The sequence below is a fragment of the Asterias rubens genome, chromosome 2 (assembly GCF_902459465.1).
Source record: "Asterias rubens chromosome 2, eAstRub1.3, whole genome shotgun sequence".
Lineage (NCBI taxonomy): Eukaryota > Metazoa > Echinodermata > Asteroidea > Forcipulatida > Asteriidae > Asterias > Asterias rubens.
In genome coordinates, this window is record NC_047063.1 from 23,165,129 (window position 1) to 23,295,670 (window position 130,542).

The window sequence follows — 130,542 nt, forward strand, 5'->3', positions numbered from 1 at the left end:
TGATTACGAGTAAAGAGGAGAGGTTAATTGGGGGATCAGTTTGTGAGAAACAGCTCCCTCTAAGTGACGTAGTTTTCGAGAAAGAAGTAATTTTCCATGAATTTGATTTCGAGACCTCAGATTTAGAACTTGAGGTATCGAAATCCCACATCTGAAAGCATATACAACTTCGTGTGCCGATGGTGCGAGAAGGGTGTTTTTTCGCAAGTTCGACGACCGAATGAGCTCAAATTTTCACAGGTTTTTTAATGAGATACACACCAAGTGAGAAGACTGGTCTTTGTTAATCAACAAATTCAACAAATTTTGAAACATTGTTACCAAAAATAGCGATCTATTCTTGATTTGCACTTATGGCTTTCTATAGTTTTCCAATCTGGGTTGGCAAAAACTCGGGCTGTGACGTTGCAAAAGAAAGGTCTATAGTCTTGGGCCAAGACACCTTTTGTCAAGTGACGTCATGGCTTGATTGTCAGCAGAGCGCGCCCTCTTCCATTCATATTACTGCGATTGCACAAACAGGGGGATTTCCCACATTTCAGTCTTCTTTGAATTTGATGGTTGCGGCTCTTCGACTCTTGTAGATTTTGAGGAGCTACACTGAAATGTTGGTTGTCAAAACACCATCATGATGTAGGACGACAAACTGAAGTGTTCTTCTTTCATTACCGTCTTCAGTAGTGTTGTTATTAGCAAGTTAACTTAACAAGATGGCATATAATCCGCATCGGAAGCGGAGGGACCCTGAGTCTTCATTGCTTACTGTGGTCTTCAGGGATACTTTGATAAACTATCTCAATTTAGATGTGGATCTACTGGCACAGTTGGTGAAATTGGAGCTAATTACTGTGGGTAAGAAGACAATGTTGGGTCAGTGTTTTACGAAAATGACAGATAATCTTTTTAAAATTTTTTATTGTAAGTCAATATCATTGAACAGTCATGTCTTCTGCTGGTAGATGGTTCCAGTCCCTACTTGTCCTAGGAAGAAATGAACTGTTGTATGCATCCTCAGTAATACAATAGAAGTATGATGATTGCAAGTTAGCGTTGATGTATCCGGCAGGATATTTTGCTGACTAAACCGATGGAGATGGAGAGGAAAAGTATGTCCAGGCTAGGCCTAGGGCTAGGGCTTGGATGTTTGCCAAAGTTTATATCGAAGAAAACGTCTTGGTGCAGGAGGAATTTATAAACCTGGTACAGCTGAATCCTCAACTGAATCTGTTTCATAAGAATGTCTGTGATCCAGGGTGTCCAAGTCTAAGAAACGGTGCTTACGAAAGTAGGGATTTCTGCGCTTACGGGTTAACAGTATTTCATGGGTTAGCAGGGAAGTTTTGCTTGCGTGCGTGAGTACTCCTCATCACTAGATATTCTTCACTTGCATCTTTGATGGACATTTTGTACATGTTTTGATTCGTTTTTCTGATGTCTTTTATTTCAGATCAGGCTGAGACAATAACTAAAAATCTCAGTGGGATTAAGCTTTCAGTTCATCTGCTACTGAAGATGATAGAAGAAGTCCAGAATCCAGACAAAGTTTCTTTGTTCATGAAAGCTCTCAGAAAATCTGGTATGATACATTTTTATGAAAGTAGTGTTCTCAACCCCGAAAACACATTATAATAAATTTTGTGACAAGGAAATATTATCGTCTGGCTACCATTTTAAAAATCACCCATCAACACCGCAGAAGTACAGTACGTTTGCCCATGGTATATTGCTATTGTTGCTATTTTGTGTGAGTGGAACGCACCCCAGGCTTTCCAAACTCACACGCCGCCCTTCTTCAACTCTCTTCTTGTCTCCTGTCTATCATCAGAGCAAGACTTGTCTTGAGTAGACACTTAAAGGAACACATTCTGACATTGCCTTGGATCGGACGAGTTGGTCTATAAAAAGCGTTTTTAACCGTTTGTTATAAAATGCATATAAGATGTTTTAAAGGCAGTGGACACTATTGGTAATTACTCAAAATAATTATTGGCATAAAACCTTTCTTTGTGACGAGTAATTGGGAGAGGTTGATGATATAAAACATTGTGAGAAACGGCTCCATCTGAAGTGCCATAGTTTTCGAGAAAGAAGTAATTTTCCACGAATTTGATTTCGAGACCTCAAGTTTAGAACTTGAGGTCTCGAAATCAACCATCTAAACGCACACATCTTTGTGTGACAAGGGTGTTTTTTTCTTTCATTATTATCTCGCAACTTCGATGACCGATTGAGCTCAAATTTTCACATGTTTGTTATTTTATGCATATGTTGAGATACACCTACTGTGAAGGCTAGTCTTTGTCAACTACCAGTAGTGTCCACTGCCTTTAAAAGTAGAATACAATGATCCACACAAGTATCACTTGAAATGGCACGGTTTTCCTTTTACGTCGCGAACTAACACGGTCGGCCATTTATGGGAGTCAAAAATCTGATTCCCATAAATGGCTGACTGTGTTACTCGACGAGGAAAAAGGAAAACCAGGCAATTTCGAGTGATACTTGTGTGGATCATTGTATTCTACTTTTATAACATCTTTCTAACCATGCATTTTATAACAAACGGTTACAAAAGCTTTTCAGAGACCAACTCGACCGATCCAAGGCAACGTGTTCCTTTAAATTCCAACTTTGCCTTCATATCGATAAGTTGAAGTTAAAGGGAGTTTTGAATTTGAATACTGTGTCAGGGTGAATGTAACCCAGTTGTTATTAACATTCCAGGTGAGGACACAACCAATGCTCTACTTGCAGACTTCATTGCTGGAGTTAACAGCCCTCAGGATTTTGACATCGAGCATAAACTCATCACTGAGTTTTACCCACAACTTCAAGACATAGATCCTGCAGAAATGGCCATCTACCTTACGTACATAAGTCCTGATGAGAAGCATAGCTTGATTTGTAAACGAGAGGTGGGAGAGATCTCCCAGGCCAGGACTACTTTGTTGCTACTGACCCTCAGGACCCTTGAACCGGGTTGGTTTGAGGTGTTTCTTTGTGCTCTGGAAAATACCAATCACGGGAGTATCGCAGAGAAGTTAAGATCAGGCAGACAGAGAGGTGAAAATAAAGAAATATTTGGGCTCCTTGATTTTTAAATAAAAATAAGTTAAATACAAAAAACACAAAAGTTCACATTGGTCTTATCATTTGAAGATAATGATGGTAGAAAACTTCCCTTAAAATGTTATTTGCCGAGATGCGGTAGTTTTTGAAAAATAAGTAAAACAATTTCATAAAAATAGTTTTTGTCTCAGTGAGACATGACGAGAACTGTTAAACAAATTTTTTGCTGGATGCTGCCTATGCAGATCCGATAAATGCTTTCATATTATAAGTTGGAGAGGTCCGCAAATGGTCCATGTCGTAGTTTCTTCGTACCCAGTAAAACAGGAGGTTATATAATTATTGTGTTGGTCATGCGTAGAATACGCTTGTGAGGTTGTTTTGAGTGTGCAGAATTTTGAGTGTGCAGAATCAACGACGTGTGTCGATATTATTACCAAGTCAGTGAGTGGCGGTATGGGAAGAAAGTTCATAAAAACGACTCATTCATCCAGAAACCCTAAAAAATATTTATTTTTATTTTTGTCATGGAAAAAAAAAACTTGCACAGGGCATCGTGCAGCAATATCACCACAAAAACAGCATGCTGTGGGTGCAGTGGGTTATGTTGAGCCCTGTGACAGTTATTCAAATACACCTTTCTCTTCAGAATCTATACTCTTAACCTAGACTTTTTACAATTATTTTACAGCCCTGATGTCAAGAAGCAAACAGAAAGAAAACAACCCTTACTCAGTTATTTCCAGAAGTCTGGAGTCACTCGCCCTACTAGATGGTGATCCTATGGAAGATGATACAACACAGGGTCAACCAACAGGTGGTATGTAAAAAAGCACTTCGCTGGATCATTATTGAGGGCTCTCCAGTGAGCTCTAAACAAAAGCCCTGTAATTGGGAGAGTTGTGGGAACAGGGGTTGATTTCAAACCTACTCTTAAAGGCAGTGGACACTTTTGGTAATTACTCAAAATAATTATTAGCATAAAACCTTACTTGATAACGAGTAATGGGGAGAGGTTGAAAGTAAAAAACATTGTGAGAAACGGCTCCCTCTGAAGTGAAGTAGTTTTCGAGAACAACGGCGCACCCAGGATTATGTTTTGTTTGGGTGGGCTCGAACCAATTTATTGGGTGGAGTCCAGGGACCGGCCTTACGGCCCCTGGTGGGGTCTAGGAGCGAAGCCCCGGTGGGGGTCCAGGGGGCGAACCGGAGCTCTGAGCTTTCTGGCGTTTTGGGGGTGAAAAAACAAGCCTCTTTATGCATAAATTAAGAAGAAAAACATACCTTTTAAGCACTTCTGATTCATGTAAATGTATCGTTTATAATAATCTTGCGACTGCAAAAATCAGTCAATAACTCAGCAAAGGTTTTTGTTTTAAATAGTAATGCTGCGGACGTGGTTGAAAAGAGAACATTATAGGCGGTGCTACCTACTCTTCATCACTGGGCGGCAAATTCCATGAATAAGGAGGCGACAAACCCAGAACCTACAGATAAACCTTTGTTTTGCGAAAGTGGTGTCGCACAATAATAATTTTTATCAGATTACTGTTCAAAAATGAAATAATAACTTTAATCAGGGCATAAATGTCATATGAAATTTGTTAAGGTAAGGATTGCAAACCTTTTAATCCCTGAACATAGCCGACTAAAATGAAAAGTGTGGAAAAGAAGCAACGCGTGGTGATCAACATTCGATCGGGTTGGTCGATAATCTGGTTTCATGCATATTCAGTAAAAACATTGCGGGTAAAAAAAACATTACTATCCGGCGTTTCTCAAATTTAAGTGTAGTGACTAGAAAACCATTAAATGCTGGAGCGACCAAGAACGATATGATGAGATATATTTTATCCTGGACAACGGGTTTCAAATGCTTAATATGTTATTGTTGCAAGTTTACACAATTACAAGGGAGTTGTCATAAGATCATTGCATCAGCAAAATCTTTCACCTCGCACCTTGCCCCTCGCGTTATCGAATATCCCAGATAAAAGAGTTATTTTGGACGGGGGAAAAAATTCAAATGGCAAAGGAAGAAAAGAAAATACATCCACTGGAAATAAAAACCTAAAACTACACACGCATTTGCGTCTGTTCTCCCTCGGCTCTTTTTTCCTTTCCCCAGTCCTCCCCTTCCCCATTATTATTTTTTCCTTTCTTCTTTCCTTCCCTCTCTCTCTCCCCCGTTTTTGTTCCCTTTTTTTTCTTTTTGGGGGACCCTCTTTGCGGGGGGGGGGGGGGGGGGGGGAGCTCAAGCCCCCCGAGCCCCCCCCCCCCCGCCCCCCCCCGGTGCGCCGTTGAAAGAAGTTTTTTCATCCAATTTGATTTCGAGACCTCAGATTTAGAGTTTGAGGTCTCGAATTCAAGCAACCAAAAGAGCACAACTTTGTGTGACAAGGATGTACCGTTATCTTTCTTTCATTATTATCTCGCAACTTCGTGTGACAAGGGTGTTCTTTCTTTCATTATTATCTCGCAACTTCAATGACCGATTGAGTTCACATTTTCACGTTTGTTATTTTATGTATTTGTTGAGATACACCAAGTGAGAAGACTGGTCGATAGTGTCCAGTGTCTTTAAGAGCTCTTACAATGGGCCCATCCAGCTGCGCGAATCTCTTCTTGGAGTGGTAATAATACACATTTGTTATTTCATTTTCCAAAGATTCCTTTTCAATGGAAGAGATCGACGGCAGTGCGTGGGGTGGATATAAAGAGCCCTCCTCTACAAGATTACACAGGACAACTTCATTTGAGTAAGTGACATCAAACATCAGAGCTTTTTGTTTGTTTGTTTGTTTTGTTTGTTTGTTTGTTTGTTTGTTTGTTTGTTTGTTAGATGATCTTTCCATCAATCAAGGCAACTCTGCAACGTTCCATTGGGATATCAACACCACGCTGGCAACAGCTACTCTCTCTCGAATACAACAATGGTTTGATAACTATAACAACCGTATTTATAACGGATACAAAGCGCCAGGTATTATTTACTGCAAGGAGTGGGGCGAATTTTGAGATATAAGACCTATATCCTTAAGCACCATGTAATGGTTTACAAGGTGCTGTGGTGCAATATTCTGCCAATCCAGCCAGGGAACACCGGGGCGAACCCCTTCTCTTTTCGATAAGTGCACTGGGTTCTTTTACATGCATTTACACAACACATGGGACCAACGGCTTTACGTCCCATCCGAAGGAAGGAGCAATGGTTATGTGTCTCGCTTTAAAAGGACACAAGTGTCACGGCTGGGGATTCGAACCCATACTCTGCTGATCCGAAACACCAGAGTTTGAATTCGGTGCTCTTAACCGATCGGCCACGACACTCCCATAGTCTATGATTATGAATTGCACAACCCAGGGGTTCTTACTAGACGACAACACTTATTTTATTGTGAAACCAGTAGTTAGATTGGTATAGGTTTCAAACCTCACAACCTTGTCATGATTGCAAGTACTGCAGTATAACCACTGGCCTGCACTGACAAGTTCATTGGCATCAAAACAAACAGAGCTTTAAAGACAAACTACTGGGTTGATAATTCTTAAGGAAGCTCACTTTAAATAAAAAGTTAGTGTACAAGCCCTCGCAGAGGGGATGTCTGAAAGAAGTCTGTTAAAATTGAGAACACTTTTACAGTAATACAAATAAGAGTATTTTAGTACCAAATTCTTGAGCAAACGAAATATTGAAATTTATTTTATAACAAACTGAAACATCTTATGTGGTATTTACAGTAGTTTTGATTAAAAACCAGAACATTTATATCAGCTTTCAAAACCTAGAAAAGTATTTTTTTTACAATTTTTATTTTGTTTTTGAATTTAAGTTTTCTTCGTGATTTCTTCCCTGCCTTCACCTCTTTGCCATGGAATGCCAGACTGTAGTCTTACTGTCTGTGTTTTCTTGTTAAAAAATTGCAAAGTGAAATTGCTAAGATATGTGTTCTACTCCATTCACGGGCCTCATCAGCACATTACAATGACCAATTATGCTTTTATTCTCAGTTCACCAGACGCGTCACGTCGAGGATTTCAACAACGATCCCGTTCGTCCAGCATGAAACGCCCTCACCCAATGCACAGTCGGAAATTGTCTTGCAGTCCGAAAAGAATAGGAATTGTTGAACAAGGGTCACTCAAAAGAAAAAGGAGTCCATCGGAAGAACGCCCTCTACAAGGTTCGTAACATTCCTCAGATGCCTCATAAACGACAAATACAAATTTCCATTCTACCCAAGATTAGTTAAGATCTAAAACCTGAACTACCATCTAGTAACGGGCTTCTCTTCCTTCTTAAGTCTGAACTCCAAATCGCTTTGTTCTTGAAAAATCAGAAAAGTGTGATTAATTAGCCTGAAAAGTCTATAAGCCAACACCATGTGTACATGCAGGTCAGCCGGTCATACTCATTAAAATGTTCCCCTTTTTTCCAAAGAACCAAATATCATGCCTGTAGTATATATGCGCCACCCATCTCAGCATTCCAGCAGGTTGCCCTGCCAGCAATTAGAATCCTCTATAACCTACAGCTGGCTCTAGGATTCTGTAAACCCATTTCGGCTCTTGTAGGCCTACAGTGTAAATAGCGCACCACTTTTGATCTGATTTTTCTCCACTTTGCACCAAGTCCCCAACGTGTACCACCCCAAGTCTAGCTTCCTACATGAGTTCTTGGGATTATCCCACTCATAGTCTCAAGGGATTTTTCACAAAGTTTGCAAGATGTTAAACTTGTGTAAATCTTTTGAATTGGTTGTTGCATTTCATCAATTGCAGTATTCAATATCAACAACACAATATATTGACCAACATCTCTCACACTCTAGTCTTCTGACGATGACTATATAGAGCAAACTAGTTGAAACATTGAAACCAATTAAAAACTCACTCCCAGCAGTTGAGTTGATAATGAGAAGTCCCCTCGATCCACTAAGTGAAAGCAGATAGTCCTGGCCAATTTTCTACCTTCTGCCCAGGATATAAGCAGGACAGTTCTTTTCAGAACTGAGAAGTCTCCTGAATTCCAAAAGTCTACTCCGCTGTAGTAGACAAATCCCCTGAGAATACCCCAAAATTTACTTTGGGGTAGTAGAAGCGCTATATAAAAAATCTAGATATCCACTCTCACTTCACTAGGCAGTCTACTGATTTTCATCAACCATATGCTCGTACCACACTAACTCCAAAAAGTGTCAAACATGAAGGGCCTAAGCTTTGGAATTCCTTGGATACCTCTTTGAAAAAAATACAGAGTTTATTCTTATTCAAGCGGAAACTTTCTTTACTCCAACCTCAAGTTTACTTTATATACTAGCTATGCCAATATTTAAGTTGGAATTTAGTTGTAATAGTGTTTTCATATTGTTGTATTGTTCTTTGTTTTGTTATTGTATGAGTGGGGTCTCTACTCAACAAGCTGATGCTTCTTGGAGGCCTCCATCCTCACACAAATTCCTATTGTACTACTTATGTCTTCCTTAATCAATATAATATAATGTAATGTAAATTATTTCACTTTTCCTTGTGTGTGGTAAAAATAGAAGAAATGAATGAATGAATGACTATAGAGTATCACCAGGGGCCAATTTCATAAGCACGAAAATAGCTTGCTTGTTTTACACATGTTACTGGCAAAAATTTCATGCCATATACATTGCTTGTGACTGGTATTTAGCTGTTGTTTATTTAGCATAACAATTGAGTGGACTCTTGGCCGGTAATCTGATTTTACTAAGCAAGGATTTTTTGGCTTAAGCAAAATTTTGTGCTTAAGCAGCTCTATGAAATTGGGCCCTGAACCATATCTACACAGCAAGTAAACACCATGGTGCTTAAGAAACCAAATATATATCAAAACAATCTTGTTGTTTGCTTCATCATCAGTTGTCCACCACCATTATCACAACACTGTGAATGCACCCAACAGTACCAATTCGACGATAGTGTTTGGTGGAGATAACAATGCCATCAACATCTTGAAGGAGGACAAAGGTCATGTGTCAAGTAAGACATCTTTTCATTCAGTTATTAAATTGTTTATGAAGATATAACCCACATCTCTGACACCATATTCCCAGGTCGCTGAGCTTCAAAATGAACATGACGAATTAAGTAGTTTTATTGTTACCAGGGGCCAAGTCGCTAAAGCTGTTAAGCAGAAAATACTGCCTGACAAAACTCAACGTATTTTTGGCTGATACAATAATTTTGTTAAGCAATACTTTTCTGTGCTTTGAAAGTTTTTGTGCTTACATGCTTTATGAATTTTATCCCAGGTGAAACAAACCTGGATAATCTTTGATCGTTGAAGATTTGTTCGACACTTAAAGGTGAAATTGTTAGAACTAATGATGTATCGTACCCTTTGGTGTTTAGAAAAAGCATTTACATGTAGGACACAACCCGAGCCAAGACTCGACGGGGAAGACCAACCTGACCATGCTGCGATGCCTCCCGAAGATGATATACAAGCTGGCACCATGGCCACAGGAGACTCATTCACACCACAAGAGGGTAAGCTACTAAACCATTACTCAGTGCTTTATAGGAATAGCCGTCGATTTCACAAAACTCTTCCTAACTTAAGACTAATCTTAGGACTTAGGACGAGTCCCAACCCTGCACTGTAGCATGCAGACCTTAAGATTAATCCTAAGTTAAGACGAGTTAAGACTCTTTGTGAAATCGAAGGCTGGTCTCATACTTCAAATTGAAGCTCAACATACCGTGCAGGAAAAATACTGTGTACTCTGATATGCCCCTTATAGGGGTGTTTTTATTAAGTTATCAAACAAGCACGAGTGGAAAATATAGTTCTTCTGCGTCCCCCAACGTCCCCCAACGAGGCCGAAGATAAAAAATGCTACATAAGAACCAAGTATAGGTATTATTATTATTATTATTACTGTAGGCAAGATCATCGATGGATGGTTGGGGGTTAGAGGTGAACCCATCTTAATTTCATTTACAAATCATTTCTGAATGAACACCCCCATCCCAGATATCTATCTCAAAAGCTCCCAGTTAAAAAATTTTAGCGAAAAAAACCTAGTTACCCCTCCAAGGATATGTTAACTATGCTAATTTGTCACAAAAATTTATCTTATCATATATTGAAAGGTTTGCGGTAACACCATGTAATGACTATCTCTAAATGAGTGGTTCTGAAAATAACTGTTGGTTTCGACTTGACGTTTCGATCAGTATGCTCTGATCGTCTTCTGGAGAGAATTGAAACCAATGGTTCTTTTCAGTTCTTCAGAAGACGATCAGAGTCAGAGCATACTGATCGAAACGTCGAGTTGAAACCATCGGTTCTTTTCAGAACCACCCCAACTCATTTAGAAATAGTCATTACATGGTGTTACCGCAAACCTTTCCATGTCGTTTTTCCACCTCGCAAAGTTTCAAATCCTACTTGTATTATTTTAAAACTATCCTTGAAATATTTCTCTCTAGATAAAACAACCTCTGCAGCGCAGAGGCCGGTGTTATTTGACGACCAACTGGAGCTTGCTGAGGATGCAGTCAGGGGTAAAAATACCGTCTTGGTAGCACCGACTGGATCCGGTAAGACTCACGTGGCGGCTTACATCATCCATGATCACTTCATCAGTCAACGACCCAAACCGATCCGAGACAGATGTGCCCTGTTTCTTGTGACCACGGTAAGAAAGGCTTGGTTGACTTTGGCTGAACGGCCGTGCATTTACCACTAATTTGTGACCTATCCACCACAGCTGATCATTTGGGGCCCTCACTTAATATAAAAATACGTCAAAGATACAAAGAGTGACAAGACTTGGGAGAAGTCACGTGAAAAGGGGAATTGTTTTTTTTTTTAATCAGGAAATATTGGAAAGTCCAATGGCATGCTTTTCACTCTGGTTATTAAGATTGGGCTATAAAGTTCATGGACTGATTAAAAGGTAATTTTTTGTTGCCAGAAACTTTTACAGAATATTAATTTCTTGTAGTGGGCATAGGTATTTCTTGGGGGCAAGAGTTCTGCTGAGCACAGGAGCTCAATCCCCCTCCCCTCTCCCCGCCTTTGTTGTGCCATTGTTGGTATCTTTAATCTTTGGGGTATAGGATTGAGTACTCTTTGCACAACTATCTTATAAGAAGCTATTGCTCATCCGCAAACCTCAAATTTAACTTTTTATTGCACTTACACAGCATATGGGATTTGAGGCATTGCATAGTGCAGCATCAATGTATATTGGGTTTGCGCCAAAACCGTGTGTATATCAACTTGGTAGATTGTTCTTTTGAAAACTTGTTTTGCTATATATTCTACTACTGCAGAGTAGATTTTTCAGAGTTCGGGAGACTTCTCAGTTCTGAAAAGAACTGTCTTGCTTTGTAAGTACTACCTGGGCAGACTTGACCATTCTTGTATTTTCCCTTGTGATCTATTAATACTTGTTACTGTATAATAGATGTTATGGGTAAAACCAAAAATTAATATACTTGTTACTGTAGTTATAAAAATTTGCAAACAATGAAAGTTATCTTTAATTTTCTCTACAGGTGAATCTGGTCGATCAGCAGAAAAATAAGTTGAGGGAATTACTCCTCCCCATGGATTTCTTCTCGGTCATCGGTTTATTCGGTGCCTCGGAGTCGACCCTTCAGAAAGAGATGACAAGCAAGAATGTGATCGTCCTGACTGCCCAACTCCTGGAGAATGCCCTGGACTACATCCCTCTGGATCAATTCTCACTGTTGGTGTTTGACGAGTGCCATCTCTGTCAGGTCAGCCATCTTTGTTCCCAGTATAAACCTTTTATTCCTGTTGATAACCAAACCGCTCCGGTTGCCATGGGATGGCAGAGTGTGCACAAAACATTCAAACGTGTTATCAGATGCTGAGCCCAAACTTAATTTGTTCGCAACTTTCATTTATAAAAAATAGATCCCATAATTGGTTGCTTGATTTCCAATACTGTTTTTGATTATGTGTGTCATCAACTCCTTGTGTTGCTTTAAGGCAGTCACACTATTGGTAATTACTCAAAATAATTATTAGCATAGAACCTAGTTACTTGGTACCAAGTAATGGGGAGCTGTTGATAGTATAAAACATTGTGAGAAAAGGCTCCCTCTGAAGTAACGTAGTTTTCGAGAAAGAAGTAATTTTCCACGAAGTTGATTTGAGACCTCAGGTCTCAAAATCAAGCATCTGAAACCACCACCTTTGTGTGACAAGCGTGGTTTTTTCTTTCATTATTATCTCGCAAGTTCGACGACCAATTGAGCTAAAAGTTACACAAATTTGTTATTTTATGCGTATGTTGAGATACACCAAGTGAGAAGACCTGGTCTTTGACAATTACCAAAGGTATCCAGTGTCTTTAATTTGATTGGAGGGAAATAGAGCGTAAAATTTTGAAGCACACCTAGTTAACAATTTAATTTTTTTATTTTATCCGCTTTAGAAAGACCATGCTTACAACACTATCATGGCACGCTACCTCAATGAGAAACAGAGTGGAAATACCAACTTACCACAGGTAAGCTGTATGGACTGTAATTGTGGTTGCATTAAATTGTCTCTATATTTTTTTTAACTGGTAACTAAACAAGCTTTTATCGAGCTTGAGAGAGAGAGAGAGAGAGCAGAGCAAACAATTACGAGCAGTTCACAAAGGTTCCAAGGATTGTTCCTCATCTTGACTCAAAGACTTGAAAGTATAGTCTAAACCATGCCATGAATTGTCGGGGTTGGGGTTGATTTTGAAATTGTCTCTGCTCAAATTTATTATGATTCAAAACATTTAATCTCTGCTTTTGTTCACTGAACTTAACATAATGCTTGAGGTTAGATCTTCCAGTCTTGCAATAAAAAATAAAAAAACCTCTGTACATCTTCTAGATTTGCAATTCCCTTTATCCGACAGATCATTGGAATGACGGCCAGTCTAGGGACCGGAAAGGCAGGCCATCAGCACCAAGCAGATCAGCATACCATTCAGATATGTGCCAACATGGACGCCCAAAGCATCTCCATGGTAACAAGGCACACAGAACAGCTGAAGAACCGTGTGAACATTCCCAAAGAGGGTAAAGGCATAGTTTCTTTTCAGAACAGGAAACCTATTCGAGTTGGTTGGATAAAAATATAGTACAAGATTTGTATTTACTGGCAAGTAAATTTTGTTAGGTTTCTTTTCTGAGAGCTCACTGATTGTACAATTTATACCAGTGCCAATCCTCCTGACAAATATTTCCATCTAGACTACTGTCAAAGTTGAGAATTCATCCAAAAACTTGGACAATTGTTGCTTATTTTGATTGCCGCAATCAAAAACAAAGTTCATATACTTGAGTGGCTCGAGTTAGGTCACTCACCATGCTGTCTTTTCGATTGTTTTCGTTGAAATATGACTTTTTCATTGTATTAAGTCTTCAAAGGTTTTTTCAGATGTGTTTTATTGAGAACTACAAGATGGAAGAAATGGACCTTAATGTTCTCATCCAAAATCAAAAACAAAAACAGTGAATAAAACACAAGGCCTATAGCGATAAGTAGTGTGTGACTTACACAAAGCAATGTTAATCTTAGTGATGAAGCATCAAGTGTCTTGCTTAAGAACACAAGTGCCACAACCAGGACTCGAACCCACAGCCTGCTGGTTAGAAACACCAGAGCTTGAGTTCATTGAGCTTGACCGCTCGGCCACGACACGCCATGTGTAAGGCCTGGCCTATTGTTCTGAACTGCAGATCAGATTTTAGAGCCTAGCGTCCGTTGTGCTGTGTGCTCTCTTTCACTCAAAATAATAATGATATTTCATTTATTTATTTGAAGTGGAACCGATGCAGGTGAACTGCAGGCAAGTTAACCCTTTTGCTGATAAAATCAAGGAGATTATGAAAGAAGTGGAAGATCTGCTACTGGAATCTCCAAGTAAGTACAGAGTTTGACCTAAGTGGGTCACTCACGCACCATTTGCTCGTGTAATAGTGGCAAGGGACATTGTTAAATGGGAAACGTTCGTTAAGGGAGGCAAAGTGCTTGATTTCTCCAAAATTGTACACGGAGAAAAATTTCTACTACTGGGTAAAAAGTTTCTTTTGTCTTCTTGCTGTATCAACATTTTCTGCACTGTTTTGCCAGAATTGGGGAGGGCAGGTGCCAACCCCCTTCCCTGCAACCCTGGGTCTCACACCTATGGCCGGGGGGTTGGACATTTCCATTTCTAGTCTACCATACACGCCAGTCGATGTTTTGTTACTGGGAAAAACAAGCTAAAAAGTGTGAAGGATTTTTTATTTTTGACCTAATGTTAAATTAAAATTTGTACAAGCTAGTTCAGAATTACAAATTTAGTTATAAACATGGAGGATAACTTCTAACTAAATTTGCAAAAACAGATGATTTCTTGCGGGTACCTTCAAATTTGTGGACTATGGTTTTTACCATGTATTTTCATACTCTGATTAGCTAACTGCACCAGCTAGGTAGTATTTAATTAGTGTATTTGTTAAAAGAGCAAACTAAAAGCCTGGTTAGTTAAAAAAAGAGCGTTCTCCTGTATTTTGTTTGACAGGTTCTGCAATTCGTCGGCACATGAGGAATGAAAAAATCCCAGGTGAGAAGGGAAGCCAGGCCTACCGTCAATGGTGCGACAGAATGAAGAGAAATGCGCAAAAAATTATCACGCAAGATACTGATTATCGCATTCTCCAAACATGCATCAGGCATTTGATGGTAATAATAAATTTCAATTGTTGATTCTAGTTATAAGAAGGAGCATTTTCTTATAGGGCAGCTGGTGGCTAGTGTGTATAAAGCCTGGGGTGCGTTCCACTCGCCAACAATCTCCAGTGGAACGAGTTGTGCACCGCCACCGATGGGCAATTGTTGGCAACCATACACGAACATACTTCTGAGGTGTTGGCGAGTGGTTTTTAAAATGGCGGACTAGCATACGGTATTATTTTGTTGTCACAAGCATAATTGCAGTGTATTTGAGTGGTTAAATGCAGATTTGAAACAACAAAGGTAATTAGTTGATGTCATGATCTAAAGAAGAGGACTACATAAAGCGAAAACAAAGTAAAAAAAGACTACGTATTGTGCCACCATCTTCATCTCAGGGCGCCGCCATATTGATATCGGGTAGTGCACGCCAATTATTCCAAAGATATTATATTGCAATATGTTTTCGCGAGTGGAACGCAGCTCTGGTTCATACTTCCTGCGAATGTGAATTTTGATGTTACAAAGTTGTTTTTGCAAGGAATGTTTTGCGGAGTTGAGTGCGTCAAAATTCGTGTTGCATTCGCATTCGCAGGAAGTATATGAACTAGGATTTAAGCGCTTGGCCTTTCACCACTGTTGGCCTGGGTTCGATTCCCAGCTACGGCCATATGAGAGTAGAGTTGTGGGTTGACACTTTCTCAGTTTTTTTCTCAGGGCCCTTCGCTTTTCCTCCCAGTGGAAAATTAAACACATTTCATCTCTGGCTGTACTCCCGTGTCATAATATGGGTCAATGTGGCTGACTGCGAGAAAGAGCCTTTAACATGCATTATGTGACTTTGACCATGTTTTAGCTGCGTCCTTTATTTGCAAGTCAACTTTGCAGCTGCTATCGTGCGAGTTAATTTGATGATTAGCCTCCGAAATCATTAGCAACAATTTGCTATCATGTTTGTTTTAATGCTCTTTGTCTGGAAATGCCTTCACTCCTCAGCAAATGTCTGCCTCAAAAATATTCTCTCTGTTTATCATTGTGACAGCCAATTCCGTAAACTGTACCCCCAAGACCCCCACCTATGGGACAAACTTCCTAAATCTGCCAGTCTGACTCAATGATGAAATTTAAAAAACTAACATCCAAAAAACTTGTTTTATTTTTGATTCTTTATTTGTTCAGCACCTTGATCTAGTGTGCAAGAAATGTGCGCTTTAAAAGGACTATGTTTTATTATTATGCTAGCTGCAATGCTAATTTTTTTGACCCTGGATATATTTTTCTTCTTTACTCTGCAGGGTTATAACTCAGCACTGCTAATAAATAAGCAGGTACGGAGTAAAGACGCCTATAAGTACATCGATCAAATGATTGACACAATGAAAGACCGGATAGGCAGTTTCGTTGAAAATGACTTTAAACTCTTGAAGATCTTCAGTGGTAAGTTACCTGAACCTCAAAAGACTATGGGTCATCATAATAATAATAATAATAATAATAAACAACATTAATATAATAGTAATTATCTTCAAGTACGCGCTAATCCTCCAATCAGATTGGCAGAATGGAGTGGTGATAAAAACCTATATTGCACGGCTAATATCACTACCTTCGTCTTGTGTGTTCTATGGTCACGCGCCAAGTTTGGTTGAAGATAAATACATTATCACAAGCTCGCTCGTGGAAATACGGAAAACATAGCGCGTCTGCGTCCCATATCCAACTCGGCCTTCGGCCTCGTTGGATATGGGATGCAGACGCGCTATATTTTTCCGTATTCCAATTGCGCTTGTGTGATAACTTGTATAATAATATCAAGTGCTGTATCACACCCCTAAGGGGTGTATCAAACCGCTCAGTATTTTTTCCTGCAAGGTACATGTATGTGGAGCAATGTTACATGAGGCAGTTTACAGGTAACCAGTTCTTGGCAAGCTCACAGAAGAAAAGGCATTTATGTTTGAATTTTCACATTTGAATATTATTTCTCCTAGGGATCGAAAAACACTGTTTGAAACATTACTCATAAGGTGGTCCTGTTGCATGCACAGCAGTTGGTTGCCGGCAAAAGTTGTCTCTTACATGTATGTGTGACAAGGCCCCAACAATGTTTTATAGAAACAAAATGAACCTTAGGAATCACAAATAAACTTTGTAAGATTACTCACATGGGCTTCTTATGTAGCGCTCAAATACGTCACTCAGTAAGGTTCTTGGCGCTCCAACATTATTACCCCTGGCCATATATTTCACTCCTTATTAAAACTCAGCTCCCTGGGGAGTAGCCTGTGCATACAGTGTGTACGCACCAAGCTAAATCAGTCACCTGACCCATCTCTGCTCTCACAGGTACCTCAAGTTGAAGAGAATCAATTATAATTGAGTGTCTTGCTCAAGAACAAAAACCCACACCCTCATGACTTAGAGTCGGATGCACTAAACTGCTCAGCCACAGCACACAGAGTAGACTAGAATATATTGGGCCATCGCAGGAGGTGAATCTTGTTGTTCTTTGCACTGGAAATTAATTCATTCACCGTTTTTTAAACATGCTACATGTAAATGATTTCAGATGAGCAGAGGGCTTTGGAGAGGATCAAAGACGACCGCAACAATGAGAATCCACTTCTTGAGAAACTCTGCGAGATCATCTTGGAAGAGTATCAAAACCGTCCTAAGTCAAGGGCCATCTTGTTCGTCAAGACCATCGATACCACTCACGCTCTTCAAGACTGGATCCTGGATACTCCGGAATTAGAATTCCTTAATCCCGGAAGGATTGCTGGGTCAAGAGGTCAGTGTGACGCTCACATGATCAGTTTTTTTATCTGAAATAAGCAAACTGTATGGATGGATAATAACAAGTTTTGGCACGGTCCACTGAACCCTAACTATGCTGAAACTTTTCGCAAAAGATCTTCCAATGATCGTGGAGTCTTGGCCAAGTGTCTTGGGTTTCAAGTCAAGAGTAATGTGAGAAACCATTTTCAATTTTCAGCATGTAAACACATTGTTGTCCAAAAGCAGCTGTTGCATTTTTTGTTACAGTTTTCTGGAATATGACTTCATTTCAGAATGAAACATTTCACAGAAAATATATACAAGTACTCAGTTTTCAGACTAAAACCAACAAATTATGTTTTTTTCCCTGCCTATCCTGTATAAATCCTTCAAATCACATTTAAAGCAACTTGTAAAATATTTTTCTTTTTTCAACCTTTTCAGATATGAACTCCAACCAACAGAACAAAGTGATTGAGGATTTCCGCAGAGGTGACCATCACATGCTGGTAGCAACCAACCTGCTTGAGCAGGGTACCGACGTTCCGGCTTGTAATCTGGTCATACGGCTGGATTATGTGCCAAGTGACTTTGGGCATGTCCAGATAAAGGGTGAGTTTTGACACGTCAACTTTATCCATCAAGGAATTTGTTCATAGTGTGTAAAAGAACTTAAATTGTTTCAAACACCTGAAATGGCACTGCTTCATTCATCATAGCATACATAGGTATTGCACTGCTATTAAATAGCACTGCTCTATAAAGCGCAATATAAGAATCGTATAATTATTATTACTACATACATGTAGTATATATATGTATATATATACTACATGAGTTAGAGCTTTTTTAAAATCAAGCTTAGGATTTGCAGCACACGTACCTGTGGTCATTTTGAAATGAACCAAAATCCCATTTTATTTTTAAAGAATGGCATCTGTGAAATTATCACGATGATTGAGATACATGTAATAGGTTTAAATTTTGCCTCAAATCTCTCGCAGGTCGCACTCGAGCCAAGGATGGCAGAAGTTACCTCATCTCTCTGATCGACTCCAACGCGGCCGATCGCGACGGTGCCAACCGTCAGCGCGAGGCAATGATGACACAAGCAGCTCTTAACCTCAAAGCTTCATCAGATGTAGCGTTTCGAGAGCAGATGGAATCCCAACAGGAAAGAGACAGGATCAACCGAGAAGTCCGGCAACAACAGAAGAGAGATATCGTCGAGAGTAACGCAGGAAAGCGGTTCAGTTTTCGCTGCGGGATATGCCTGAAGCACGCCTTCTTCTCTGACGAGATTGGAGTGTACAGGGGATCACTTTACGTTGTCTTGGATACTCAATTCCCTCCGCAGATGAGAATGAAACCTCACCCGAAACCCAAGAAACTCGGCCAAGACTCTACGATCATTGGGAAGATCTACTGCGAGAAGTGCGAGCACGATTGGGGTTCGTTGACACGTGTCAAAACATCATACTATCCATCTATACGAATCGCTCAATTCAGCCTGGTCAATGTTGTCACTAATGAGGACGGTACTTACAAACGGTGGAAAAATTCACCTTTTGATGCTGAAAAACTTGAAGATCTTTCGCAAGCAACTGCTGTGCAATTTCTAGTGACCTTCTGAAAAAACTGATAAAGTTGTAAGGGAAATTCCTTCCTAGTTATGAGACTATAAACAGACCAGAAATTGACTTGTAGCACAGTCCCAAACAAGACCAAGTACGATTCCTATTTATGAGACTATAAACAGACCAGAAATTGACTTGTAGCACAGTCCCAAACAAGACCAAGTACGATTCCTATTTATGAGACTATAAACAGACCAGAAATTGACTTGTAGCACAGTCCCAAACAAGACCAAGTTCGATTCCTATTTATGAGACTATAAACAGACCAGAAATTGACTTGTAGCACAGTCCCAAACAAGACCGAGATACGTATTCAAGTGTCAAGAGAACTACCAGTAGGAAGTAATAAACCACAAGGGAAACTGACTGGGTATACAGTAGTACAAACCAATTTCTGAACTTTAGATTTATGTGGCAGTGCTCTACCAACTGAGCTATCTAGCCAGTCAGAAGTCATACACCCTTTTTAATCATGGATAACTATCAGATTGCAAAGAGGTTCAGCAACACTTAATTATTTCAATTATCATTCAATCAAACCAAGCCACAACGATGGCTTTAAAATTTAGGTTAAAAAAAGCAGTATCATATACTCAATGTTTTTAAATTTCAATATTGTGTTTAAATGTGAATGTTTTTAGTATGGCGGGTTGCCCGTTAAAATTTTCCTTGTTTTATTTTGCGTTAAAACTAGAAGCCAGTCTCTTTTTTCGTACAAATCAGTTGTGGTCATACATTTTGATGACAAGAGTTGGAGGCAGAATTCTGAACGTCTATTTTGGGGCAATATTTAGAGCTCACAAAGGTTACCAGCCCTAAAGCAATGCCAATTGTATCATCTGTGGCTGGTATCTTGCTCATTTTTACCGGATAATAATAACAGACCGTTTTTATAAAGCGCTTTTCACGCTGGAGGGGTGTCTCAAAGTGTGTTAACATTAATACCCCTGGTCACTGGGCCTTAAATCACTCCTTAAACCATCTCAGCTTTTTTCCCATAACCACATTACTTCAAAGTGAAATGATTCAGTCTCATGCTATATATTGAAAGCTGCTGTACCTAATAATAATAATAATAATAATATTGAAGTCTTATATAGCGCACGTATCTACCAAACAAGGTACTCAAGGCGCTGAGTATATACAAACATCCAGAAAGATAGGTTATTACAGTGATGGATTCTGAGACCCAACTATGTAGCACTTATAGGGGTTTACAGGGTGCTACGGCGCATTAAGCAGGAACACCAGGGCGAACCCCTTCTCTTTTCGAAAAGTGCACTGGGTTCTTTTACATGCGTTACACAACACATGGGACCAACAGCTTTACGTCCCATCCGAAGGACGAAGCAATGGTAAAGTGTCTTGCTTAAGGACACAAGTGTCACGGCTGGGGATTCGAACCCACACTCTGCTGATCAGAAACACCAGAGTTTGAATTCGGTACTCTTAACCGCTCGGCCACGACACTTCCAGCAAGTACATTTTTATTGTTGTTAATTTTACTACCAAACAAATGCCTCCCCTTTAAGAATGATTTAGTTGGATGGTTATAGTTTGTTCGTTGCAGCACTTAATTGTTTTAGCCTCATTGAACAAGTTTTTCTTCAAGGAAATCAGTAGAGCAGTATAAGCAATAAACATTGACTAAGAAGCTGCAAGGTTTAAAGATTCTTCTACTTTTGAGAATTGTGGGTTCACTAGAGCGGGATTTGATTCTGCAACCCCCAGTTTAACGCGAGGGCGCTCTGCCAACTAAGCTATGTAGCCCTGAGGTTGGGGTCTACCTTTTAAAAAATTTAAGTAAAGATTTTAGAATTTCAGTAACTGCAGTACTTAATGCAAACGTGGTAAAGGAACAAATTTTGTTTTCTGTATGTTTAGGTAATAGTATTGTTATTACATGATTTGTTGAATTTTATCTTAATAAATATTTTGTTTTATGTTTGGTTTAGCCCTATTTAATAACTTTTGGATTTTGTAAGCAAAATAGTTCATGGCTGACAACCATTATGTAGGTAAAATCTTTAGGTCTAGTGAAAAGGGGTGGCAAATGCTCTTTTCTCATGCGGATTTATTTCCTAGAATGATTGTTGAGTGAGGGTTTTCTTATTAATTATAACAAATCATGGTTATGTTCTTTTTTTTCTTTTTTCTTAAACTTGATATGCTAAGATCATAAAATAAATAGTAGGATACTTATTGCAATATTGTAAACTTGCCAAGACCAGATATTTTTGTTGGTTGTACCTGCTTAGCAGAGTAATTGTTTGCTTAGTAAATGTGCCTATGAGTCATGAATAAACACTGAAATTACAAAATTTGTACTTGTGCATGGTGTGTTTAATAAGTTTTTATTCTATTAAAATAAATTGAAATTATTATAGTTTGTACAAGAAAATCATTATTAATATATTCATATAATTTATACTAAAGTGACAAATCCATATTCTCTATGTTAACACATGAAAAGACAAGAAGAAAAGTGACACATGAAAAATGCACACATGCCTTGATTTCATCTTTGAGGGCAAAGCTGTGTTCATTTTGCGAAGGAGGAATTTCCATTATAAAGTCTTAATGTCTATGGCATATTGGAAACTTATGAATGGGGCATCAAGGCCTAGGCCAAGGGGCAACATATACATATGTTAATTTTATGTTAATTTTAATTTATGTTTATTTTAACTATGAGTGCTTAAAAGCACTCATAAACAAAATCTATTCACTAGACAGAGTACTGACATAACTTACAGCTAAGAGCAAGTTCGAGTGCGCACATTTAGTCCACCAGTGGTCGACCACAGACCACATGAAAGAAAAAACACCCGAACACACGAAGTTGTGTGCTTTCAAGACCTCAAATTCTAAATCTGAGGTCTCGAAATAAAATTTGTGGAAAATTACTTATTTCTCGAAAAGTTTTCCACTTCAGAGGGAGCCTTTCTCACAATGTTTTATACTACCAACCTCTCCCCATTACTCGTTAAAGTAAGGTTTTATGCTAATAAATTATTTTGAGTATTTACCAATAGTGTCCACTGCCTCTAATCAAATTCACAATTTTTACAAACTTCCAGTTAAATAATATGCCTCCCATCAACAAAATCAACACACTGTTTTAATATTTGTGTACACTGTTGCAAACAGTGGTGATCTGTTTTCTCTTTGCATCTATTGCTTTCCATGATTTATAACGTTGGTTGGCAAAAACTCTTGCTGCGATGTTGCAATAGAAAGGTCTATAGGAAATTGTTTGGGTGGAATAAAAAAACTACAGACTATTTAAAACAGTGCAAGGTTTGCCCTGGTGTTTCTGGCAGTGGCTGTCCTATGAGGTTTTATATATAAAACTATATTATTAATAGACATTAACTTTACATTGGGATAAAGAATATTAGGTGTTCTATTACCCCTTGCATCGATGTGTGGTAGCACTGTTTATTCAGTACTTTCCCGAGTTCTGTGAAAAATAAACTCACCAAATTTGGGATTCGAACCCATGACCTTTGCAAATCTAGATCAAAGGGCAGGATTCAAACTGCTTCAATTCGAATAGGATTCAAACTGCCTCTAGCTATCGGGCAATCTCATTGGTCCAATTGGTAAGACACTGCTCTAAAACTGCAATGGTCGTGGATTCAAATCCCAACCTAGTAATACAGCCTGTGATTTTTTTCACAGAACTCAGGAAAGTACTGAGTAGACAGTGCTTAAACACAACAACGGTGTAAGGGTAAAACCAAAATTAAGATATATTAATATTAATACTATATTATTATTATTATCATTAAGACATGGGACACCTTTGGTAATTGTCAAAGACCAGTCTTCTCACTTGGTGTATCCCAACATTATATATGCACAAAAAACAAACCTGTGAAAATTTGAACTCAATTGGTTGTAAAGGTCGCGAGACAATAATGGAAGAAAAATTTCAGATGTTTGGAATTGATTTAGTGACCTCAGCTGAGGTCTCTCATTAAATTCAAATATTTTAGTGAGAAATTACTTCTTTCCCTTAAACTACGTTATTTCAGAGGGAGCCGTTTCTCACAATGTTTTATACTATCAACAGCTCTGCATTGCTCGTTACCAAGTAAGGTTTTATGCCTACAATTGTTTTGAGTAATTACCAAGTGTCCAGTGCCTTTAAGCGATATCATTAGGGCTCATTATAGCCCTCATCCACTCCGTTCTCTCTTCGACGCTATTTGTCTGAAACAAGTAGACTTTTCCTTTCTGTGTTGTCACGCAGAACAGATTCTGGCGTTGTTTGTTCTTCAACGTTAAGTCTTCGCAGGGCATTAAAACAGTTCCACGGGGGGAAGGGGGAATACAAATGTTAAAGTCTATGGTCAGGATTGGTACAATTATAAACAATAATAAAAGAGTTTCAATTTGAAAGTTTCCATCTCAAATGGAGTCTAAACCTCAAAGAGCCCAAGATTCTGAAAACCATGAAAACCTAAAAAAAACACAACAGCTGAATATGGTTGTTACAACCCAAATAAAGAACAATGTGTTCACATGCTAAATATTGGTCACTAGGCATTGCACTGTTTTTCTTCTGACTTGCACATCGGATTGAGGCCAAATTTTCACAGGTTTGTAAATTCATACTTGATCACACAAAACATGAAGACTGTCTGCGACTATTTTGTCAGCTAAACCATTCTGTATAATTCCCTTCCGATGTGACCCCCCTCTCCTCCTATTTCCCACTGGTTGTATGTTTACTTGGGAGTGGTCCCCGGCTGGCTATATTACTGCATAGATTAAATAGCCTCTGGCAGGCACCCCCAAACAAGGGGGACCACCAACATTCATTCTCAGATCAGGGCCCAATTTCTTTGCTCTGCTTATACCGGAAGCAAAGAATTGGCGCTTACAGAAGCAGGGAATTCAGCGCTTACAAAAGTGTATTATCTGCTTGTGCATATGCATAGTACACATTACCAGGCATGCTTCGCTTCTAGCAGAGAATTTTGGCGCATGTACACTGTAAGCGGAGATTGGTGTTAGCAAGTACAGACTTCCGCACATTATAAGCAGAGCAGTGAAATTGTGCCCAGTTTCTAGAGTTAAAGGCAGTGGACACTATTGGTAATTATACTCAAAATAGTTATTTTCATAAAACCTTTCTTGGTGACAAGTAATGGGGAGAGGTTGATGGTATAAAACATTGTGAGAAACGGCTCCCTCTGAAGTGCCATAGTTTTCGAGAAAGAAGTAATTTTCCACGAATTTGATTTCGAGACCTCAGATTTAGTCAACTTGAGGTCGTGAAATCAAACATCTAAACGCATACAACTTCGTGTGACAAGGTTATTTTTCTTTCATTATTAGCTCACAACTTTGATGACCGATTGAGCTCAAATTTTCACAGTTTTGTTAATTTATGTATATATGTCGAGATACACCAACAGTGAAGGCTAGTCCTTGACAATTACCAATAGTGTCCACTGCCTTTAATCAAGAGGTCCCATGCAGGTTCAAGCCTTGCTCTAGTAAATTTTCTTTGTTCAACCCTAAATAGTTTTCTTTCTTCTGAAGATGCACCTCAATAATATGTAACAAATATTCATTGTGTTGATATTCACCTGATTTATCTTGACTAGCATCCACGATGTCAACCTTACACCAACGTAGTTGGATCTCACCCAGTGGTTTCTCATCATCGGCCTGTAATGGAAAAACAAACAAAACACTAAATTATCAAACTGACTTATGCCTATAAGCCGCTCTCGGGTCGACCTGCAGTTTGCTTGTTTTGCTGCAACGGAACCATTTGGATCAATCAGAAACTAATGATCAGGGCATAATTTCACAAAACATGTCAGCAGCCTTTTTGTGCTGGCGGAGTGGCCCTCAGCAGAATTTCTTTTACATAAAACTGTTTACCTAAAGCAATATTACACTATAAAGCCCGGTTCATACTTCCTGCGAATGAGAATGCGAAGCGAATTTGACCTGAATTTGACTATACTTTCGCAGCGATATTCGCAAGTGAGTTGAACGGAGGGCAACTGCTGCGAATATTCGTTGCGATTCTTGTGACGTCAACATTCGCTTCGCATTCGCATTCGCAGGAAGTATGAACCGGGCTTAAGGGTAAATCCTGGCAATCCGCGGTAAGAACACGAGTGACGTAACAATCCAAATCCATGGTGAATGTGCATGCGTGCCTGGATTGATTGTCTGCTCACTCATGAGAAATCATGGTGAAATACGTTTATGCTTACGCACATTTTCCCGCTAAAACACAAAAGTTTGCTTCATGAAATTGGGCCCTGGTCACTATAACCATTAAGAAAGAATGTTGCGGAACAAGCATCAACCCCCCCCAAAAAAAAACCAAACAAACAAAACAAAACAAAAAAACATGCTCATCATGTCACGATGATGATTCTGTGGCTATAATAAACACAATTGCGATCACATTACTGATGTTGGAATGTGATACGTGGCACGTACATCATCGTGAATGAAGCAAGTTGAAATTGTCAGCTGAGGTTTGCAAAATCTGTTTTGAGTAGTGGTGGCATTAAAAAGTAGTGGTGCTTCCGCAAACATCAGCTGATTATAGTAAAATACCACCATGAAAAGGTTTCCAAACCTACATATTATTTGAAAAAAAGCGGATTCAACTTTTCTTTAAAGACAGTGGACACTATTGGTAATTGCCAAGGACTAGTTTTCACAGTTGGTGTATCTCAAATATGCATAAAATATCAAACCTGTGAAAATTTGAGCTCAATCGATCATCGAAGTTGCGAGATAGTAATGATAGAACAGACACCCTTTTCACACAAAGTTGTGTGCTTTCTGATGCTTGATTTCGAGACCTCAAATTCTAAACTTGAGGTCTCGAAATCGAATTCGCGGAAAATTACTTCTTTCTCGAAAACTACGTCACTTCAGAGGGAGCCGTTTCTGACAATGTTTTATATATATCAACCTCTCCCCACTACTCATAATCAAGAAAGGTTTATGATGATAATTATTTTGAGTAATTACCAATAGTGTCCACTGCCTTTAAGCCATTCAACATGTTCAAGTGCTCATTTTTTATATACACTTGTTTTCCCCTTAAGTAATAAGTTTACTATTTTGTACAGAATCGACCACACAGAAATTAACAATAAAAAAAAATGAAAAAAATAATCACAGATTACTTTTTAAAATACAGGATTAGTACTGACCTTTGAACCTTTAAAATACACCAAATATGGTGGTTCATTAAACAGCACAAAGAGTCTGGCTTTCCAAGTGTGTCTCATATGGCCCTGAAAATAGAATAAGAAATTCAAGAGTTTGAAAAGAATGAACAAATCTTGGGTTTGAATAAAGAAATATTGAACAGAGCTTTACAGATAAATTACTTGGCTGGTAATTCTTAAAGACACTGAATTGTGAAAGACCAGTCTTCTCGCTTGGTGCATCTCAACCTTATGCATAAACTAACAAACCTGTGAAAATTTGAGCTCAATTGGTCGTCGAAGTATAATGGAAGAAAACACGCCTTTTTGCACAAGTAGTGCCCCCAGATGCTTGATTTTGAAATCAAATTCTGAGGTTTCAAAATCAAATCCAAATCTTATAGTTAGAAATTACTTCTTTATCAAAAACTACATTACTTCAGAGGGAGCTGTTTCCCACAAATTTTTATACTATAAACATCTCCCCGTTACTCGTTACCAAGTAAGGTTTTATGCTAACAATTATTTTGAGCGATTACTGATATAGTGTCCAGTGCCTTTAAAGACATCAGCCCTTACCCTCTTCATCATGAATCCTTGCTTGACAATCTTCCCGCCGTTTCCTTTGAAAGACTTGACAGTGATCTGAGAAGACGATGAGGTTCTTGGGATTGACTCTGATGAGTCCGAGTCGTTACTCGAGTCTGACTCATCACTACTCGGTATCAGAGCCTTGATGGCAGACATGTGGAAGGCAGACTGAAAAAAGAAAACCCAAAACAATTAATCAAGCACAATGTTTAGAGACATTAATAATAACAATTGTTTTGTATTGTATTTTATTTTATTTTTTTTTATTCCTAAACTGGAACAAACCCAATAAGTTATAATAACCATGGGGTAGGTTTGTTTTGTTATGTATTGGTTGAATAAATAATACTAATGACGGTAACATCAGTATAAAAATAAAAAAAACAATCAGTGAAGAAATTACATGTATGTGGAGTGTTTTTAGACCCCCTTGAAAAACAATTGGTTAAATCTCATCACACAGTTTGATTTCCTTTTCAAACAGTAAATATAAAGATATAGTAGGCCTAATAGCTTAAAAATAAAGATGAAAAATAAATAACAGCAAAATCTGAAATACAAGGTAAACAAATGAACAGCCAAAATATCCACTCTGCTATAATGTGGTAGATAGGGTGTCCATAGGTGTGGTCGGCAGAGTGGTTTCTATAGCATTATATGTAGCTTGTAAATTGCAACAACAACAACAACAACAACAACAACAACAACAACAACAACAACAACAACAACAACAACAACAAGGAAATGATCAACCACACCTATAAACTTTGCAGTGTTTTACAGTTTTCTATTAGAGAAAAAAGACAGGGCTCAACTTCTTAGGGGAAAATCGACAGGACTGCTTGGGGCTTGTAGCTCAATCTTTTTGTTGGCAAGAATTTATTTTACAAGACCAGGCACCCAGGGTCGATTTCTCAAAGCACCAGGATTCATCTGGACTTGGATTCACCAGGATTCATAGTGGAAACTATTGGTAGTTGTCAAAGACTAGTCTTCTCACTTGGTGTATCTAAACATATGCATAAAATAACAAACCTGTGAAAATTTGAGCTCAATTGGTCGTCAGAGTTGCGAGATAACTATGAAAGAAAAAAATACCCTTGTCACACGAAGTTGTGTGCTTTCAGATGCTTGATTTCGAGACCTCGAATTCTAAACTTGAGGTCTCGAAATCAAATTCATGGAAAAGTATTTCTTTCTCGAAAACTACTTCACTTCAGATTGAGCCGTTTCTCACAATGTTTTATACTACCAACTTCTCCCCATTACTCATTACCAAGTGAGGTTTTGTGCTGATAATTTCCGTTGAGTAATTACCAATAGTGCCCACTGCCTTTAAGATGAGCTGTTTGCCACAGTGATGTGTATTGTGACAGCACACTTTCCTTAGCAATTGAGATTGATACATGGCTAAGATCAATCTTAATAACTCTTTGAGAAATTGACCCCAAGATCTAAAGGAGCAAAGACGTTACGCTGTTAAAACAATCATTGAAGAAAAGTATTCTCCCATTGTCTTATTGGTACGTACTTTGATACTGGAAATAACTAAAAGAATCAAATTATGAACATAAAAGAAAGGACAGATTTTACACAGTACAGTATTGTTATTCCATTGAAAAAAACATGAGACTGCTTTATATATACATATTTTTATATATTTTTTTTTAACGAACTATTTTTACTTGTAAATGTACTTTTTCGGTCTGCTTGGCCGCCAGTGCAGTTAATAAATAAACCATAATATATACTTGCAGTGTCCAATCGTGAATTAACCGACCCGATGCTAAAATCACTGCCCTTGCGGGCTGGCAAGGTCAGTGTTAATTGTGAGCCCTAATTAAGAGGAAATCATCTGAAGAGGTTATTCATGTGCCTGGATGTGAATCATACAGGCATACAGACTGACGGCATAAACTCAAAGCACTCGACACAATCAAAGAAAATGCACTGGTTAAAGGAACTGGACACTATTGGTTATTACTCAAACTAATTGTTAGCATGAACCTTACTTGGTAACAAGCAATGGCGAGCTGTTGATAGTATAAAACATTGTGAGAAACGACTCTCCTCTTTTCGAGAAAGAAGTAATTTTCCACGAGTTTGATTTCGAGCCCCACAGAATTAGATTTTGAGGTGCATCTGAAAGCACACAACTTTGTGTCACAAGGGTGTTTTTTCTTCCAGTCTTATCTTGCAACTTCAAAGACCAATTGAGTTCAGAGAAGACTGGTCTTTGACAATTACCAATAGTGTCCAGTGTCTTTAAAAGCTTCAAGAAAAGTAAATTAAGATAATTAAAAAAAAAATTGAAAATGAAGAAGGTAGAAACCTGTCATTATACAAGGAAAAGAACAACAATTACTATTATTTGGAAGTATAAAACACAGCATAATGATAAATCAATCACCATGCAAAAAGTACTTGGAATATGTTTTGAACCATTATACTGTGAGAGTTGCCTGAAATAATGATATCAAATTGCAAGCTTCATTCAAAATCACAGTGAAGTATTGAGATATCAAATAATAAACCACCAGGGAATATAATGCTACAGAATGATCACAGGCAGTAGGAGGGTTGACTGTGTACTGTGTAAATGCATTCCCTAAATGGTATCTTATTGCAGGCTGGCAAATAGTGCACCAACACGTATAATTCAAGACCATGTGAATGGTCAGACAGTGGGAGGGTTAAAAAGTAATACTTCCTGTGTGCTACTTACAAACTTGTAGAAGGCTTTAGGTTCGTCCAGTAAAATCTGTCGGCAGTTGGCGAGACTCCTGCATTTGACTAAAGGTTGTAAATGAGCGGCAGTGACTAAATCCGACGCCTTTGAAATGGCATCTTCTCTTGATTGGGCAAATGACCATTTGAGAAGCCAATCAACTAACTCTGCACCTGTGGGTAGAAATAACAAACAATAACAATAACAATAACAATACGTACTTATATTGTTCCCTTTGGCGTATCAAAGCGATCAGTATTGAAGTATGACACTTTTTCCGTTATAGCAGATCAGACCAGGAATACTGGGGTGAACCCCTACTCTTTATGATAAGTGCACTGTATGGGTTCTTTTAGGTGCACTACACAACACTTGAGACACGCTATGGCTTTACACAGCAATAATGGTTAAGAGTATTGCTTCAGGACACAAGTGTCATTGCCAGGAATCCAACCCATACTCTGCTTAACAGAAAAAACAGGGCCTGAGTTTGGTGTTCTTCTCAGCTGAAGTGTCGAACTCAAGCATCTGAAAGCACACAACTCGGCAACAAGGGTGGGTTTTTTCAGACAGTTTTTACAGGTTTGTTATTTTATGCATACACCGAGTCTTTGTAATAAGAATAATAACAGTTACCAAAGATGTCCAGTCATGCCAGTGGCTTTAAATAATACCTATATTGGACACCATTATCAAATTTGGGAGTGTCACAGCAGTAAACATAACTGGGGATTTAAAACACAGAAAGAACCGCACCATGAAAAAGAAAGTCTTTCTCTACAGCAGTTGTTATTATAGGAGGGTCTGTTTCCATTGTAGACAGTTGATCGAACCATCGGATCGAACTATATCCAGGAAACGATGAGTTTGTTGGAAGCTGAAACATCTGGTATTTCCATTTCCTGTAACTGTGTTTCTTGTTTTTCATATGGCAAATAAGGGCAAGTGGGTGTAGAGAGAGAGAGAGGCATTTAAAAAAATGGCAGAGCGAGATTGATTGATCAGATTGGCCCTGGTTCGGCTACCCGCAGAGCCCACCTTCTCTTCCTTATAGACACTGGCCACTAATTGTCAAAGACCAGTCTTCTCACTTGGTGTATCTCAACAATGCATAAAATAACAAACCTGTGAAAATTTGAGCACGATTGTTCGTCAGAGTTGCAAGATAACTATGAAAGAAAAAACACCCTCGTCAATGTCACACGAAGTTGTGTGCTTTCAGATGCTTGATTTCGAGACCTCGAAATCTTAATCGTATGAGGTCTCAAAATCAAATTCATGGAAAATTACTTCTTTCTCGAAACTTACGTCACTTTAGAGGGAGCCGTTTTCAAAATGTTTTATACTATTTACCTCTCCCCATTACTCGTTACCAAGTAAGGTTTCATGCTAATAATTATTTTGAGTATAATTACCAATAGTGTCCACTGCCTTTAAACAAGGAAATGTCCATACCTGAGAAGCAATCCTTATGAGCACTCCCATCCAATGTTTTGGTCATTAGCCTGATGCCAGCATCTGGATCCTGCATTGCTTGTATAATATCTTTGCTGACAAAATGAAACAATGATCGAAAAAAATTAATGAATATTTGCTTATTTAGGATGCATGAAGCTTGGGTAAGAATGATGCAAGTAATTTTGTAAGGCACTGGACACTACGTAAGCATAAAAACTTACTTGGCATCGAGCAGTGGGAGACTTTTGGGACGCTTGGTGGCAGCAGACACTTGAGGTAAATCCATTCTCCTCGGTATTCTGCGCACGCTCAGAACTATGTAAACAATGGAAATTTACCTGGTAAGTCTGCTGCCACCTAACGTTCCAACATCTCTCATTGGCAAGAAACGGCTCCCTCCATTCCTGGGACTCCGTTTCGAATCCCACTGGGGACATTTTGTGGTTTGGGTTTCCAGTCTGCTTGACTGTGTCGGTTTTTCCCTAGAATAATTCTCTGAGGTATTCCTCCCACATCTAAAACTTCTCTTCTCACTTGACTCTAATTAGGGCGTTGAGAATACTTATGAGAGTGTTTATCCAGATCCAGAAATATTTAAAACAAACTGGTCATTATATAGTGTACAGTTCTAACACACATCGGTGTATGGGTAAAAACCAATATTAATATTCTTTACCCCCGATGCAAATTTAACATCTATTATATATCGTTGCAGTACCCGCTGCCAAAACATAGGATTTGAACTGCCTCTAGCTACCGGGCAACCTTGGTAGTCTAGTTGGTAAGACACTGCTCTAGAATTGCAAGGGTCGCGGGTTCGCACCCCATCTGAGTAACATGCCTGTAATATTTTTTCAAAGGACTCAGGAAAGCACTGAGTAAACAGTGCTAACACACATCGGTGTATGGGTTAAAACCAAAATTAATAAACTGGTCATTACTTGCGTTTGACTTGGGCCTCAGTCAGCTTTGGCATGGCAGTGTTGTCCGAGGACGAGATGCTACAAGTTCTTATTGTTTCACCAATGGCTTTAACCCATTCATCTCTTTCATCATCGTTTGACGCTTGCATCAGTAGCTCTGTACCATCTCGGGCGGATAACTTGAACACACTCTGTAAAACAAGGTCAAGGTATGAGTTGGGACAGGAATTAATATTATTTCATCAAGTAATAAAAACACAAGAGTAAATTTTTAAATTAATTTTGGAATAACTTACACCCAAATATCACTTCTTCAACAAGCTTCCATCAACGTTGAGAAACTAAAACTTTATTATTGTCCTATTTTGAACATTTATTAATATGGCCAAATGTTATGAAGACACTCATGTATAAAGTATCAGAGTTTGCAAGGAAAATTTCAAAGTCGGATACAAAGACTTACTTTGGCACCAGCTTAAATTTGAATACCTCAGAATATAGAGACAACACTTTGTCAGATGGTTAAGATAAAGCTTTTGTATACAACCTCCAGATGAGCAAACCATGGTATCATTGTGCCATATACACACTCATTCAAAACTGTTTAAGGGTGTTACGTCGTCTCAAGCGAAAAAGCAACTGTCTCTATAGTCTGAAGAATTCAAATTTTAACGGCAACTTGTGATCAAGTGAGTCTTGTACCGCAGACATGAACTCACTGCACTGTTGCTAAGGGTGTGTTGCTAAGGGTGCTACTGTAAACGTCCTTCTCCAATACATGGTTGACTTGGCAACCCAGCTGTTTATAAGCCATAGCTGTAGCCTATCCACAAACACGGCCTTAGGGTCATATTTACTTGCTCTATAATAAACTATATTTTTTTATTTCCTCTTCCTCCTTCTAAACAATGAAACCATTGTATAATTCCTTGTTGTGTTAACCTTTTTCTTTGTATACTGTAGGCATGGTGATAAGACTGAACACCCTTGAAGTAAGACAGCACCCGCTGCAAAATCATCATCTTTCTTCTTGTAATACGCAACTGCTTCGTTGAACAACACAAACCATCGTGTGCGCCAATTCGTACGAACATGACCCTGTTGTGAGAAAATTAAATTTTCAGAAAAATATAGCAATCAAAAGAGAAAATAGAATTAGCTGTCGCAAACTGCTTATCAATTATTCCAACCAAACAGACATTTGGTAAAATGCCAAAAAAAGATGGCCTGACGTTTGGACCCAAACAGAGTCTTCCTCGAAGGATACTTGGTGTTACAAGAACGACTCTCCCATAGTCAAAATATCAGGCCTGCAACTATGTTTTGTGAGTTATCAAAAGGATTGGATAAGTTTTCGTATGGCGCCACCACTTTTTCACTCATTGTTATAAAAAGGGATATATCATTGAGGTAAATTAGATACTATATTAATTCATATAGAATGAAAATATTGTTGGCAGTTTGGATCTAGCCACAACCTGCCCCCCCCCGAGAAAATTATTATTGGGAGGATATTAAAAGATACAAGAACATTTCAATCATTATGGTAAAGTTTCAATTCATTCATGAAGAAAATATTCTACGTCATTTCACAGCGCGCCCCGCCCCCTTCAACAAGTTTCCACTTTTCCCAACATAAATGTTATTATTATTTTTTTTTTTTAAACGTGTCCTCACAAAAATCATCATCATCAAGACATTGAACACTTACCTTTTTCACCAAGAATCCTTCTTTTAATCTATTCTTTTGATCCCCATCCATAACTTTACTGTGATGCACTTGTCCGTGCCCGTTTACAAGTAGCTGTGTACGCCAGAGAAGGGACAACCCGTTTGTTGACCTTCGGCACCCGCGCTACACACAGTGACACAGATCAAAGGTACAAAACTCCTGCGCCAGAATGTATGGTCCAGTCAAAAACTTGCCGTCCAAAACACACCAACTCAAAACCAAAACGTCATCCAGTGAGTTCAGATTACCACTATAAAATCAGCCTGAGATTTAGACTTCATTGAAGAGTTTTCTCTGATCTATTCGAAACTCTCGACTTGAAACAATTACATGTAATTGGTTTTGTATTATCCTCGTCGGAAGCATCGAAACCCCAACAACACAACACAATGCTTCGCGTGCGACTGACTTTACTATTGAAGGATCACTACATATACACTGCAGCTCGCTTTCCCAAACCAGGAAGTTATCAGGGTATTTTCGTTGGGGAGATTATTTCATTCACCACCATCCGGATAAAAAAGGAGAACTGAATGTGGAGAATAAATCCTGGTGCGTTTCCGGGTGACGTTGGGGTGACACACGGGACCCCGGTGCACAATCATTGTATTTTTCACACCCAAGGCCAGATGACAATCTCATTGTGATTTTTTTTTTTGCAGTGTTGTTATTTTAAACAATACAATGACGTTTCTAATTTTAGAAGGAAGATCAGCACAATCGACGTGACTCGTGAACAGTATCTTCTTATTAACGTAGAACTACACTTCGAGCGTTCGCAATTTAGTTTTAAAATATTTAGGTTTTAAGCGCCTCAAGAACCTGGTGGCGGGCGTTTCGGTTTTTTTAATGCATAAATTAAACTGTAAAAAAGAGTAGGGAAGACCGTCATTTGCTTTCGATCCAAACCAGACCTTCGTCAGAGGCACGAACGAGCAACAAACAAAAACATATCCATTTATAGCAAAAAGAGGAGCAAAGGATAAAGGGAAGTTGCAGATAAAGCGGGAAAATTATAACCGTTGAAGTTATAATTTACAAACAATGGGGTGGCTAAGATTCGAGAAACGTAACGGTAGTGAGCGCTAAGCATGGTGTGAAAGTATTACCGGGACCATGAAGGCGGTAACTTCATTCTAGGTCTCCCGAACCTCCGATTATCTACTCCACGGCAGTAGAATAAAGCAAGACAGTTCCCTAAGAACAACTCTACCTTGCAGGTAGATACACACATGGTGTTAACGCAAACCAAATATACATTGATACCTCACCATGCAATGCCTCAAATCCTATATTCATTCTAGGTATTACAATACGGGGAAACATGCAAGGGTAGGATTCGAGAGCAAAGCTGCATCAGGATTATAATACCATTGTACAACTAACAAAAGACATGAAACAAATAACTAGTTATAGGAGAGTTTAGTAACAAATAGATGATTCTGTGAAAAGGGAATACATTGTAGTATAATTATATAGGAGCAGAATCAATCAAAGGATATGTAAGAAATTAAAAATGGGCAAGAGAAACCTAAGGAGAGATTGAGGTTATAAATCACATCCAGGGGAAAGAACATGTTAATTTACAGTAACTGAATTTGAATAAGCGAGCAGATGTGAAAGGGGGGGGGGGGCGATGGGAAGTTATTTTACAAAAAAAAATAAGCATTCTCTTCTCACACCTTTACGACACATTTTTTACCAATACACCAGTGTGTGTTAGCACTATTTATATAACACCCAAGCAGATCCTTGCCATTTGATTGGAGGATTGTCCGTCACGTGATAGCAAATAAAAGTACCATTGCACGCTGAGTCACTCACCGTGCTTTTTCGTTCCATCCGAAAAGTACCATTGCACGCTGGCAGCGTGCAATGGTACTTTTCGGATGGAACGAAAAAGCTGAGTAAAAACATCACTGCGTGCGCGTGTCTTTGGTAACGCAGCAGGTGTTACTGCAAGAAGGCATAGTAAAATTACTAGCATTCGGCTTCTACAGTTGAAATTGTTTGTTTTGAAAGTTGTATCTTTCAATCAAAATGACAAAGATCTACTTGGATGTTATATAAAACAAATAATGAATGTTTTTCATTCGTGCAATGGTGCGAATATGTTCATTCGTTGAAAGCTGGAATGTTCCATTCAACTCGGCTCCGCCTCGTTGAATAGAACATTCCATCTTTCAACTCATGAACATATTCGCACCATTGCACTAATAAACATTCATTATGTGTATAATAATCAGTACTTTCCCCCCCCCCCCCAGTCCCGTGAAAAAATATCACCGGCATATTACACAGGTAGAATTTGAACCCACGGCCCTTGCAATTCTAGAGCAGTGTCTTACCAACTAGACTACCGAGATTGCCCGGTAGCTCATGTAGCTAGAGGCAGTTCAAATCCTATGTTTTGGCAGCGGGCACCACATCGATATAATAGATGTTAAATTTGCATCGGGGATAAAGAATAATAAATTTTGGTTTTTACCCATACACTGATGTGTGTTAGCACTGTATACTCAGTACTTTCACGAGTCCTGTGAAAAAATATCACAGGCATATTACTCGGGTGGGGTTCGAACCCACAACCCTTCATGACTCGCAAATTTAACATCTATTCATGACAACAGGTGTATTTGGAACATAATTGGCAGCAGACCTACCAGGTAAATTTAAACTGTTCACGTAAGTATGCGCATATAAAACCAAGAACAATGGAGTTACCTGGTAAGTCTGCTGCCACCTAACTTTCCCAAAGTCACCTGTTAAATAACTTAATGAACAAACAAATAGGTTAGTAAATGAACAGACTGCTACAAAGTAAGTTAGATATTGTTGTTTTCTTATTAAACATATGTTACAGTTGCATTGTAGTGTTAATATTACAGAAATACTACAGAAACAAGAAGAATTGAAAAGAATAACATTTCGTCTGCTCGGGACTGTAACAGTGTAAGGTATTAGTGCAATTTGTATGGATTTCATCAAAATGACTTTGCGCATTTTGGAGTTCCTGGTAAATGGAGTGCATTGATCAAGAGTGATCTTCAAAGCAGTTGTTTGGTAAAATAAAAAACATATTTGTTGATTTTGATTACATTTCTTCAAACTGTTACACGTTTTTCATTTATTGACCTTTTGATAACTTTAAATGCAGAATATAAAGCAAAATTATACGATATTACCAACACAATGAATTCCTGTAGTGGGTTGGGGTGGGTTTTTTTAAAACAAAAGCTGCCTATAGTTTTGCAACACGTTACATCCACATATCAATCCTCAGCTATGTTATACACATTGGAAAAACCTGGCACATTTGAAACTGAAAGGCAAAAACTAGTCCATGCTAACCACAGTTGTATAAAGCAACACACACAAATTGTGGTTGACATATCCACTTCCTATAGTTTTTGTTAGGCGAGTTAGAAATCTGAAAACTGCGGAAGCGTCAAGAGCATATTATGAAAGAAAGAAAAAAAAGTCATTATGACTTACATATAAATATGACTTAGTACAAGTCAAACTTAGTCATAATGAGATACACATGTATCTCATATAGTATGACTTAATTGGCATACGCCATAATGGGGGACTTTTAGGACACTAGGTAGTCTTGGTTCCAAGACCATTGGTGTTGCGTGGTCACACACAACCAACATTCCGATTATGCACGGCAAAAACTGTACACGCTTGTAATGAACGAACGCTAGCGGGCGCTCTGTTTCTCTGATTTAGATGAGCACAGGACATAAACCTTATCGCAAATACCAATGCGCAAGCGCAGACTGTTGAATGAGGTGCATTGTGGGATATATATGGATCAAATTTGGATACCAGCTAGACCACAATGCACCTAATTCCAAGCTTTACGCGCGCGCCCCAGTATTTGCGAAAAGGTCTATGGTGAGATCCGGAAATCAGAGAAACAGAGCGCCCGCTAGCGTTCGTTCATTACAAGCGTGTACAGTTTTTGCCATGCATAATCGGAACGTTGGTTGTGTGTGACCGCGCAACACCAATGGTCTTGGAACCAAGACTAGACACTAGGTGGCAGTAGACGTACAGTACCAGGTAAATCCATTGTTATTGGTAATTATGTCCATGCTCAGAACTACATAAACAACAGACATTTACCCAGTAAGTCTGCTGCCACCTAGTGTTCCAAAGTCTCTTATTATGACTTGTACCAAGTCATACTTATGAGACATAAGTCATAAGTACAACTTTTTCTTCTTCCTAAAGTCCCTCTAACAAGAGTTCTCCAACTCGTTAAAACAAATTACACCTCCTAACTTTCATCTGATTTTCTGGTACTGAATCCTGCTTTGAAGACGGGGAAAATAAAGAATCTTGCCCATCCTCATCCCTGTCAGCTGCATTTCCTTTTACGTGTGTTCAATCATTAATAATGATTTGTGTTATACTAGACTATGTAACCTTGGCAACTAGTGTGACCACCTGTAGTGTCAAATGTCACGGCTTCCAAAAATAAACAGTTGCAACTACCTGTTTGGATCACATAGTATCATATTTTTTGGAGGACCTTTCTTTGTTCTGCTATATAAGCAATGTCCGAACAAAATTTAAGCTTGGGTCGTCCTCGGCCAGTCAAACCACCAAACAAGATTCCTTAAAGGTTTCAGTGTAAATGGGTAGAGATGCTCAGTACAGCTTTTGAGGGTCTTTAGGGTAATCCGTGTCATGACAAACTAGTCTAGTGCGACAAAATCAACTTATGGTGGCAAAGTCACCAGGGTGTGGGTTCCACTCCAGGACATGAAACTTCTGTCCTAAACGATATAGCGGCAGTAAATGGGAATCGTTCAGTGTAGAGATGGTTCTTGTGATTGATTTAGCTTGGTGTAATACATACTTAACAGCACAGGCTGTATACTCCCCAGGGACCTGTGATGGTTTAAGGAACAAAATAAAAGGCCCAGTGACTGGGGGTAATAACCATCAAGGATGGCGGTCCTTATTCCAAGCTCACATAAAAATGTTCTGTACACAAATGAAGTAATATACTCCTCTGCACATCATCTGGACTTTCATCATCCATTGTCGGCCAAGTCTGATTGATCAAAATACCTTGCAACTAGACAGATCAGTACGTTGAGAGGCGCCAACCTTTGGTCTTCCGCAGACTCCTGAAGAAGGCAGCAAAGGAGAAAACAAAATTACTTTATCAGTGTCTTCCTTCAAGAGCCACTTATGTACACACTAAACATAACATCTAGACCCTTCTCACTAATGTTACCTTCCTATAACAAATAATCAACCTGAAGGGAAACTGACTAGGTAAGTTTTCAATGATTTTAGGTTGAACAAAGACAAATTGACCAGAGTGGGATTTGAACCCACAACCTCCCGATTAAATATCGGCACTCTACCAACTGAGCTACTGTTCCTAACCCTATGTTGGTGTGCGATCCCTGGCTACATGGCAGTTAAATGCTGCATGGCTTTCTGACTGGCACCCCTAAACAAAGATATTGACAAAATACGGAGACCGCCAACATTGGGCTAGAAAGCTCAGTTGGTTGAACTTAATCACTGTACTAGCCAAGAACTCATAAGAGAGAAGACAAGGAAGGACGTTTCATTTTCAGAAGTAGGAGGAAAACCCCAGAGAATTATTCCAGGGGAAAACCCTTGCAACCAGGTAGGGACTGAAAACCCAATCTACACAGTGTCCGCGGTGGGATTTGAACCGTGATCCCAGAGGTAAAAAGCAAGGAAAGATACCACTATGCCAACCTGAACAACTACTTCAGCCAAACTTGCTAAATTGGGTCTAAAAATAATCCTGTAGAGAACCAGAACCCAATAAAACAGCACAGCTGTAACTTTCTGAACTGATCTTAAAGGCAAAGTATACCTTTTTTTTTTAACCGTTACATTTTTTTAATCCCATATTTATGTAGAAATACACAATAAAACTGACGCCTGAAAGTTTAATTTCAAAAAGTTGTCGCGTTTTTGAGATATCGCTGCAAATAGGGAGCGAATATTATGTCCACGCAAGAAGAATAATCCTAAAAGGAATATACAATCTGGGAAGCATTATGAGGCAATGCTTCTCAGATTCAAATTTTGGGGCATAAAAACTGTTATCTTTTACAGAACCACATTACTTTGAAGTGAAATGTTTCTAACGAAATGATTTATACTGTCAAACACCGTTGTTGGCTTCTTACCAAAGATTTTTATTGCTATTAATTTTAAGAGTGATTACCAAACAAATATCCTCCTTTTAAACCTTAATTTGTATCTGATTGCTTCTGATTATACGGGAAAAAACATAAACACTGAACTTACCAGTGATGCACGCAGGGCTGAGCAGTGTCTGGCCAGGGTCCGCAGCATGGATGCGGCGTCCGGGAGGAGAGGTTTCTCCAAGCATGCAAGGAGAGCAAAGAGCCAACATCCCTGGGAGATGCTGAAACCAAGACAGTTCAACCACTCGATGTGGTACTCAAGGAGTTGATAAACAGTCGGCTAAATGGGGTTAAAAAGGTTAATTATAACATTTTTAAAAGTCAAGTTATAAACCGCAAGGGGAACGTGGATGGGTAAGTTTTATAAATAATTCAGGGTTGAACAAAGACAAATTTCTAGAGCAGGATTTGAAACAACGACCTCCAGTACTGCGATTTGGAGACTCCAACCAGAAACATTGGTTATCGGTTGAGCGTTTTCGCGTGTTCAGTTGAGCGCAGTGACAATGCTGTTCAGACCAACCGGTAACCAACTTGTTGAGTTGGTTGGGCTTTGGTTGGGGTCGCCAAAACGCGCCCCAGTTTAACTTGCCTGAGCTCCATCAACTGAGCTACCTACGTGTGCATGTAGGCCTGGAATGACAATGTACACGGAGGCCATTGCCATCGTTACCCTGGTCCTGGCCTTGGTGCCCCTTTGACTGTTTCCCACAAACTGTTTATAAGACTTTCCATTGGAAGTGCCCTTCGCATGAATGAAAATGGCCTTGCCCCTCTACACAAGATCAAAGATTAAAATTCCAGGTCTGTACATGTAGCCATATGTTGCAGTCTCCCTGTTTTGTCAATAGCTTTTTCCCATTTGTACACCTATTTTAAAATCTCTTCACTGGCTTCCTTTTCGAGAGCAAATATGTTACAAAATCTGTCCGTTAACTAATCATGCCCTCAATGGATTAGCCCCTGGCTATTCTTCTTGCCTCATTCATTCTCTCTCTTTCACTAGTCCTGGTTTACGATCATCTAGAGCCACTGAACATTTTGAGCCATGATCCATGAAAAGTTTGGGTGAAATTTTGCTCCTCGTTTGTGGAATTTGTTACCACTGCATATTCAAACATCTACCTTTTTGTTCTTTTTAAATCTCAGCTTAAAACGCATGATGTCTCCGGCCTTTTCTCACTAATTGTTATTGCATCATCAATGACATTTTCCATATACAGATTTGTAAGTTTTTGTAAGTTACTGTTTTGTATTCTTGTAGGTGCCTTGGGAACTTTATCGGTTGATATTTATATATTAAAAGTTTTGCTATAATTACCATTATCGTTAAAGGCAGTGGACACTATTGGTAATTACTCAAAATAATTATTGGCATAAAACCTTTCTTGGTGACGAGTAATGGGGAGAGGTTGATGGTATAAAACATTGTGAGAAACGGCTCCCTCTGAAGTGCCATAGTTTTTGAGAAAGAAGTAATTTTCCACGAACTTGATTTCGAGACCTCAGACTTAGAACTTGAGGTCTTCGAAATCAACCATGTAAACGCACACAATTTCGTGTGACAAGGGTGTTTTTTCTTTCATTATTATCTCGCAACTTCAATGAGGTTTGTTATTTGATGCATATGTTGAGATACACCAACGGTGAAGGCTAGTCTTTGACAATTACCAATAGTGTCCACTGCCTTTAAAATAATTTTAAAATAAACCTCTGTTACCTGTTCCATAGCGGATACAATGCTTAAGAGAGGTGGTAATCCACTGGGTTGGACAGTACCTTCCCCTGACAACCTTCCATCCCCATTGCTGTCTAAAGAGTCTGAGCTTGATTTCACTCCCCTCTGAGTCACTAACCGCCTCCAGAACTCCTCTCCAAAACAAAGAATGCACCATGTTTTCTCTTCACTCAGTTTGGGCTGTAAGAACATTGAAGGTCACAGGTTTTTAAATAAGAATAAAGATTTGTGTATTCCGTCCACTCCCGTTATTTAAAGTTAACTTGGAGTGGCCAAATTAACTCTTTGTGTTAACATGTCCAGTTGATAAGAAACTGCTCTAGAATTGTAAAGGTCGTGGGTTCGATTCCCATTTGAGTAATGTGCCTACGAGTATTTTTCACAGAACTTGGGAAAGTACTGAGTATACAGTGCTTACACACATCAGTGTATGGTGTAAGGTTTAACAAAATTAAAATAACATTTATGCTGTTATAAGAGGACAGAAAAAAACAAGAAATAAAAAGCAGAAAAGAGGACTTTTTAAGCAGAGCATCTTCTTAAAGGAACACGTTGCCTTGGATCGATCGAGTTGGTCTTTGAAAAGTGTTCTGTAACCGTTTGTAATAAAATGCAATGGATAGAAAGATGATGTAAAAGTAGAATACACAAATATGCCTCGAAATTGCGTGGTTTTCTTTTTACCTCGTCAGCTAACACGGTCGGCCATTTATGGACTCCCATTAATGGCCGACCGTGTTAGCTCGTAAAAAGAAAACCGTGCAACTTAGAGTGATACTTGTGTTGATCATTATATTTTACTTTTAAAACATCTTTTAACCATATGCATTTCATAACAAACGGTTTCAAACACTTTTTATAGACCAACTCGTCCTATCCAAGGCAACGTGTTCCTTTAAAAGTTCTCTTTGTAACGAGCGCTGACTGTAACACCATGTTCTGTCGTCATTCACTTGTAACATCTATGAACAAATTGGTATGAATTGGTCATTACAATCCTAAATAAAACAAACTTTCCTACCAGTGTGGGTCTACTGCTCCGGGGTTGTGTAGCTACTTTTGCTCGATGACGTCCAAGTTTCTGTCTGAGCTCCGAGAATGAAGCTGCCTGGTTCCGTTGCCACTGTAAGCTTGGTGCGTAGCCAGAGGGGGCAGGACTGAATCCTGTGGACTAATAGTAACAGACATTTTAATATGGAAAGATTTATGGTAACACCATGTAATGACCATCTCTAAATGAGTTGGGTGGTTCTGAAAAGAACCGTTGGTTTCAACTCGACTTTTTGATCAGTATGCTCTGATCGTCTTCTGGAGAAGCGTCAAGTTGAAACCAAATGTTCTTTTCAGAACTACCCAAACTCATTTAGAGATAGTCATTACATAGACTTATGGACAAGTCGTTAAATGTCTGTCGCAGTGATACCATTCCGAATCTCTCCGCGATTCCTGCGGTATTTCCCTTACTTGATACTGTTGACATTTGTTGTATATAAATTGGTAGTAAGCCTGGTTCATACTTCCTGCGAATGCGAAGCAAATTTTGACATCACAGGGCTGTTTTCGCAGCGAATGTTTCGCAGTAGTTGAGCACAAGTCAACTGGTGCGAATTATTCATTGCGAATGTGTGACGTCAAAGTAAGTATCGCATTCGAATTTGCAGGAAGTATGAACCAGGCTTTATACTGACAAAAACCAATCTATGACCAACCTTTAAGCAGCTCCATAAAAATGGGCCCTGCTTTCAATGTAACTTTGGAACTGTCCATCATCGAAACAAGAAGGCGAGACTGATACACTACAAAGCCAACTGAGGTAATTGCCCCCCTGTCCTTGTCATAGCCTTGGTGCCCCTTGCAATGTGCTCAAAGTAGAAATGTGCCCTTTTTTTTTTTGCTGAGGAAAAACTGCCTTGCCCCGACAAGAACGAAGAGTCAGCCCTCTAAGGGCGTACGAACCTTCTCTTGTAAAATTTACTTACATTGGAAAACATGATGGTTTGTTTTCCCTTAAATACATCGCGATCAACATCAGCAACAACTGTACTTGGGCAGCTCTGGGCTTCCATTCTATAAAAAAAAACACAAGATGTTCATAATCAGAGAACAAATTCATTAAGTAGTTTGGGTTTGAACAAAGACAAATTGACCAACGCCCTCTGGATTAAAATACCTGCCCTCTACCAACTAAGCTATCCAGCCTGATGTCTCCTTACGGGTCAAAAGCTTTGCTTGAGGGTGCCAGTCCGAAGCCATAACAGTTTGCTGCCGGAATGGCCAGGGAAACAACCTGAGAACCGACATTACTGTACAAATTGACTAATGTATTGCAAAAAGCCACCAATGTATAGCGACCCAGCACAACCACATTATTGATGTCTTCCATCGGATAATTGTGATTATCTTTGATTGAGAGATTTGATTATCGCAGCTATCCATGAATGAGCCAACTTACACACATGACATTGTTCTGTGACGAGTCAAAACAAAATACTCAGTTCAAATTTTGTTTGTTACATTTCAGAGTTGGAATCCAGAGAAGGCCAAATACATGTTCAGGATCCTATTTACTGAAGGGGGCGTGGATTACCTCTGATCCAGTGACAAATAAACAAACAATAAATGCGTTGACAAAATTTGGCCTCAACTTTTTTTAGTGACTGGCCAGCAGGACAAGTTAGCTTGTCATTTCAGTCCTCCAGCTTTTTTAATAGACCATATTTCAAATGGAATGAGGATACTTTTCAACACTGAACTAGCCAGCCTGACCAATTGGAGAGAATTCTGACTGGTCCTCAGGTGTCTTTATCTGGAATTTGGCAAGCGGATCACTGTTAAAGACACTGGACACTATTATAAGTTATCACACAAGCGCGAGTGGGATACGGAAAAATAACGCACTTCTGCGTCCCATATCCAACGAGGCCGAAGGCCGAGTTGGATATGGGACGTAGACACGCTTTATTTTCCGTATTTCCACGAGCGCGCGAGTGATAACGTATTTATCTTCAAGCAAACTTGGCGCGTAACCATAGAACACACAAGACGCATGGTAGTGATATACATGTAAGCCGTGCAATATAGGTTTTTATCACCACTCCATTCTGCGAATCGGATTGGAGGATTAGCGCGCAAGATATTGGTTATTGTCAAAGACTAGTCTTCTCACTTCTCACAACATAATGCATAAAATAACAAACCTGTGAAAATTTGAGCTCAATTGGCCCTCAAAGTTGCCAGATAATAATAATGAAAGAAAAAAACACCCTTGTCACACGAAGTTGTGTGCTTTTAGATGGTTGATTTCGAGACCTCAAATTCTAAATCTAAGGTCTCGAAATCAAATTCGTGGAAAATTACGTCTTCTTGAAAACTACATGTATGTCACTTCAGAGGGAGGCGTTTCCCGCACAATGTTTTATACTATCAACCTCTCCCCATTAGTCGTCACCAAGTAAGGTTTTGTGCTAATTATTATTTTGAGTAATTACCAATAGTGTCCACTGCCTTTAAGGGATAATGCTAGTTGAACACATTTTTTTCAGGGGGGGGGGGATTGGAGAACTTCCCACTGCTTTTAAACATAAGCAAACAAAAGAATAAATACATCTTGGTGTTCAATGTACAGCTTATTTTCTTTTAATGGAAAGTTTCCTACCTGACTCTACGCAGATATTCGTGAGCTGATGTTGGTGGTCGGGAGGTGTCTACATGATTTTCCTCTGACTCATGCAGCGAACTGACAAACAGTGCTGGTCGACAGATATCGTCCATATTTTCCACTGGTTTATCTGGTCAAATGTTGAAAGAATCTACATGTATCGTTGAGTTTATCATGTAAACTTGTAGGAACTTCAACGATGTAGCAGCACAAACTTACAAATAAAAACAGATTCAACATTTTGAATGGTTTCAGATCTCGAGTTTGGGGTAAATTTCCTAAAGACAGACCCAAAATTTATTTTACAAGACTAAACTGAGACAGAACTTTCCCAAAAGTTTAATTTCATCTGTTTTCATTTTTGAGCAAACCCCAAGAGAAGATTGATCTATGGAAAAATATACACCGATGCTCAACACAGAATTGGAATGTTTTACCAGACTCAAACTCAAAGTCAACATTTGAACATCATTTATCACAGGGTGTACAAGTTTCAATTGAAAAACACAAGTTAGACCGCTAGACTTTATCATCGGTCCTGAGTTTACTGGCCCAATGCTGAATTCAGTGGTCTCAGCCGGCCTGTAGTCCAGTGTAAAACCCAAGCCCTGTATAGAAAGTGTGTCAAATTTAATAAATTAAGAAGAGTAAAATGTACTCAAGTACTAAACTACATGCAGTTAAGCACTAGTATAGGATAATTTTGCAACCATCTCTACTTTAGTAAAGGTGGAGATGATTGATATTGACTCAATAGAGTAAGATGACTGACTATAGTGTCACTGTGTGTAGTTCTTGTAATGAATAGACTCATAGAGTCAATGTACTTAAAAGGCATAAATTTATATATGAGATATGACCTTATTATACAAATAATTGATTACATGTCTTTTTGTACGGTTAATTTAGTTGCGGCTGTCGGGAGGATGGAGGGTTAGTCCGGTTACGATAATCACAACTATGGTGGTTAAATCTCCAAATGGGTTTAGAAACGAAGACACACTGACCCTACCCTGAACCCTCCCATTCATCATAGTATTCACCAATGCATTGGTCAATACTCAATTGACTGCCATTTTAAGTTAAGTCATCATTTATTCATGCGTTTGTTGAATGTGATTACGTTCATTCCTCCTTCCGGCTTCACCATGCCAGAGTCCCACTCCCAGTGACCATGAGATGACACTCGACATGACCAGGCATGGACACACATTCCACGATGGAGGAATGAAATCTTATAACAATAAAAGGAAAAATACTCCTTTTTTCGAAATTTGTCATTACCAACACACTACTACTCCCTAGTACAACCAATAAAAAATAATGACAAATTCCGAAAAAGGAGTACATGTAGGCCTACAGCGCCTCAGTAACACTGCAGTAACAGGAAGTTGTGTGCTTTCAGATAAGATGCTTGATTTCGAGACCGGGAAAATTACTTCTTTCTCGAAAGATACGTAACTTCAGAGGCAGCCAGTTCTCACAATGTTTTATTTATAGTATACTACAACACTAGTTTACTACCAACCTCTCCCCGATACTCGTTGCAAGTAAATAAAGAAGTAAGGTTTTATGCTAAAAATTATTTTGAGTAATTACCAATAGTCATGATATTGATAGTGTCCACTGCTTCTTTTTTTATCCTAATGTCATATAATGGAATTGTAAAATATTAAATTGAACTTCAAAATGACAGTCACATCATGGTACTTCTAGAAACTATAAAAAATGTAAGGCTCCCTACCTCCATGGGCATGGTCACATTGACAACAAATCATAAATGCATGCGCTTTTTACCGAACGGCGATCTCAGATGTTGAGGTTGAGTTCCAACATCATGAACATGCTCAAGCAAGCAAGGCGTCAAGCCTCAACCAACAAAACGACAAAAGTCCTTGTATTTTGATGTAAGTATCGTCATCGACAGAATACTATATTAAACTGAACACGGAGAAGGGGAACGAGGTCGATCGAACATGGAGGACATCGGAACCATAACAAAGAACCTAGCCCCATAAATCGGTCCAATCCACTCCCGATTTATGGGGCTACAAAGAACCATAACTTACCCCTCTTTCAATATTCTTCAACAATCGATCTTCCCGTCTGTCACCTTCCACCTTTCCATGGGCGCAGCCATTTTGATTATTACGTCATCAATATTGACTGAATATTTATGAGGCGTAAACGTCATCATGCGGCCCAGAGTACGTGCAGCACACAAACACACGCAAATACGCATGGTCTTGTTTATTATTTACTTGTCCTCGACAATCCTTTGTTCGGCGGGAGCATCCGCCGTCCGTCTGTTGGTCCATGCGGCAGACGGCCCACCGCAATCAGCTGGTCGTTTATGATCCACACTTCGAACTATTATATTATACAGCAGGTCATTGTTCTCCCCACACTCGACAATGCTACAATTTTTGGTAAACAGTACATTTATTTCGCGTGTGTGGATTATTTAAAAAAAGGATGCTACAAACTCTTCAAGTCTTTGTCTCGCAGCCCGCCGGGACCATCAATTTATAGGACTGTTTATTTCCGCATGGTGTGTTCATCGCCCGGAGGAATCTGATGTCAATAAATATCTAATGGTCCTTCACTCCACAAAGAGAGCTCTCCACTTACAATAGAAAATACGCAACAGGACATTGGTAGAAATAATAATGTTCACCGATGTCTGAATAGTGCACGTACCAGTATATGCATAATAGGATTTCCTAAAATAAATAGTGGTGAGACAACATCTCCCCTGCCTGCTGCTGGGTAAATTCTCAGTGAATATTCTACTAGAAATATTGGGGTTCGCCATCCGTCTGTGAAATGGCTTCCGAAGAAGATGCTGGGTGTTACAAGGTAAGAAGATATCATTTCCTCATTGTTTTGTCTGATTTATGTCGATCTGTGTGTGTGTGTGAGCTTTGGAGCATTGCTCTGTAATTACAGTGTAAGTTGTGGTGTTCAGCGGTATTAGTACAGCCAGATAGCCTCATGGTTTGCCCTACTTCCATGCAATCGAAGATGCACAGCGAGAGAGTCGGTTGTCTGCTGCGATAATTAATTGAGCTTGGCATTGCAATTCACCTTCTTCATATTATACCCAGTCCTCAATACGAGAGTGGCTCGTGCGTTATTAAAGTGGCTGGCATAATTTTAGGTCTACTTTTTTTTCTGGGCACATTTTTGTTCCAAGATTTGAGATGCAAACGAGAGAGGGCAAAGTGAGAGGGGATTGTTATAAAAAGGAAGATAAAGGGATGTCTTACTCGAATTGATCCATGCTCGAAACTAGAATTCGCTCGAAACTCACCGGGGTCTTCTTTTGGGTACGAAGTGACTTATGGTACGAAGTGACCGACATCGCTTACGATATTACCGGGAAGAATTGAACTAATCTCAGGTTAAGTTTCACTTCTTCACTCTCCTTGGCGATTATTTGCTAAATGAAACAACACACACATATAACAATCTCCATACAATTTGTTCCACATGCTAGGTAGCCCGCAGATTCTGACGAGGCCAAATGCTGAAGTATTTGTTGTGTTAGTTTTTTGTTTAATTTTTATTTTATGGAAGACTTGTTTTTGTTTTTTATTATTGTTGCTGATGAATTTTTTTATGTATTGATATTACTTTAAGTTATTTGATGTTTATTTCTTTTATTCATTTAGTTAAGTTCTTTTTACTTTTGATTGTAAATAATTATTATTGTTATTATTTGTTTTAATTTTTTTTTATTATAAATATTTTGCCCTTTGGGGATGTTTTAGTGTTAAATTGCTCATTTTGTATTTGACGAACATTTTTTGTTTAAAATACAATACCATGCTTATAATAGGGCACCCCACCCCGCCCCTTCAATGCACCCACACACATGTTTTTTTTTGTCAGACACAAACAAACACGTTCCGTACGTGGTTCATGCTTGAAAAAAAAATCCGGCTTTTTATGGATATGAGTATACCATCGATTGTACGTTCATCCACGACTGACATAAAATTACCAATAGCGTCCACTGCCTTTAATTTATAAAGGCCTAAAAAATTAATGTGCTACGTCGGTACATAATTTTGGTAGATCTAAAACATAAGAGTCCAGCATACACAGTATACATACATTATACACTCAGATTGTGGTAGACAGTAAATATTAGTTTTAGCTGCTTTCTCGAAACAAGTGTTATTCAGTGTCACATGTTGAAATTTATTATTGACTGTGATTTTACAAAAAAATAACCCATCATCTGCATGCCACTATATATATTATGCCAGTGTACAAAATCTTCCTCCATGGTGTCACGATGTCTTGCAGATAAACCATGAACGAACCGCGTCCTTTCTATGACGGTGTGATATCTAGAACAAAATAAACAACCCGCCTTACCAAATTAGCATATTTATTATATTTCTTTCGGGTGGGCTATTTTACAATTTCAACTAGAGAGTAAAGGACCGAAGGCCCTGTTTTATGAAACCATTTCCCTTTCTGCAAAAAACGGTCTCCTTTCTAAACCCGGGCATTAACTTAACTTAACTATAAGGAACACGTTGCCTTGGATCGGTCGAGTGGGTCTTTGAAAAGCGTTTGTAACCGTTTATTATAAAATGCATATGGTTAGAAAGATGTTTAAAAAGTATAATAAATTAATGATCAACACACACTTGCCTCGAAATTGCGTGGTTTTCCTTTTACTTTGCGAACTAACACGGTCGGCCATGGAGTCAAAAATTTGATTCCCATTAATGGCCGACCGTGTTTGTCGACGAGGTAAAAGGAAAACCACGCAATTTCGAGTGATACTTGTGTGGATAATTGAATTCTAATTTTTGAACATCTTTCCAATCATAATTTTTATGCTTTTTAAACGGTTTCAAACGCTTTTTATAGACCAACTCGACCGATCCAAGGCAACGTGTTCCTTTAACCTAAATGCATTGTATTCAATGTGTATGTACCAAAAAATTGTATACTAAAAAAAAAAAAAAAAATATTGGTGGTTCAAAACAAAACAGATTCTATTTATTTTATGGATGCGGGATCTCATTAAAACGTGCCTTTTCGTACATAAACTATACTCGAGGTCTAACCCATAGGGGCCTACTGTAGCGGGCCTACCAGTAATTTAGTAAATTGTTTGACTTTATCATGCGAGCTGTCCCTTAGTTAGGATGAACATTTCCCATCATAAAGAAATATCAAAGCCCGCATTTGGATTATTAATACAAAGTAAATGTTTTTTTGTTTTTTTATAGAGAGACGCAACACTGTAAATTTGTCGTTCTTTCAGCACCTTCTTCCTATGAGACACATTGTCATTTCAATGGAATTTCTGCACTGACTGTAATACCATGCACGCCCTAATTGCATTACCATTTTCCTGATTTTACTCTTACATTACCGATAACATTTCTGTTAGAAACTGGTGTTAGTATTTTGTTTTTAAGATAACAAAGTACATAAAGGTCCTTCTTTACGACATGCGTTGTAAACACATTCTCTTCCCCATTTTAAAAATGGACCCGCCCCTTTTGTCTTGGTTTTTCCTCCATTGTTTCATTAACTATTTCAAAGAGGTTTATTGAAGTTTAGTGGTCAGTGCACGTATACTGTGACCTCCACCTTGAGCTAATGTGGAACATTAGCACTGATTTTCAGCAGGCAGCGATAACTATTTATAATCATCAACTTGTAAATTTTGTCTGAAACATAAAAATGTCACCTTTTTTTTACACATACAAGTAGAGTATCATCGTACATTCTGGGACCTTTCTGGCGGTCAAGATACTGCACTGGTAAAAATGGGAAAAATTTGCATTTCGGGTCATAGATATTTTTTAAATAACAACAAAACAAGTTTGTTTTGAGATGTACCTCCTTCTTCATATCAAAAGTTAATACAAATGAGACGATGCAATCGTCGTATAAGATATTGGCCTAGTTATTTATTAAATCATTTTCTCCAATGATACGTATAAACCCTACCTGCAGGAAGAAGTCTGGGCTCGAAAAGACTAGGTACTAGAAAAGACCCATCTTGGGTCGTCAGTATTAGTGATTCGTTTTGTGACATCACACTTTGCTTTGCAAGGCACTTATTAGGCAGTGGACACGGTTGGTAATTACTCAAAATAATTATTGTAGCATAAAACCTTACTTGGTAACGAGTAATGGGGAGAGGTTGATAGTATAAAACACTGTGAGAAACGGCTCCCTCTGAATTGACGTATAGTTTTCGAGAAAGGTGTAATTTTCGACGAATTTGATTTCGAGATCGACCTCAGAATCAAGCATCTGAAAGCACACAACTTCGTGTGACATGGGTGTTTATTCTTGCATTATTATCTCGCATTTCGACGACCGATTGAGCTCAAATTTTCACAGGATTGTTAGTTTATGTATATGTTGAGATACACCAAGTTGGAAGACTAGTCTTTGACAATTACCAATAGTGTCGATTGTCTTTAAAGATCAACTTAACTCTTTGTGAAATCGGCCCGGCCTCAATTCAAACTCACGTTGATTTCCATACTTCATGAAACCGAGTGGCTCTGTAACTGTAAACGAGTGATGTCACAAGTCCCATGACCTATCGTTAAATCTCCCACCGAAGTTTTCATCGACAATCTAAACTATCCATGAGATAAGATTTCTCCTCTCAGTTTCTGTTTCGAAACAAAATCAAACAAAACCAAACAAAACCCTAGTTATAATTAAATTTATCTTTGTTTTGTCAGTGTGTTTCGCCTGTCGGCACCGAGTCATTATTTTTGACTCTTCGGCAAAGCAATTATTTTTTTATCACTGTATAAATATTGACCATCACTCATGTGGGTTTCCTGATGTGTTACTTTCGTTGGTGGTCATCTGTGTGTGTTGTTTGCGCGACCTCAAGTCAATGCCTCAGAACATAGAGGAAGGACAAGTTGTGCCCATTAAAGTTGCCCATTTCACACGAGAGCTTTATTAAGCAAGGGTCCCTTGCTAAAGTATAGCAAGGTTGTGAGCTGTAAGCAAGTCAGGAGCAGCCACTTTGTCATTATTTATTGGTGTGCCTTATCATTGGTTCAAATAGAGGGTTCTTAATAGGCTCACCATAAATATCTTATCTTAGGTTCAAAAATCGGAAAGGCACACCAGAAGAGGAATTTGTCAACGTTTAACGCTCTAAAAGATATCTTGTTTTGAATCAAGAAGAATCAGGCATGAGTCTTTGTAACAATGCCAATGGGAAGAATGTTTGAATGATTACATAATATTGCTCCGGGTATAAATGAAGACATTATCTGCCCTTTTCAGCCCTGTCAACACCAGAAAGACCTTTTCAAATTCGATTCAAGTAGATTTGGTGATACCTAAGAACAATTCAGAATGTTATTCTCAGGCAGTGCCATTTTATTTTTAGTAAAAGGATTGGAAGTTTACACTTAAAGACACTGGACACTATTGGTAATTGTCAAAGACCAGTCTTCTCACTCGGTGTTTCTCAACATGTACATAAAATAACAAACCTGTGAAAATTTGAGCTCAATTGGTCGTCCAAGTTGCGAGATAATAATGAAAGAAAAAACACCCTTGTCACACGAAATTGTGTGCGTTTAGATAGTTGATTTCGTGACCTCAAGTTCTAAATCTGAGGTCTCGAAATCAAATTCGTGGAAAATTACTTCTTTCTCAAAAACGATGTAACTTCAGAGGGGGGCCGTTTCTCACAATGTTTTATACCATCAACCTCTCCCCATTACTCATCACCAAGTAAGGTTGTATGCTAATAATTATTATTTTGAGTAATTACCAATAGTGTCCACTGCCTTTAAATTAACCAGCAACACAATAGCTTGTATGTACGCCTGCAACCGTGGAGCTCCTATTGTCCCTCTTTAGTTTCTACTCTAACCATTTAAAATTATTGTAGGCCAACCATTTCACTTTAATGAAGTAAAAGTATGGAAAATTGACACTTATGTAACCAGACCACGGCCTCCACCCGAACTCTGAGCATGTTAAAACTTTATACATACGGGGTTTGCGGTTACGCAAAATGTGTATGAATCCTTAACGGCTGATTAGCGATATTTCTCCATCAATTTCAAAAATCACGCTGTGCACACTGTGTCGCCTCGTTTAATTGTGTTTACTCGGGGGTTGGCGCGACATGTATACACTCCTCTTACAACAAAATTCATTGTGTTGTTTATTGATCGTAAATTCAAGGTTTTGTTAATAATATGCGGTTTAGATATGGACAGAAGTTCAAACAAAAGAGGCCGGCAAAACACTGATGTCTTAAAAACACAGGGTCTGTTTGCCCAGCGTGACACGGCTATTGTAAAATGTACTCACGGTGTTGTCTCCTCCGTTAATGAGTAATGATGTTCTAATTGGCCTCTAACGCCTGCCCTTGCATTGCCCCCTCCCAATATGAAATCAACACAAGTTCACAATTATTGGTTCATGCCTCAATTATGTTTTAACCTCTGCTCCACCCCACCCCCACCCCAAATTCTCATGTGTAAAGTTGACAAAATATCATATATACGTACAGACGACTTAGTTGTTGTGGGCATTTTGTATACCCGTTTAGATTTTTTCCGCTTATTAAAATTTGTAGAGTTCGGGGACTTCAGTACAGATTGAACGTGTTTATGCTCCTTATTTTCGATTATGATGCAAACCCTGTATTAAGTGCATGGTTGATGCCATATCGAATGGACCATTAAATCTTTATGCTGTTAAAACAGTCCATTATTCAGTGGTGCATGCGTCATGGAAATTATAAAACATTTACGAGCGGACGAACAACAAATAACAACATGGACAACATGGGTTGAAGGTTGTGAGACAGAAACTCTTTGTCTTGCTTGCTCTTGAAGATAACCCGATTCTCTGATCGAAACGATGAGTCGTTCAGTAGCCGGTGACGTCACAGCAATAAATTTCCCCACCAAAATAAGGTTCAAATCATTCTTTGTGGATTCACGTTTCTACCTCCATGGTTGAACGGTGGGCAAATTTATATATACTTAAAATCGTCGATCATTGTGTGGGTATGATCAAATAGATGTGTTCATATTCGGTGTCGTATATGGAGACCAAAGACAAAACGTAAAGGAAAACCAAAAGGTTTCCATAAGGGAATTCTAAAGACAGGGGTGCTCCCTTAAAACATTTTGTGTGAAAAGTCTTTAGTAAGATAATTGGGCTATGTGATTTTTGTTTAGCCCTCAATTTTTTGTTTATATGTCTACATTTTTTATGTTGTTATTTTTGGGGGGAGGGGGAGGGGGTATAGTTGACACGGCTATTGTAAAATGTACTCACGGTGTTGTCTCCTCCGTTAATGAGTAATGGTGTTCTAATTGGCCTCTAACGCCTGCCCTTGCATTGCCCCCTCCCAATATGAAATCAACACAAGTTCACAATTATTGGTTCATGCCTCAATTATGTTTTAACCTCTGCTCCACCCCACCCCCACCCCAAATTCTCATGTGTAAAGTTGACAAAATATCATATATACATACAGACGACTTAGTTGTTGTGGGCATTTTGTATACCCGTTTAGATTTTTTCCGCTTATTAAAATTTGTAGAGTTCGGGGACTTCAGTACAGATTGAACGTGTTTATGCTCCTTATTTTCGATTATGATGCAAACCCTGTATTAAGTGCATGGTTGATGCCATATCGAATGGACCATTAAATCTTTATGCTGTTAAAACAGTCCATTATTCAGTGGTGCATATGCGTCATGGAAATTATAAAACATTTACGAGCGGACGAACAACAAATAACAACATGGACAACATGGGTTGAAGGTTGTGAGACAGAAACTCTTTGTCTTGCTTGCTCTTGAAGATAACCCGATTCTCTGATCGAAACGATGAGTCGTTCAGTAGCCGGTGACGTCACAGCAATACATTTCCCCACCAAAATAAGGTTCAAATCATTCTTTGTGGATTCACGTTTCTACCTCCATGGTTGAACGGTGGGCAAATTTATATATACTTAAAATCGTCGATCATAGTGTGGGTATGATCAAATAGATGTGTTCATATTCGGTGTCGTATATGGAGACCAAAGACAAAACGTAAAGGAAAACCAAAAGGTTTCCATAAGGGAATTCTAAAGACAGGGGTGCTCCCTTAAAACATTTTGTGTGAAAAGTCTTTAGTAAGATAATTGGGCTATGTGATTTTTGTTTAGCCCTAAATTTTTTGTTTATATGTCTACATTTTTTATGTTGTTATTTTTTGGGGGGGAGGGGGAGGGGGTATAGAGAACAACAAACCGGACAAATTCCGCATCTGAGATGACTAATAGTTTTAAAAGTTAATAACAATATTGTGCATTGTCACACCATCACAAAGTCTATAATAGCCTACCTACTAAAGTACATCATCAAATTGAAGTTGACTGCATTACTTTGTGCAAAGGGGAACTGATGTGTTATCCGTGTTACCGATGGAGAATTATTAAGTGAAGTGTTCCTGGGTATTTTTCACCCTCTTCTTTTCACATGGGTAACATCATTCTTCGATTGTCTTCCAAGTTCAGCAAAGTTGGGAATGTGGCCAGCTGGAATTACTGCATCCTTTTTGGCCGAGTGGTCAGAGCTTAGGGCAGGCCTCACCCTACCGGGGCTCTGGGTCGTTATGTTACACTTATTAAATCATTATTTAATTACGCGGTCATAGGACGTGTATCCGCTGTGACAATGCTTTCTTGTTTGTTAACATTAACAATTGTACGGTTTTTTTTTTAGGCATTGTATTAAAGGAACACGTTGCCTTAGATCGGACGAGTTGGTCTATAAAAAGCGTATGTAGCCGTTTGTAAAATGCATAAGGTATTAAAAGTAGAATACAACAATCCACACAAATTTGTCTCGAAATTGCGTGGTTTTCATTTTTACTTTGATTTTAGAACTAATGGTCGGCCATTTATGGGAGTCAAAAACTCCCATAAATGGCCGACCGTGTAAAGTCGACGAGGTTAAAGGAAAACCGTGCAATTAAGAGGCATGTTTGTGTGGATTATTGTATTATACTTTTACAACATCTTTCTACCCATATGCATTTTAAAACGAACGGTTATACAAATGCCTTTCAAAGACCAACTCGACCGATCCAAGGCAACGTGTTCCTTTAAAGTTGAGGCTTATATTCAGTTTGCATTAATTCTACCTTGCTGTGTGTAGATTTGTTCTGACGAACTTGTTCTTGTATTTATTCTACTGCCGTGGAGAAGACACTTATAGTTCTGAAAGTATTTCCATGCCTCTGTGGGCCTTTCACACTGAGGCCATTTTGTATTTTTACTTCCTCAGTCCCCATCTCTCAATAGCAAATACGATGTTCCACTCACGTTTTAATATCAGTGGAGTGATGATGGTACAATGATGAAATCTGATTTTAGGCTCGGGCAAGGCCAGGTCACCACCATAAAAAAAAAATGTTTGCCTGTTGACAATAGTTATCGGCTCAATCTTTAATCCTGATTTATTATCTATTTTTTTTTTTTTTTTACTCGATTTTATTACATCCTTATTTTTTTATTTATTTGTTCTTGTGTATTTTATGTATTTATATATATGTGTTTATGTATTTATTTATTTATTCTGGTTGTGAATACGATATGGATCTAGAAAAGCGAACTCGAATCATGGAGCGAATCACCCTCAATGTGACCAAAAACTCGATCCCTATGTGTCCCCCGCCGGCGGCGTGATACGAACCGGTGGGTGTCCTAGATGTTACGCTATATGAAATATTCCACATGTACCCCAACCCGGCTGCTAAAAGAATTATATAACAAATTACTCGGACACGTGTCCTGTCAACTTTACACTCATTACAGAACAGATGGAGCTGTCAAACCTTACTAAATCCTGCCATTGGTTTATAATGACTATGCTATAAAAATCACTCTTATAATGGGTTTGTGACAAATCTGTTCTCTGTGCGTACCACACGAAACCATTCAGAACTAATGGAGTCAACCCCAAGGTGTACAACGCATACAAAATTAAGGCGTGGTATATCCCAGTTGGCCTTGGTGCCCCTTTAAATACTTCAATATTGAAAACCCACAATATGCAATGGGTGTTACATTTCACATCAACAACACATTGTGTGTAGTACTGTAATGACCCTCCTTCATTCAACTCTTTGTCCTAACAAGCGTGGACCTCATTCATTGTTTTCCTTTGGGGGATACAGCAATCAGAGACACGTCCCTTCGCTTATGGGTCCATGTTTGAATGTCACTGCAAAGTACACATATGAGTGTTATTCGAATACCTGGTACATGCTTTAGACCTTCATCATGCTGCCCCCATCTTAGTCATCGAATAACAATAATGAATGCTAATGATCATTTTTGCAAATATTGGACCATACTATCACGCCTTGGTTTGGTAACCTAGATATCAATGGGAGAAATTCAAGATGTCTGCACTATGATAAAGATCTATATGGTCGAAACGTCAAACTACGTTTTGCATTACCATCCTTTTTTATTTGGTTGGTAAGGAATTTGCAACAGCTAACTCTATTTCTCACATAAGTGTCACATGAAATCTAAAATCTATACACCGTCTGTTACAAAATTAAGCCTTACGCAATTTCTTCATTGAGATTTGTTTTTTCCTTCAAATGTTCATGAATGTTTCACGAGGCTAGATACTCTAAAACAGCGTGCATATAAATTAGCTTTAATGGATCAAATCGATCAAGCTAACGAAGAAGGTCAAGACAAATCTCGGATACAAAATGCAAATCTTGTGCGTGTATAAATCCAGGTATAATGAATAAAGAATAATAAATATTTAAGTTATCCATGAGATTGAAGAACCTTTTTACGCATTTGCCCCTGTATTCTTGTGTCGTGGCACAGCGTCAATTATCCCCTTTCCTCGTAAATTTCTCAAACAGTTGCAAACACAATATTTTGGTATGGTGCCTTAAGAATTGTGTTTGTCTAAATGCAAGGGGAAGATAATTATACGTTTGGTATTCGATTTTAATGTTGCGTAAGGAGAATGGACGAGAAAGTGTAGATTCGTGAATTAGAATGTACCGGCCGTAACATTGTTTGGTATGCCTTGAGCAGCTTTCGATTGAAATGCATTTTGAAACATATTTCACTTCAAAGTAAGGTGGCTATGTACACAAATATTTTTCTTTTATGCACCAAAATTTGAACCTGGGAACTCTCAGCAGATGTGCATTCCTGTTATGGATACAATCCTCGCTCCATATTTTCGCAATTATCATCTAAAAAACGCGAACACCTTAGTTACGCCTTAGCGTCCTTTCTTTTTGAAAAAGAGGAAAGATGAGTGTTTTTTCTATTGTTTTTTTTTAGTGGCCGGCCGACACATTGTTTAAGTCAACCGGTTTTAAAACAAACATAAAATTGTCAAAATGCATCCTTTTTGTTCGTTAAAAAAAAAACGAAAAAAAAAAACAAGGGGAAAATAAGGCGGCCTCTAAAAAGGACGCGGGGCGGGACGCTTAATTTTTATTTGGCCCGCAAACTTTTTCTCACAGGTTCCCTACACTTATGCGTCGTGCATACTGATTGTTCTCCTATAACAAAGGGTCAGGCTAACTCGTCATTGAAACCATCGGTTTTGTCATGTTTTGAATCTTACATTCAACGGTGTCTGTACCATTGTGAAACCGTATCATGACTTTCTCATCATATAAAACGACTACAACAGCGTATTAAAATAATGAGATCGAAATTGACGAAGCGAAGAGAAAGCGCAAGGTTTTTGTACCAGCTAAAAAAGAAGAAGCGAAAACAAGTGCAAATGTATAGTTTACATGAAAGCTTTTCAAAACTTATCATACAAAATACATGGTCGTTAAAAAAAAACTGGTCTATAAATAAACACGAACTGATTTTCTGCCATTGTTTTGCTTTACCATTGTCTGGGTGATTTCGATTGTACGCAAAACTTTCGAATGAATGCCAAAAGGCGGTGACTGTGACAGCCCGAGACATCGCATTGTATGACTTCAATGGCAGGTGCGGCCTGGAAGGAACATAAACATCGTCAACAAAACATACGGAACTAAAGCTCATTTCTACATTATACTAAGATTAGGCTTGCACTGTTTGATAGATAGAAAGATTGTTAGATAGATCGATAAAATGGTTCATTCAAAGAAATTCCTCGCAGCACAAAGGCAGAATTACAGAGCTATTTGATGTGTGCTTGGTGTGGAATAGGACATTGCTGTTTGAATTGTAGTTTGGTTGTGTTTTGAAATAGATTGGAAGATTTCGTTGGGAAGAATTTGGTGTGTCGAGCTGTAGGTGTAGTTTTAGCTAAAAAGAATACGAAAAAAAAAAAAAAAAAAATCTTGAACTAAAACCTATGTCATCGGTGATGGTGATCCGAACATAGTACACAGAATTTACAAATACCGTGGGAGGTTTGTTAATATTTTCTCTTCAACAAGTGAGCAGTGTATTTAGCAAAGAAATCACAGATGCAGTGTATTGCATTTAGCAATATATACATTACGTTCATAAAGCCATTATGACCTTATACATTTAAAGCCACTGCCATGATTAATAAATTGTCAAAGACATCCTCCACTTCTATTCTATCCATAATAGGTCCATCCATGGAGTCATCCAAGGTGTATCCCAACATTATGTATAATAACATCCCTGTGAGAATAATGGGGGGGGGGGGAGGACTCAGAATCCGTATAATTTGTGTGCTTTCAGTTCAGATTCACGAGAAAGGCTTTCCTGCATGAAGCCCTCCTCAGATTCTTTGTGAAAGCTCAAAAGTCCGGGGGTCGTTTCTATGTTGATAATATCAACAGCTCTCCAGTGCTCTTTACCAAGTGCTAAAATTCATAATAATGGTCATTAATTTTTGGAGTATGTACCAGAGGTATTATACCCTCTCTTTAAAGGACTTGTGACGTCATTGTTTATTGGAAAATATGATTAATTTCCCTCCCCCCGCTCGAGTTTCCAATAAAGCCCAAATAAGCCACACTGTGAAAATGTCATCACATTCTGCGTTGACGTTTTACGTAAGAAGAAAATAGAGTGGGGAGGTCAGAAAGGTGACAGCGATTCGTTTGATCTTATTTTGTAATGCATTAACTACTTTCCACTAATTAACAATCACGTTTCCTGGGTCATGTTTCTCAAGTTGACCGAAGTTAGACGCAGGTCACTGAGAGGCAATAAAACCCCCTAAATATCAGACCATGAGCATGGCGCGCTGCTTTTACGTAGGTTGTGACCTACTATAGATTATGTTGCGGTAAAACCATTATTGTCTTATAACCACACAGTGATTGATGGGTGGTGAGGCTACAGTAAGTTAACGCATTTTATCCCTATGGAAATATGCTCAGACAGTATAGATTGAGCTAATTATGATAATAAGTAATTTGAGTTTTTATTTGATTTTATTATTTTAAATTGTACGCTGGACTCATATAACGTTCATCGTACTGTCGTATTGTTCATGTGCACTTCATCATTACTCGTCTGTCTCGATGCTGACTTTCATAACAACAAGTAATTTTATCTCAAATATTTGTTTGCAAGCTTGTTTTATTCCCCTCTTTCATTATTTCACAAAACGTGCTTATACACTGCAAAAACTAGGCATTACAGATTAACACCGTTGTTACTTCACATTCGCTGTTTGTTTACGCTACACAGCGCTGAAATATCTTGTTACACTGATTTTCTATACCAGTGCCATTAAAACAGCATTTCGAATCAACGGCTTGCTTAGCAGTTGAAAAACATACATCAGATTTGCTGTTAAGTTCAAAGAAAGGTGCCCTAAATCATGACATTTGCCACTTTTAGCTACGACAATTGAAAGGTATTATGAAAGCTTGGTACAAGGATAAACAAACATTTTTATTCTGAATGGTATACTAGAACAATATATTTTCTATGAAATATTTCCCCTCTGACTGAAATGAAGTTATACTCGACAAGTGTCTCAAAACCTTTCAAAAAAACCAACAGATGATTTCGGTTGTTGTAATCTTCAAATTTTCTGAAGCAGCACTTTAAAGGAAGAAGAAGAAGAATTGTTACAACCAAAAATAATGACAACGTGTTTACATGCTCAAAATTGTGCATGGATTTTCACTTCTCCCCCCCCCCTGACTCACACAACCCGATACTCCATATACAGTATGTTGTAATACCAACAGCTTGTCCACATTTTGATTACACTGCAATATTTTACCAAGTGAAACAACTCATATACAGCGAGACATAATCTAATTAAAACGGGCTCGCGTGAAGCGAAGGTCTTCTGTCACATGACCTGTTGATATTCAGTACACAAAATACAAAGAGGCCCATAAATTATATTATATTATGAATCAAACAATGGGACAGATTTGAGGCTATTGTTCTCGACCTGTTGGCATACATAAAAGACAAAGATCCCAGGGATGGGCTGTGCGGTTAAAGGGACATTTATTTTTATTTTTAAAGGGACATTTTGGTAATCTTTCTGAAAGTTAATGGGAATAAAAACCTTTGGTTGTTTATAAAAGTACTACAGCAGCTTTCGACAACGTATAATGCATTCTGAGAAACACTTCACTTTGAAGCAATGTTAGAAGATTACAGTTTTTATGCCCCAAATTTGAATCTGAGAAGCGTTATCTCAGATTGTGTGTTCCTATTTGGGAGTATTCTTCCTGCGTGGACATTTCGTTCCGGATTTTCGGCGACATCTCAAAAACGCAACCACCTTTTGAAATAAAATGTTCAGCCGTAGGCTCATCTATATTGATACAATCAATCGAACGGTTAAAAAACAAGGTATACATGTACATTAATCAGGGATGCGTGATGTATGGGTCAACAATGACACAACAATTAAACACAGGCAACATACACGGGTCGGCTTATGTTTGTATGCTTAAATTCTCGGAAATTGAAGCGGCGAGCTGGTTGAATTACGTAATCAATCGCCTTTGTGAAAAGAACGCACAAAGACTTTTCACGTTTGAAAACAATTTTTTTTGTTTTTCTATCTAGGTTAGTTGCTTGTTTTTGTGATTGTTAACGACTGGTAGGGAAATGACTTGCTTATCAGAGCATTCTAGAAAGGAAATAGCTCACAGAATAGTAGTCTGTGTGTGTACAAGTAATTTGAGCTTTCATATTTTTTTAATATTTTAAATAGCTTTGTTGGTGTGCCCATGTTAATAATATCGAAGTCTTATAGCGCACACCAAACAAGGTCTTCAAGGCGCTGGGTATAATTGTACAAACTCTTAGAAAGATATATAGATTATTGCAGTGATGGATTCTGAGACCCAATTTATGTAGCACCATTATAAGGGCTTACAAGGTGATAGGCGCATAATATGCGGCCACAGCCTAGCCAGGAACACCGAGCGCGAACCCCTTCTCTTTTCGATAAGTGCCCTGGGTTCTTTTACACGCGTTAATACACAACACATGGGACCAACGGCTTCATAAGTCTCATCCGATAACTGATCACAAATCCTAATTAACTCTTATTAGAGCCATTTTGGTTATAATACTGGTTTTATCAATGGTCAATTATTGTCAGTGTCATACCTTTTCAGGAGTTGTACAAAGTAAACATCTGTACAAGTTTTGAGATATGCCACCATTCTTGACATTAAAAGTTTAAACAAAATTATATTTATTTTAAATTGAAATGAAAGAAAGATAAAGTCGTAACCTGGAGTGAAACACCCTAAAATGCCTACCGCCTCCCCCACGTCTATGCAAAATTGTCTGTCACCAACATCGAGAGACACTGTCCGGGTTAGCACTGCGCTGACAATAGTAGTTGTGAAAAAGGTTTACCACGACATGTTCCCTCTTCACTGATCGCAACCCAAGAAAACAATCTCAAACCTGGAAATAAACCCCAGATTATTATACTACTCGGTTCGATATGTGAACTATTTCTCCATGGCAACTGACACTGAAACAAGATACCCTTATCTTGGCGATGTTATTGGGCATGTGCTAATTACTCTCGGTTTTACATTTCGCTCACGTATAGCCTACGTCTTTTTTTGTTTGAACATTAATGTTGTAACTGTGCCAGCGGGCGCGTGATTTGTTTGCAGTGGCCAGAGTAACTTATGGCTAACAGCATGCGTCATTTACACAAGAGATTAATCATCAGCAGCGGCACATGTCGGCGTGAATATAATTTTCAAATTATTTTCTTTTCAAATGTGCACACACAGTGTAATTCCTGTGTCGGAAAAAGTTTGCAACTTTTTCTGTACTGTTAAAGGGTAGGTACGTTTCGATTAATAAACACTCTTAAAAATAATTAATGGCAATTAAAACTGTTGGTTAGAAGCTAAACAATAAACGTTGATTTGGAAGGGTACAACCGCTTTGATAGTGTAAAGCATTTTGAGTGTAACATTACGAAGTAATGTGGTTATGTTAAAAAAACATCAGTACTATATATGCCTTCATTTTGAATATGAGAAACTGTACTGCCAGTAACGCTGCTCAGATTGTGTGTCAGCCATGGCCATAACCGCTCTAGATTGTACTGCCAGTAACGCTGCTCAGATTGTGTGTGAGCCATGGCCATAACCGCTCTAGAGAAACTGTACTGCCAGTAACGCTGCTCAGATTGTGTGTGAGCCATGGCCATAACCGCTCTAGATTTTCAGTGATATCCAAAAGAAAAAGGTAACCTTTTGAAAAGAAGGTTATAAAAAATAATTTTCTTAAGTGAATGTATCAACAAATGTTTACCCCTGACGTTTTAATCACCGCATTGGTCATGTTCTTTCTTGTTCTGTCCGGGAGTGGCGGGAGATGTTTTATTATTAAACCTTCTACATGTATTCACCATAGCTAAACACAAAGTCATGCTCTTTTCGTGACCCATTCGTCCTCATGGTTAGTCTTAGTTCAAGACCCCATTGTATTGATACTCCACGAACGCTCTCACCCATAGAGATACCGACTGTCACCATGAGATAGCAATTCTCGGGCTATTTGCGGTTCGCGGTTGAAAGCGCCCTCTATCGGCGAGGGGAATAAAGAACACGAACGTATCGAACCAAGACTATCCTCTGGCGCAAACAGTCTTGTTGATCTTGTTCCACATGCCCTTTCCCCATGCACTTTTTACGTGTTCGCCCCTCAATGGCCGTAGAGCATTTCCCTCTCTTCTCCGTACTCTCGATCGAAGATGCGGAAATGCCCCCCCCCCCCCCCCGGTCCTGACGTCATCACTGGAAATTTGTTGACGTCATAGACCGTTGGTCTCCTTTCAGGGTTTCTTGAACGAGAGCTTTCAAATGTATCGCGTACATGGACAGAAAAGATCAGATTTATATCTTGAATAACGTTGGATACTTGTATGTTTCTATTCTTTTATTTTTTTATATAATTATTTTAACTTAAGAAGGAGCTACCAGAGTACACTGGATTATGACATGTTGTGTATTCTTATAAGCTGTATGTTGGTTTTGCTTGTTTATTTGTTTCTTGTTTCTTAGATTGTTTGCTTCTGTTTGGTTGCTCGGTTTGTTGATTATACGTTTTGTTCTGTGTGTGCTGCACTTTTTGTTGGCAGATGTGATATTTTATCCGTGATCTACACATTAATTTGCAAAGCGCTTGGATCAATTTGATTCTTGCATAGACACATATTATCTACAACTGGGCCATTTTCACGCAAACCCCTCCGGAGAGAGCAGGGTGCGTTTAAGCGGCTGTAACCAATAATTGTTTCTGACGTCATAACCAAAACGGTAACCGAGCTCACAACTCGTTCAGTCTGAACAGCGGAACCAACGACCAACAACCGAAACAGTTGCCTATAGCCACGGCCAAGAGTCTACTTGTGATATTCACAAATTACATTACATCATGCATTCCCAGCATGCAGTGCACAGGTTGCCTTTCATGAAGATGGTCAACATAATATTATTGTTGCTTCACTCACAGAATGAAGGTTACACAGACAACGAGCCGGGTTGCTCCTCATCCGCCCCGGACACCCCGGGAGATTCGAGCTCGCCCACGGTAGTTGTTGTTGACGAAACGTCGCCCCCTGATCGTCGCCCGTCGTCACCCACATTCAGCTGTAGAACGCAAATGTCCGTACTTTCGTTTGATGGACCCATCTGCAGAATATGTCAAGATAACAAAGGTTGGTAGGACGAGTGTATTGTTTATTTTTTTATATAATATATTATTATATATTCATGGTTTATTGAAATCACTGCAATACAGCGGCTAACAAGCTGAAATGTACAGTTTACATAACAGTCATTAAAGACACTGCATACTATTGGTAATTGTCAAAGACCAGTCTTCTCACTTGGTGTAGCTCAACATATTAAAATAAAACCTGTGAAAATTTGAGCTCATTTGGTCGTCGAAGTTGCGCGATAATAATGAAAGAAAATACACCCTTGTCACACGAAGTTGTGTGCTTGCTTGATTTCGGGACCTCAAAATCTAAATCTGAGGTATCGAAATCAAACTCGTGGAAAATGACTTCTTTCACAAAAACTGCGTTACTTCAGAGGGAGCCGTTTTATACTATTAACAGCTCCCCATTACTCGTTACCAAGTAAGTTTTAATGCTAATAATTATTTTGAGTAATTAACAATAGTGTGCACTGCCTTTAAAATATAACATATATTATTACATAAAAAGAAAGAAATATCAATAGTTAATAAAAAATATATAAGCACACAGGCAACAAATTTGTGACAGTAAAATATTAAAAAGAGCACAACAATATTTTGATTAGATTAAAATTACTCCATTGCTCATGACCCAAAGAGGCTCGCCACAAGATAACAGTATTGAAGTAGGAACACATAGCATCATTTAGTAAATCCAATATTGCTATCGGAGCAATTATTATTATTGAGATTGAAATCCCTTTGGTAATTAATCCACAAATTAATAACCATGAAAACCGACTTGTTAAAGAGATGATGATGATAATAAAAAATATAAAAAAACATTTATTTGAAACGACCCCGTTCGAAGTAATGTACATTTAGAGTAAGATATAATTGTCACACAACTATTTCAAACTGAGACAGGCTTCAGGCATGAAGCCTTTGCATCTTTCATTTTCTTGCAACTTCGATGACCAACTCAGCAAAACACTTCACATTTTATGCACATAATATTTTGGGATATATACCAAGTGAGGAATAACATAGTCTTTGACAATACCAAAAAGTATACCCTGCCTTTAAAGCCATTATACACTTTCAGAACTGAAAAAACTTAAAAGTTCACAGATTTACAAATAACTTACAGGGTTTACAGAAGGTAATGGCGAAAGAATTCTCTTGAAACATTATTCAATGAAATGCTTTACTTTTTGAGAAAACATTAAAACAATTATCGATATTGAGAATTACGGATTTATTTTAAACACATCATTACACGGCGAAACGTGCGGAAACAATGGTGGGTTTTCCCGTTCCCGACTCCGATGACCGATTGAGCCTAAATTTTCACAGGTTTGTTATTTTATATATAAGTTGTGATACACGAAGTGTGTGTCTTTGGACAGTACTGTTTACCGAAAGTGTCCATTGGCTTTAACTGAGGTAGGTCACAAGGAAGTTAATACAATCAAGTGAAATTTAAAACGATTTAATGACCCTATATACCGTTCGCGTAAAGTTGCCAAACTATCCTGGTTGGAAACCAATAATGAAGCTCCGGATTTGCGGAAACATCCCATGCAATTATCGTTCTCTAAATGAGTTGTGGTGAACCTTACTCGGCCAGCGTTTCGATCGTTATGGGCTCAGTGTTTACCGGGGAGAAAACAACAGACATAGAAAAATGTCGCCTTCTTTTCCGCTGTGGAACTGTTCTTTCGAATCAACCACAGACTTTGTTTTCTTAAATTTGTTTCTATAAAGGCAGTAGATAGAACATTAGATGAAACAAACCGGTAACACTTACATTTTATATTCAATCAAACTTGTTGAACTGTAGAAACTTTAAATCTTGTCATAATATTTTATTATTATTTATCATAAAGAACACACTAAAGCTTGAACAGAGTCGATTTAAATTGTGATTTGAAGGAAAAGTGTACCTTTGGTGTTCTGAATTGTTAGATTGTTTTAATCACATATAAATCCTGATGTATACATTAGAGGAACACGTTGCCTTGGATCGGTCGAGTTGGTATTTGAAGAAGTGTTTGTAACCGTTTGTTATAAAATGCATATGGTTAGAAAGATGATTTAAAAGTAGAATACAATAATCCACACAAATTTGCCTCGAAATTGCGTGGTTTTCCTTTTACTTTGCGAACTAACACGGTCGGCCATTTATGGGGGTCAAAAAATTGAGTCCCATAAATGGCCGACCGCGTTAGTCGACGAAGTAAAAGAAAAACCACGCAATTTCGAGTCATACTTGTGTGGATCATTATATTCTACTTTTAAAATATCTTTCTAATCATATGCATTTTATAACAAACGGTGTTGAACTATCGCCGAAAAATTCTGAGAGAATTATGTCGAAGTAGGAAGAAATAAACAGAAATAAACTCTCAGACTCAAATTGTTGGCATAAAAACTGACATCTTTTAAATACCACAATAATCTTCGAAGAGAAATGTTTCTAAAAATGCTCCATACCATCGATAGCCGCTGTATGTAGGCTTATAAACAAAAGTTTTTGATTCCATTAATTTCAAAACGTATACACCTTTAATGATGCCATTTTAATTGTTTTACATTTGAAGCCAAGGAGAAGCTAGTGTCGCCCTGTGGGTGTTCGGGGTCTTCAAAATATGTGCACAAGAAGTGTCTACTGAAATGGATCATGTTGAAAGGTGCCCAGGAATGTGAAATCTGCCAAAAACCTTACGACAAAAGAGTTACAAAAGAATCGTATTTTACCGTGAGTATAACTAGTCATCTTAAATGCATTCATGGTATATAATTAATTTGATGAACAGCTGATGAATCAATGCAATTACACATCTGGAAGAACACTTTAAACATCATTTCTACGGGAGTCAAAAATGTTCAATGACGGATAGTGATATTTCCGTATTTGGATATAATCAAGTCGACAATGGGGATAGTTAGTCAGACTGCTCTTTTCGTGTATTATAGACGGCTGTGTTCAAGGATCCAGTACATTTAATGCGTGCTCAATGCCGGGGATATCAGCACCTTATTTGGTCATTGTGTGAGTTCAGCAATATTAATGACTCTTGTTAGAGACCTTAACTATAGTCTTTTTTTTTCCAAGAAGTTATTTAATGTTACCACCATCAATTGGAGTCTCGAGTGGTTTCGAACGTTCGGGTAAATCTTGGGTTAAACTTGGTCCAAAGTCTGTGATCGCGGTGGCCTGAAGTAGCGCCCTCTTGAGGATTAACCTGCACTCCTCGGCTTGCAGGATGCGATAGCAGTATGGCGTCAAAAACCGGCCCAAAGTCCGTATTTTGAGCGGGAACTTGATATCAAGAAAGTCATTGTGCCTCACTGAGGTCAACGAAGACCTGTCATTGGCTGATTACAGTCGAGGCGGTCAAAGATGGCTGCCAAGTCAAGATGTATTTTAGAGGGGATGTTCCAATGATGTGAATGCCATGGATTAGCCTTTTCGTGAGTTATGCATATGAATTGCTACATCAGGGGTGGATTTCACAAAGGTAGTCCTAACTTAGGACTAGTCCTAGGCAATGCTAAGAGATAGGACTAGTCCTAAGTTAAGACTACCTTTGAGAAATCCACCCCAGCACACGTACGTGCTTTACCAGAAGGTTCAACTATATGTTAACATTACGCGCGAGAAACGGTCAGTGGCTATTTCCTGATTCAATGTTCAATCCTTTATTCTTTTCTTTTCCAGCCATCCGAAGAGAACACTGTAGCCTCCTCCATCGTAGTCCTCCTCCTTCTCTTGGGTGTAACAGCCGTCGGTATCTACCTCCTGGTCGACAACCTGACGTATTTCCACGGTAGCGTAGGGATCAGTATATGGGTGCCCATCAGTCTACTGTGCGTTGGTATGATCGGACTCTCTGTATTCTTACCCTGGATTGCGTTGTTCTGCATGAGGACCAGCAGGCGTCATACCGGAAGCCCGTCTCTGACCCGGTTGCAGACACCGATTGAACTTCATATATGAACCTGGTGAACCTGAAACTAGTGCATGTTGGGTACGATTGGACGATCAGTTTTTCCCAGACGTGGCTCGAAATGACGTGGACAATATAGAAGCAGTCGAAAATTAAATCTGAATTGAAGGCAGGTACTAAGTTAGTACAGGTACAAACTTCTTTTCAAAATGTCTGGTACTTTAGATAAGGTATATCATGGATCATGGTTTACTCTTTTATAGAAGCAAACAATGGTAACAGAATTGTATTTCTTTGAGTGATGATGTAAGTCTCCTGTGCAAATCCAAGTTATGATAAACCTTAGTATCGAAAAGACCTTGGGTTGTGAAATACCGTTTATCTACCATTGGTTATGTTTTTGTATTTTCTGTTATTATGTAAGACTTTATCGTAAATGAAAATAATACTAATATAAATAGTTCGAATATTGTTGTACAACTCACAGATAATTTGATTCAAAAGTTCTGGTGTAATATAACATTGAAGTCTCCCGAACCCCACAACAATCTACTCCGCGGTAGTAGAATAAAGAACGTCGGTTCTCTTGAACAAACTCTACCTGCCAAGTAGATACACACATGGTGTTACCGCAAACCTACATTGGTAAATGACAAATATTGGAATTGTGGTTTTTATGCATGGAGGAAGGAAACTCCATGGTTTAAAATGAACACATTGTAGTGAATGAGAGGTGCGGGGTAAACAATGGTAAACGATGGGACGCTAGGTGGTAGCATACTTAATACCAGGTAAATGTCCATAGTTCTGAGCATGCGTACATTAGCACATCAGCGCTAGCGACAACAATGAATTTTACCTGGTCTGTTGCTACCTAGTCTGTTGCTACCTAGACTTGTGGACAAGTCGTTAAATCGGCCCCACGCGGTAAGATAGTCGAGTTGTAGCAGTGCTCTCGCGGGATCACTGCTCTCCCCCGCACTGATGGCTCCCCGATTTCTACTCCTCATTAGAAATCGGGGAGCCAGCAGTTCGCGCGAGAGCAGTGATCTCAACTCGACTATCTTACCGCGTGGGGCCGTTTTAACGACTTGTCCACAAGTCTAGCTGCCACCAAGCGTCCAATTGCCACAATGTTAAGTGATTCCCTGCTAGAACTAACGATATTACCTTGAGTCAGCATTGGTCTGACTGGACTAGGGAAGGTACACGTTTGGCAATTACTCAAAACAAATATTAACTTTAAAAACTGACTTGGTAGCGAGCATTGGAGAGCTGTTGTTGATAGTATACAACATTGTTGGTTACGGCTCCCTCTGAAGTAACGTAGTTTTTGAGAAAGAGGTTATTTCTCGCTAAAGTAATAAAATACTTCTAGCTAGAAGTATTTTATTCCTATCTGAAAGCACACAAATTCGTCAAACGAGGGTGTTTTTTCTTTCATAATTTTCTCGCAACTTCGATGACCAACTGAGCCTACATTTTTACAGGCTTGGTATTTTATGCTTATGATGGGATACACAACGTGAGAACACTGATCTTTGAATCAAAGAGTAAAAGCATCAAAAGTGATTTGCTCATCCCGCTAATTTTTCTTCAACATGATGTCGACGACTGTTTTAGAGTTATATATGCTACAGTGGTATACAACCTATTACGTTTACCATAGGTAATATTTAAGGTAATCTCAAATATTGAGGATATTTTTCAGGAAGGTTGCTTGGACAGTCACACAATGATTTTAATTTGACCGGTTCCCGGCTGATATGCGCTTTAAAAGCCAAAATTGATGTCTGTTCCATGAAGAACATTTTCGTGGCAAAGATTTGTCCTTTATTTGCAGTCAGGGTCAATAACTGTTATGTCTGACAGCACGATGGTTTTGGTTAAAGGCATGCCTGTACGAATGTCTAGTACTGTGAGGGCTGCGCTCTGTATAAACATATCGCCTTGTATAGAAAAACACATTAATGGTTATTGTGTCATGACGTGCAATGTACAAAACAATGCTCTCGCCTACTTTTTTTACTCTTCATCTTTTCTAAGTTATTATCATTTTTCAATGAATGATTTTGTGAGGGTGAGACTATCGGTGCATTTCTTTGTTATTATTGGCTTATTTTCAGTGCTGAGTTATCTGCTTCAAACACTCTCGGATCATTCCTTTGACTTGCTTCTACGTCATCAAGGGAATAGGTGTCCGCTGTGTTTGCTGCCACCAATCGTCTCGAAATATTATTAGCGTGCAGTGGTAGTTGCGATGGATGATGGTGTTAACATTCATCTAAAACTAGACACTAATTTCAGGGTTATTAGCAACTTTAAACAAGTAAGGGATGTTACTAATGTTATTAGTTAACTTGTGGTTAATCTCTGTATTTGGGGATTGTCGTTGGCTTCGAGAAGGGGTTGTTGGCCTCGACATTTCGAGCAGTATACTCAGCTCGTCTTCAGGAGAGAATGTATGTTGTTTACTGTTGTAGTAAACATTCTGCCCCTATTGGAATTGTTTATTATTTTATTTTAAGATTGTAATACAATAAAGGAAGTGGTAACACATAATAGACTAACCAATTGCATTTTATATTTTTTTTAAATAGTTTTAAGTGCTACCACTTCCACTGTTAAATCTATCAGACTAATTCTGCTATTCTGTTAAATGTTTTATTTGATTTTTTGTAATACAAGTCTAACAACACAACAAGGGGTTTTATCTATTGGTTTACTGTAAATTAATGCAAGGGGATGCCTATCATTATTTACATGCGTTTATTTCTTCTTGTCAATAAGGGTAAAACAAGCTGACTGATCCCGAAGATTTTTGTTTGTTCATAAAGATCCCCGAAAGGTATTGGGCCAGAAAAAGAGACTCTGCGATTAAACATTGTTTTCTCTTCATTGTTGTCATGTCACATGGCGCAAATAGGCTGAAATAAATTTAGTTTGTTTTATTCATAACATAAATGTAAAAAATATGAAGTGATTTTGAACCAGTTTTGTCTTTATGTGAAGTACGATGCAATGTTGCTTTACTGTGGCTTCCATTTTGCCTATGCATTATTAGTGCATGATTATTTGTGAAGTACCAATTCGTATACTTTTTACTAAGTCGTAACTTACTGCGTATTTATTGATTAATAATTATTATTATTATTTATTTAAGGTTAATAATAAATGCAAATAAAATAATTTAAAAAAAAACTTAAAAAGAACACACGATCCTCCTGATGGTTTTATTTGAGTTTATAGCTCCCATGCCCCAGTGACACATTCTAACATTGGTCTAATATAAGCCTAATGTCCTTTCCAAGCCACATACATTTATTTTAAATTGATATTACCAAAACAAACTTTTTAGTTCATTTATCTGTTCTCAAATTTCTTGTATTATGATGGCTTTTAAGTGAAAATTAATACATTTGATTAAAACCCGGTTCGCCGAATGGGAATGCGAGGCGAGTTTTGGTGACGCACAATCGGTAAGCGCTCCATTTCCCTTTCAATGAAATTCGCATCCCACGAAGCATTCGCAGGAAGTATGAACTGTAACTTAATTGATTCAAACTAATAATAGCTAAAACTATAGGTGGCGCTATTTGTGTTTTAAAACACTTCTACTCTTATCAGACACTTGCGCGAAAGACTGTCTAATAGTGCGGCTAAATAGTATTGAGACCTATCGTGTATCGGTTTTTATAGTTGTCGATCAAGGCGTTTACGGGTAAACGAATTCCGACACGTTGTTGGTTTAGCGAGGGGTTGACGAATAGGCCTACGTTAAACTGTCTAAGGACAGTATTATTCACCAACTAATTTGTTTTATCGGTGGGGGGGGGGGGGGGCACTCTTAGATTAGTGCAGACAACGAGCAGTATTGCCAACACAACTTACTTACCAAAATGGCGATTATGCCGTATAGAGATGGTCGCAGTTGTCCATCTTGCGCCTTGCGGTGCCTGGCTATACGAGAGGTGTAGACGTTAGGCCCAACATCTTTAACAACAGTCAGCACAGAGCCATCAGCTCATGAATGACAGTCGGTTCCGTCCAGTTTAAACAACGGCCAATCTATGGATTCGTTCCACTCGGTAGAGAGGGAAGAATTGTCGCTGTGGACGGCGGAGCTGACGGTGTGGCAGGAGTCTCACATTATGTCCCCGGAGTTTCATGGTCCCCCGTCCGCCATCAAGCTAGAAGTCTCTAGGTAAAGGTATATGTACCAGCCCATAATTTGGCACATCGATGTAGTTTTTGTTTTCGATTAGCACCTTGAGTTCTTGCTGCATCGGCTGATTGGTCATCAGTCAGTCACCAGCCTTCTAGTTTAGCCTTCAAGGCTGTATAAAGAAGGAGCAACCCATGCTGAAGACTGAAGACTGAATAAAAGAAATATCGTTTGGTAGAGCGCCCATTTTGAATCAACTTCCTTCCACCACAGTGGTAGTACCACAGATTATAGAGCAAGATGGGGAACTGCAGCTTTATCTATTGTTTAACGTGAAATACGCATGGGCGCCATTTCAGCAAGTGAATGTTTTGTTTCCCATTGATAGGAATGGTCATTGTCTGCACTGAACTGGGCCCAATTTCATGGCTCTGCTTACCGTAAGCAGAGCCATGAAATTGGTCCTTGCACTGATCTATTGTTGTATCAAAAGTGTTACTGGCCGAAATGGCGTCCAGTGGAATTTCACATTTCAGCCAGAGTTTTGCACGGCGCTCTATATCTTTGGTAGTACACAATTCTTAAAACGTACGCCTGAACATGCAGACAATGACTGGGCTGGCCAACCTTTTGAAAGGCAGTGACCTAAAACATTCCAAAACAGAAAGCTTTATAATGGGGAGGCATTTGTCTATCAAGAATGATTATAGAACTAGGCACGTAACAACTGCAGCCAGAAATTATTGTCGTATCTATCTCATAGGGAAATGTAAACAAAATAAGGTAAAACATACCTGTTTATATTTCTATACCCTCTGAACCCATCGTTTTCTAAAAACACCGTTTCCTAAAAATGTTGTTTGATTCCTCGACACCCTTGGATTTATATTCGAAAGAAACGAATAAATGGAACTTGTCCCTTAACGGTCTCCGCACACTTATATAATTTTGACTGTCTAACAATAATCAGTGGACACTATTGGTAATTACTCAAAATAATTATCAGAAAAAACCTCAATTGGTAACGAGTAATGGGGACAGATTGATAGTACAAAAAAATTGTGAGAAACGGCTCCCTCTGAAGTGACGACGTAGTTCTTGAGAAAGAAGTAATTTTCCACGAATTTGATTTCAAGACCTCAAGTTTAGAATTTGAGGTCTTGAAATTATGCATGAACGCACACAATTACTTCGTGTGACAAGGGTGTTTTGTTTTCGTCCATAAAATCGCCACTCCGATGACCAATCGAGCTCAATTTTTCACAGGTAAGTTGTTTTATATAAATATGTTGAGATGCACCAAGTGAGAAAAAAAGTCTTTGACAATTACCAATGGTGTCCAGTGTCTTTAGAAAGATGAAACAGAACGTTTTATTACAATGGCATGTAACCTCATGGCCGCCTGCAGCCGACGTGGAAGGAGAGTCCCCAGGGAGATTCTGGTCTTCCCTCCCCGTACGCAATGTTTTGTTCACATAATTACCATCCTTAATATTATTCAGATATTTGTTTAAAGTAATCTCTATTTATTTATTTTTTCGATTTAAGAATAACAACAATTCCTAATGAAAAGCACAACGACAGTGGAAATTTTTGTGTTTAACGGAAAAAGATTGCCACCACCGTACGGTGAACATTTGGGTACATTCGATTAGCTTCCATGGGTCGACCCCGATGTGGCGCATTTTATTTTTTTCCAGGACGAACGTGGGCACACAATTACCCCACGTTCGTCCTCGAACCTGGAAAAACCCCCAGACACATCATCACGTGAGCCTTCCCGTGGTGACGTCACTGTACACCTCGGGCCAGCCCCAAGAGCCCCGCTTGTAGATAGGGTCACTTGGGGCTGACCCGAGGTGCACTGACGTCACGAAAAGAGGCTCACGTGATTTTTCACAAACAAAACAGATCTTCCCATGACGAATTTTTGCACCAGTCAATTCGGAGTACAAAAATGTACCATCTATTTCAAATGTGACGTAATCGACCGTTTTTTTTTTTTTTTTTACAACAATTCACAACTTCCATAAAGACTGTTGCAGACGGCTCAAGGGCGTTGGTCTCGCGAATGCTCGCCTCAAACAAAATCCACCCTAACCGGCTCGGTAACAACCCGGGGCGAGCCGGTAGGGGAGACTTTGCAGGGGGCGACTTACGGTTGGGGGTCTCGTCACTATAGCCCGTTTAACACCAGCTTTCTAAACCATGGTCGTTGGGAGCGAAATCACATTCCCGTTAAAAACTATACACATTGTGAAAATTGGAGTCAGGTCACTCCTGGACCCGGACCAAACTTTAAACAAAGTCTGAATTTTGTTCAACTGATCATCAAAGTTAAGATAAAACTGAACATTTCATGTAGGAGTAATAAATACACACCCAGAAATCGAACTGGGGCACGGTGGGTGATTGGTCCAACCTCCCCTCGACAGAACTCAGTGAACCAAGTTTCATTACCTCGGATTCATGACGCTAGCAAGAATTTCATTGGTTTTCATTAGACATCTAAATAAAGAGCCGACGTAATCTACGTATTCAGTCCATTTAAAAAGTTAATTCGGTGCGATTTGGAGAACTCGTTCCGCCAACTCTTACTAGATTCAAATTTTAAAGACAAAGTTCAAAATTCAACATTTTGATAATAATGTTTTTACTGCACTTAGAGCTGAATCCATAATGGCAAATTCGAAAAGTGATAAACACTACATCAGTTATTACGTAAGAATTGTCATCTTAACGGTGTAAGTTTGTTTCCGCCGTTGAGGTATGATTGTCACTCATAGAAGAAGCAGTTATCTTCATTCTTGATATCAGTGACGTCATCAGCATCAAGAAGGGTCGCATTGTTGAGCTGACACATCTTGGAGTCACCAGCTTGTCTCCAGAGATTGAAGGAGCGGCAAAGAGGCTCTGCCCAGCACGCCAGACCACACCCAATGGACTCCTTGACCGGGTAGCTCTTGATCAGATGGTTGAACAGACAGCTTTGTGGTACGAGGCTGAATTTCATAGCAGCCCGGCCGCAGGGAACTGCCATTTCACAGGCAGCATATCTGCTGACGCCGCATTGTGTGATTCTCCATTTACCATCATTATCAGTCTTGTCGGATATCCGAACGCATCCGTCTTGCGAATCAGGTTGACCCGTCTCCCAATTCTCGTAAGCAGGATCGCCGTCCACTCCAATGCATGTGAGGTTCCCACTAGTCATCTCGCATCCGATCCACAGTTTCATACGCTTAGCCTCGATGTCTAACATTCCCAAATGTATGCTAAATTTCTGCCAAACAAAATCATGTTCTATTTTTGAGTTTGGGACGACCAGGTTTGCTCCGAGTCGTCCACATGTTTCCTCAGCTTGATTCCAATACATGGAATGTGGCATAAAAATGTAGCAGGAGTCCTGCCAAGCCAACCAGCCGGGAGGGCACACAGCTTGGAGTGACCCAACAAAGAAGAACAGAAGAAACATGTTCTCAAGAATCAGAAATGACAACATCTTGTCGTAGTATATCAACGTGTTAGCTCGGAATAGAATAAAGCTCGGAATAGAATAATGCTGACGATCTTTACTCTCAAAAGAAAACAAACAAATACACGCAATGTTCTTATATAGTGCCCACTTGTTAGGCTTTTCACATTCAGCTCTTGAAACTATTAATTTTTTACCGTACAACCATTAAACAAGCCATAATGTTTTATTGAATGACAAACAATGCTACCACCCACTTTGGTGGCTCACGTTCTCTATTCCATGACGGCATACTAAATAATTCAGGTTCTCAGTCAAAACATTGCGAGGATAATGGCATCGGTTTCCACGGTAGCAGTCTGCTGACAGACAAAAGGAAAACACAAAGTTCGATTTTTTGGGGGGCATAACCAAGGATTACCTCATTGATAACGTCATGTGAATTGGGCCATTACACGTGTCGCACAAATTAATTCGCCTACTTAAGAAATTACGATTTGTAACAACTTTTTTGAAATTAGAACATTATTAGACTCTTGTTTATGAAAAATATTAAACTCAATTGATTTCCATCTCAAATTTAGCTTTTAGTTTAAACTTTTATTTGTATTGTTAAAAAAAAGGGATTAGGCTACATGTTTTCCCGATGATTGGTAGGTTGATTCTGTTCTACGTATTTTCAAATCAAAAAGAGTATAACATATTGTAAAATAAGTGGGAATGGTTTTGGGACACACAAAACAAGCTACTTACGACTACCGGTCTACTATCCGTTGTGTTTTTGGTATCGACATATCGTCTACCATCACCAAACAATGGGTAAGCGAATCTAGTGTCATAACGGAGGGAGGGGGTGGGGCGGGGCTGACTCAGATCCCCTGCCCTTCCTTTATGTACTGAATATTTTAGTGGTATACACTTTTGGAATTAGTCAAATGAAACGTTGGCAAAGGACGCAGCGTTGCTTTCAAATATTTAACATTAAGTGCATCGGTAATAATACATTTCATATGTTTTTGGTATCGACATATCGTCTACCATCACCAAACAATGGGTAAGCGAATCTAGTGTCATAACGGAGGGAGGGGGTGGGGGCGGGGCTGACTCAGATCCCCTGCCCTTCCTTTATGGACTGAATATTTTAGTGGTATACACTTTTGGAACTAGTCAAATGAAACGTTGGCAAAGGACGCAGCGTTGCTTTCAAATATTTAACATTAAGTGCATCGGTAATAATACATTTCATATTTTGGAAAGATGGATGTTCCGTTCCAGCAGAGGGATTGGACTCTTCACTTTCTTAATCGAGATTATTGCTTTTTTTTTATAACCATTACTTACAAAATGAAATAATCGGAATATACAAAAGAAGAAAATATCAAACAGTAAAATAGGCAAACCACTTAAAGGCACCTGGAAATAGGATTTTTTTCTTCTTTTAAACATAAGAGTATATGTTTATTAACAATAAAACAATTTTTTGAGTAATTGTTTGTCACGATTTATATGTTACAAAAATTAATTAAGAGCTTGGGGGTTGACTCCGCCTACCCCTTTTGTGACGTAGGAAAAGGAAGACTTCGCCTCGACCAAACATAGACCCCCCTCGATGCGTAGATAAACACGCGTGCAAAAGTACATGTAATTCTAAGACGTGAGTTTGTACGCTGCGAAAAAGGTATTTTTTTCTGGCATTTTTCCGGCAATGCCGACCAGGTGTATTGCTGCTGGATGCAGCAAAACAACTAAAGATGGGGTCAGTCTTCATCTGTTTCCTGCAGATCCCAAGTATAGGCGGTTGTGGGCTGCGAAAGTCAGATTAACTAGAGCAAAGTGGTCCGGTCCGACGTCTTTTTCAGCGCTATGCAGCGAACACTTCGAGCCGTCGTGCTTCGAATCCGGGATACACCACTCATTTGACATGACGAGAAGAGCCATTCTTAAACACGACGCCGTCCCAACAATTTGTCCAGCTAGTGGGAAGTCGAAGAAGGTATCTGAAAGACGTGACGAACCCAGAGGAGCATTTGCTAAACGTGAAAAAATTCGGGTAAGTTTGAACTTTGAGGGTATGTTTTTAGCTTTTGCCAAGTGATACGATTTTTTGTTGGTACCGCATGCGATTCACCGTGCGTGCAGGTCCTATGTGACCGTCCGCACATTATACAGCAGCCATAGTGCGTGCGTGCAGTCTGCTCCGTGGCCGTATTTCTATAATAATACGTAGGCAGACCCACATCTTACAACCCATTTGGTCACTAAAAAGTCGCATAGTTAAATAAAAATAGCAGCAATAGCTTTTGTAAAAACCACTAGGCGTTCAACATGTTCAAGTTTCAATGTACGAATGTGTGTAAAATCGTGATTAAATTTGTTTTGATGTGCCATGTTCCCAGACGTAATGTACGGGGGCCTGACTACAAATTTTCTCTTCAAATATCGCGACTTGAATTACGTCACGAACAGCGCCCTCTCGGGTCGGGGCCTACTCGTAAATTTGTAAATACAATCAAAACTAGTATTTTTACACCTTAGTTAACTTTTTATTCACATTCCTCTCATAAAAACACATATTTTAGTGACAAAAGCTTTATTTAAAAACAAAACCACTTCCAGGTGACTTTAAAGGCAGTGGACACTATTGGTAATTACTCAAAATAATTATTCGCATAAAATCCTACTTGGTGACAAGTAATGGGGAGCTGTTGGTAGTATACAACATTGTGAGAAACGGCTCCCTCTGAAGTAACGTAGTTTTCGAGAAAGTATTAACTTTCCACGAATTTGATTTCGAGACCTCAGATTTAGAACTTGAAGTCTCGCATCTGAAAGCACATAACTTCGTGTGACAAAGGTTTTTTTTTTTTACATTCATATCTCGCAACTTCGACGAACACTTGAGCTATAATTTTCACAGGTTTGTTATTTTATGCATATGTTAAGATACACCAAGTGAGACGACTGGCCTTTGACAATTACCAATAGTGTCCACTGCCTTTAAAGCAAAATACAAAAGACAAACAGGGAGGTCGACACTTAAAGACAATAAACTAAACAATAACAAATAAAAACATACACTTATATTAAAACAGTTTTGATGAGGAGAGGGTCTATTTGAGCTCAATTGGTCGTCGAAGTTGCGAAATAAAAATGAAAGAAGTAGTGTGCTTTCAGATGCTTGATTTCAGTACCTCAAAATCTTATTTTGAGGTATCTAAATCAAATTTGTGGTAAATTACTTCTTTCTCGAAAACTGCGTTACTCTAGAGAGAGCCGTTTTCTCACAATGTTTTATACCAGCAACCTCTCCTCACTCGTTACCAAGTAAGGTTTTATGCTAGTTTATTTTGAGTAATTACCAATGATGTCCACTGCCTTTAACGCTTAGGCTATATGCAGATTTACCTGCTTTTAGTTATAATGGAAATTTGCTATAATTTTTCAATTTAAACCGTGAAGCTGCAGCGCTTAGGTATTGGCCCCATTGGAACATGTTACGTCGGCAACAAACGCCCCGGAGAAAAGTTAAAGAGGAAGGGAAACTATCAAAGGGTTTGGTTTAATAATTACTTTTTTGGAGTGAAAATTAGAGCATGACGTCATTGCACGTTAACAAGGTTCTTAAACTTCGGCTTTGGCTAAAAATACATACTGCTCCAAAATGCATAGCGTATGACGCGCGTGAGGCCCAAGCCGAGGTTTGAGTATGAAGAAGTTTGTTTTCCCTCCATGGTTTAAGAAAGGCCCCTGGTGGGATCCAGGGATAAAATAAGTACATCACACCATGGAGGAAAATAACAAATTTCCTCCATGATCACACCATGGATTCTCACTGCGTGTGTGCCGACACTCTGCGTTGTACGCGTAGATGATGAACAAGGCGTCCGGACGCGCAACGAACATCGTTCTCAGCCAACACACTGACTACTGTTTTCGTAATTGTATTCCTTTGCATTTTGCAACACACTAAAAAATGGAGAATTAACGTACAGTGCTGTCCCACATTGTAAGTGTTGATCAAACCAACAAGGAACAAACGACAAAGCAGCCTTATTGCAGATCAATCAAATGAATTCGAGAAAATGGAAATCGTCTGCTAAATTTTGGGAAGTTCAATCGAAAAATGTTGGTGACAAAGACTGCCGCTCCTCGTTCTGCCCGTGATCGTTTGGTTGACATGACAGAGCCGCCGTTAGGGACAAGTGAAGATGGTACGGATCAATCGCTACTTCATGGAGGTGCGGCGGGGCGTGTGGTTACTACCTCTGGTCCAAAAAAGGTCACGCGGGTAAGACATTCAATTCGAAGACGTTTATTCCATACTCTTTTTGGAAAAAAATTCAGTGTGAGATTTCAGCAAGGTCATACAAAGGTTACAATATCAAAAGCGCATAAAAGTATTCAAAATAAATATAATTGTTAAAGCAAATATTAAACAAATAAATAACAACAGAGGAGCGAGAACATGAGGCTGTTAGAGTAAGCCTAGTTTTTTTTATAGACAGACAAACAAACAAACAAACAAACAAACAAACAGTGAATCACGGAACAAGGACAAGCAGAGGAGACGCTCGATGACATTACAAAATGCTGACGACAAAAAAAACCGAAGCAATAAAGTACCAGGGTACATGTAGACGACAAAAGTAAACATAAGTAGTGAGGAGAAAACATCTATGTTACTTAGTGAGAGAGAACTTATTTTCCATTCGAAGCTAAAGTAAGCCCCACTTTGTAAAAGTAATCAAGTTCACTTACCGTGGTAAGGGCCCGATTCGTGGTGAAAACACAACCGAAGAACACTACGGCTCGACTGACTGGACATCAGGAAATAAACTCTAAGAGTCTTCCCCACTAGAAATCACAACCCACTCACCCTTAGAATCCCTTCCTCTAGAACCAACGCCTTTCATAAATCTTACTTTCCCAATACGGCTAAAGACTGGAATTCACTCCCCTACTACCAGCATCACTAGCCCCACTAAGTTTCGGCGTACACTCATAATATGTACTCAAAAAACTGATTAGGAGTTCCTCGCCTCCTGACCTGGGCCCCATTTCATAGAGCTGCTTAGCACAACAATTTGCTTAGCATGAAATTTCTTCCTTGATAAAAAAAGGATTACCAACCAAATTTGTTGCATATTGCTTGTTAGGTACTCAGCTGTTGTTTGCTTATCCTGAAAATCACGCAAACATTTGGTTGGTAACCCTGTTGTTATCAAGGCAAAAGACTTCATGCTAAGCAAATTTTTGTGCTTAGCAGCTCTATGAAATTGGGCCCTGACCTCATTGAGTGTTGTTCCTAGTAAGGAGCCGATTAATCATCATATCAAGATAAAGACTACTGGATTGCTCCCGAGTCAAGCAGCAAAAGCGCAAACTTGATAGCCTCAAGACCGAGTTTGATGTATTTTTCTTTTTTCTTATTTTTTCTCTACAGGGTTTGCCTAGCTCTATCCAGAAGCCAAATGACCTGCAATGCATTACATCCAATGTGGCCAGTGGTCATCATGTGACCACCGAGACGTTAGATCTACGCCTCGGTGGTGTCCATCGTCAGCAGGAAAGTAGGCCTGTATGTAACATGAACGCGACGTTGTTACCAGTGATAGATGATTGCGGCTACACTGAAGGTGATCAGCCTCCAGAGGGCGTGAGAGGGCATAACTGTCCTTTACCGCTTCATCATACTCTGCCCCGATCTAAGAAAACTACAAAGGTAACACGATTACACTGGATGGAGCTCTAGTTAGCCTTTTCCAACCGGACACTTTCGATAATTATTGTCAAATACAAGGGTCAAATACCAGTCGATGTTTTGAAACATTAGGGTTTGACTAACCACACATAATTATACCACCGAGATATACGACCCTAAGTTGACCAACCGTAGTAACTCAAATGATTTGTTAGCAAACAAACTTCTGTATCTGTATGGTACTGCACACAAACTCCACTATCGGGATATCAATGGTGGTAACTTACTTGGTATCGAGCAATTCAGATCCCTCCTGCTGATAGTATAATACATTGTGAGAATCGGCTCCCTCTGCAGTAATGTAGTTTTTGAGAAAGAGGTAATTTCTCACCCAATTATTATAAAGAGCAGACTTGAAGTTTTTAGAGGCATCTGAAAGCACACAAATTAAAATATGTGCAACAAGCAAGGTTTTTTTTCCATTCATTATTCTCCTGCAACTTTGATGGCCAATTGAGCAAAACAAAATCACAGATTTGTTATACATGCATTACACATTGGGACACACAAACATTGGTCTTTTGTGTCCAGTACAATTTTTCTTGGAAAAAGATATTCTTATGAATAAGGCCCATTAGGACCAAAGCAATGTACGAGTTTATGTTTTCGGCACGATAGAGCTACACCTACCCCAGCAAAAACAAAAACCATCACTCGATCATAAAATTCAGTTCAATTTTAATTGTCTGTATAAAGTTCAACGTAAGTAGTCGGCTTCCAGAGCTGCACCACTCTCCATTATGTCCCAACAAGGGAGGATCTGCCGTTCAGATTGACTTCCTATTGACGGTAGAGGGCCAGGATTTACGACTTCCTCCTCCGCGTACAAAGACTGGGCCCAGAAGGTTTACCGAGGTTGGTTTTTGGACTGATTTTTCTCTCTTTACTGTAGTTGACACTATTGGCAATTACTCAAAATAATTATGACCATAATACCTCTCTTGGTGACGAGTAATGGGGAGAGGTTGATATTAAAAAACATTGTGAGAAACAGCTCCCTCTGAAGTGCCATAGTTAAAGAGAAAGACGTAATTTTCCACGAATTTGATTTTCGAGACCTCAGATTCAGAATTTGAGGTCTCGAAATCAAGCATCTGAAAGGACACAACTTCGTGTGACCATGGTGCGATAAGGGTGTTTTTTCGTTGCATTTCCTTCATTTTTGTTAAACCTCATATTTTTGACTTTACCTTATTACGGCGAACAGCGTGAGTTCACAAAGGTTAAGGAAACCCACCCAGTTTCATAGGAATATTGTGTGAGTCAGACATTCTATTTTATTTTAAAAACATATTTTCAACCATATTAATTCACAACTCAACTCAATTCATTTCAATTTTTGTTTATTTTAAGAAGTACGTAACCGAATAAAAAGTAAAAGACAAGTTATTTGGTCTACAATTAAATTACGTTAAAATAAATATATATTATTTTAAATACAATATCAAAAAGAGTAATTGGGTGAAGAAGACAAACAGGGATGGTGAAATCAGCATGAAACAAGATACAAAAATACTGATAGTCACAAAATTTAAAAGAGGGTAAAAACTATTTCTATAACCAAAATTTCAAAGGCAACGTGTCACACGATCATTTGCGGATTGTAGTTGTACAGTTAAATTATTCCAATTTTCAACTCCCTTGAGCACTATCAAATTAGCTATCTCAATTTTACCATGGGCAAAATTTGTCTAATGCGACCCTAACAATGGACAACAAAATGTCAACATAAAATAAATATCGAACATTTACTAAACGCGCTTGTAATGCCATCATGTATTGATAGCTGGTTGTTGGTTAAGACATGCTTCAGTGCTAGAATGACTTAGCGTCAACAAGTCTACTTCAACTAACTTGGACATAATTAAAATTGAGCCATGACACTTAAAGTGCTTACCTTTTAAAATGCCAAACATGTCACACAATAAATTCACATTAGCAATTTATTTCTTCAAACACAAGCAGTGATGAGCGTTCCCCCTGCATGCGTTTGTTCAGAGTGGTCGCACCAGTTCAAATGACTTAACCACACTCATTTTGTGTGTATTTTTCAGCAAACACTTATTATTTTTCTTTTCAGTGTGTACCTTTTTAGTTTTGCTGACCCTTTCAGCTTCCATGTAAGATTGTTATGTGTGGATGATCCAACTACACTGGTTCTCTTACGTCTGTATTATAGTTCACGCAATGTACCCCATGCACAAACACTAGACTCTATAAAATGCGTCTGAACCAACATTATTTTTCGCCTCCAACCACCGGTTCTTTATTCAGAACCAACACTACTCAGCTCAAAAGAGATGTTCACATTGTGTTACCGCAAATCTCATTTAGCTGTACATCCAAATGCAAAGTTACAAATCCTACTTCATTACATCTCGTTGCTAACTCAATTCTGACCTACAAATCAACACATTGATAAAGTGACCGACCGATCTATGACCCTAATACCTTCGACTCATTATTCACAGAAAACCAATAATCGACTGAATATCGAGAGGGATACCATGGACTTTGGTCTTCTTCAAGATGGCGATGACATCACGACTCTAGAGAAGAGTTTGAAGACAATGCTTCTGTGTCAGTCGATGGGGATATGTATTGAGGTAAGAGGGACTTCAAACACATTCGGATTTAGACGTATTGACAACTCGTTAAAGTCACTTGACACCTTTGGTAATTGTCAAAGACCAGTCTTTTCACTTGGTGTATCTCAACATATACATACAATAACAAACCTGTGAAAATTTGAGCTCGATTGGTCGTTGGAGTTGCGAGATAGCTACGAAAGAAAAATCACCCTTGTCACACGAAGTTGTGTGCTATCAGATGCTTGATTTCGAGACCTCAAACTCTAAACTTGAGGTCTCGAAATCACATTCGTGGAAAATTATACTTCTTTCTCGAAAACTACGTCACTTCAGAAGGAGCCGTTTCTCACAATGTTTTATATTGTAATAACTGACACACAGATCCTTGTCATTTGATTGGTGGAACTTACTTCACGTGACATTCACTATTACTCCCATCCGCACCGGCGATCAAAAAGACCTATTCGCCCATGGGGAATAGCATTTCCCATTCAACAGTTAGAATCATCCTTGTTCCCAATGTTTTTGAGCAGTACAGCGCCGCTGCTAAAACAAAGGAGCACCTGTGCAAAAGGTTGTGATCCGATTTGTGCATTGTTGTCGCTACGCGGCGCTATATGATTTTTGGTTGTCAGTAATTTGTGTGATTTTTCATAATGTTATACTTTTAAAATACATCAAATGACAATATCTATATGTCAATGATATAATACAATTATTGCGTGGCTTTAATTCGTGGAATGGAAGGAATATTACTCGTTACCAGGTAATGTTTTATGCTGATAATTATTTTGAGTAGTTACCTATAGTGTCCACTGCCTTTAAATGTTTGTCCGGTTATTAAAAAATATAGTGTTCCGATTCTCACGACACTTGCAATGTTCACGCGAGACTGAAGCCCCCCCCCCCAGACTACGAAACGATGGCCCTTCTCAAAACCACGGCTTCGGCTTTGAAATCGGCTTCAGGCTCCGTCCTCTTGTCTGAGGCCCCGAGCACGTACGCAAAGCACGCGCAAAAACAAATAAACAACCGCGTTTACCAAAGCTAGCCTGAGCCGAATATGGAGCTGAAACCGTAGATTCGAAAAGGGCTGCCAGCAGGAACCTCGCGCGAGAGCAGTGATCTCGTGAGAGCATGTCTTCGAAAGCGGGGTGCTAGAAAGTATTATGCTATCATGATATTAACAACTTTTCCACAAGTCTAACTCAGACTAGGAGTTGACCATTAATAAGGCAGGGGTGTAGTCTCACTACCTTGTGAACTGACAAAGATGTGTAGTGATCTCGGGAGTGGTGGTTGAATATTTTCACTTTGAAAGCTCTTCGATTATATGAAGTTCACAGTGAGAAGTATTTCATAAGTTAGACTGCTCAACAGCTTTTTGGCATATAGTTATAGCAACTCACTTCCGTAATAAATAAATAACTCATTGATTGCTCATCATGGAGGGAATCTCTACAAAATGGCCGCTAATATACTTAGTGAACTTTACGTTTTGACGACTTTCACGACCAGTAATGGCGACATCTGCTGTGTGATGAATTACGGGTTGTATGTGCGCATTACGGAAATCCTCCATCAAAAACAATGACAAAGAGATAACAGGTGTAAGTTGCTATACGAAAAGGAGTACACGTATTTGTAGCCTCTTTCTTTAATGGGGTATTCCCGTAATGGTGTCTTTGTCGAAAGACAAAAATAATCGGCGGTCGCAAAGAGGAGACTAGTTTCCACAACCAGCGTTTTGACACCTATTCAGCCAAAACCAGTGTTTAGGTTGGTGAAGGGTCATACAACCTTCTTGATTTGAGAAAGTCTAGCCGCACTTCTCTTCCAAATTCTGACAAGACGGTCGTCCACCTTATTGTGCTGATGGTCTGAGATCACTGCCTGACCCTTTGTAAGGGCGCCATCTATCGATCCATCACTTCTCAAGTTCACATACTGGACGTACCCTCGCACGAATTTGGGTACAACTCCAACTCTCTTCATGACCAGGCCTGTGTAGACGTCATCCCACGGTAGGAACCGGACGTGCACGGACTCTCGAAAGACCCTAGCCGCAACGTCTGCGGACATTACGTAGCACGCACCGGTGAAGAACGGCGCGTACGTAGGCTCCGGGTACAGGTCCAGCGACGTGTGCCACTTCTTGTGCTGGTCATTCGGGTTCCGGACCGGCACCACCTTGGAGCGGAGGTTTCCCTCGGCGTAACCCTTCCTCGGTTTGCCGACCAGTCGACGGACCATGTTGTGCACGCTGATAAGCATGTCGGCATCAACGCTGGCAACGTATTCCGCATCGGGACAGAATTGGGCTGCCCACTTGAAACCCATCAGGGTTTTGAACGTCAAATTGGCGTACGCTTCAACGAAGTTCTCTCGTACAATGTCACGTCGCTTCGTGTTCTCTTCGGCCACCAATCTATCTTTGGTGGCATTACCACTCTCGCCCACCAGGAACATCGTTAACGTTCTTCTGCCGTCGACCTCCTTCACCCCACCCCATGTTTGACGTATCAGTGAACGGTCAAACGTATCGCCTGGACTACACTTGACAAGTAACAAAAGAAATACCCTCTTGTCTGTCTTATTGTCGAGACAGGCATCTTCGTTGGACAGAGTGAAGTTGAACGGGTGTGGGTTTAGCACCTCGTCAGAGAACAGAGGTGGTTTAGTAGCTTTCTCGGGGAGCCCAGAAGCTTTGGTTGTTACTTTTAAGGTTCCATTAGGTGAGGCAGACCGTTGAGCTTCTCTCTCACTGGGAGAATCCCGAGCGCTTGTTGCGTTTGTTGGTGTCGATGCCGTCACAAAGGGGTGGTGGTGGTGAACGGTCGGGTTGGACCGGGTCAAAAGAGTCCAATGTTTTCTTTTATCAAGGTTCTGATGCGGAAGCATCTTGAGGTATTCCGTGATGACCGTTTCGCTGCTTAGTGGTGTTATGAAGTCTGCGGAGAAATACAGGACGGTGAGAGAGATCACCACGAGGCACCACAGACTGGCAACTTTCAAAACCCTGCGTTTCGTTAAGTACCTCATAGTTCTGAGTGTCTGCAAAAGATTTACAGATGATTTCACAGATTCAAATGCTTGCAGTGAGCCCACGTTCGGTTATCAGACTGCCCAATCTGTGGAAAAAAAAACAAATGTGAATAATAATAATAATGATGGGTAGGCCCTCTGTATATTTGTGCAAATTTCCTTGTTAACAGTTTCGGCAAATAATGCTCATACACGATAAACAAAGACCAACCATAATTGCTAAGAACCCATGCTTCAACAAAAGTGTCCTCTTGTAGTACGGAAGTACCCCTACCCTAAACTCCTTGGAAGACTTCTTAAAGATGCTATGTCAGATTTTTGGCCCCAAACATTAAAAAATAGAATTTTTTGAGTGAATGGTATTTAAAAGAGTATCACCCCACTATAACGAAAAAAAGTTTAACTTCTACTTTTAATGGTCATGAACCATGACAAAAATTTAAAACGTTTCTTATAAAACACATAAGAATTGGTCACGTGATATATTGTCGGGATCCCGACAAAAACTAATTTTGAGCACTTTATTTCACTGCTACTAATAATTGGCGGACTTTTTCGAGCTATGGCTCAAATGAAAGCTTGTAACCTTCTCGACCCCCATCAGAATACCTATTGAATTTTAAATCAAAATTGTTGGGTCAAATCGGCCAAAAATCTGACATAGCATCTTCAAGATTCCAAACACCTAAACGAAGACAGCAGAGTGTGTGGTATTGGGGTGCACATTATCATCCCCTATACCGAGAACCGAGTAATGTGCTTAGTCTTGATTCGCAACGTTTGTTAAACTGGTCGCCGAAATCGCAAAAACACGCATTACTGTCCGCAGCACGATTAACTAGTGACGAAATATCTGTACCAAACAAACATCTCGTTCTGTTTCGATCCAAATTAATGTAGACTTGCCCAGTCCTTCCAAGTCAGCCTCCAAAACACTCCATGATGGCCCTCTATACGCCTCTCTTAATATTTATGCATGAGGTACGTCACAATGCTAACTCAAAACGAGGCGATGGGCGCAGCCACTGCAAGTGATGGGGGAAGTGCGCCCATAGCCTCGTTTTGGGTAAGAATTATGACGTCATGCATAAGTATTAAGAGAGGCGTGCAACAAAACAGGGTCGCCAATCAACATGATAGTATAGGCCTATTATAGACTGTTCACTTAAAGGGAAGGTACACGTTTGGTAATTACTAAAAACAAATATTAACTTAAAAACTGACTTGGTAACAAGCATTGGAGAGTTGTTGATAGTATAAAACATTGTGGGAAACGACTCCCTCTGATGAAGTAACGTAGTTTTTGAGAAAGAGGTAATTCCTCACTAAAATAATAAAAGACATCTAGCTAGAAGTCTTTAATTCCCATCTGAATTAAAGCACACAAATTCGTCCCACAAGGGTGTTTCCGCTGTTTTTTCTTTCACCATTTCCTCGCAACTTCGATGACCGATTGAGCCCAAATTTTAACAGGCTTGTTATTTTTGCTTATGATGTGATACACCAAGTGAGAACACTGGTCTATGACAATTACCAAACGTGTACAGTGCCTTTAAAGACTGGTCACGTAAAGAATGGTACTTGCTTTTCAGAACCATGTCATTGGATACCATTATTTCATTGGACGCAAGCTTTTTTCATCTGTGTTTTGGTTGGTCCGAGGTGACGTTTGGATGCAGCTGCACTTTCGGCCGTCTATATATTATATAATGAATGTGTGAAAGGTGCAGATGGGCGGGCTAGAGGCCTCTCTCTGGCGTAATTCACTAACCTCGATATGTGATGTCAGATGTTCATGCTTTATAGTTATGTATCTGCCTATTGACAACGCCCTCATAATCTGTTTGGCGTGGAAATCGCCGTACAGCTTGCTTTATACATGCAACCCAAACACAGATGTGTTATAATCAAGCACTGTATCCGCGAAACTTTCTCATTATTGACGTGAAGAAGGAAAAAACCACAAGCAAACTTTACTCGGGTTGGCTTCGAAACCTCGACATTTGCAAATTTCCCCCACCGTAGGTAAACACAGTAGCCTTTTTGAGGTAGGGTGGTGAACACGTGTATGGGTAGTGCTTGTTTTGGATGTAAACAGGTATACTACAACCAAACAGTTTGTCCACCACATCAAAAATGTTATGATGGCAGTCGGAATCTTAGTAACGATGTTAACATATTGTGCTATTGTGCATTGGGGAACAGTCATTGTTAATAACACAATTGACATAGTATTATACACATCTGTTCATTGTATTTTATATAACACCCAAGCAGATCCTTGCCATTTGATTGGAGGATTGTCCGTCACGTGATAGCAAATAAAAGTACCATTGCACGCTGAGTCACTCGCCGTGCTTTTTCGTTCCATCCGAAAAGTACCATTGCACGCTGGCACGCTGCCAGCGTGCAATGGTACTTTTCGGATGGAACGAAAAAGCTGAGTAAAAACATCACTGCGTGCGCGTGTCTTTGGTAACGCAGCAGGTGTTACTGCAAGAAGGCATAGTAAAATTACTAGCATTCGGCTTCTACAGTTGAAATTGTTTGTTTTGACAGTTGTTTCTTTCAATCAAAATGACAAAGTTCTACTTGGATGTTATATAAAACAAATAATGAATGTTTTTCATTCGTGCAATGGTGCGAATATGTTCATTCGTTGAAAGCTGGAATGTTCCATTCAACTCGGCTCCGCCTCGTTGAATAGAACATTCCATCTTTCAACTCATAAACATATTCGCACCATTGCACTCATAAACATTCATTATGTGTATACTATTCATCTACCTCCTTAATGTTATTTTTCATGGTCATGACAGTTCTGATAAAAAAAAATAAAAAAAGTCAACAACAAAACAGACAACTAACCGTTACGTTCGCGTGACTGTTATCATGGTCCATGCATGGTAAACCAATTTCCAGTGGGCATCGTTCGGCAATTGTTAAAGGCAGTGGACACTATTGGTAATTACTCAAAATAATTATTAGCATAAACCTTTCTTGGTGACAAGTAATGGGGAGAGGTTGGTGGTACAAAACATTGTGAGAAACAGCTCCCTCTGAAGTGCCATAGATTTGGAGAAAGAAGTCATGTGAACTGGGCCAATACACGTGTCGCACAAATTAATTCGCCTACTTATGATGAAATTACGATTGTAACAACTTTTTGAAATTAGAACATTATTAGACTCTTATTTATGAAAAATAGTAAACTCAAAAGTTGATTTTCATCTCAAATTTAGCTTTAAGTTGTGAAGGCTAGTCTTTGACAATATTACCGCTAGTGCCCACTCCCTTTAAATAGATAAGTAACTCGAATTTGCATAACATACACACATGAATAAATACAGCAACAAACAAAACAAAATGCCAACGACGAATTAAAATCAAGTGCAACAGGGACATATTAACATAAATAATATCTAGAAAAATAGTGTATTTTGTGCTCGTTTATAATGGGTTTACCTCAATTCACGTAATAGGCCTACTTATCAATTTCACCACTTCACAATCTTCCTGATGACACACATTGGTGATATATTGAAAATCAAACAATAATTAATAAAGCAAATTAGGAAGTTTATAAGCAAAATTGATAAAGATTGGGACAGATATTTTATGAATATTAGTTTTTTTTATGTGTTTTTTTTTAAACACTTTTGGTTATACTGGGTAGACACAACTCAGTATGAAAGCTGTTTCCATCAACAGTCTAGTCGTACCATTAAAAAACAAACAGTTTTAATACAATAGTACAACGAAATCACCGTGTTAATTATCAACCATTTTGTTCTTCTCACACTGTATAAAAGGCCCTTTTCGAAACAACGGCTTCGGCTTTGGATTCGGCTCAGGCTAGCCTGGCCCCGCCGGTTGTTCTGACAATATTGCGTATACGCGCTTAGGGCTCCAGACGTGTTTTATACTATCAAGCTCTTCCCATTACTCATAGTTAAAAAAGGTTTTATGCTAATAATTATTTTGAGTAATTACCAATAGTGTCCACTGCCTTTAAACGTAGAGTCATTATAAAGCAACAGACTGCATAAGCCTTTCGGTTGTTCTAGAATATTGCTGGTGAGGTGCGTGCATTCACACGGTATACAAATCAAACGATAGTCAATTTCAATTCAATTCAATTGAATTCAATCAACCTAATTATTTCCATATTGATGAAAAAAGAGAATAATAAACAAATTAAGTCCAACTATTTCAGCCAAGTCAAGGATATATCAAGAATATTATCAATGAAAGTGACAAATATTTATATATTATATACGTGACTTGACTAAGGCTCTTTAATGGTGGACAAGTATGACACTATCAGGTTCCAACCCAAACCAAACGTCAACTGCTTATTCCTACATCACAAAAGACTTACAGAACTGCAAGAATAAGAAAGAGCTAGTTAGGCCGAGTAAAAAAAGAAACATGTTTAGCGTCCGGGTTTCTCTAAAAAGGAAGTAGGAGGGGCTTTTTATTTTTTATTTCAAGATGGCCGCCATTCTTTTTAAAATGTCAAATATCCATTGTTTTTACTACATAAATGAAAAAATTTGGCCAAGACATTCAGACAAGAAATTCAGATTGATTTAACTGAGATCGTTAAAAATATATATATATATATATATAAAAAAGGCCATCTACCCTATTCATTATATATATATAAAAAAGGAGGCGGCCTGTAAAAAGGAAGCGGGCGGGGACGCTAAACATGTTTCTTTTTAAATTGGCCTTACATGCACCGGTACAGCCCAAAACACATTACTTTAAAGCCAGTGGACACTATTGGTAAATATCAAAGACCAGTTTCTCACTTGAGTTTGAAAATTTGAGCTTGATTGGTCGTCGGAAACGGAAACTTTTCCTCTAATTTACCTGATTGATATATCCCTTTTTGTAAAAATGAGTGAAAAAGTGGTGGCGCCATACGGAAAGTTATCCGGTATACCAGGTGTCCGACATCTACACTTCTTTTTCGTATTGCCACAGTTGCGACTAGTCGTCGTATGAGTGTGACAAAACGCTGACCAAAACGGAATTTGGTGTTGTATTTTTATAGACAACAACTTGAGAATGGAAATAGAAAATAATTCACTCCTAACATTAAAATGGTGTAATATTGCTTGATGATGGTTCGGTGTATATAGGAGAGCAAGCTTACCTCTTCATCGTCAGCAGTGATGCATATCTTTGAGATCCTCACAGAGCAAGAACTGCAAGGAAGACACTGGCTAATGCAGAGGGATCTGTTTGTTGTATGACAAGGAAGTTTTCTTCCAAGTTCTTTAAAAATATAATTTGAGCTTTTTCCAAAACGTGGTCACAATGTTTCGTGATCAGCTGCCAACACAATCACGCCAGAACCAACTATTATTCTTGGAAGTTGACTGCTTTTGTTCAAGCTTTTTTTCCCGAGCACGAACCAGTGTTTTTTAATGCGTGCAACAGATTCCAATGCACGGCGGATATCCTCTACTGTGATGGTAGTTGTTCTGGCAACACCAGTCTCTGAACCGCTGTACTGCTCTGGACAGTGCTAGCTGACTGTTTGAAGACCTTCAGTTCCACATGGACAGCGTTGTGATGTGGGCCCACCGTACAGATAAATACAATTACTGCCTCGACAATAGCGTAACACGCTCCACTTAACTTCAACATTGAAAACATTTTAGTCAAGTCTATGGATAGCAAACTCGCTTCAGCCAAAATGCCTAGCTTTTCCGGGTAGGCTTACTTTTGGGGTTGGGGTTGCGTTGATGAGTGGTGGCAGTTGGCCGGGGGGGGGGGGGGGTGCTACCCCTTCAATTCCCGGGAAGTCAGTCCAGCAAAAAGCAACCAATTGGAGAAAAGAAAAAAAAAGGAACCAAAAATTGTATTAGAAATTGTACACTTGTGGTTTTTATCTGTATTTAACTCAACCATGTAAACATTTTCGGACAAATTATTTTATTATTATTAATTTGTTTATTGTTCAAAACACTTGCAGCCAAAGGCTGAATTACGTGCAATTTACAAAGAAGAAAAATACAATTTTAAAACTCGGGCAGTCTGAGATAAAATTTTACAAGCAAGCACACTTAGACTAACCGTCCTTAAAGGCAGTGGACACTATAGGAGACTTTCTGGGACGATAGAGGGCAGCAGACTTACCGGGTAAATCCATTGTTCTCAGAATTATGCGCATGTTCAGAACTACGTAAACAATGGAAATTTACCCGGTATGTCTGCTGCCACCTAGCGTTGGAAAGTCTCCTATTGGTAATTACTCAAAATAATTATTGGCATAAAACCTCACTTAGTGACGAGTAATGGGGAGAGGTTGATGGTATAAAACATTGTGAGAAACGGCTCCCTCTGAAGTGCCATAGTTTTCGAGAAAGAACTTGTCTCGAAATCAACCATCTAAACTCACACAACTTTGTGTGACAGGGGTTATTTTTCTTTCATTATTATCTCGCAGCTTCGATGACCGATTGAGCTCAAATTTTCACAGGTTTGTTATTTTATGCACATGTTGAGATACACAAACTGTGAAGGCTAGTCTTTGACAATTAGCAATAGTGTTCACTGCCTTTAAAAGAAGATAATGAAAAAGTTATTATTTAAATTTGGGTGAACCTCCAAAAAATTGATCGGTTGAAACAATACGAGACATAAGATCCAATGGTGGACTGAGAGGACAATGTTGCACTATTTTCTATTTAGTAACCCAGTCATGTAAGGCAGAGGGCTTGTCCTAAATCTGGTAGTGCGACGCCTGTACGGTTTGAACTTAGGTTGATTTCCGAGTGACATTGATGATGTGTATTCAGAGTGTGGAAACCACTCAGAGAACTGCTGTGAGGAGCAAGCTTTTGTTGAGAAAACTCTGCAAACTTTCTCTCGCCTTTATTACATGAAGAGGTTCCAAATCTAGTTTTGCTAAGGATTCATTGTAGGTTGTGTGATGAGTACCAAGGATGTATCTACAGACACGCTTTTGGATCATCTCAATTTGATTACTTTGTCTCTGAGTGAGACCCGCAAGCCATAATGGAACTGCGTACTCTAGCACTGGCCTTATATAACTTTTGTACACGCTCAGAAGTTCAAAACCATTGAGCCCTGCACCTTTTAATTTACACAACATGAACATTTTCTGGTTTGCTTTAGTTTGTATACTCTCTACCTGGGAATTCCATTTTTAAATCTTCCTGGATCATAACACCAAGTAGTTTGACTTTACTGACAACCTCAAGGCGTTGAGTCAGAAATGTTCAGGCTGACATCGTGAATTTCGTTTTTGCCAAAGTATATTTGCATAGCCTGGCACTCTGAAGGATTTAGTTTTAATTTGTTTAGATCAGACCATTCTTGCAATGTATACAATAGGGCGATTCCGCGGTAACACGCGTTACGCTTTTGAGGGTCCTTCATCATTCTCCATTCTCTGGCAGCAAGACTACTTTGATTTAAGTGTTCATCTTTTGTATTTTAAAACCCGAATATCTAGGCTAGATCCCCATGTTCACACAAAAGTGAAAGATCAACTGGTTTAGCTGAGAGAGCTCTGCGAAAATCGGTAACACGCGTTACGCTGAATGGAAAGACCCAAAAATACCAAACTTCATTTCAACTTTGTCCTAAAACTAACCAGTCTACTACGAATTTGTTTCTATTGTCATCAAGTACTATGATAAGGTTTATTATACCAGAATAATAACAACAATCCAAGTGTAACTTTTTCAGTAAATTGCAAAATAGTCGGTAACACGCGTTACGGTAACACGCGTTACAATTTTTCCAAGCTACATGTTTATACGTTATTTCAATTGTGGAGTTACAAAGATTTCAGTTGTAGTACAAGTAAAAAACAAAATCAATGTTTAATAAATAATCATTTTGCAATTTTCAAAAAAAATCAACCAATATCAGTTGTGCATCATAGTTAAAAGGCAAAAAATTAAATAGACCTTTTTCTTAACGTTTTGCTCTACATATCACAAAATTTAAGGTAACACGCGTTACAATTTGTATTGCTACATTATTGATGTTATTTCAATTGTTGAGTTACAATTTCTCAAATTTATCAACCAATATCAGTTGCACATATCATATTGGAAGAGCAAAACAGTAGCTATAGACCTTTTTACTCATTTATTTTTTTAGTTGCTCTACATATCCCAAAACTTGTTAGTGCATGCGATTGGACACTATCACGGGTTCTCCAGTTTCCTATACATGTATTTGCATTTTTTCCTCTCACGCTTTCAGGGCGCCCCCATGTTTTCACATCAACGGCCTTAATTTAAGGGGGTTTTGCCAGTCTTTTTTTGCTGTGCGTTAAGGGACATTTTGCTGAGTAAAGACAAAATCAGGATCGTTTTATTTTCCAGAAAAGAAGCTTCTCATTAGCAAAAGATGGGAAAAAAAGAATATGTAGAAGTGTTCGTTTTATAACAGGAACATATTTCTTATTTAAACAAAAATGTAAAATGTATGTTTGATTATATTGATTTCGTAGAGGCTCCCGGGGGGACTGCACTTCAGAACATATGGCTTGTTGAGTAACGTGGTAAACCACGGTGCCATCGGATCAGAACACAGATAGCGGGATTTTATATATTATATAATATCTGTAAACATTTAATAACAATAATTTCAAGAAGACGTGACATTAGTCAATATCTGAAGAAAATTTTAAAATCGGACGTTTATTTTTGGAGATATGTTGGTATCAAGATTGCCTAATTAAATATTCAGGTCATTATAACTCAGCTAATTGATTAAATAATTAAACAGTATAACATTTAGCTAATAGCTCATGTACTAAGCTTCGATTTAATATAGGACTCAAGTAGGTCATTTCTACCGTTTCTGAGATTACGTCGTAACATAACAAAAATCGTGCGTTAAACCTGTGTCGTTTGGAAGGAAACAAAGAAAAAAAGTTTCTAAAACGTTTTGAAAAACTCAGCGAGTTCAATAGCTGTTCCGACCACTTTACGTCGGAACAGCTAACGGCTAAAAAAAAATCTCTACGATTACAATAGGCGTTTCGGCTGTTAGGCCGAAACCCCTAAATATATTTCATTTTTCCATCTTCTTCTCTGTCTACCTCTTTATGCGCTAAAATAAGTCTTAATCCATATTATAGATTACGAGACATCACGAAGAGTCCGGAGCGAATGACGGAGTGGCTCATGCGATGTTCCACTGTCATCGGTGCCTGAAACACTGGACGGACTACGGCCGGCCACCACGGGAGTGCAAAGGGAGAGAATCTAGAATGAGAGGTCCCAGCTTTAATATCAGCAGCCGAAGCCATGATATTCTAAAGGTATGCGTGGGCGTTATAACCGGGAACCTGTAGAGAACCCTGGAAAGTTCCACAGTTGGAAAACATTTCACAAAACCAATGGGAGCTGTTGCAAAAAAAGTTAGTATTAACAAAGTTCTACTTGCAATGAGCGGGAAAAGCCCAATCTGTTCGTCAATAAGGGAAAACGTAAACGTATTTTCATTTTAATAAAAAATAATAAAAAAATGAATTGAGCGATCTAATTTCGCTGTCTTGTGACTAGAAATTCAGCAACCTCGCTCCGGATGAAAAGCTGTGTTTCCTCGAGGCGATCCAGGCGAGGGACCCCGCTGACGTCCGTTCTCCTCCATGCCAGTCTCCTCAAGTTCACGTCATTCGTCCTCTCGACGAGTCCCAAGAAAGCAATACCACACAGTCTGGGGCAGCACACGGTTAGTTCCGGAGTGATCCGTATAGGCCGTATTTTAATTAGCGGTTGCAGCTACGGCTACGGCTAGATTTCCGCGTCATCATGTGTTGAAGTATAGGACATTCTTTAGCAAAGTGACACACTTCGTAGCCGTAGACGAAGGCGTCAATTCGGCTATGACCTTGGGTTCCTTAGTTGGATTTCCAATCCACGGGTCTGTCCAACCTTCTACCACATTCTCTCACACCTCCAGCTAAAACTCCATTGGAGTATTTTGGACGCTACAAGAACCAAGAATGTTATCCACGACGGGGAAGGGGAGGGAGAAGAGGAGGGGCCGATGTCATGACAAAAACTGTCCGCTGGCAATAAGTGTCCGCTCATTAGCATATTGCGTTCTGATTGGTCATGACGTCACACTGTTTACGAAAGGTTGCTATAGTGTTGTTTGCGGTTAGCGTGCATCATCATTGCGTGCATTGCTTCATTTTTAACATTTAGTTTTACATTTTTGTAACGTTTTCCTGCTATATTTATGTAAACATTGAAAATAATTGATTTCGTGAATCAAGTTAAAAAGGCTGCCTTACACTTTAAGATTCCGGGTCTGATGTAGAGGACCACACTGTAGCACTGGATGAGACAAGAGTTGTTGGAAGACAACTAGAAGGCGCTGTACTAACAGAAGCTGCACTAGATCAAGGAGATGCTGCTGGAGGCACGACCGAGAATGAAGGTTTGTGGAATGCTATAGTTGCCTTCGGACCTTTGTATATTCAAAACTACTTTAGGGTGCGGGTAAACATGATTGACAGTCGACTCTCGTCATAACAAGTTCGTTGGCAGTGGCATAATAAAAGAGATAAGTGACTCCAGAGTCCAAGATGTACTCTTTATAAGGAGAACCTCTGCGAACATGCGCTCTTGTATAAGGGACAATCTTCCTCCCCTTCTGTGATCTTAAAAAAAAAAAAAAAGGCAAGACCGACCGACCATCCTAATTTTTAACAAAAAAGGGCAACACAAAGATGGTTGTTAAAATGACAAACAAAGGGTTTGGGCATGGCGGGATTATGTTTTCACACAAATCAATTTTCACCGCAGTGGGAAATAATTAAGTGGCGCGCACTTATTGAACACAAAAGACAGTATAAACTAGAGGAAATGGAACGTTGCTGCTCAGATTGACACTATTCTAACCATATTTTCCTTAAAAAATCAAACCGTTGTGTCTTCCAGGTCGGGCAAAAATCTTTGGTCATCCAAATACCATACATGAGTCAAAGTCTAGTACGACTAACGAACAAACAAACTCAACTAACCTCTCAAATACAAAAACGGCTGCGAGTGTGGAAGATCGACTAATGAATGTGGCAGCAAAACAAGGGCTAACAACACAGAGCTGTCCATCAAACAGAGAACCGACATTAAGAAACACCAAGTGCCAGGTGCATGACAACAAAAGGAAAACGGAAAAGGTACTTGGACCTATGATACCTGCTGATACTGTTGGTTTGATGAGTCAGTCGAGTCCCGCCAGTGACCACTCTTCTTCTGATATTGATGCTCCTGAACAGACGATTTCTGGTCCATTCTTGGCGGGAAAATACTTCAGTCAAGAAGATGCTGTCAAGAATATCAAAGTGACTACTTCTGACCAAGTGGGAACGTCTGCTGAAGAAAACAATGCACCTGTGAAGGAAGATCCACGACCCGTTCGTTCAGATGGAGAAACTCAGCATTCCGTCACGAAGGTTACCATTACGAGAACCGGTCTTCACTTAAGTCATTCCAACAACAAAACAGCTTCAACCAATTCAGACAAAGAACACGCAACTGCGTCAAATGAATCTTTCAATGACAACCTAAAAAATGATACACCTGCTTCTCCTAAACCAGTCACACTCGAGCAGAATTCCAGTTCTCAGTTCCCAACAGGCGAAAGCCAACAAACGATGACGCCTCGCAGCCATTCGAGAACAGACAAACACCGTACTAGGGAAGAGCCTCTAGGCTCCAGACATACTTTGAACAGAAAGTCAGGATTACACAGAGACGGCGGTGCAAGTTACACGGGCGTGATGAGTGACGATGATCGGAGTGGTCTGAACCCCGGTTCCTCTACTGAAAACAGCGCTTTGTCAAAAGAAAGTCATGACAAAGTCGCCAAGGGTGGCAGCAGGACATCCTCACCAAGTCAGAAGGTAGTTCCTATCAGAAACCCTGCTGTCCGAAATGTGACGGGAAAACCAGACAAAAGACCAGGAACCATTGAGAAGCACATGTTCGCCACTCCGAGGGCAAGTCTCACACAGACTAATGCTGTTGGAATGGTACCCATGAAGTCCGGTGAGACTCTGGACGTATACACCGTTCCAAAGTCCAAGTTGGAAGACCACAGTGGAGCAAAGTCCAAAGTTTCAGCAACAAACAACCAACCTGTGAAGCCATCACAACGTACAGAGTCTGTTGTACCTGGAGGGAATACAGCCAGGCAGCTCCCACCATTGAGCGGAAATCAAAGACAGCTTCCACCATTGAGTGTTCGAGACACGGAACACAAGTCAAAAGGCAGCGACAAAAGAAGAGGTCTAGGAGTACCAAAAGCAGAGGAGCTAGTAGATAGACACACGAAACAACAATTAAGACTTCGGACAGGAGAGCCACTTCCTACCCTCAGCGATATTCAACATGAAAAAGATAGAAAATTTTCTGAATCTAAGGCCAAACAGAAATCAAAAGATCGCTCTAAACCTGTAAAACGTCCACCTGATGGTACACAAGAAAGACAAGACATTGCTGATACCTCAACAGAAGGTACAGGACAGGAAAGGAAACCCAATGTCCAGAATAGCTTATCTACACTTAATCGAAATGTTCAAGAGCACAAGAGTGAAGTTGGGACCAATATTCTGCCAGCAATCGATCAAGCAATAGGTATTGAGACTGAACAAGAAAACGACACTTGGGGAACACAGTCACCCCTGAAAAATCTCTTGAATCAGTTTGAGAATTTTGAGTTGAGCCTGTCGCCACCACCAGCAAGTTCCTTGCCATCTGCAAGTTCCTTACCACCTGCAAGTTCCTTACCGCCTGTGCCCAAAACAGACAAGTCATTTCGTATGACTTACTCTACTCTCCCAAAAACCTTTGACTGGGACACCTCCAGGCAGCCCCCTGCGCTGACTCGTGGAACCCCATCCCCACAACCTCATGGACTTCTGAACGACTTTTTAGAGCATCAAGAAGATTATCCGAGACATGTTGGTGCCAGACTGAAAGGGACCTCAGCGGTACGTAGACAGAGCGGCGATATCTACGACAGATCCGCCCGGACGCCATCCAGGGTCTCCGGTAGAAAGACCAACTTATCAGTGTCCACATCCAGCAGCAAGTCCTCACAGGTGAGCGCGGCTGAGAGCGTTTGGGAATCCGTCAGCGGGATCTGGAGAAAACACACTCTTGAACTGAACAAACTCGAACGAATGGTGGCGTTGAACTTCTTGCCCCTTACATCAGCGTTCACGTTTTCCCTGTTTCAGCTGCCACCTCAGTACATGGAACAGAACCGCCTTCTGAGGGAACAGGCGATGCAAATAAGGACATTGAAAAAACCAAAGAAGATTGTGTTTAAGTTTGCCCCGAAACCCAAGAAAACAGCTTTTATAAGGAGACCTGCAAAGCTTGTCAAATGAATTAGAGAGAAGCATTTGTTTTTTAGGATGCTAATGGGCTACCATCGGAGGGGATTAAACCACTATTACAGTTTCACTACATTTCATCTAAAAACGAAAATGGTTTTATTGATCAAGTCTATAATCTCAGGCTCTTAGTGTGCAACTGTTTGTGACTTATTTCACTGCCAATGTTTGCTCAGTACATCCTTCAGGGTCCACTTGATGGTTCTGTTTCTTTGGAAGCAAATGACACAGCTTGGGAAGGAGCTGTCCGAGGGCTCAAGCTGTAGTTTGAGACATACATTAAATGATTTGGGTAATTTTTGTAACACAAAACACAATGTCCACAGATTTACATTAAACTTACACAGTTGGAAGATAATGATAGTAGAAAGCGTACCTTAAAATATTAGATGCTGAGGTGCAGTAGTTTTTGGAAAAAGAGTAAACAATGTCATGAAAATGCGTTTTTACTTGCGAAAATAATTTTAAAACATTGTTTTTTCTCATTTCTCAAAAACTACAGCACCTCAGCAAGTAATATTTTCAGGGAAGCTTTCTGCTATCATTATCTTCAAACTGTGTAAGTTTAGTGTATATCTGTTGACATTGTGTTTTTTGTCCAACAAAAAGTACATAGACCCTTTAAGTGTATACAATGATGCGGTTGTATCAACACGGGCAATCCTAGAAATGTGATGAAAGTTCTCTCTGTCTACCTGTAGGTGAGACCAAGAGCGTTGCAAAATGTTGAGTTGGAGAGGTTTACACTCCATGTCATTTCAGTTTTTAGATATCTGAAGGTTTGGTCACCAGTTGTTGTAACTATCCAAAATGTTTTGAACATCAAAGTGCTCAATAAAGACCATGGACCGACAACAAGTACATGAACTAAATAGTTGGAATATTATATTATCATAATGATGGAAAACCAAATGAACTATACAACAAAAATACTTTTGTGTAGCCAATTACAAAATGGTTTGGGTTGATATTGACAAGTTAGTTAAACCGCCAACATAGGGCTAGATAGAGCACTGGCAATATAATCCGGATGGCATTGTAATCCCACTCTTGTCAACTTTTCTTTGTTCAACCGTTTAAAAATTTACCCAATCAATTTCCCTTGAGGTTTATTATTTGATTTAAGGGTAACCCAACACGATAGACCCAAGGCTTTTTCTAAACCTTTGCTTACACACATTTCTCCATAATTGACAACGGACCCAAAGCCATAGCAGAAACCTTAGGCCAAACAATTCATAACTATTTTTTTTTATTGAAGCATTTCAAAAAAAGCAATTTCTCTAATAATTTAAAAAGCTTAGTTACAATCAAATGGATTAAATCTCAAAGCATCTGCAATGCTTGTTTGGATATTATCATTAGGGAAAGTGAAATGTCGTTTTGTCACAACTGGCCAACACCGAAACTATGGTAACATTTAAGAGTGCACAAGGAGGTGCATCGTTTTTTCTTTCTTCTGGCCAACTTCAGTTTCCAATTGCATTTTTTTCTGAAACAAGTGAGCGTTTTTTGCAACGCTATTTTTCTGTTTTACAAGATAATCTGACATGATTGTAATAAGTAATACAATATCTGTATGATAATGGGAAAATAGTTTTAAAGACATTGATATTATCACCTCGAAGCGTATAAAATGTAACACTTTACTTTTGTTGTTAAAACCTCAAAAGTCCAGATTTCAAATGGGGGTGGGAGGGCTAGGGGGTTGGGGAGTTGGCATGGACATATACTGGGTCTCAAGCTCCAAACCCCCCCCCCCCCCACCCCCAGTTAAACACCCCTTGCAACTGGCATATTTCAATTACATCTGCAGAAGATAATGTTGTAATTTTTATGAAAAGAAACTGAAGAGTAAGGGTCATGCCACGCGAGGTAACCAGTTCCAGCCAATTTCCAAGAAGATAATCTATTCACATTTAATGGTTCACATATTAATTATTGGGATCATCAGGCACTATTTGAAAAATGACTTATGTGCTACCACAGTAGTACCCTGCACTGCAGTTGATTGCCTCCAAGTTGCCTGGAAAAGTTGCCTCGTGTCACAAGGCCCTAAGAAATAAAACAAACTTAATCAAATCCATTGATGGCATTAAGGCCAAGTCACACTGCAGCGATAACGAAAACGATAACGACACAAAGAGAACGCATTCTATTGGTTGAATGGCTCCAAGCAGAATACACCCATGCTTATTCAACCAATCGAGGACATGCATTTTTTTGTTCTCGTTTTCGTTCTCATTATCGGGGTCTGTGTGACAGGGCCTTTACATCTGCGATAGAGGTTCTATGTTGAGTAGTGAGAATCCATTCTTGAGGACTTGATGGACACTTCTCAGAAGATAAAGACGAGCAAACATGACGGCGATAAGATGAGGTCTGGGCTCCTGGAGGAGAGTGTATGGGGAGAGAGGATCAGCATTAAAACAAGGATCCAATTTCACAGAACCCTTTAAGCAAAAGATTTTGCTTGACAAAAATTATTGCTTAGCAGAAATGAGCAGGATACCAGTCACAAAATGTACATGTCTTAAAGCAGTTTGGCTGGTAACAAGCATTGGGGAGCTGTTGATAGTATAAAACACTGTGGGAAATGACTCCCTCTGAAGTAACTTATTTTTTGAGAAAGAGGTAATTTTTCACTAAAATAATAAAAGACTTCTAGCTAGAAGTCTTTTATTCTTATCTGCAAGCAGACTCATTCGTCCAACAAGGGTGTTTTTTCTTTCAGCATTTCCTCGCAACTTCGATGACCAATTGAGCCCACATTTTCACAGGCTTGTTATTTTATGGTTATGATGGGATACACCAAGTGCGAAGACTGGTATTTGACAATTACCAAACGTGTACCTTCCCTTTAAGTAGCTCTATGAAATTGGACCCCGGGCTTATCACCGAATTTTGCGCTTAGGATCACCCTTCTCAGCCTACTGGGCAAGCTTAGGATCACCCTTCTCAGCCTACTGGGCAAGCATAGGATCACCCTTCTCCGCCTACTGGGCAAGCTTAGGATCACCCTTCTCCGCCTACTGGGCAAGCTTAGGATCACCCTTCTAAGCCTACTGGGCAAGCTTAGGATCACCCTTCTCAGCCTACTGGGCAAGCTTAGGATCACCCTTCTAAGCCTACTGGGCAAGCTTAGGATCACCCTTCTCAGCCTACTGGGCAAGCTTAGGATCACCCTTCTCTGCCTACTGGGCAAGCTTAGGATCACCCTTCTCAGCCTACTGGGCAAGCATCGCATTTCTGCACTAGCTGTGAAAGCTAAGAATGCCTAGCAACTTGGACTACACACGCGCACAAGCAAAAAATCTATGCTATCCCATGAAATACACTAGACGTAAGCGCGTAAAGCAAAGACTATTTACTTACTATAAGCAAAGCAACGAAATTGGGCCCGGATCTTCAATGTCATAACATAAATAGTACCAACACATGGGACCCAAGGGATCCATTTGATGGATGAGGCAATTATTGTGAAAGAGTCTTGCTCAAGGACACAAGTTCAATGTGCCAGACCTGAACCCAAACTCTAACATCACCAAAACTTGATGTACTAGACCACTCAGCAGTGACACAAATGCAAGGAAGTCCTCTACTGCAAGGGATGGTCAGGTTGGCATAATGGCATCTTTCTTTGCCTTCCACCTTTAGGACCCTGCAGCCGATTTCACGAAACGCTAGGATCAATCCTATCTCGAGTTAGGACGAGTAACCCGTCCTAACTTAGGATGGGTTCAATGCGTCCTACGTATTTGGATACGGAACTGAATCCGTCCTAAGTCCGAAGATTAATCCTAAGTTAGGAAGACTTTGGTGAAATCGACGGCTGGTGCCTCAGGCACTCTGTGGATTGGGTTTTCAGTTCCAGCCTGATTGCGTGGGTCTTTCCTGGAATTATCTATTGAGGTTTGTACTCCCACACCTAAAACTGAGACTTCCGTTCTTATCTTCACTCCATAAGGTTTTTTGGCTAGTGTAGTGATTAGGTTTGTTTTTCTGAGAATCCTTGATTTCACAACCATAATTATTCAATGAAACGGAGGCGAATAATAGCAATTCAAAGTGGCAAGCTCACTATAATCTTACCCCTAATATGTGGGTATGGCTGTAGTACGAACTGAGGTCTCTACACAGACTGGCAAGAAAACTGCACACCTGGAAAACAAACACATTTATGTGACATAATCTTTTTTGACAGCTGAGCGTTTTCATGGAAACACAAAAAAAGTTTTTAACATTTCTGATTTCCACACAGGACTAAGAAACACAACTCTTTTTCTAAGTAAGTTTAAAATACTCTCTAAGACCTTGTGTGAATTTGTGGCTGCCTTCAAATTAACTTGCGCTGAAGAAAACTGTCATGTGAAAATGGAAGTACATGATCTAAAGGTTGTCTTTGGAGATTGCAGGAAATTTTTTGCCTGTTAAGTATCTGATAATGTTTTTGAGTCAAGCTTTGCATGAAATGGGTGGTAAGAAATAACTACCACTTGTAAGCTCGTGGGCACAAAACTAACTTGAAAACACACTTATCAAGTTTAGGCTCTTTAAAGCCATTGGACCCTTTCGGTACAGAAAAAAATAAAAGTTCACAGATTTACAAATAACTTACAGGGTTTACAGAAGGTAGTGGTGAAACACTTCTCTTGAAATATTATTCCATGAAATGCTTTACTTTTTGAGAAAACAGTAAAACAATATCAATTCTCGATAGCGAGAATTACGGATTTATTTTAAACACATGTCATGACACGGCGAAACGCGCGGATACAAGGGTGGGTTTTCCCGTTATTTTCTCCCGACTTCGATGACCGATTGAGCCTAAATTTTCAAAGGTTTGTTATTTTATATAGAAGTTGTGATACACGAAGTGTGGGCCTTGGACAATACTGTTTACCGAAAGGGTCCAATGGCTTTAAAGGATTTGGGTATTTTTTTTAACACAAAACACAATGTCCACAGATTTACATTAAACTTACACCGTTTGAAGATAGTGATAGTTGAAAGCATACCTTAAAATATGAGTTGCTGAGGTGCTGTAGTTTTTGAGAAATGAGTAAAACAATGTCATGAATATACAGTTTCACATGCTAAAATAATATTCGTCTCATGATCACTGAGACAAAAATTATTTTACTCATTTTTTAAAAACTACAGCACCTCAGCAAGTAATATTTTCAAGGAAGCTTTCTACTATTATTATCTTCAAACTGTGTAAGTTTAATGCAAATCTGTGGACATTGCATTTTTGGTCCTACAAAAAGTACACAGACCCTTTAAGTACTGTCATTAGGATGCAGTGTTCCTTAGCTACATGTATGTACCAGGAGTCTCTTTCTGACAGACATGGCACAATGCAAACGTCAATTCTTACTGTTATTGTTATTATGTATAAATCTCCTTAAGGAGGAGTGTTGGCTCTGAAAAGGTTGTTGGTAGAGTCTCGATGTTCAGAACAGTGGGTCGTATGAATAAAAAGTAGTATTTACTGACAAGTACTAGCAAAAAGTAAAAGCATAAACTTCCAAGTAGAAGCATTCAGTAAAAGCATCTTCTAAATTCCGTATGAATAAACCTATTCTTTTACTGCAAAGTATTCACTTAATGCTTTGGAGTAAATACTTCTGATATACCATGGCTGAATGGCTCTTTAACAAAAGGTTTCCTTTGTATTACAACTCCCATTCACGTCTACGTACGCGCTCACACACACACACAGCCAAAGCAGCATTTGATTTAACAGAAACATAGAAATCTTCAATACAGCCATGAGGTTTTTATTCTGACAACATTTTGATGAAGACGACTCATGGACACACAGAATCAAAACGTTTTTGTTAAGCTTTTGAAACTTGGAGTGGAGCATGACAGCGCTGGATAGAGAAGATGAGAGCTGGGTATACGAGCATAGCTATTTAATTTAAACTTTAATAATAACACGAACAACATTTTATTGAAATGCATTTAATTGTTTAAAAAATTACTTCTTCTGATTTTATGAACAATAAGCCTTAATGATCGAGGCATTCATTTCTGAGTTGAAAAAATTCTATATATCTTTTTAAAAAGCTTACTGTAATGATACAAAACGGTTTTTTACAAACGGTTTTATTTTATCCTCAGCATATATATACAAGTTTGATTAAAAGCAGTTTGAGTTTGTGTGTATTGTTTCTGTTGTGAAACACTGTGTATGTGTCTATTAAATATTTCAGTGATGTCTTTTCTTTGGACTAAAAAATTTATCCTGTAAGGAACACTCATAAACACTGTCATTTCTTCGGACGAGCCCTTTACTTCTGTGCCCAAGGTAGCTCTGGAGCTACCTTGAAAAATCACTAGTACTTACTTGCATTTTGTAGTATATTCTCCATTTTACTCATATGGAAGTAAGTAAGTGCTAAAATTAAAAGAAGTTACTTTTTGGTAAAAGTAGATACTTTTAGCATTTTAGTAAATACTTTTAAGTAACAGTTTTAACTTCCTTTTATTCATATGGATGGTAGTAAATACTTGAAATTTTCAAGTAAAAGTAAGTACTACTTTTTATTCATACGACCCAGTATCCTCTGATCATCTTCAGGAGAAGGGATAAATAAACTGTTTTCCTAAAGATTAAGACGAGCAGAGTATACTGTTTGAAATGTCAATGCCCCATCAGCTCTTTGTAGAGCCAACACTCATCCCAAACACGTTTGTTATACACGGTTTTACCCGCAAAAGTTACTTCCTATAAGCTACCTTGGTCCAATTTCATAAAAAAGCTATTTACCGTTAGCAATGGTAAATACCGACTTATCCGAGGTTAACACGTGAGAGACGTAACAAAGCAAATCCATAGTGAACGTGCATGCGCCCCTAGAAATTTCTGCTACCTTGAGAAACTACGTTTATGCATATAACAAAATTCTGCTACAGTAAGCACAAAAATTTGCTTACTGGTAAACAGCTTTATGAAATTGGGCCCTGCTGTGAAAAGGCTAAACTGCCGCAAAAAAACACAAAACACAACTCTAAACATTTTGCGTAGCTTACCCTATGTGTCTGAATGTTGAGGTGTGGCCCTTTTCCGTTTTGTAAATCACTAACGCATTCAGACAGCATGACTGGATATTGTAGCACGTAGTTGAAGGCAAGGCCCCACTCCTGGTCTTCCCGCAGAAGACTGAAGTCTATGGTTGAGATACTTGGCAGCGGAGGGTAAGTCGCTGATTAACAAAGTAATAATAATAATAATAACTTGTTTTTATATAGCGCTTTTTACACCAGAAGGGTGCCCCAAAGCGCTTCACATTATTACCCCTGGTCACTGGGCCTTAAATCACTCCTTAAACCATCTCAGCTCCCTGGTAGGGAGTATACAGCCTTGTACAACAATAATATGTGCTACTCGGCTAAATCAATCACAAGAACCATCTCTGCCCTCACAGGTACCCATTTACCCCTGGGTGGAGAGAAGCAATTATAGTTAAGTGTCACGACCGGGATTCAAACTCACACTCTGCTGAACAGAAGCACCAGAGCTTGGGTTCGGTGCTCTTATCCGCTCGGCCACGACACCCTTAAAAAAAGAGGTGACAATCTTGTGGTGAGTGAATATTTCAAAAGTTACACCACTATGTTTCGACACCCCTATAGGCCCTTTCACACTATAACAATCTTGATGTTGGACACTGATACGATCTGTGTAATGTAGACTGCCATTTGCACACTACAACTTTATTTTCAGCGTGATGTCAATCCAGATAGATGCTTTATTTGTGTTGAAACCAACCCTGCTTGGGAGGTGGATTGAGATATCTCGATCCGTGTCCAAAAATCTCATTTGCCGGGTTCTTTTTCGATCAGTGTTGAGTGTGCGTTATGCTGTAGTTATTAAGCGCATAAAGAAAAGGGGCTCCGTAAACAAAACTGCTGCAAAGCGTCACTAAACGTTACTACGCACCAGTACGCACCACACTTCAACACGTTGCACCTGCAGGATCAAAAGTTACACGTGTAACCAAGAAGCTGATTTCGCGCAGGACTTGTGTGAAAGCGAAGCATTTTGAATCCGTGTTGAAATTTTACCGAGCCAACCTTGAGCCCAGCCGCATAAGTTGCAACACGGATTGAAAGTCTATAGCGTGAAAAGGCCTTATGTTTTGATACCCCTATGTTCCGACAACCCCAGTGTAATTCCCCAACCCCAACCCTACATGTAGCATGTAAATCAATAGGGGTGTCCAAATAGAGTGGATTCACCATATTTCAGGATAATGACAGATTTTTCTCTTCGAACATTTGAAAGCTGAAGAAGATGAGCAGATTTGATTTAAATATAAAGGTTTAGATTGAAGTTTTGGTCGGCGTCGTTAATAAAGGGAGGGTTTGTGGTAGCACCGTGCGTATTGAGCTGTTCTGGTTCTGAGAAGAACCTACCATAATCAAAATATTCTCTACACAAATATGACTATCAATTTATAGCCTTGCTCAAGGCAGTCGAATTATTCACTCCGAAAAAAGACCGCCGCTGTATAAAAAAAAAACGTATTCACTGTGGTACGAGTGTGGATGACTTGTGTGCACAGTAGTCGTACGATGTGACAGTGTGTATACGGGTGGGTCATGCGGTGTGATTACACGCACCACGCACAGGGTAATAGGGTGGGTTTAAAGCGGCGTCTTTTCGGAGCGAATAATGCGACTGCCTTGAGCAAGGCTAATCAATTTACAGCTATTGGTATGCCTTAATTGTAATTCAACAATTAATTTGGCATGGTGTGCCCCCTCCTACTGTGTCTTTACAATGTTCTTGGAATCTCAGGATTTCTATAGACAATTTTAGGGGGTTATATCTGTACAAGAGGAAAAGTTGTTTTAAAGGCAGTAGACACTATTGGTAATTACTCAAAATAATTATGAGCATAAAACCTCAACCACGTTCCCAGGGGTGATTGATCTCACCGCGCCATTTTTTCCCAGCATGCCTTGCTTGATTTTAACCCCTGGAGTTGGCAAATTTAAATGTGCTATATGCTAGCACATTTAAATGAGCCATAAATGAGCGTACATATTCATTATTCAATATTTCCTATGCGCGCACGCATGTCTTTCGTCTTAGAGAACGTTTTTGTTTTTGATTTAAAAAACATGTTCGTGTCATAAAAACACGGGCGTGATCAACAAGCAAATATCTTAAAACTACGCACGCATGCACTTGACATACAATTTCCTGAGCCAATCAGCGTTGTTTCTTAGTACATCCCTCCCATGGGTTAGTGACGAGAGGTATCGATATGGCGTGCTGCCCATGGTAGCGAGGCTGATAAAACCTTACTTGGTAACGAGTAATGGGGAGAGGTTGATAGTATAAAACATTGTGAGAAACGGCTCCCTATGAATTGACGTAGTTTTCGAGAAAGAAGTAATTTTCAACAAATTTGTTTTTGAGACCTCAGAATTAGAATAGAGGTCTCGAAATCACGCATCTGAAAGCACACAACTTCAGGAACAAGGGTGTTTTTTTTTTCATTATTATCTCGCACCTTCGATGACCGATTGAGCTTAAATTTTCAGGCATTTTGTATGCATATGTTGAGATACAGCAAGTTTGTAGGATGGTCTTTGACAATTACCAAAAGTTTCTAGTGTCTTTAACGTATTAAAACATTTGGACGGGAGGGACACTACACACCCTCTGCTAGAAATCGGGCAGGGTATACAATTCAACCTGCCGACCATAACAAAGTAGATGAGTAAATACGAAACATACCTTTTTTAACTTCCTGCTCAAAACGACTAAACAGCGTACACAGCCGGGCATAGTTATACATGACAAAGACACCATCCCTGCTATCCGGCCATGTGCTATTGTTGTGGCTGTTGGAGAGGTCCAGTTTAAGCTGTGGAGGAAAAATAAAGTTTCAATCCAAAGCTTTAGCAGAATTGCGGGTTGCGGCTGCGACTTGGTCAACGAATTGAATCAGAGTAACACTTAGTAACAGTTAGTAACAGTTGCAGTGGCAGCTTGACAGTCATTTGTTCACGCCCTCCATTTCTTATTCAAAAATACTATTTTTGTTATAATTTGCCTCTGGTTATGAAACTAAGGATGCATGGCGTGGCCGAGCGGTTAAGACACACAGAGAACTCAAGCACTGGTGTTTCTATGTATCAGCACAGTGTGGGTTAGAGTCTCGGGCGTTGCACTTGTGTCCTTAAGCAAGACACTTTACCAATGTTGATATTTCCTTCAGATGGGACTTTAAGTAGTAGGTCTCATGTAATGGGATTGGTAGTGCGTGTCAAAGAACCCAGGGGCCGATTTCACAAAGAGTTAGGACTCGTCTTATCTCAAGTTAGTACGAGTAACTCTTCCTAACTAAGGATTAATCTTAAGGTCTGCATGCTACAGTGCAGGGTTGGGACTCGTCTTAAGTCCTCAGTATAGTCTTAAGTTAGGAAGAGTTTTGTGAAATTGACGGCAGAACACTTATCATGGAAGAGTAGGGGTTGACCCCCGTACTTCTTAATCAACTAGAAAGAATCCTTTTATAGCTTTCCTCGGGTTTCCCAGCTACAGTGATTAAGTTCACCAATGACGCATCCTTGTTTTCATAACAATAAAGTAAACTTCATCACAGTGGCTCCCAGGCCTTAGGAGTCGTGTACAATAATGGTAAGTAGGATTTGAAACTTTGCATGGTGGAAATACGATATAAAAAGGTTTGCGGTAACACCATAACACCATGTAATGACTATCTCTAATGAGTTGGGGTGGTTCTGAAAAGAACCTTTGGTTTAACTTGTTGTTTCGATCAGTACGCTCTGATCGTCGTCTGGAGAAAGCAGAAAACAATAACGGTGTTTGCTGTGTGAATAAGAAACACTTAACCCCTTAAACAGTTAAACAAAATAAAAGCAAAAATCTTGATAACTTACAGTGCCATATCTTTAATCAAACTTAAAATTTGTAGAGAACATGTTCCACAAAAAAAAACAGAAAATAGAACTAGCTGTTGCAAACTGCAAGCTTGCAACTGTAACTTCACTAAATAAGAGGCAATTTAAAAATGTCAATGATTTTGTGGAGTATTTTCAATTTTTAATGGTGAAACTGCGAATAAAAAACAGGAAATCAGCTGATCCGAGGAAAATTTGCATGCCTGAAACTGCTTACCAACCGAAAGCTGGACCTAAATGCAAAAAACTAGTTAATGGCCAGACAAAAAAATCCTCACCATGTGTCGGTGCTGCTTGCCTAGTATTTCAAACTTTAAGCCAGCGATGGTCAGTCTATGAATTAGACTCTCCCAACCTTCACCTTTAATATTTGTGAAAATAAAACAACATTGGATACTTGTTATAATAAACTGCAATAATAATAATCTAGACATTAGGTGTTTACAAAGGCGTTCTGTACTTTCCCGAGTAAGAATGTCATGCGTCAAATTATTGGTCAACTCACTGGAAAGTATTGCCAAGGGTAGTGCAGGATTATTAACTTAGATAAGACATTTCTAAGAAAATAAAACTAGCTGTTGCAAACAACTTACCAACCGATGGTATAAATGCAAAAAATAGTTAATGCCTGATGTTTTGACCCTAGCAGAGTCTTTCTCGAATGCTAAATGACAACACGACAAACATGAACAGGAGCATAAGATATTTCTATTACCTTGTACTTCTTCCCCATATTTCAAGATGGACGCTTCCCTGGTTTGAGATTCTCTTAACCTAAGGAGCTCTGAAGCGCTTATAGTTCCTTTAAACCCAGCCCCACACACAGCAACAGGTCCGTGGGTAACATGGTGCTGATTGATGCCAGGTAGTGAAGCGTGTCCGGTACACAGCCGCCACGCCAGGTCAACTTGCTGTTGCCGAAAACCCATATCTTGGCTCGATACGTGGATGAGGTGAGAAGGCTACAAGGGAAGACAGATAAGAGTTCAAAGGTCGCATACCAGAAGAGACAGGGCTCGAATATTACACTGGGCCTGAGGCTATCATGGTGTGGCCATCTTGAATTTCTCCCATTGATATCAATGTAACCAAACCGAGGCTGGATGAACAAAATGGTCTGGTTCCTATTCGCAAAATGATTATTAGCATACATTATTTTTATTTGATATGAGGACCATGACCAATATAGAGGCATCATGACAAAGGTCTATAGTCTTGGTTCAAGACCTTTCTAAAAGTGTTGTATTCCCAAGATCCAATTGACCCAATTCACCTGACGTCATCATCAGAATAATCTTGGATGCGCCATTTTGGTGGTCAATGTCAACATGTGTTATTCAGAGACCAACATGGTGAGCGTGGCATCAGGTGCCGCATGTGATGCGCGTGCAAGGGGTCAATAGATGGAAACTTGCATCAGGGATAAAGAATATTTATTTTGGTTTACCCATATAAACCGATGTGTGTTAGCACTGTATACTCAGTATTTTCCGGAGCTCACAGGCATATTGCTTGGGTAGGATTCAAACCCACGACCTTTGCAATTCTAGATCAGTGTCTTAGCAAACAAACCACCGAGATTGCCTGGTAGCTAGAGGCAGTTCAGATCCTATATTTTAGCAGTGGGTACCGCAAAGATTTAATGGATGGAAGTTGCGTCGAGGATAAACCCAAGATCCATCGTCATGACAGGAGTATGCAGCACGACAACCAAACAAATTAATTGGCTCACAGAGTGCTAGTCATTTACATAAAAAACCTCTACCCTCGCAGGTAGCCGTTTATTCTTGGGTGATGAGAAACAATTAAAAATAAGTAACTTATCCAAGAAAACAAGGTTCAGACCGAGATTCGAAGGCCGCTATGATCCGTGGATGACTCAGCCATTAGAATTTGAGATCGATGACCACTTGGTCACGACACGCAGAAAAATAGACAAGCAAAATTTCACGGCTCTGCTTACAGCCGAGTTCTGCGCTTACCATCACCATCCGCCGCTTACTGTGCAAGTGCCAAATGTCTGCGCTAGCTATTTAAGCGAGGGAACCAAATAACATGGAGTACGCAAAGATTCTTTGCTTACGGTAAGCAGAGCCATGAAATCAAGCCCTGATCATTTTACCGGTGGTTGCAGCTGACTAAGACCTTGTTCAATAGTACAGCACTGCATCATCACAGGAGAAGGTGTTCCATTTGAAGAGACCACTAGACATAAAAAGAAAAAAAGAAAAAAAAGGTAAATAACTAAAGGCACTGGATACTATTGGTAATTGCTCAAAATAATTGTTAGCATAAAAACTTACTTGTTAGCGATCAATGGAGAGATGTTGATTGTAAGCCTATAAAAGCTTTTGAGAAATGGCTCTTTTTGAAGTATTGTCATTTTTGAGAAAGAAGTTATTTTGCCACTAACATATTTTAATTTGATTACGAGTCGAATTCAAACATCTAAAAGCACATTTTGTTTCTTCCATTATTTTCTCGCAACTTCGACGACCAACTGAGTTCAAATTTTCACAGGTTTGTTATGTTGAGATACACCAAGTGAGAAGACTGGTCTATGACAATTACCGAAGGGGTCCAGTGTCTCTACATCTGTACTATTCAAATAACCTAACGTCATCAGAGCTTCTAAAGAGGTTGACTGAAGCATTTTACGGGTCAAAGGTCAAATTGCTGCTCCTACCTGTTACCCTCTGTAGGTTCTTGTCATATCCAGATTTTCCATGTGCGAGTTTTTCCTCAGCGATAAACTGTTGCAAATCCAGCTGGACCTCACTTGATAAATCCAACACCTCTTGCTCATCTCTCCTCCGACCGTGACCTTTGACATCATTTCCAACTGACCTCTGACCTAAACCTACATCGTCTGACCTCTGACCCGAGCCTTTATCGTCCTGACGACCTGACTCTGAATGTATCCTGTATTTAGAGCTATTTGCAGCTAGGATTAATTGCTGTTGTGTTTCACATCTTGAGCTCTCTTCTGATGAAATGTCTGCTGTGTGTTTATAAATTGAACCAAGTCCAAACTGGGTGAGTACTTTGGAAAATGCTGGTGTAGTTGGCGTCAAATGATTAACTTGAAATCTGCCAATGAAAAGTTCACATAAAGGTTCACATTAAATAGGTTCACATGTGATATTGATTTGTTTAAATCTACTTTGCTGTTTATATTGTTCGCTATAAGAACTTGTCCTGCTATTTTTGCTATTATAATGCAGTGGGAGTAGATTATCGGTTTATTTATTTATTTCATTTAAATTTACTCAGGGTGAGCTAAACCAGTATGAACTGATTTCAATTTGGAAATGCATCATTCAAATTATCACAAATACCATAAACTAGGCACTACTTTGGTAATTACTCCGAAAAATTAATGACCATAAAAAGTACTTTGTACTAAGCACTGCAACTCTTGGTAGTCTTTAATTTTCCTGAAAAACAATTCCCTTTAAAGGAACCTGGTTTTAGAGAGAGGGATTTGAAAACATTTCAATATGAGAAACGTTTCAGCATGAAACGTTTCTCACATTGGACTAGTCATTCTTCCTGCACAGACAGAATCGCACTAGATGTTTTGCAATATCTAAAATATTAACAGGTAAGTGTAATTGTATGTTTATAGGAAAACAAAGGAACAGTTCCAAAAAACATTTTTGCCTTTAAATAGATACAAAAGATAAAACATATGCTAATAAAATACAAAAAAAACATTACCTACTGCCAAACAGCCAAATCTGTTTGTTTACAGTGGGATGGGTCGTTTTTAAAAGGCAGCGAACACTATTGGTAATTGTCAAAGACTAGCCTTCACGTTCACGGTTAATGTATCTCAACTTATGCATAAAATAACAAACCTGTGAAAATTGGAGCTCAATCGGTCATCAAAGTTGCCAGATAATATTGAAAGAAGAAAACACCCTTGTCACACGAAGTTGTGTGCGTTTAGATGGTTGATTTCGAGACCTCAAGTTCTAAATCTGAGGTCTTGAAATCAAATTACTTCTTTCTCGAAAACTATGGCACTTCAGAGGGAGCCGTTTCTCACAATGCTTTATACCATCAACCTCTCCCCATTACTGTACTCGTCACCAAAAAAGGTTTTATGCTAATACCTATTTTGAGTAATTACCAATAGTGTCCACTGCCTTTAATTTAAAGTGGGGTGGGCATGAGGGGTAATTCTTTGTGGCTTGGTACTTTAAGCTATTTTGCTTCTTTGTATCTTTATGTATTGATTTGTATTATATTTCTATGCCAGTGTAAAGTGTAATAAATTTAATACATTACAAATACACGTTATACAAAAAATAATTGTGACAGACCCTGCTTCTCTGATTAATCTGGAAAGGTGTTCTGTCAACAGAAGACCCCTCAACTGATTCAGCGACACCTCAACATTTTCTTCTGTTGCTCTCCTTTCTCTCTCCGCCCTTAGGAGACTGTTATTTACAACGCTCACTCCAGGAGGAGCTTTAGCCGGGTCTTGGATGGATGCCTCAGACTTCCCATATTGATCGCCTAGTTGTGAAACCGTGCTCAAGACGTGCTTGAAAACGCTAGGACGATGGAGATTGATACTCAGCGATCCCTTGGCTGTGATGATGCAGGATTTGATTGGAAACGGCCAGTGACTGGATTCCTTTTTCAATTCTTCTGAGAATGCGGTGATGTTGAGGTCCTGAAAGACAATAACAGTTGTGCAATATTATAATAAAGTGAACTTAGTTGTGTTTAATTTGCTAGAAACAATTGCGCAAAGAACCCTACCACCAGGCAGATGTTTGGAAATAAGTAGCAAAATTTAATTAATCACAAGGGTCAGCCTGCTTGTATAAATAATCGTAGAATTTAATAACAATTTTGCAGAAAAAATTAAGGAAAAGTTTCCGTATGGCACACCACTTTTTCATTCGATATGAAATAATATATAATTTACCTCAATGAGATATCCCTTTCTGTAAAAATTGGTGAAAAAGGTGTGGCGCCATACGGAAAGTTATCCAAATTTAAAATATTGAAAATATTACACACAATTTTTTTTCTCAAATGTTGTTATGCTAGGATATCATATGATTAGTTGCGATAACGTAACCCTCCTCCCGACGGCCGAAAGGTCGGAGGCGTTATCTCAACTAGAATATATGATGTGTAGCTTTACTCCTTTAAATTTAAGACACTGCAACACTGTTGCCGTGAGAAACGGCTCCCTCTGAAGTAACGTACTTTGTGAGAAAGAGGTAATAGTTATACACACACAAAATTAAAATATCTTTAGGCCTGAAGAAGCCTTTTAGTTTTATATTCTACTGAAGAAGTAAAACTGAGAAAACACACAAACAAGTGTAGTAGTAGTAGTGAAGAAACAATGAATGAAAAACACCATTGTTTTTCATTCATTGTTTCTTCACTACTACTACTACACTAGTGTAGTAGTACTACTTATTCTCTTGCAACTTCAATAGCCCAATTGAGTCAAAATATTGTTATTGTATGACTACAATGGTATAACGACTATCATAACAAGAATCACTTGGAATTAAGAGTAACTAAAGCTGCTGAAAATCACACAAAAAACACCCAACCACTTCCTCGAGTCATATTAGTTAGTAAAGCTTTACCTTAATTTTCAATCTCTCCACCATCGCCGCAGCCACACTGAAATCACAAATATTGGGTTTGTTACATGGTCGCAAGATCGTCGAATTCAATCCCGATTTAGCTACACTCGTTTTCTTACCATACGATAAGATAAACGTCTCGAGTTGTTCTGTAAACACAGTGAAATCTTTCAAAATTTCCCCCATTTTAAATTTCATTCTCCGTGGTGTGTGTCACTCAGCATTCTCAGGTTGGCATGTTTTTGCACCATCAAGAAAAACATGAACCGTGTAGTTTTTAACCGAGACGTCTTCAACTCTTTCCTGCCGTGTATTGATGCGCATGGTTTTGGTGCCAGTCTAAACTTTTGCTGTCTGCTAATGCTGATTGCGCCCTCTATAGCCTCAGTCGCTTTTTAAACTTCAGTTCCATTATTTTGCGGAAAGTTTTCAACTTGTGGGTAACCCTTCTTTGACCAAAGCGGACACTTTTTGTCTTGAAAATAAAAAAGATTAGTTAATGACCCAATTGTTTTCCCACGATATTGCCCAATTTAAGAGGAGGGAAAGTTGTTCATGGGCATGAGCAAAACTGGACCCTGGTATCACTAGTTTTCTGGCGGTGGCACTGGATTGGGACTTGAGTCAAGTCTAGTGGCTCTGAAGCTGCTATTGAATTTTGTTGCGGCTCAATTTCGAGACCATTATTTTTGCCCGGAGATTCTGCCTGCGTTAGATTGGCTCTTCATCAGGAGGGTTTAATCAACAGAGGGCGCTATAGAAGAACTTTTTACACAGTTATGAACTTTTCCCCATGGTTTGGAGGGCCGCGGGGAAAAAAAAAGGCATCGCAAAGGGTGATGCTTCCACATTAACTGTGAACTGGCACGCAAAAACTCATTCGTTTTTGATGTGATTTGAAATGCATTATTTTTCATACCCAAATAATGATAATGACACGTTCGTATTATTTCTGATGAAATGGCGTCCCATGGAACAACCCACCTTAGCATTAGCTGTACTAGGCCCTATAGACCATTGCCAAATTTCACAGAGCCTCTTTAAAGCACATAAAGTAGCTAAGCATCAGCCAACATTCTCACGGTACAATTTGAAATTGGTATCCTGCTCATTTCTGCTAAGCATAAACTTAATAAAGGCAGTGGACACTATTGGTAATTACTCAAAATAATTATTAGCATAAAACCTTTCTTGGTGACGAGTAATGGGGAGAGGTTGATGGTATAAAACATTGTGAGAAACGGCTCCCTCTGAAGTGCCATAGTTTTCGAGAAAGAAGTAATTTTCCACGAATTTGAGGTCACGAAATCAAGCATCTGAAAGCACACAACTTCGTGTGACAAGGGTGTTTTTTTCTTTCATTATTATCTCGCAAGTTCGATGACCGATTGAGCTAAAGTTTTCACAAAATGAGGTTTGTTGTTTTATGCATAAAATATGTTGAGATACACCAACTGTGAAGGCTTTATTTACCAATAGTGTCCACTGCTATTAAGCAATGTTTCTGCTTTAAAAAAAAACCTCTATGAAGTTGGGCCCAGTAGGCCTATATAGGGCTAGGCCTGATGAAAACACCCTTGGAGAAGTGGGACACCCACACAGTTAGGTCAAGATCAACCACCGTATCCCGGAGCCTTGGTACGCCACACTAAAAACTGCATGCATGCATCATGCACTCAGATGTAAAAAAGGGGGTAGTTGAAGGAACAGCTCAGCCCAACCAGAGTGCCTGAATAGGCTACCTTTAGATTTTAAAATAATTTTGTAGATTACCACTAGACTTTACTCTGATATCATTTAATGTCTATTTAAAGAAGACTTACCAAACGTGGCAGTATGTGGCATAATATTTAGTAGACAGGATTTCAGAATCTTACGCAGACAATCAGATTGTTTACTTTTGTAAAAAAAAAATAATAATAATTGCAGCGTGGTCACAGTGCAGAGACAATCGTTAGTAGTAGAGACATTAAAATCGCTCTATTAGTTCGGTAAACCATGATTGAACTTGATTAGCCAACCAGTGCCTTTGATCTGCAACATACAACCATTTCGGAGATTTATTTTGTTCTTTTCTTTTAAAGACAGTGGACACTATTGGTAATTGTCAAAGACCAGCCTTCTCACTTGCTGTGTCTCAACATATGCATAAAATAACAAACCTGTGAAAATTTGAGCTAAATTGGTCGGCGAAGTTGCGAGATAATAATGAAAGAAAAAACACCCTTGTCACACGAAGTTGTGTGATTTCAGGTGCTTGATTTCGTGACCTCAAATTCTAAATCTGATGTCTCGAAATCAAATTCCTGGAAAATTACTTCTTTCTCGAAAACTATGTCGTTTCAAAGGGGGCCGTTACTCACAATGTTTTATACTATCAACCTCTCCCCATAACTCGTTACCAAGTTAGGTTTTATGCTAATAATTATTTTGAGTAATTACCACAAGTGTCCATTGGCTTTTAGAGTGTGTAATATCATTTGGATTGGTTGCATTGGGGCTGAAGGTATACTCCGCTTGACAGCACAGAGTCGTTCTAGAAACAGATCTACTCGACTTCTGAATTTATGTCTTTTGTAATGTTTACCGCCTGGTAGCGTTTAAGAAAGGAAAAGAGAGAAGGTATGATTTAGCATAAGTCATAACTCATGACTTAAAATTAAAATATGAGCCAGGTCATTGCACACGTGTGATTAAGCATCAGTCATAACTCATGACTTATATCTATGAGTTATAGGTCTATTATATCGCACAGTGAGTTAGCATACCTATAATAATGACCTTTATCTAATAAGAAACTTTAGAAACTTGGAAATAGAAACTTTGATTGGCTGTAATTTCGCCGCTTCTTTCTGGATCCTTCTCTTAATCCCTTTCTCCTTTCTGTGGCTATACATGGATATGTATTTGTTTGTTTCATGCCTCTGAAGAAGGTCCGGTTTGAAACGAAAGCTATGGCCATCTACCCTACTCATTACTTATATCTAATAATGTATAATAACAATGAGCATACGTCATGACAGATATAAATCCTAACTATGACTTATTATATCTCATAATGATATTTGTGATGTTCGCTACCAAGTACCAAGGTTTGATGCTAATAATTATTTTGAGTCATTATTACCAGTGTCCACTGCCTTTAGAACATCCATGATCAGCTGGGCGTTTGTCTTGATCGGCAACCTTTGCCCTCTTTGTATCCGAGTTGTCAGGTCATCAGCCCTAGATTTTGCTCTTTGGCTACTGTTGATATTCATATGTGAAGTGGAATCGGTTGAGCTTGTTAATTTTATGAAGGTAAGATAAACACCATAGTTGCGTGATTTGGAAGGTATATTGTTCGGGGTCGTCTATCTTGCATGTGTCAGCGGACACTGACAAATTTGTGGGTTTTTTTGTGTACAAGTGCTGCTCACAAAGCCTTAGATAATTTGCATCACTCACTGAATAATCATTTCCCACTAGTCTCTGTTTAAATGATATTGTTAATCTACGTAGGGTTGAATTTCTGGGTCATAAATCAGGTTAATAAATCAGTTATCATCTTTTGGGGAAAACTGCAAATTCCTCCAGACCTGGGGCCAATTTCATAGAGCTGCTTAAAGTCACCTGGAAATAGAATTGTTTTTCTTTCAAACATAAGAGTATATGCTTACGAACAATAAAACAATTTTGTTAGTAATTGTTTGTCACGATTTATATGTTTAAAAAATATATAAAGTTGTTTGGGGGCTGACTCCGCCTACACCTTTTGTGACGTCAATCGAGGCAGACTTTGCCTGCAATGCGTATAGTAAACACACGTGCAAAGTACATGTCCAAGTCGCGAGTTGGTACATTTCAAAAAGTGTTTTTCTGCATTCAGCAGCAATACACCTGGTCGGCATTGCCGGAAAAAAACAAAAATTATTTTTTTTGAAACTTACAAACTCACGACTTGGTCCGTACATGTACTTTGCAATTGTGTTTACTCTACGCATTACAGGCAAAGTCTGCCTCGATTGACGTCACGAACAGCACCCTCTCGAGTCGGGGTCTACTCTTAAATTTGTAAATAACATAAGAACTGATTTTCTAAAACCTTAGTTAACTGTTTATTCATATTCCACTCATCAAAACACATATATTAGTGACAAAAGCTTTATTTTGAAAAAAACCACTTCCAGGTGACTTTAAGCAAAAGATTTGCTTATAAGCACAAAAATAGCAATGCTTATTTTTCACATGTTACTGGCCAAATGTCATGCCATATTACATTGCTTGTGACTAGTATTCAGCTGTTGTTTACTTAGCATAAAAATTGAGTGGAGTCTTTGCCGGTAATCTGGTTTTACGAAGCAAGGATATTTTTGCTTAGGCAAATAATTTTGCTTAAGCAGCTCTATGAAATTGGGCACTGTATACGGACTAATTAAATAGTTGCACAACAAAAAGACTCGTTCGTATAGACACATTGAAGAAGGCTCTATCGGCGCTTTATAAACTAATGCACAACACATGATATGAAACAGTCAGAGCAAAAGTAATAAATTAAAGAAAATCGGTAACGCAAAAGGAAACGTTTATTTAAACAATTTTACAAAAAATAATACGCTGCTTAAGCAAGCAATTTTGGGTACACACAATTTTGCTTAGTGAACATAAGCAGAATACCAGTCAGAATTGGTGCAAGTGTGACATTGCGTTTTGGCTGGTAATAATAATCTGGATAACATGATTTTGTTGAGATTAGCGTCTTTTCTTGCTGTAAGGCACAAGCAGACAGCTCTTAAGCCTTAAGTCATAACTTGAACAACAAGTTACATGGTATTTTGGCTGCATGGTAGCAGTCTAGAAAGCATTTAGTAGAACACATTTTTTGCAGCCTTCGCTTTCGCGGGCCGGCAACAACTTACATGGTGTAGTTTTACGTAAAATATACCTTCTGCTCATGGGCGTCAATCGGGGGGGGGGGGGCACAGGGGGACATGTCCCGCCATCTTTTGGAGGATAGGGGGACAAAATATCAAATGTCCCCCCCCCTCCCCCATCTTTTTGACCACCTTCATCATGAAGCCCAAGTATTGCACTGTGTAAGACCAAACCATGTGTCTCGCCATGGGCATTAATCCTGGGGGCAAAGGGTGACACCACTTTTTGAAGGGTGGGGGACACTATATCAAATGCCCCCCCCGCCCCCTGGACAAAACAAAACAGCCAGGAACACCTGGGCGAACCTCTTCTCTTGTCGATAAGTGCACCGGGTTCTTTTAAATGCGTTACGCAACATAATGGGACCCACAGCTTTACGTTCCATCCGAAGGACGAAGCAATGACACAAGAAAATTAGTGTCGCAACTGGAACTCGAACCCACACTCTGCCTAATGACACATCATAGTTTGAATTCGGTGCTTTTAACCACTCGGCCACGACACTTCCACCTGACAAGCCGGGTTCCTCAGTAATTTCCTTAGGTGTTTTGACATTGTTTTTGTTTTAAAGCCATTATACACTTTCGGAACAGAAAAGAAGGGAACGTTATTTTCTCCCGACTCCGATGACCGATTGAGCCTCAATTTTCACAGGTTTGTTATTTTATATATAAGTTGTGATACACGAAGTGTGGGCCTTTGGACAATATTATTCCGAAAGTGTCCAATAGCTTTAACCATTGTATTGTCGTGTAGATCCTTTGATTTGCAATTGTTATATTTTAATGTTTGCCGGCGAATGAAATGAAATGATCACTGGCCAGGGACTTAAAAATGTTTGTTTTTTATTGCACGTGCTACTCTTAATATACTCGAGGAGCGACTTGACTCGAGCACGTGGGCCACTTGACCCTGCCCGGTCATCAGATGTGGAGCAGCTCTTGTCTATAAAGTGTTGTAAAATCCCCTTTTGAACGTTGGAGCAACCGTTCAAAGGCACCGGACACTGTTGGTAATGTACTCAAAATATTTTGTTTTTGCTTATAAAACCTACTTGGTATCGAGCTGCTGATAGTATACAATAAATTGTGGGAAACGGCTCCCACTAAAGTAACAACGTTTTTGAGAGAAAGAGGTAATTTCTCACTCAATTAATAAAAGCTTCAACCGAAACCTTTCATATTATGCATCTGAAAGCACACAAATTAATGCAACAAACGTTTCTTTCTTTCATTGTTCTCGCAACTTCGATGACAAAATGAGCCCAAATGTTCACAGGTTTGTTATTTTATGCGTGGATACACCAAGTGAGAATACTGGTCTAGAGACAATTAACTATTGTGTCCAATGCCTTTAAAAAGGTTTACTTTTTTATGTTCGATAAACAAAAAAAAACAGACCTTTGTTACTCAAGCTCTCGCTTATCAGTAACCAGGTACATGCCGTGTGCAAACACAACAAGGTAGTTTACTGCTTCCAGTATTGAGAAGGAAACACGAAGTAGGGCGACATATTATAATCCGGATAGGATAAATTATTTCAGGAGAGGTTTAAAGGCAGTGGACACTATTGGTAATTGTCAAATACAAGTCTTCTCACTTGGTGTATCTCAAAGTATGCATAAAATAACAAACCTGTGAAAATTTGAGCTCAAACAGTCATCCGAGTTGCGAGAAAATAATGAAAGAAAAATCACCCTCGTCACACGAAGTTGTGTGCTTTCAGATACTTGATTTCAAGACCTCAAATTCTAAACTTGAGGTCTCGAAATCAAATTCGTGGAAAATTGCTTCTTTCTCGAAAACTAAGTTACTTCAGAGGGAGCCGTTTCTCACAATGTTTTATACTATCAACCTCTCCCCATTACTTGTTACCAAGAAAGGCTTTATGGTAATAATTATTTTGAGTAATTACCACAAGTGTCCACTGCCTTTAATGACAACCGAGAACATATTCACTGGGTTGATTACACAGGACTAGTCCTAACTTAGGACTAGTCCTAGCAGATATACAAAACGCGTGGCTAGTCCTAAGTTAGGACGAGTAACTTGTCCTAACTCGAGATAAGGCTAGTCCTTTGTGAAATCCACCCACTATCAAATCGCAACTTTGGGGCGAAATCATGGCGAATTTCAAACATTCATATTCGCCCAAGTGTGAGAGTAGCATAAGGTTAAGATACCATTCACTCGTCGTGACCTGTGGTTTACCGGGGTTTCACCGTGGTCTAAGCTATACTAACTTAGGTTGAAATTTGATAGTCTCATAAACTGTCAATAAAATCAAATTTATAAATGTATTCCTTAAATAACTAATACTTTGAAGTCAAATGAAAATCATTGGTTGTTATCAGTGGAAAAGACACGTGAAACGAGGGTTTTGATGGCAATACAATGATCACAACTACAAGTGCCATTTAAAAAAATCTTTATTTACTTTGTGAGGTGACTGTAGAGGCGAGAGCTAGATCAATATACCCACAACAAGTGTTGTAAAATACGGCTGTGGAGTACCCAGGCACATTTAATGACATTTGGCTTGAAAGTATGTCATAAATCAATAAAACATTGTGTAGCCATACTAACTTTACAACTTTACGATAATATTATCTGCGGTGAATAAATCACTTTAACTTTGCAAGAAAGGAAAAAAAAGAACCCCAAACTATTGAAGATTTGTACTTGGACGAACGATCTTTATCATGATTTGTAAGGGTCCAGTATAAAATATCGAATGACGTACTCATTGTGTAAACCTCTTAATTTTGCTTATTATGCAATAGACATAACAAGTCTCGCAAGTCTTCGAATATTAATTTCTATACCACTTTGGTCCCACGAAATATTGCTTTAATGCGTGAAGGAAACAAACTCGTGCACTTAATAAAGGGTCCCAATGTGTTACTCGCGAGACTTAAAGCCATTGGACACTTTCGGTAAACAGTATTATCCACCAAAGGCCCACACTTCGTGTATCACAACTTATATAAAATAACAAACCTGTGAAAATTTAGGCTCAATCAGTCATCGGAGTCGGGAGAAAATTAACGGGAAAGCCTACCCTTGTTTCCGCACGTTTCGCCGTGTCATGATGTGTTTAAAATCAATCCGTAATTCTCGATATCGAGAATTTATAATTGTTTGATTTTTTTTCAAAAAAGTAAAGCATTTCATGTAATAATTATTCAACAGAAGTCTTTCACCATTACCTTCTGTAAACCCTATTTGTAAATCTGTGAACCTTTATTTTTTTCTGTTCCGAAAGTGTATAATGGCTTTAAACAGTCTAATGTGGAAACAATAATGGTACACTACAATAATCGAACTGCCTCTAGTTTCCACAGGTATCTCTGTGGTCTAGTTGGTAATATATCTGCTCTAGATTGGCGATGGTCATGGGTTCGAATCCACCCGAGCTAGGTCTACGCCTTCGAATCCACCCGAGCTAGGCCTACGCCTTCGAATCCACCCGAGCCAGGCCTACGCCTTCGAATCCACCCGAGCTATATACGCCTGTCATTTTGTTTAAAGCATTTTGCTCACACACATCGGTGTTAGGGTACAAACCAACGTTCTTTATTATAATTTCATCGACATTTATGGAACTTTTTGTGCTTTACTTTATTACACGGGTTCTAAAAATGGATTCTGCGCCATTTTGACACCTTTCTGATGGGTCGTTTTGACACAAATTCTGGGTCATCCTACTCAGAAACTAACCAGGCACCACGCGGGAACCGGGTCCTGAAATTCTGAAATATTTAGATGACTTTGACCTGGAAATTGCAAGAAGGAGGAAAATGGGCCTGCGATTGAACTTAGATAAACCCACGATACAAACAGCAATACAGGGACATCGACACTGATTTGACCTTGTCAAAGGCCAAGCACCACAAACAAACAAAAATGTATACAAGACAAATGACACAATTTTATATAATCAAAATGGCAGATATCATTTGGCAAAATACAGACTTGATCCCCAGTCTGACTCCGAGCATGTTTGCATTGATCAAAGTTCGAAGGTTTTTGTCAACGTTGAGGTCACTCGAGAACCAGATTATTGACAAATTTTGTTCCTCATCGACATCAATTAAAGCAGGGGAGATAATTCCTGTATGAAATTATTATCTAAAATCTGCTCCCGAACACCAATGTAAACAAGTGTGTACATTGTACGGGCCCTTATCCCTAAGCACACAGATAAATCGAACTATAGAGAAAGACTGAGAGAGACAAAATTGCTCCGGTACCAGTGAAAAAACTATCAACGAGATTAACTAGTTTGTTCTATTCGAATTGAAGAGTTTAGATGAAGTTATTATTGTGGCTGTTTCGTCAACATATCGAAGGTTATGAATATTATGTATGTCTCTTGTAAACATGACCACTGAGGCCGTTCATTCACACATTTAAAACTTGCATGTGTTTGTCCCTATTCGCTGGAGCATAAAAGATGACGTGTGCCTTAATAAAATCCCCAATTAGAAATGTGGGTCACGCTGGCCCGTAATGACAAAACTTGACACCCATTTACTAAAAGTAATTGTGAGCATAACAAACTACTTGGTGACGAGCAATGGATACCTGTTAAAACATTGTGAGAAACTGCCCCCTCTGGTCATGGAGTAACGTATTTTTTTTTAAAGAAAGAAGTAGTTTCTCACAAAAGTATTTGAATTGAAATCGAGACCTCAGCTGAGGTCTCGAATTCAAGCATCTCAAAGCACAAAACTGGTGCGACAAGGGTGCTGTTTCTTCCATTATTCTCTCACAGGTTTGTTGTTTTATGTATAGTTGGGATAAGGCTGGTCTTTGACAATAACCAAAGGTGGCCAGTGCCTTTAAACAATTGGATTTGTGATTTTTTTGAGTTTTGCGTAAGTTTGACCCATCGATGATATACATTATTCCGAGTCACACCGACATAAATTATTTAAAAAACATGTTATGGAGTCAACATAAGAGCTTGGGTGATGAAGGTTGGTCACAATCCATGTCGAGTTTTGTACTTGTTGGACGATCAGAGGTTTTAATTATTCGCGTTATTTTATATAGTTCTGGTATTTAAACCAATGATGCCTCACGAGTGAACTTATTCTCTGTGTTCAAAAGAACAACGCAATTATGATAAAATATCTTGCCCAATTATGACACAAGCGCCATGGCCGCGGCCCAAACCCTAGACTTGATTCAAGTATCATTCTCGTGTGAGTGTTCGTTCGGCCACACCGGCCAGTCTATCCAGGACCGCCGGGATGGGCTAATCGCTTGCACAGATTCTTGTTTGGGAAGTACGTCATGTATGCAGTGCATAGAAATAGTGGGTGCGTTCGTTTAGCTTCCCTGGGTCAACCCCGGTGTGTGGCGGTTTCTTTTCCAGGACGAACGTGGGTAATTATCTGCACACGTTTATCCTAGAAAAAAAACATGCCACACACCGGGGTCGACCCAGGGGAGCTAAACGAACGCACCCATTATGGTGCAGTGTGAGTGTGATGCATGATGGGACTGCGCATTTTAAAACCAATGTGCGTGCATGATACGTAATCCCAGCGCCTTTGGTTAAAGCAAGGCGCTGGGGACGAGCGAAGTGTGAGTGGTCCCTTAGCATCCACCCCAACTTACGAAACAACCCGCATACAGTACAGTACGCGCTCGCCATCAAAATGTGGTCCCGAGAATGCATGCGAAACAGGTTTGTTAATGCAGAACATCACAAAACAATAGTTTCCTTGGGATGGCACGGGATTTGGGACTTGAGTCAAATCTACCCGAATCCACACTCATCTGACTAGGGCCAAATTTCATAATTTTGCAGAAAATTCTGCTTGGCAAATTTCTTTGCCACGCAAGAAATGACTTTGGCACATGTCGCAACAATGATAAAATTAATGATAAATATGTTTTGGCCGGTAACATAATAAGTAAGAGTATTCTGTTCTTAGCAAGTTTTTTTTGTTGTGACCTCACAGCAGAAACTATGCCAAAACAGTGTGGCAATGAATGACTTTACGCCAGATGAAGCTCACCATTAGCGCTTTTGGTAAAGCCAAGCCTAGGGGCCAATTTCATAGAGCTGCCAAGCACAACAATTTGCTAAGCATGAAATTTCTTCCTTGGTAAAAACAAGATTTACCAACCAAATTTCCATTTGCTGCATATTGCCTGTCCATCCAACAGGTATTCAGCTGTTGCGAAAATCACGTTGAAATTTGGTTGGTGATCCTAACTAATATCAAGACAAAATGCTAAGCAAATGTTTGTGCTTAGCAGCTCTATGAAATTGGGCCCTGGTCAAACATCAAACTCCAAGGCTACGTTTCTATGGTACATACATGAGCTTCATGCATACATTCCCAGTAGTCGCCAAAGTTATATAATGTTATCAATGTAGTCAAAGAAGCTTTCAAGTTCTTATCAAAGTGGAATGGCTTTTTATTATCTTAAAGTACAGTTATTTCAAACCAACTTTGTATATTACATCAAATCAAACAAAGAACCGGAGATTAGGCATTATAAAAGATATATTAGAGGATAGTTGACGATGTAAAAAAAAAAAGACGTATAAACAACCTGGGTTAAATGACTGAACAAAATTATACTATATAACTTTAATTTTGAAATTACGAGGTCCAATATTGTGCTGTTAAAGGCACTCTTGACACTTTTGGTAATTTTCCAACACCAGAATTGCCATTTGTTGTATCCATGTGTATACAAAAAAATCTGTGATAACTTGGGCTCAATGGTTTAATAAAGTTGCATGAAATAATAAAAGAAAAAAAACACACCCTTTTGCACAATGTGCGTTTTTTCAGACGCATGAACAAGACTTCAGCTCAAAGTCGTTTTTAGATTAAAATAATTTAGTGAGAAGTTACCCTCGAAACTAAGGAGTCGTTTAGCACAAAGTTGTATACTATCAACAGTACTCTTTTGGTCGTTACCAGTGAGTTTTTATACTAATATATTTTGAGTAATTACCCAAAGTGTCCAGCAACCGATTTCACGAAACGCTAGGATTAATCCTATC

At 39.1% G+C, this 130,542-nt stretch overlaps 7 protein-coding genes across 15 annotated transcripts; 2 read left to right on the forward strand and 5 right to left on the reverse strand.

Annotated features, from left to right (window-relative positions):
* Positions 1-541: 541 nt before the first annotated feature.
* On the forward strand, positions 542-19,887 carry LOC117306870 (probable ATP-dependent RNA helicase DDX58). Of its 3 annotated transcripts, XM_033791431.1 has the most exons (19): positions 543-852; positions 1,448-1,576; positions 2,725-3,063; positions 3,761-3,889; positions 5,738-5,828; positions 7,081-7,253; positions 8,959-9,078; positions 9,451-9,588; positions 10,534-10,742; positions 11,608-11,832; positions 12,516-12,590; positions 12,978-13,140; positions 13,889-13,987; positions 14,631-14,791; positions 16,078-16,219; positions 17,352-17,573; positions 18,005-18,172; positions 18,565-19,226; positions 19,275-19,887. In XM_033791431.1, the coding sequence occupies exons 1-18, from the start codon at positions 711-713 to the stop codon at positions 19,191-19,193; spliced, it is 3,354 nt and encodes a 1,117-aa protein (XP_033647322.1). In that variant the 5' UTR covers positions 543-710; the 3' UTR covers positions 19,194-19,226; positions 19,275-19,887. The 3 variants fall into 3 exon arrangements, with proteins under 3 accessions (XP_033647323.1, XP_033647322.1, XP_033647321.1); XM_033791430.1 differs by having other exon boundaries at positions 18,565-19,887; XM_033791432.1 differs by lacking the exons at positions 17,352-17,573; positions 18,005-18,172 and having other exon boundaries at positions 542-852; positions 16,078-16,092; positions 18,684-19,887.
* Positions 19,888-23,281: 3,394 nt separating this feature from the next.
* Positions 23,282-34,408, reverse strand: LOC117302653 (pleckstrin-2-like). The gene is made up of 9 exons (XM_033786639.1): positions 33,811-34,408; positions 33,042-33,197; positions 32,118-32,290; positions 31,174-31,268; positions 29,716-29,891; positions 26,979-27,158; positions 26,403-26,486; positions 24,801-24,882; positions 23,282-23,492 (listed from the first exon to the last, which is right to left on the reverse strand). Exons 1-9 carry the CDS (start codon positions 33,859-33,861, stop codon positions 23,350-23,352), a joined length of 1,140 nt encoding a protein of 379 aa, XP_033642530.1. The 5' UTR covers positions 33,862-34,408; the 3' UTR covers positions 23,282-23,349.
* A 3,518-nt stretch (positions 34,409-37,926) lies between these two features.
* Positions 37,927-47,610, reverse strand: LOC117304908 (gem-associated protein 2-like). 5 transcript variants are annotated; one of them, XM_033789562.1, is made up of 7 exons: positions 47,515-47,610; positions 45,443-45,659; positions 43,767-43,854; positions 42,809-42,958; positions 41,770-41,967; positions 40,150-40,329; positions 37,927-38,978 (listed from the first exon to the last, which is right to left on the reverse strand). In XM_033789562.1, the coding sequence occupies exons 2-7, from the start codon at positions 45,556-45,558 to the stop codon at positions 38,883-38,885; spliced, it is 828 nt and encodes a 275-aa protein (XP_033645453.1). In that variant the 5' UTR covers positions 45,559-45,659; positions 47,515-47,610; the 3' UTR covers positions 37,927-38,882. The 5 variants fall into 5 exon arrangements, with proteins under 5 accessions (XP_033645453.1, XP_033645475.1, XP_033645466.1 ...); XM_033789584.1 differs by having other exon boundaries at positions 45,443-45,575; positions 47,515-47,589; XM_033789575.1 differs by having other exon boundaries at positions 45,443-45,596; positions 47,515-47,579.
* A 132-nt stretch (positions 47,611-47,742) lies between these two features.
* Positions 47,743-70,840, forward strand: LOC117304944 (E3 ubiquitin-protein ligase MARCH2-like). 2 transcript variants are annotated; one of them, XM_033789600.1, is made up of 4 exons: positions 47,743-48,304; positions 65,427-65,631; positions 68,219-68,376; positions 69,340-70,840. In XM_033789600.1, exons 1-4 carry the CDS (start codon positions 48,272-48,274, stop codon positions 69,616-69,618), a joined length of 675 nt encoding a protein of 224 aa, XP_033645491.1. In that variant the 5' UTR covers positions 47,743-48,271; the 3' UTR covers positions 69,619-70,840. The 2 variants fall into 2 exon arrangements, with proteins under 2 accessions (XP_033645491.1, XP_033645483.1); XM_033789592.1 differs by lacking the exon at positions 47,743-48,304 and having other exon boundaries at positions 65,253-65,631.
* A 4,758-nt stretch (positions 70,841-75,598) lies between these two features.
* Positions 75,599-77,217, reverse strand: LOC117307265 (C-type lectin domain family 4 member C-like). The gene has a single exon (XM_033791973.1). It carries the CDS (start codon positions 77,206-77,208, stop codon positions 76,510-76,512), a length of 699 nt encoding a protein of 232 aa, XP_033647864.1. The 5' UTR covers positions 77,209-77,217; the 3' UTR covers positions 75,599-76,509.
* An 8,964-nt stretch (positions 77,218-86,181) lies between these two features.
* Positions 86,182-94,190, reverse strand: LOC117306946 (beta-1,3-galactosyltransferase 1-like). 2 transcript variants are annotated; one of them, XM_033791534.1, is made up of 2 exons: positions 93,770-94,190; positions 86,182-88,691 (listed from the first exon to the last, which is right to left on the reverse strand). In XM_033791534.1, the coding sequence occupies exon 2, from the start codon at positions 88,600-88,602 to the stop codon at positions 87,352-87,354; it is 1,251 nt and encodes a 416-aa protein (XP_033647425.1). In that variant the 5' UTR covers positions 88,603-88,691; positions 93,770-94,190; the 3' UTR covers positions 86,182-87,351. The 2 variants fall into 2 exon arrangements, with proteins under 2 accessions (XP_033647425.1, XP_033647426.1); XM_033791535.1 differs by lacking the exon at positions 93,770-94,190 and adding an exon at positions 91,474-91,546.
* Positions 94,191-104,124: 9,934 nt separating this feature from the next.
* Positions 104,125-118,802, reverse strand: LOC117306933 (DALR anticodon-binding domain-containing protein 3-like). The gene is made up of 10 exons (XM_033791512.1): positions 118,594-118,802; positions 117,298-117,653; positions 115,656-116,059; positions 115,092-115,174; positions 113,685-113,931; positions 113,248-113,330; positions 111,780-111,909; positions 109,061-109,233; positions 106,112-106,180; positions 104,125-104,409 (listed from the first exon to the last, which is right to left on the reverse strand). Exons 1-10 carry the CDS (start codon positions 118,789-118,791, stop codon positions 104,290-104,292), a joined length of 1,863 nt encoding a protein of 620 aa, XP_033647403.1. The 5' UTR covers positions 118,792-118,802; the 3' UTR covers positions 104,125-104,289.
* Between the last annotated feature and the right edge of the window lie 11,740 nt (positions 118,803-130,542).

Excerpts from the sequence above, each read along its gene's own strand:
- LOC117306870 (XM_033791430.1), top strand. The coding sequence starts at position 711 with ATGGCATATAATCCGCATCGGAAGCGGAGGGACCCTGAGTCTTCATTG. Across the intron at positions 3,890-5,737 it reads ACAGGGTCAACCAACAGGTG|ATTCCTTTTCAATGGAAGAG; the intron begins GTATGTAAAAAA and ends CATTTTCCAAAG. Across the intron at positions 7,254-8,958 it reads GGAAGAACGCCCTCTACAAG|TTGTCCACCACCATTATCAC; the intron begins GTTCGTAACATT and ends CTTCATCATCAG.
- LOC117302653 (XM_033786639.1), bottom strand. The coding sequence starts at position 33,861 with ATGGATGGGGATCAAAAGAATAGATTAAAAGAAGGATTCTTGGTGAAA. Across the intron at positions 31,269-32,117 it reads GAGGCCCAAGTCAAACGCAA|CAAAGATATTATACAAGCAA; the intron begins GTAATGACCAGT and ends TCATTTTGTCAG. Across the intron at positions 23,493-24,800 it reads TGCTAGTCAAGATAAATCAG|ACTTAACGTTGAAGAACAAA; the intron begins GTGAATATCAAC and ends TGCCCTGCGAAG.
- LOC117304908 (XM_033789560.1), bottom strand. The coding sequence starts at position 47,223 with ATGATTTGTTGTCAATGTGACCATGCCCATGGAG. Across the intron at positions 41,968-42,808 it reads GGAGCAGTAGACCCACACTG|CCCAAACTGAGTGAAGAGAA; the intron begins GTAGGAAAGTTT and ends ATGTTCTTACAG. Across the intron at positions 38,979-40,149 it reads CAGCCCTGCGTGCATCACTG|GAGTCTGCGGAAGACCAAAG; the intron begins GTAAGTTCAGTG and ends TGCCTTCTTCAG.
- LOC117304944 (XM_033789592.1), top strand. The coding sequence starts at position 65,349 with ATGCATTCCCAGCATGCAGTGCACAGGTTGCCTTTCATGAAGATGGTC. Across the intron at positions 65,632-68,218 it reads AATATGTCAAGATAACAAAG|CCAAGGAGAAGCTAGTGTCG; the intron begins GTTGGTAGGACG and ends TTACATTTGAAG. Across the intron at positions 68,377-69,339 it reads CAAAAGAATCGTATTTTACC|CCATCCGAAGAGAACACTGT; the intron begins GTGAGTATAACT and ends TTTCTTTTCCAG.
- LOC117307265 (XM_033791973.1), bottom strand. The coding sequence starts at position 77,208 with ATGTTTCTTCTGTTCTTCTTTGTTGGGTCACTCCAAGCTGTGTGCCCT.
- LOC117306946 (XM_033791534.1), bottom strand. The coding sequence starts at position 88,602 with ATGAGGTACTTAACGAAACGCAGGGTTTTGAAAGTTGCCAGTCTGTGG.
- LOC117306933 (XM_033791512.1), bottom strand. The coding sequence starts at position 118,791 with ATGAAATTTAAAATGGGGGAAATTTTGAAAGATTTCACTGTGTTTACA. Across the intron at positions 113,331-113,684 it reads ATATGGGGAAGAAGTACAAG|GTGAAGGTTGGGAGAGTCTA; the intron begins GTAATAGAAATA and ends CAAATATTAAAG. Across the intron at positions 104,410-106,111 it reads GCCATACCCACATATTAGGG|GAGCCCAGACCTCATCTTAT; the intron begins GTAAGATTATAG and ends ACTCTCCTCCAG.